This window comes from Podarcis muralis, chromosome 2 (genome assembly GCF_964188315.1).
Source record: "Podarcis muralis chromosome 2, rPodMur119.hap1.1, whole genome shotgun sequence".
NCBI classification, from domain to species: Eukaryota; Metazoa; Chordata; class Lepidosauria; order Squamata; family Lacertidae; genus Podarcis; species Podarcis muralis.
The window spans coordinates 24,477,483-24,611,938 of record NC_135656.1 but is presented as its reverse complement, the minus strand read 5'-3'; the positions used below and the strand labels follow the sequence as shown (position 1 = coordinate 24,611,938).

Sequence of the window (134,456 nt, the reverse complement as noted above, 5' to 3'; positions counted from 1 at the left end):
TTATTGCATGCAACTTTGAGATTATCCAGGTTCTCCACCACAGAACCATAGTTCCTTGGTTCCCAGTGGAAAAAGAAAGACTATTAAAGTAGTTTACGTCTGTATGGTGGATACACACTAACAGCTGAACTGCAGGGGTAGGTCCCTCAGAGAGTCTCCTTCTTCTCCCTTGTTGCACTGCTTAGAGTGCCTGTCCGCTGCCACAACCATCTAATGTCTCCTGTAGAATGCAGATCCAGATTCCTGGTGAAGAGGAACACACACTATGGTGGACATACCAATGGAGGATGAAATGGAAAAGCTCTCTTTTTTCCAGAAAGAGTCTTATAAGAGACAGGATTTAGCAGAACTTTCAGCATGCTTTCTGCAGGAAAGCAGGATATAATCTCTTGCAGCCATGTTGCATGCCATTACAAAATTAGCTTTACAAGGTAAAATCAAGGTCTGCTTCGCTCCCAGGCTGCTCTTGCAATGTAATTAGTTATAGTCATCTTTAAAACACACACACACACACACACACACACACACCGCTAATGGCTACCTGCCACCATGATGAGAACACCGCGCTGTCACATACTGAGACTTTTCCAGACAAGCACAACTCATTTATTTGTACACTGAGACAGCACTTGGCACTGGTGATAAAAGCTGTGCTCTGATTTAAGCCTTTATAAGGGCAGGAGTTAAATGGAAATGTCTTCTGAATCAAACTGACATTAGCAATGTCTAAACATTCCCCCCAGAGATGCTGCTCTTGATGACACTGCTGCAGTGCAAAGCTATGGAAGGAGCTCAAGTCCCTAAGCCAAGGAATGGCTGTAAAAAGAGCACATCAAGGAGAATTTGCTTCAAAGGGCAGCAATCTGGTTCACAAAGCAAGGAGTGTGGCAATGTGAGCTAAAAATGTGCCGTCCGTAGAAGAAAGGACAGTATTGGGTTTTCATATTTTATTTTAGGCATGTTTTTCATTCAAGCATTATAGATCACCATAACAGGAACACCACATTTCTTCTTTGAGATGTTTGTCCGATGTGTAATAATATAGTAGAACTTACCCAACCAGTCCTCCTGAGATGAAAGTTATAAAGCAAAATGTGCAGGTACCCTTTTAAGCAATTTCTGCGAGATGAGCTGGTTGTTCCCATCTTTCAATATTTTAGTGCAGCCAAAGTTGTGATTGATGAGTTAGTTTGGACACAAAACTATAGGAATCCCTGAGGTCCTGAAGAGCTCACATTTCCCCTTTCCTTTTGTGTACTTTTCTTTCTTGCTTCTGTCTCAGTTTCTAAACCTTGGAATCTCTGTAGCTTACCCTTCCCAACTATCTAACAACCAGAATTCATCTTTCATGTGGTGGGTTCATTTGAGATCAGGTACTCCGTATAAGTTGCTTTCTTCCAAAACTATGGAAAGGGGCTTGTCTCCTGCTGTGCAAGAGCTACAGTCAAAGCAGTCATTAAGAATTCACTGTATAATTAACTTAAAGTACAATGGTAGACATGTACACTCAGAAGTAAGTCTATGTGTGTTTAATGTGGCTTACTCCCAGGTAAATGGGTACACAACTGCAAAATCAAGTAATTTCAACAAACTTACATCATTAATAAAATAAACATTATAACATTTTAAATCCTGTTACTTATCTCACTGGTTTTTCCATTGGGACAGAACTTTGGAAAGTGGGAGCAGATTTTGTTTTTTTAACTGAGCAATTAGGAAAAAATAGTTACTCTCTGCTTTTCCTTACAATTTTACCTATAAAAGTAAGATAGAAAAACTTTTTAAAAATATAATTTAACAATCTCCCACCCATAGTGGCTACAGGCCTAAGGTAAGTCTTCTTAGAAATTAGTCCTCTGTGCACACTAACCAGAGAGTAAGCACGACTGAACACAGATGACACTGATACACCTAAAACATGTAATATTCTGGCCAGAAAAAGATTGGTTATACTAATTTGTGATGGGTGGGAGCAGAAGAATGTGGCCCTATAGTACAAAGATGGATCACCCTGGTTAAAGGAATCAAAATTTGATGCCTATGATACAAGCACTAAGTCCATTTTGAAGCCATTTTATATCTCCTTCTATATCTTTGCAACAGCCAGGTGAAGAAGGCCAGCCCATTCCTGAGGCAGACTAAGGCAGATGCCTCAGGCTACAGAATCCAAGGGGCACCTCTGTGGGCACAGGCTCGCCACCGCCACCAGGAAAACGAGGAGAATCAGCAGCAGCACTTTCTGGGTTCCAGCGAGATCCTGCAAGAACCCTACAAAATCATGAGGAGGCCTCCCTCCGGGTGATCTCATGTCGCTCTCGTGAGATCTCATGGGTTTCTCTCTAGATCTTGCTGGAACCCAGAAGCTGCAGCCTGATAAGTAAGGCTTCAGAGGGGGCGGCAAAGTAGCATAAAACGGGATTCAAGCAGTGAAGTGGGGCAGGCTGAGACTCAGTAACTGGCCCAATGCAGGAAGTATTTTATGTTTTTATCTTGTATTTTTTGTGTTGTGAACCGGCCTGAGATCTGCGGAGGGCGCTATATAAATTCAATAAACACATAAGTGAAAAAGCATGACGAGTCGGTGAATTTTAAATGTGAAACGTTAAACTCTTCAGGGTATTTTCTTTTTGTTATCGAGGTTGGCAAAATGTTTTTAGTTTTTGTTTTGCTGATATTTATGTGTTCAATGTATTTTTAGTAGTCCACTAAACCTTATGCCATAATAAATTTATTAGTCTTCAAAATGCTGCAGGACTTACTCTGTGGTATTTTATTTCATGCATTCCTGGGGAATGGCACCTTCTCCCCCACTCCCATCACATTAACCCAGTTTTAACAATAGGGTTTATCAAATGGGAATGTTCCTCTCCGCTAAGAGTCCTGTGGAATGACACCAAACTAGAATGCCAGAAGAACAGTCCTCAGTGCAATCATTACAACAACCAGATGGAGAATTTGGCTGTGTGTGGCCTGTGTAAAAGAAAAGTGGGACATTTCAAATATTGTCCCATTGTGCCAATTCTTTTGAAACCATACATTTGTGCTGCAGTGTGGTTCCTGTTACTTACTATTGTAAAATTGACATTCTTCCCTTTCTGAAGTATTTCCCCCATAGATGCATGCAAATGAAAATATTTCATTAGAATGGGTCATCAATCATCTATCCTTGCTCTGTTTCTCCTAAAAATCACGTGAGCCAAGTTTGATTTCCTGATAGCCCTTGTTTATAGGACTGTGTAGGTGACCCATTATACCAAAGAAGAAAAGCTGAGATATAAGCATTCTCAAGAATCATGCCCAGAGCTATTGAAGGAGAACAGAATGAATCCTCAAATCTGAATTCATTCTCTTTTGAATCCAGCAATGGTGATTTTTGCTCATAGATGTAGGCCTTGCCAAAAACTTTCATATTTTAAACTTTTCAGAGACTGGTTTATTCCAGCAAAACTATTTCATCAACATTTGTTTCTCAACATAAGCCAAATGCCTCTCATATTTTTCCACTTTATGGAAACAATTCTTGGCGGGATGTAAAGTGCATGAGTGTTGTTTTAACAACTAGTCACATTCAGAGAATGGCATTTCTTTCACTTCTGGTTTTTGTTTTTAAAAAAATCTTAAATCTTCATCTATGTTTACATTTCATTTTCAGCAATGAGGACTAGTTTTTACCCCCAGCTGACACAGGTCAGTTTGAATGACAGCAGACTCACAAACACAATCATTTATATATCTATGTAGGAGTAAGTCCCATTTACTTTAGTGGGGCTCATTCTAGCCTCAGTGGGTCAGAAATGAAGGCCAAATGGAAATGATTCTCTGAAATTTCATAAAGCCAATTTCAGCTCTGTAAAGTCAAGTATTTTGTGAAGATGGGAGAAAACCGACAAGAGACAATCTATTTGCACTATAGGGGGTCACCGATCTTTCGGGGTCAATTGGTATATTTGAAATTTTAAAAAGTGTCATGAGTACCAGTTACAAAATGGCTGCCATGGGGTGGGTGCATGACACAAAATGGCTGCCACATCTAGAAGAGCAGAGAGAGCCACAAAATGGTGCAGGTATTCTCCCCCTACACTGTCCCACCATCAAGCCCGCATTGATGGGAAAATGGCATCTATTTCTGCACACAGAATGAAGCTCTTTTTTTCTTTTCTTTTTTGCTATGTCTCAAAAAGACGAAATTCAGCAAGGAAGCAAAGCCCATGCCTAATAATGGCATGTGTTTATTAATTTATTATTTAGACCAGAGTAAGTGGCAGCAAAAAGCAATGCACTCTAGAAAATTATCTGACCTGATTTTTCATAAACTAATCTCCCCCTATATTTGAAGGACACCTTGGCTGTCATTCAGGGCTTTGCATGCCAAAAAGAAAAGGAGCTGAATCAGCAGGAGATTCTGAACAGAAAAATTAGTTTGTCCGTGTTTTCAAAAACAAAAACAAAAAAACCCCAACAAACAGACAATTTACACAGTTTGCAGTAACAGCGGTCGCTTGCCTGGATGGCAATTAAACTGGCTTGTTCAATTGGCATTTTTAAAAAGGCAGATGACAATTGTCTGTATGTTGCAAACACTCTTGAGCTTCACTGGGAGACGGACAAAGATGGCCCTTTTGTGTTTCAAGCTAAATGCCATCAAAGGGCCAGTCGCCACAGTGGGTCTCTGCATTCAGACCACTCTTTCGGGACAAGCCATGTGTTACCTATCGCAGGCTTTCTCCAGCAGAGTGCTTTGAAGATTATTATTCATTACTTTTGTGTCCAAGGAGCTGAGTGTAGCTTACATGGCGGCGTATGACAAATAACCCATTTTCTCCTCTCAAAAGCTGTGCGTGAGGTAACTTGGGATAAGAGATGCCAGCAACCAAAGCCCATGCAGTAAAAAATAAATAAATCATGCCCGTATACCAATCTAAATGAACCATCTCCTGGCAATGGGAGACCTGGAAGCGGACGGTTCGAGTCCCCATTGCTGAAAGGAGCTCAGTGGGTGAACCTCAGGCCTGTCGCTTGGCCTAATTTACCTCATGGCGTTGTTGTGAGGAAAAAATGGGAAGGAGGAGAACTACATGCACCATCCTTCATGGGATGACCCCAGATTCTAGCATTAGGAGATGAAAGGGAGAAAAAAACTCTGTTTGCACACCATGGGGATTTTTTCATCCCCCTAAACTAAAAAGCCCTAATTTGGTGGCCGTTGCCACATCTTGTCATAGCGAATGCCATGGTTTAATTATGTGCTGAATCTTTGTGGAGCGAGGTGAAATATAGCTATACTAAAAGGATGAGGGGGGAAAGCATAACTGTTCACCAACAATATGTAATCACATGATTATGCTAATGATGTCATCTGTGAAAGTGTGTCCTTTTGACATCCATCAGACTTCAGCAAAAAAATAACATGCCTTGCATTCTAGATAGCGTAATTCATTGCCTCATGACTTAAATGTAGGATACCCTGATCTAGACATCTGGGGTGATCCACAGCCCTCTTTTTAAATGCAGCTCAAATTACTATAATTTTCTACCTGTCTCCTGCCATGCTCCTAAATATACTGGATTTTTTCCACAGTACTTTAATGAGTAGCTTAATCAGAGAGGTATAATTTACTAAGATTCAGTGGCGCTCTCTGCATACACATGAAAAACTTTTTTTAGTGTTGCATTTATTTCTCTTCATGTTTACCTGTTAGCCTGGGTTGGTTTTTGTTTTTCTTTTGTATAAAAAAGGGCTTCATTTCCCACCCATCATAATGCAGCCCATTACATTTCAGTGTAGTTGTATCAGCTTGCCCTCTGAACCACCATTCATCATAATACCTGGATGTTTTTAGGGAATAAACATCATTTAAGTGTTCAGCATTCCAGACTTACCTCTACATTCGCCAAAAAGGTTTTGAACTCAAAGTGCACTTGCCATTAAGATCCAAATATCCAGAAAAAAACAGCTCTCTTCCAAAAATGTCTTGTATTCATGTATTATTTTCTTTTTCTCAGAAGATGGGAACTGAGTTGTGTATTTTGTATGCATACATGGCCTCTTAGGATACAGAATTGCTGAAAATAAGCAATTTTGGGTCTGGTTGGTACATCGATGGCGGATTAGCCAGGGAGTTGCATACATACTGCCCTGGGTTTCATGAAGGAGAAAATAAAATATTTAGTTTTGTGTGCTTTTTCTTTAAAAGTCAATTTTAGGTTTCCCTGGTGTGTGGGTGTAGCTGTTTTAAAAACCTAGACCCAAGGAAAAGGACTGTAAAACCATTCTGGGAATTATAGTTCTGTGAGAGGAATAGGGGTCTCCTAAAAAATTGAAGCACCCTTCATGAACTACACTCTCCAGGACTCCTTGAGGGAAGTAATAGCTGTTTAAAGTTGCATGACACTGCTTTAAAAGTACAGTCCAGATGGGGCCTATGCTTCTGTTAGTGCTAGTTTTTGTTTGTGTTTGCTTATTTCTTTAAGATCCAGACTCAATGAAATTTTCAGTGTTCCCTTGACGTCCACATACACAGATTATGTGGATCCAGGGCTCACAAACTCTAAAAATATGGATATAAACTCTGCAGCATCTATGGAGTTCAAATAATTTTGCAAAAAGGTAGAACCTAGGGGTGCTATTTTCATGTATTTCAAGCCCTCGAGTAGCCACATCCTGTTTGTGTGGAAGAGAAAACAAAAGTTAAACTTTCAGTAACCTTGGAGTGTCGGGGTGGGGGAATAAGAGTTTAGCGTTTGGAATAATAGTCATCCCTTAAATTCATCCATGGCAACTGACCACAGGCTTATTCACTGTTTTGGGAAAGTGTCTGCTTTACCAGCAAACATGCACATATATACCAACCCTTTACAGTAGATTTTGGAGAGGAAGGGGAGGGGAGGTTCTATTGGACAGTGACTTAGTTGGATTAACGGATAGGGAAGAAATTTGGCTTGGTTAGGATTTTAAAGCTAAACTACCTAATCTGTACTTTCCCAAGCAATATGCGAACCGGAGTACAGCAATCCTTTGACATTTGCACTTCTCTGAATTTTGTGGTACAGTTGTCCGGCCAAATAATGAGTATATTCAGGGAAGGTGTGTATAAAAAAAATTTGTATATTGATGAAAATAGCATATAAAATGCATTATATTAGGGGAAGTAGTTTGCAAAGATGCATATAACAGATAAATTTTCGTACCAAAATGTGTCTATTATGAGAAATCTGCACTAAAATATGAATGAATTTTCATGAGGAATTTTACAAAACAAAATTTGCAAACTGATGCAGGAATGTGAGGGACTGAACCTAAGACTAAAGAAACAAAAAACTGAGAGAGAAGCTGACATTGAGAGATTTGTCCATCCTTGGTGGGATTCAAGCCTGAGTCACGAAGCAGCTTCCCAGCATCCTCACAGAATATGCCCAAAAGAATCATAGAATCATAGAGTTGGAAGAGACCACAAGGGCCATCGAGTCTAACCCCCTGCCGAGCAGGAATGGTGTCCTGTGAGCCATATCATGTCCACAGAAAATGCTGAGGAAAAATAAAAGCCACATCCTTTGTGTGCTTTGTGGGACTAAGTGGTAGGTAGTGGGGGCTCAATATGCATGAGTCTGGATTTTGACCTCTCCCTAGCCTCAGGAGGAACTATATATATATATATATATATATATATATATATATATATATATATATATAAAAATAAGGGGCAAGAGCATTGAAACCTCTGCCCAGCAAATAAATTCTTCCTCCATCTTCTACACTAAAGGCTACACAACTTTACTTTATTCCTTCTGAGGATGCAAATTTTTTATGTTTGACGCATCAGTGTTTTTAAGAGAACATTCCAAACCACTTCTTCTTCTTTTTTACAACCACTGATAATAATCACCACTAAACTGGTCTCCAGAGAGGAGAAGCTTTTATGTCACAACTTTGCAGGAAAGGCTGACACTGCTCACAGTATTTAACCTTGCTGGGGCATATTTGTTTAGCCTGTTGTACAGTTGCACTGTCTGTGACCCTTCCTAGACTTTGGTTGGCCATTAACAGCATGTCTATTAACCCGCTCCATCCTGTGTTGCTTTGGTAATTAAACTACGTTTCCTTACGCCTCCCCACTGTGGAGTCGTAGCTCAAACACTGGAGTACCATAGACATCTATCTCTATGGTAGAAACCTAAGCTAGGAACATAGGAACCTATCTTAAACCATTGGTCCACCTAGCTCAGCACAGATCTCAGTGACTGGCAGTAGTTCTTCAAGGCTGCAGACAGGGTTCTCTCCCTGCCCAAGGACTGACCTACCACTGAGCTATGTCTCTTCCCCTAAATAAATCTGCTTCAGTCCAGCTAAAGTCTGTCCAAGCTGCCATTTGCCTATTACCTGAAACAGGACCCAAATAGTGCCTCCCCTGCCTGAAAGGGCTCCCCAATGGCAAATGCATTCCCCTAAAGCAGTGGGTCATGGGCTTAACTAGGCCCACCACCAGGCATCCCCATGCGAGGCTGTTTCAGCCAAGCCTAAGGCCAACAAAATATTGCAGTGACTCCATGCAGCAGGTCTTATCACCTTGCTGCATGGCAGGTCTGGTCTTGCTAACTGTTGCAGGAATTTACAGGTGCAAACAGATGTGTGCATGTGGGATTTCTCAATAAGAAAGTTAGAGTTGTGTATTGAAAGAACGTTTGCTGCCGTTACTTTTATATAAGAACCAGTTTATAGAGGAGGCTGTAGCACCTGACACTGCAAGTGGAAGATGCCATTTGCAAATGCCACCTTCTCTAAAATGCTTCTCTGAAAGTTCTACCTTTTGTGGGAATTAAACTCTAGTTCCCATTTAGCAGAGTATGCAGAAGACAACCCTGGGTCACTTGACCCTTTAATTAGTCCTCTTTTCCCCCTCCTATAAAAACGACCCAAGGCACCCTCTTTTAAGGTTTAAAGAACATACAACTTTTGCTTAGTGTATTTGCATTTGCAGATTAAATATACAGTGGTACCTCTGGATACGAATGGGATCCGTTCCGGAGCCCCGTTTGCATCCTGAAGTAAACGTAAGACGCGCCTGCACGTCTGCGCATGTGCGGGTCGCGTTTCACCGCTTCCGTGCATGAGCGTGACATCGTTTTGAGCGTCTGTGCATGCGCGAGTGGCAAAACCTGGAAGTAACGTGCTCCATTACTTCCAGGTTGCCACAGAGCGCAACCCGAAAATACTTACCAGTAACTTGAAGCTACTTCAACCCGAGGTATGACTGTAGAGTTATTCAGCTCTCGCAATTAACCCTTTACATATGCATTTTTGCTCTATGTTGGTTTTCTATTTTATTGCCCATCAACAGCCAGCATCTGTTCATCAGAATGTGTAGGCACACAAGTCACACTCCTCCACTATGGTGAGACACGCTGTGTTTCTGTTTTAATTATAGGAGCTATTTCCAAACTTGTGTCTATATGTGTAAATTAGCATATGCAAATCTATTGTCCCTTTTTGTACTGATGCACTTCCTCATTTTTTCGTGCTGCATCTCTGACCACCCTACAGTCCATTATACCTCCACATTCCCACTTGTCTCTCAGCCTAACTTACAGCAAATGGTCAGTGTGATTAAAGAACCGCACAGCCCCCATGAACACCAGCCTAAATTCCATAGAGGATTTAAGACTGATTTGTGGCTAAGGAAGCAAACACAGATTTTTCGTGATATCGAATAAATAACTAGGTCTGCTTTCCTAGATCTCATCCCAAGGGAGTTCCAGTGCCATACCTGCAACTATCAAAAATCCACCTTTCTCTTCTGGAGCTCAGAAGTTATCACGAACCACGATGAAAGTTGTTTCCATGTGTGGAAAAACCTTTCTATCCCCGGCAGAAACACCAATATGAAAAAGGTAACAGAATATTTGCCCTGATTCAAAAGGTTTTGTAGGGCTCATTCACAGCATTTTTTAATGGGATTTTAAATGCCTCCTTAAAATGTTAACATGGGTCCATATGAAGCTGTTCTGAACAGTTCTTACATCAAAAGGCGATGCTATTAAGCTCCAGTTATGTCATGGGTCAAGGAGTAGGCCATAGGTGTCAGCTAGATTAAAGGACTCTGGAATTTAGTTGATGCTCAGCTGAGAAAGAGCACAGATCAGACAAGAAGCAGCTTATCAACAAAAAGCAAAAGAAAGGAACCAATAGGAGACAGATTGTTCAAAAGGAGGGATTGGCAGCTTTTCCTGTATAAACAGAAATCATTTTGTTGGCTTCCTCTACACATAAATTCTGGATCTGACCTTGTAAACTCTACACAGTTTGAGTAACATGTTCCACTGAAACTGCCTCCTCCTCCCTTTTGTCTCTTCATGAGCTCACCAGTGGAAGCTTCACTCCCAGGGCTAATGGCAACCAAGGGCCCCACAATTTTCTTCAGGAGTGTAACTGGGAAAGACACCAAGTGGCCATGGTCCAGATTCTTATCTGAGGCTCCACAAGGTATTATTAAGGGGGTGGAAATAGACACATGACCAGATTCACACATTTAACAGCACAGCTAGTTTGGGAATCGGCTGCTGATTGTATCCCCCATGCAGGGAATCTACACAATCATGTAACAGTACATACTTCCTAGTTCCAGGAACCTAGGCACTCAACAAAGGGTCTGAGGACTCCAGCAATAACATTCTTTCCAGACTGGATCACCTCAGCATGCAAGTAATAATAAAAGAACTTGAGTTAGAAAGCTCCCCGGGATTGGGTATTGGGTGTGTGTGTGAAGAACTAAGTCTGGGCAATGTTTCGAGAGGAAATCTCTGGAGAATGGGATGTCAGACTAAATGTGTGGAAAGAGTCGAAGGGAAGAGGAAAGGACAGTTGGGTCCATAGTGGGAATTTTCTCAATTGTCATTTGGAAGAGGGAGAGGGATGACGGCAAATAGCTGGGTGGAAATAGGTTAGGGAGATGACTAGTTCTGGTTGCGTTCATCCCAAACTTCAGTTTACTGTGAATGTGGTTTCAACCCTCTGCTTTGCTATTAATCCTGGGAAATTCTTAGTGAAACATCTGCTTAAAGGTTTTGAACGTTTACCCATGGTCCCAACAAGACTGTGACAAAAAATCTCATACATATTGGGGGGGGGGGGGGAGCAGGCCAGAAAGAAAGCCAAGCTGGCAATTTCATTCTTACTTGGGTTATTCTTTGAGCTTGTTCCTAAAACTCTCAATCAGTTAGTCAACAGAGCCAACAAAGGAAGGATCGTAGCTGAGATGCAGAGCATGCTGGTTATAATACATTGCTGGACTTCATCCATACTTCCAGACCACAGGCTACAGCAAAGCTGATGGCCCAAACCACAGTAATGCAAGAGCAATTTTCTTTATATGTTTGGGTGAATCACCCACCTACCCATCACACCTGACCTATTTGTGCATAGTATATAATTCTGCTAGCAGTTCCAGGACTGTGTCAGATCTCTTTGTGGAACATAGATTTTTCTTTTCTCTTTGCTGTACCTCGGTGCAGTAAAACTGGGGAATGAATTGGATTTTCTGTTGAGCACAAAATATGGCTTAAACATACAGTTCAGTGTTTAAAGTGCTATGCTGGACTAGAGTACGCCATACTTGATCTAGATGGCATGCTCTCTTTGGCTTAGCCTCATCAAAGAGAATTGGGATCTTTTCTCATGAAGAGCAACATCTTCAGCATATTAAAATTAATTCTGTCTGAAATGAGTCCAAAGCAAAAGCACTTTAGGGCATACTGACAAAAATAGTTGCCCTGAAACAACCTCAGCGAAATCAGTGTTCTTCAGAATTACACGTCAATTGATCTGTAGCCGCAAAGAATTGAGAGTCCTCCAATAAAACTCTTTTTTAATTCAACGGCGCCTATACTCTCACAATCAGCTGATGTTTATCTAGTATGCTCAAAAGCTCTTTCCATTCTGATGATTATCTCTGCTAGACGTTCTGCTAGTATCCACTGCCATACATATGACTGTGCAGTGTTATCTACTCTGGGAACAAGGATGGCACAACTGCAGACAGTTAGGAGTTGTGCCCATGAGCATTCTTCATGCAATGCACAGTTCTTCAAATGCATAACATTACTTGGGCTCATATTCTTCCCATATCCATTTTGAGACCCCTAAGTTGGCATTAGTCATGATCTGGCTGGCCACATCAGGATTCAGAAGCCATGTAGCTTCCGGGAAATGTGATCATGATTCCTTTGCAATTTAATATAGCAAAGGATATCTGATTAGGTAGGTAGATAATCCTGGCTCCTGCTACTCTTGTATGAAAGGGGTGGGAGGCATCACAGTAATTGTTTCTGGAAGGAGGCGGGGGCCAGCTCCCACCTTACGCTTCCCAGAACATGCCTTTTCTCTGGGTGTGGGTGTGTGTTGCAGTTCAGACCCACAAAGGCAATCAACAGAAGACTCACAATGAGTAAGGAACATTCACCGCCTCCAGGACAGGCAGATCTTCTGTCACCCTTGCCTGCTTCTGTAACAGAAGTTGAAATTGCATTGATATGAATGATGAATGGTATATAAATACAGCAAGTGTTGTTGTAGTTGTTGTTTTCCAAAATGCCATCCGCATAAATTCTTTAATACACTGTGAGGTTTGCATATTCAAGACCCTAGTTGCAAACTTTCTCAAATCTGCCAGTACGGGTTGACAAAATTTACTGTGTTCCCAGCACTGCCTTATAACCCAAGGTTTCATAAATATGCATGCCCATCAGATAATCTGTGTCTTTTATGATGAAGTTCTTCCGTTTTGGGGTTTGCAAAAGTCCTAGATCATGTGACTCATTCTGAAATGACATAAAAAAAAAAAAGCTGGGGTGGAAATTTGTATGAGAAACGATTTACCCATTCTTATTCTTCTTTCCATAGGCAGTGTTTTGATGGGCTATATTTAACCTCTACCAAGAGCTTCATAATATTGCAAAAGATGGGACTTGTGGAATTAAAGGCTGTTCTTGGTATTGCAAATACAGTTGTTGCAGTTATAGCACCTATTGGTCCTCCAGAGGCAGCCATTTTGTACGATAAACATTTACTGCAATTCCTCCAACTGGCTTTCTGTGGTTAAAAGGTTTACTAAAGCCTACTCTGGCCATCCCTTGCTTTACACAAAAGATGGTGCTATGGCAGATGGTTTCAGTGAACCCCTTGGGCTGCAACTCAAAACAGCTCTGGGTTGCAGCCAGGATGGTAAGCACAGCTCACGTTTCACATAATTCTGGAACTTTTAACTTTACCGCCATTTCTCACTGCATGAAACTGCTGCTGTGCTTATGGCTAGGAATGGGTGAGCATGCCAATTTCAGTTTCTCTCAGTATCTTGTTTTTCCAATCTTAAATTCTGTTCTCCACATTTCCACAGCAGCAAGCGATTAAAAAAAAAAAGGTCTGCATTTTATCAGCATTTTAGTGTGAATTTCTCTTCATATACACATTTTGCATGCAATTATGATTAATATACACATTTTTGCAATTTCCCCTAATATAATGCATTTCTTTATGTTAGTTTCAGAAATATATGCATTTGTATCGACACTTTGTCCTAGTATGTGCATTTTTGTACATATGAGTTGGCTGGAGAATGGCACTGCAAATTCTGAAGGATGAATTTTGAAGGACGGCTGTGTTTTAGTTCATACCTTGTTTCAGAAATTGCAAATTATGTTAAGTTCACCTTGAAATGTGAACCAGATCAAAATTTTCCACTACCCCTATAAATGTCATCGTGTCCTTGGCTTGCCTGCTGTAGCCAATGATTGGCAGGAGCTGCCAGCTTGGTGATGAGCCACCAGGTCTACAGGCTGCAGCATCTCCATGGGCAGGGAGGAAGTCCAAGTACTAGTTGTCTTCCCTGTCTCTGCCTTCTGCTGATTCCTGGCTTTATCTCCTGGCTCAGGCCTCTGGCATGATTCCCAGTTCCAACTTGACAGCTACCTCTGACTCACTGATTTTGTGCAATGGTGGAAGCACTCTCAAGTTGAGGATTGTATGGTCTGCAGAGTCCTCTGGAGTTGACCCTGAGAGAAGCCCAACCAAAGAATTGAAGAATTGGGTGGTGGTATCAAGGCACTTCATGCTATCCCATTAGTACAATCCCTCTGTGTGTCTAAATGGCAAGTTGGGCAGAGCTCTCCTAAACAGCAGCTATGTTGAGCAGAGCATTCATAAAACTAGTAGGGGCCTTGTCCTTGTGAGCAGCAGATCTTGGCTGCTCATAATCTCATGGATCTTGCCACTTTATTTCATTTCTTATGAATACAATAATTTACGTCACAGTCCCAATTTCCAGAAATTGAAGCTCACACCAAGAGGAGTTAAAGACACACCAAGTAAGTGCTGGGAGGACAGACACACCGTCAAATATCGCTTCTTCCCAGTTTAGTAGGCAGAACATCTTGCCACTCAATGTGGCTATGGGGGAAGATGGAATTGTCATTATCAATGCCGTCCGGTGGTCACTGTTAATATTTTGCACGACCCAATGCAAGCCACAAAGTGGTTGTTGAACTGCATGGCATTGATTCAGAGAGATCAAAGTATTCCCCCTAATGCCCCAAGGGGTAAAGGTAAAGGGACCCCTGACCATTAGGTCCAGTTGTGGCCGACTCTGGGGTTGCGGTGCTCATCTCGCTTTATTGGCCGAGGGAGCCGGCGTACAGCATGACTAAGCTGCTTCTGGCAAACCAGAGCAGCACACGGAAACGCCGTTTACCTTCCTGCCGGAGCGGTACCTATTTATCTACTCTCACTTTGACGTGCTTTTGAACTGCTAGGTTGGCAGGAGCAGGGACCCAGCAACGGGAGCTCACCCCGTCACGGGGATTTGAACCACCGACCTTCTGATCGGCAAGTCCTAGGCTCTGTGGTTTAACCCACAGCGCCACCCACGTCCCGCGCCCCAAGGGGTAGTTGTACTTTTAAGAAGCACCCAGGGAGAACAGCTCTTTTTGAATCAAGCAGTAGGCAAAAACATGCAACTTGTGATCTGCTCTCATAGGGACAAATGAGTAGGAAAGTGACTAGCCTTTCCCTGCAATTAAATTGTCTCATAACCTAATCATGATCACGACTGGGCTGGTAACTAATGGGTTGCTGTTTCTCTGAACTGGGCCGTGCCCACAACTGAGCATTGCCACAGAGAAACTCTCGGAAGAATGCTTACTCTAAGCATCTGGTTTTCTGAATAAAAGGGACGCTGTTGGCATTGTCTTGAGGTCATGACAAACTGGCACTGCATCGTAAACAGATACTTTGTCCCTGCCTCACCCCTTCCCTCCTCCACATTTCCTGAATGGATCACCCGGGGGGTTTGGTAGCAGAGTCTGGAGGGGAAGTCTTATTGCTAAGCAGATTCTGCAGAATACGTTTCCAAACTCTTTAGTAACTTAAGCTTTCTGTACTGAAAACCATCTATAGCAGAAGAAGGTGTCTTTTTTTATCGGTAAGAACAGAAGTTCGGGGTTTGTTTGTTTTTTAAGTAATTCAGGATGTGTACCACTTTTATAGATCTCCTGAGGATTTCAACTGTTTGTTCAGATGACATAAAACAGAAGAGGAAATAAATGCAAAAGGTTTGCAGCAACGGATCCTGAAAATACCTAAATCTGTTGAGAGAGAGAGAGAGAGAGAGAGAGAGAGAGAGAGAGAGAGAGAGAGAGAGAAGCTGAGGGCTGAACCAAACCAGCACTAGCAATGTTCAGAAAATAGGGCCTTCTATTAGCTTTATACAAAAAATAAATAAATTCAGATTCTCCAGTTATCATCAGAGATATTGTTAAGATGTTTGCTGAGAAGCAAGGCTCACTCAGAGGACAAAATCAATACATAAAATGTTTGAATGCATTTCGCAAATCTGTTGTTTAAAATGTTAAAAGCAGTTGCGGCGATGCAGTGGGAAACTGATCAAGGCTGCGCCACCAATGGGAGAGGGGTTTTTTTAACCCTTTCTCCTCTGCCACAGTCTCAGTGAACATCTCCCCACCCAAAAAGCTTCTATTGGCCCAGACAGAAAGCTTCCATTCATTTTAATTTTATTATATGTAAGTTATTTCATTATTTATTGGCTTTAAATTGTAAAATGTGGTAGTAGATAAATTCCCTACCCTCCCTGCTAGTGGATACTGCTGCCACTATCCATCCTTCCTTCCTTCCTTCCTTCCTTCCTTCCTTGCTTGCTTGCTTGCCATCAAATTAACTTAAGCAATGCCAGAAGTGCCAACTTGGCCCCGTGACAATGGGTGCCTGGGGCCATGGGTGCCATGCAGTGTGCATAGCCCTAGCACCAAAATTTGTGGGTGTCTGGCCCCTTCATGGGGAATCTTGTGGGTGCTCAGGCACCCAGGCCCCAGGGAGTTGGCACCTATGAGCAATGCTGGGTCCATTGCATTATAATATTCATTCTCTCTCCATAATGATACATCTGCAACAAAAGGTATCCACCAACTAGACTCTAGCTGTTCTGCAACAAGCTGTAAACTCTAATGAAGCTTAAACTTCAAAGGGAAACAAAATCTAACAGCACGTCGAAATGGCTATTTATAAAGAAAATAACAATCTCTGTCCCATTTCCAAGGGACCTGGCTGACCTGCACACACTGAAATCTGAATGCTAGTGAATCAAGGCGATTCCTGGTGGTACCTGCTGAAAGACTCAGGAGGCTGCTGCCATAAGAATATCGATCATAGTAGTGTCTGTCAGTCATCCTTTACTATTGAAATTATTATTGACCCAGAAACTTGCTAATTCGCATCCACACACCCCTGTGTATTCCTAATTGTGGTGAAAGCGCTCCTCAGCTGTCAGCAGAGATTTGATAAGGCAACAGGACACTTGTTTTCATGGAACGCTTTGCTGCAATTTTAATGAAATGAGAGCTGTTAAAGTGGTTCAGTATAGCCTCTTCGGCACAACTGGCACCAAATGAGACCAAGAACATCCCAAATAAGACGGGACAGGTGTCAGATATGCAAAACAAAACTGTACCTTTATGAGATGTGCAGAAAAGGGAATCCCAGCAGGCATAGCCATTCTTACCCCTGTGTGGCAAAACCCACTCACTGGCATTGAATTTAGGATTCTTGTTGATCTTTCAGTCTAGTCACTCTATGTGGGGGTGAGCTTTTTCCTTGCCACAGGAATATGGTGGTTCCCAATCCCATACACCCTAGGGTACAATCAAGCTGAAAGCTGCTATCTTTCACCAGAGAGCCAAGCAGGTACTTGGACTGTCAAGTGGAAGACAGGGGAGGCTCAGCGCATGGGATTAGGCCATTAGTCTGCAATGCTTTGCTAACCACTGTTTTGCGAAAGTAACACCACAGTTTCCAGCAGCCTTAAATCCAGACTCTGACTCATGAGGCCATCACAGCATTCGAGCAATAAATCATCTAGTAATTATGCCAATAACTGTTCCTGTTTGGTACACTAAGCAAAACAAATCCTTTGTTACGTTTTCTCAGCACTGTGGTGCAAAAATAACTTGCGGTCTATTATTGACGTCTGTTCCTTTTCACATGCAATTCTTTCCATCTTCTCTGAATGCTACAACTGGGCATCATTTCTAGAGCACTTTCTGCTTGCCCTCACAACAACCTTCTGAGAACGGGTCACTGTCTTCTCTCATTTCACAGATGGCAAACAGAAGTGGAGAGACAAAATGACTTCATCACGGTAACTCATGATGACAAAAGTAGCACTTGAATCCAAGTTGCATATCCACCTCTGCCACTCCAGCTCCCGGACCTTCCTGGATCTAAATGTGGGATGCTTTTTAGAAAAAGCAAAGGGATGGTGGAAGCTAAGAGGGCTTTCGTTCATTGCCCTCCCGGCTGCTGATTTGTCCCTCCAAGAATATCTGCACTGACTTCCTCTCCCTTATTTCCTTCTTTGGCATCCTATCAGCAGGAAAGCCCACAAGAGGGCACATACAGAACTGTCCTATATAGGTTTCCTGAGTAGTTAACAGAATTCAAGGGGCTGACTCCCACATCAAGGTGCATAGGATCGCAGCATATCAATGCATCCACATGGTAGTTTTGGAAGGGGTCGAATTAATAACAACAACAATTTATTTATACCCCACCCACCTGGCTGGGTTTCCCCAGCCACTCTGGGCGGCTTCCAACAGAATATTAAAATACAATAGTCTATTAAACATTAAAAGCTTCCCTAAACAGGGCAGCCTTCAGATGTCTTCTAAAAGTCTGGTAGTTGTTTTTCTCTTTGACATCTGGTGGGAGGGCGTTCCACAGGGCGGGGGCCACTACCGAGAAGGCCCTCTCCCTGGTTCCCTGTAACTTGTCTTCTTGCAGCGAGGGAACAACCAGAAGGCCCTTGGTGCTGGACCTCAGTGTCCGGGCAGAACGATGGGGGTGGAGACACTCCTTCAAGTATACTGGACCGTGTGTTTGGAGGTACATATCCGACACACTGGGCAAGATCAGTGTGGCAGTCTGCATTAAAAATTATGATCCCTTTACTTGTAATATGCATGAAGAGCTCAAAGTGGCTTGCATGTTTCCTAGGCAATCACCCGTTTAGGCAGCTTACAAGGCCAGATTTCTCATAGGAAGCACCACGGACACATTTACACACAAATATGTCTGTTGTTCAAAAGCCAATTCTTTTATTTTACCATTAAAGTGGTAAGCCAAGTACATGAGAAGCTACTGTGCTCCAGGTTTTGATGCATCTTCCTCTGCAGATTTAAATTGCTTTGGGAACCCATCTAAAATGAGTTTGCACAAAGTTTGCAGGTGTTTATGTGACATCCATGGCTGATCAAGAGTCCATTATGATTTGTTGGTGAGGACATCAAATGGCATGATGCCAAGCAACTGTCATATCCCACACTTCCCAGTGCATCTTCCTATTACTTTCCTTATTGCAAAAAGTCGGGGGTTGGGGGGTTGGGAAGTAAACAAGAGCACCAAATCCACTATAATTGTGCAAGCTGAATTTGCCTGTTTTGTGATTCAATGCCACCCACGAAATAGCAACAGTCTGGCAGCGGCCGTGATTTCTCTGAGACCAAGGGAATTTCCAGTTCTGAATATTGCAAGGTAGAAGCTTCATGCAAGGGATTGGGTATGGGGGGGGAATTATCCACAACACAATCAAGAGGAACGGGTGCCACATCTGTACTAAATCTGATTTCTTCCTCAGTTGCTAAGCACCTTGGTTATAGATGCAGTTGTTTTTCACTTCTAACGTCACATCTGGAGCCTGAGCCAGAGGTTTTGTTTCCTGAATTCTAATTACATACTTTTTAAAGGTCACCCAGAAGGAAGGATGGCAGAGGAGTCTTAACATAACGCCAGGGATGAATTAGGGCACCGTGAAACCTGAAAGATTGTCTCTCCAGTCCCAGACCAAAGAGGGGAGTTCTTCAAGGGTGCAGAATTTCAGCCACACTCTCTGAAGGCATGTTGGGAATACGAAGGGAGTGGTAAGAAATATTATGACAGTGTATTAAACCTTGGCTGCACACACATCTGAATGAGAAAAGCAATGAAATGAGCAGCCAAAAACTCTGCATCCCAGACTCAGAAAAACAGTTCAGTGATTTAAAAACATTCAGTTGCATCTCAGGAATGCCTGCGAAAATGTACTCTGTTTCACAGCCCAGTACAAAGTTACCAACAACATCCACTTCTCGCCAGGATGAGAAGCAAACGGCTATCCAAATATCAGGGTCAGCAGTTCCATGGATCAGGATAACAAGTGGGATGGTCACTGTTAAAAGGCTGTCATGCTGCGCTGCCATTGTCATAATTACACCATGCTGGTGTCAATCATTCGGTGTGAATCCTTCACCAATGCCTTGGCAACTAACTAACTAACTAACTAACTAACTAACTAACTAACTAACTAAATCCCAGGGTTACTATCACTATCTGAGTTTCTCACAGTGTCCTGGAACAACCCTACATCAAGGGATTGTGGGAAAATAAAATGGCAGCCAACCAATAGTGTTCGAAGCTCTGCTGCTGGATAAGCCAGCTAGAGCTCACCAACAAGGGGGTACAGGCTGCCACAAGACACTTCACTCAAATATGAAGCTGCACAGGGTCTTGATTCCTCAGCAGCAGGTTTTAAGCATCTTTCTGCCTAAACCAAAGCCACTGTTCAGCCGTTCAACACCAGAGGCACTTCCTCTTTCTGTACTCAACTCACAAGGACACGGCAATATATTCTGTGATGTAGGAGATGTTCAGAGATGGAGCGACTTGCATATTTGTCCGGCCAGAGATTCTAACTTTCCCAGAAGTTATTCCCCCAACCATACAGCAGACTAACAATGGCTTGGCATGGAAACATGTCTGGCAGGATTCCCTGAGAACACGGACTGCTTCCTGCATTTTGAGTGATATCCACAGTTAGTCATAATCAATTCAACTAACTGGTCTTGCTGCCAGAAGCCCATGCAATGCAACTATGCTGAGGTTCTTGTGCCAGCGCTCCGTGCTTTTCATTGGCTACCTGTTGTCAGCTACTCTACCTACCAAAATTCACCTGCATCCTTGCCAGACAAGCCCAGCTACTAGCTGGCCAATAATTAACTTCCTTTTCTTCTTGAGCAAATTTTGAGGGTGGCTACAGAAAAAAGGAGGGGAAAGTTCTGCTGCACAAGTGGAAGATTATTGCACTAGCAAAATGGCAGCATTGGAGACAACCCAGTCTAAATACAATAATATGTAATAAAAAAATATAATTTCACTACAACACACACACAATTAGCAGTTCATTTTGCATACATAGAAATTTAAGTGAGCATAAAGGTCACCAAAGTAAAATAATTTCAGACCTAAACATAGCCCCAAAGCTGACAACATTAGGCATTCAGCCCCTTTCAGTGTGGGTTTCACTGACAATCACTCATAAGTGAACAACAGGCAGTGTGTTAATTCTGGCCTCTTTCTAAAACCTGATGAGCTCTGGCTCCAATTCAGCCTTGGTTTTACTCTTACCCATGAAAGTGCCAGGCAGGTAGGTATTCAAGATCAGGCATCAACCTGGCACCTAAAAGTACACACTTACCTGTACACACTTACCTAGGACTGGGAGTAAGCTCCACTGCACTCACTGGGGTTTTCTTCTGAATCTACATGTGTAGGATTCCTCTGAATGCATTCATCAGTAACTAATTGAAGCCAATCTCTGGTACACAGACAACTTTTTAAAAATGACCTGTGATATTTTGGCACCTCAGTCCTAAAGGTTCTAATTGTCTTGTTACACAAGCATAGAATAATGTTTTGCATATACCATCATAAGCTCCTCCTCCTGCCAATTTTGTAGGATTTAGGACTGGGTGAAAATTCAGTTTTTCTATAATGAATTATTCTACTGCCTGATAGTATACATCTGCATGTGTTCTTACCTAGTGCAGATTGTACAATATAATTTACATTCCTTTCTCGTTATTCACAGGCAAAACACATTGTTGGAATGTAATCTGCTCCCCATGTAGTCTGCAAAGTGTATATTGCGGAATAATCAAAGGGTTTTAGGCTTGTTTTTCTCTAAGCACACTAAACATCCCTCCAGCACCTTGTGACATGATCACAGTGGATACCTTATGAGATGTATAATCTGATACCATCTGTAGTGTTGGCATTTCCTCACATTAGCCAGAGAAATGAATACTGATCGGCACATGGAATGGGGCTAGTCTTTCACCTTAACAGGGAAAACCATACTGATGAAAATGTATTTGTATATTTAGCTAGACCTTTGACATATTAGACATTACAGGCATGCCTGCAGAGATTTCTGAGCAACAAAATAAATAAAAATAATATTACACATTCTTGTTTGTAAGGTGCGTCTCCACCCCCATCATTCTACCCGGACACTGAGGTCCAGCGCCAAGGGCCTTCTGGCGGTTCCCTCACTGCGAGAAGCCAAGTTACAGGGAACCAGGAAGAAGGCCTCTTGGTGGTGGCGCCGGCCCTGTGGAACGCCCTCCCACCAGATGTCAAAGAGAACAACTACTACCAAACTTTTAGAAGACATCTGAAGGCAGCCCTGTTTGGGGAAGCTTTTAATGTTTGTTGTATTAATGTATTTTAATATTTGGTTGGAAGCTGCCCAGAGTGGATGGGGAAGCCCAGCCAGATGGGCGGGGTATAAATAATAAATTGTTGTTGTTGTTTTATTACACGACAAGGAACACAATTCAATGGGGCACTTCCCAGCACAAGCCCCATTAAAATGAATGAAATTGGCATAGGAGTACCATGTTCTTGTGTAGCTCACATTCAGTTCAATGGGTCGTGCCCAGGAGATGTTCCCAGTCGAGTGTGTCCAGTGCTCAGGGCCCGTCCTACCATTAGGCAGAAGGAGGCAGGTGCCTCAGGTGGCAGATGCTGGAGGCCAGCAGTCTATCAACCATTCCCCCTGATTGCTCTAAACTAGCCTAACCAAACTAATCTTTAATGCTGAGGATTTATGAATAATAAAAGCCTGGATATTTCCCCATGGAGTTAAAAAAAGAAGACAGTACTGTGCAAAGAAAGGGCTGAAGAGTAGTCCTAACCACAGACTAGGAATCAGAGAAAATGACAATTTAATACAGAGCTAACCTCACCCTTTGGGTGGAGAGCTTTTTTGTAACGTCTCTCATTTGCTGACAATGAGATAATAAATGCCTTCGATCCTAATGCTGTGGTTTCCTGCTATTGACTCATTTTACTGGGCTTCCACGATAGTCTCTCAGCTATCCTATGATAACTTGCTAAAACCTGCTGGCTAATCCTCTTTTTGAAAGCATCTCATTGTGCCTGAATCCTAGGCAACTGCAACCAGTTTTCCATTGCAAAACGCATGTAAAGGATGATAACTGAAAAGAGACCAGATCCCCTGGATGACATGCTTAGGACACTAAAAGGGTGAGGTCCAATTACACCTTCCAAATCTGGATTAATCAGTAAATTGAGGATAAAAGTTCCAGGTTGTGTTTCTTCCTGTGGTTTTACCAGAATTATCCCAGTGAAGGAAAAGGGATCAATCCAGGCACTTTGAACATTCCTTGAGGTCACCACTAAGCAGATGTGGGGACAGTAGCAACATTTCCAGCTTCTGGGTAAATGAAATACAGTAGCCTCTCCAGCTTCACAGCTGAAGCCCCTGTTCATCAGCTTGGTTGCAGTGGGTGGACAATGTTTGCATGCTCCCCGCCACCACATGAAACAAAACTCCCTGCACATTCAAAATTGGAGAGAAGGCTAGAAATTTCTCCTTAGCATGCAATCTTTCCTCAGGACAATTTCAGACAGGGGAGCATGCAAACAAGTCAATCCCAAGGCAGCTGTCTGAAGTAGTACACGTCAGTATGATGCCCACTATGCTAGCCAGCTGATCATATGATGGGACGCGGGTGGCACTGTGGTCTAAACCACAGAGCCTAGGACTTGCCGATCAGAAGGTCGGCAGTTCGAATCCCCGTGATGGGGTGAGCTCCTGTCACTCAGTCCCTGCTCCTGCCAACCTAGCAGTTCGAAAGCACGTCAAAGTGCAAGTAGATAAATAGGTACCGTTCCAGCAGGAAGGTAAACGGCATTTCCGTGTGCTGCTCTGGTTCGCCAGAAGCAGCTTAGACGTGCTGGCCACATGACCCGGAAGCTGTACGCTGGCTCCCTTGGCCAGTAAAGCGAGATGAGCGCCGCAACCTCAGAGTTGTTCGCAACTGGACCTAACGGTCAGGGGTCCCTTTACCTTCCCACTGCAGCGGGAAGGTAAACGGCATTTCCGTGTGCTCTGGTTTCCGTTATGGTGTTTCATTACACCAGAAGCAGTTTACTCATGCTGGCCACATGACCCGGAAAGCTGTCTGCAGACAAACGAGAGCTCCCTCGGCCTGAAAGCGAGATGAGCGCCACAACCCCATAGTCGTCTTTGACTGGACTTAACCACCCAGGGGTCCTTTACCTTTTTACCTTTACTTTATGAGCTCAGCTCTCAGAACTACCAAGATTCTAATCCATGTGGATTTCAATTATTGGGCAAAATCCTCTGTTTGGTTAGAATGCCACAGAGGGAAAATACTAACCGTACCATGAGATTCAGAACATTTGAATGCCTACAAGCACATTGCATCCTTCTGCTGACTTTTTGATTTTGTGACTGCTTCATTCTCAGTCCAAGCCCTTAAATCAGACCCTTCCTTTTGCTCGTGGTACAAAATACTTTTTAACATTCTACACGGTGCTCTCCAATGACTAAGCCAAGTAAAAAAAGAGCTTTGCTTCATTTTATAGACCCATGCCATCGCCTCAGCCATTCTAAATGCAGAGCTCATGTCCGTCAGTCTTCCAGATTTGATTTGGTTTCAACAGAGGAGTGGCGTCTGGTCATCAACATTAGTAGCCAGAGCATTTGTAATCTAGATGAAAGTTTCCCGCCCCCTCGGCCGCTCTGAATTCCTAGGTCAACTTTTAGATTACGAATGAATATATTCCTCTCCTAGGCTGTGTACACAAAATGCAGCTAGGTTGTTCTTTTTCTCAACTCAGATCAAAGCTGTTGTTGTTGTTGTTGCTGTTGTTGTTGTTTAGTCATTTAGTCGTGTCCGACTCCTCGTGGCCCCATGGACCAGAGCACGCCAGGCACTCCTGTCTTCCACTGCCTCCCACAGTTTGGTCAAACTCACATTGGTAGCTTCTGTAACACTGTCCAACCATCTCATCCTCTGTCGTCCCCTTCTCCTTCTGCCCTCCATCTTTCCCAACATCAGGGTCTGTTCCAGGGAGTCTTCTCCTCTCATGAGGTAGCCCAAGTACTGGAGCCTCAGCTTCAGGACCTGTCCTTCCAGTGAGCACTCAGGGCTGATTTCCTTAAGAATGGAGAGGTTTGATCTTCTTGCAGTCCATGGGACTCTCAAGAGTCTCCTCCAGCACCATAATTCAAAAGCATCAATTCTTCGGCGATCAGCCTTCTTTATGGTCCAGCTCTCACTTCCATACATCACTACTGGGAAAACCATGGCTTTAACTATGCGGACCTTTGTTGGTAAGGTGATGTCTCTGCTTTTTAAGATGCTGTCTAAGTTTGTCATTGCTTTTCTCCCAAGAAGCAGGCGTCTTTTAATTTCATGACTGCTGTCACCATCTGCAGTGATCATGGAACCCAAGAAAATAAAATCTCTCACTGCCTCCATTTCTTCCCCTTCTATTTGCCAGGAGGTGATGGGACCAGTGGCCATGATCTTCGTTGTTTTTTTTTGATGTTGAGCTTCAGACCATATTTTGCACTCTCCTCTTTCACGAAAGACTTTGATTCCAGATTTTATTCCAACATCCCATTTGATATCCATTCTTTCTCCTCATGCCTTAACTACATCATAGGTTAATTCCACCAACTACCTTTGGGAAGTTTAACTACAACTTTAATTTCGCCACATCTTCCTAAGAGGAATTGGAACCACTTTTATTATTACTTTGAAGCATACCTCCAGTTGAAAATGTAAACATTAAAACTTCTTGTTGCTGCTTTTAGATGGGTCAGACAAAACCGTTGACTTGGGTTAGGATTTTTCTTCAGCCAAGTAAGCTGTGAAAATTCATGAAAGCAACAGCTTCCTATACGTTTGGAAGAGTCCCAAGCAGACCCGGTGTTTTCAATAGGGCTTGTTCCCTAGTCAGTATGTTTACGATTGCAGCCAAAAGTTTAAGATTACTGTAAGATGCTGATCCCAGCATATCCCCAAAAGCAGCCAAAGTAAGGCTGTAAACAACAAACTCCAGGCAGGCATTCCCACTCATCTGATACTGCTGCTCTTGGCTGAACTGCTGAAATATTCTGTTACAGGCAGGTTGCTTAGAAATGCCAGAAGCTGAACATGTTCCTGGCAACTAGAAGGAGGAGAGGGAAAGGGAGGGTCATGCCACACCTTCTGCTGGTAATTTCAAGCATGCCCAAATTCTAGTTTATGGCGGATTTGATATGCCTATAGGTATTTGTTTATGCAGAGTTTTCAGCATGATCATTAATAATGAGTTATTAATGTAAGTGGGACATGGGTGGCGCTGTGGGTAAAAGCCTCAGCGCCTAGGGCTTGCCGATTGAAAGGTCGGCGGTTCGAATCCCCGCGGCGGGGTGCGCTCCCGTTGCTCAGTCCCAGCGCCTGCCAACCTAGCAGTTCGAAAGCACCCCCGGGTGCAAGTAGATAAATAGGGACCGCTTTATAGCGGGAAGGTAAACGGCGTTTCCGTGTGCGGCTCTGGCTCGCCAGAGCAACGATGTCACGCTGGCCACGTGACCCGGAAGTGTCTCCGGACAGCGCTGGCCCCCGGCCTCTTGAGTGAGATGGGCGCACAACCCTAGAGTCTGTCAAGACTGGCCTGTACGGGCAGGGGTACCTTTACCTTTACCTTTATTAATGTAAGAGTATTTTCTCCTAATGGATTAATGCAATTAATATTGTTAGCACTTAAGCTATGGTAGCTAGCTACCAGCAAAAGTAATTTAATTCCATAGCCTGAACTACTTTTCATAAATTGGTTGTAATGAAACTCATCACTGTTTAATTCCCATCACAGTCTTATTGATGTCTGACATGTTCCCTCTTAAGTCCCAATTTTCTTTTTCCAATGATGTACTGTTTCTCGATTGATTGTTTTGACGTTTCATTAATATATAATGCCTCAAGTGAAGAAATTGAAATAATGGTAATCTGTTCCCACTGTGCTCTAATGACATTTCGCTGCAGTTAAGCTAGTCGTGTTTTTTTATTATTATTTAGAAGAAAACATTGATATCTAAGTTTGGACAATCTAATGCATTTAGGGGGATCATGCCCCAAATAACATTTCAATTAAAATCTCTTTGGGGTGGGCCCACAAAACTGCAGGAGGCACCGAAGAGCTTACTGTGAATGTATATAATGTTCGAACTTTTCAAAATGCCCCAAAGACTAGGATTATATTTAACATTCTCTAATTTACATATTTGTTTAAAGTCTGTAATACATATTTTAATGGAATTTCGAAATATCTCTCTTCAGACTGCTTCCATCGATCATCCCCTCCTGAGACCTACTGTGACAAATGTGACTGACAAGAATGACAATACGTTGTGATAGAATGAACAGCGAAACCCACCTCTATGGTAATCTTTTCCCCCCTTCCCCCTTTCAAATGGTGCATCTTGAAATTCTTGGATGCTTGGAAACAAATATCAAAAATTATTTGTTTGCTGAAATAAAGGCTCTGGCCAAATCATCTCAGCCTTACAGTCCTAACCCTGCCCTCCCCACACACAAAATAAGCAAAGATTTAAACAAGAACGTAGGGTGTGTTAAGATTCGGTGGTTTTGTTGCTAATTACTAATCATGGCTGATTAGTATTCGTGTTAATTTTTAGTTGATGTTTTCATTTTTTGTATGCAATTATTTCACTGTCATATGTTATATAATTCTACCCTGGAATCATATATGATGGAGGGTGAACAATGTTAAAGAAGACAGTGGTGATGATTATGTTAAACTGAATATATTTCAGCTAGTCAGGATATTTTTATTTATTATTTATTTAAATGGCAGCCTTTCCAAGCCCTCTTTGAATTCTTTCTTCAGGGGCAAAGAACTGACAGGCGGTTGGTTGGTTGGTTGGTTGGTTGGTTGGTTGGTTGGTTGGTTGGTTGGTTTTTACTCACAAAAATATTTTTGCTTGCACTTTCCATCAATCCTTTTGTCTTCCTCTGTTCTGATCTAGCTCCCGAAATCTCTCCATTTAAAAAAACAACAAACCAAACCCCAGATAAAACAAAAAAACTGAGAAAAATCCACAACCATACTTTTAAAACATTCAAAAGTTTTAAATAGTAAGGCAGAGTACAATTTTGTTCTACCACTCAACTCTAGCTTACTTTACTCTGGGTTAGGAGAGGGGGGGAGGAGCAAATATGCTTTGCCCATTGTTAGTAACATGGTTATATATACCTGACGACGCCCACATGTAGCTTCTGTTAGGTTACCTAAGAAAATGGAAATAGCTCAGAGAAGGGGAAGGGTGTGTGAAACAGTCCTCCTGAGGAATGAAGACAGGAAATAAATTTTAAAGTGGCTTGTGCAAGTGCTGCTTTTGCAGGACAAAAAAATAAAAATAAAAATGCAGAATCTGGAGGCAGAATATAGGCAGCTGCCTTGTACCATGGTGGACAAGCTAGTGCAGTCTCCTCCGGCTGTCAGGGTCTCAGGAAGAGAGTAAATGTTGGCATCATGTACTACAATGTGGCACATTTGGATTTCTGAGTGAGTGGTGTGGGCGTCATCTCGTCTTGCTACTTCTCTCCCCGCCCCCCCGCCCATTATTTCATTTAATAAAAGATGCATTCTCTGAAGAAGTGTCTAAATGGCTAACATCCCTCCTCCCTCAAGAGGCAGAAAGAAAGGGTGTGTGCACACACTTCGGTTTTTGAAGGGATTTGAGCAGTAAACGGCCTCAGTCCAATATACCTGAAGGAGCATCTCCACCTCCATCGTTCTGCCTGGACACTGAGGTCCAGTGCCAAAGGCCTTCTGGCGGTTCCCTCGCTGCGAGAAGCCAAGTTACAGGGAACCAGGCAGAGGGCCTTCTCGGTAGTGGCACCCGTCCTGTGGAATGTCCTCCCACCAGATGTCAAAGAGAAAAATAACTACCAAACTTTTAGAAGACATCTGAAGGCAGCCCTGTTTAGGGAAGCTTTTAATGTTTAATAGGTTATTGTATTTTAGTGTTTTGTTGGAAGCTGCCCAGATGGGCGGGGTACAAATAATAAATTATTATTATTATTATTATTCCTATCCAGAAGTGTTATCTTGAGCCTTGAAAAGCACATAGAACCGAGTGTCACTCATTCAACTTCCTCCTTCAGTTTTATGCGCTGTCCTCTTCACCGCCTCATGACCAAGAGGGCAGGGAGTGAGCGGGCTCAGAAGCTTTGTGGGTGCCAGAGGAAGACCTGAAGGGCACTGTTCTGCCACTGGGCACCCTGTTGGCAGCCCTTGCGCTATTTGGAGAGAGATAAAGTGGAGATGCCAGAGATTGGACCATCAAGCCTCCCCAAATAAGTGCTTAAACTATGGGTTAGGCAAACTAAGGCCCGTGGGCCGGATGTGGCCCAATCGCCTTCTAAATCCGGCCCGTGGATAGTCCAGGAATCAGCATGTTTTTACATGAGTGGAATGTGCCCTTTTATTTAAAATGCATCTCTGGGTTATTTGTGGGGCATAGGAATTTGTTCACACACACCCCAATATAGTCTGGCCCCCCACGAGGTCTGAGGGACAGTGGACTGGCCCCCTGCTGAAAAGGTTTGCTGACCCCTGACTTAAACTTACGAATATTTGTTTACATGTAAGAGGGAGTATGCAAGGAAAAATGCTGGTGAAATAATGGGTTCTTCAGCCCTATTTCACTGTACAGTCAGCCAGCCCTCAACACCATTTTGGTGTTGTTTTAGCCAGTTGCAAAAACTTAACCTGAACTATTTGTTAAGAAGGTGCTTCTCTCTGGCGGCTCCATCTTAACTTTCCTGAAGCTGTGAAGCAATTCAGCTGCTGGGTAGACCGCTTGCCTTTATAACCCAGATTTCCTCCAGGAAATTCAACATGGCATACATGCTGCTCTCCCTTTCCATATTTTCCTCACAACAACCCTGTGAGGAAGGTTAGGCTGACAGCCAGCTTCAGGGCCAAGTGAGGCTTTGAACCTCCCAGGTCCTAGTTTCACACTCTTCCCACTAGGCTGCACTGTCACCTGAGTTATTGGTAAGAGTATGCCGTTGCCCATCCCATGCCAATGGAAAGGCTTACAAAGCCACGGGCAATAGCTGACCCGAACTTCCAAGAGCGATGTGCACGTGGGGAAAAAATATTGTGTACCATCTTGAGGACTAGAAGCTCATGATTGCCTTTTGGAAAAAGCTATTGGGCATCGCCAAACGTGCGAGCGTGAGGAGGTGGGTGGGGAAGCAGGACTACACCTTCCGCCAGCCGTCGACGACGCTAGATCATTTCTGGCCACCTCGCAGGAATGTCCTCGCGTGTGGCTCCCTTCTCCGAAGGTGGATAAGCCTCTCTCTCCGCCGAGGGACTGGGCGCTGCTGCTGCTTCAGGAGCCGAGGGCTTTCCTTCCCCCCCGATGGATGCTGTGCGCGCCACTTCTGCTCCGTGCCCAGAAACTGTCTCAGGCTTGCCCAGGACATTTCGGCGGCGCTTCGGGGCTGGTGAAGAATGCAGGGAGGCAGCAGCGCGAAGCTGCGTCCGGATGGGAATCTGCTGGCCTCTCCGGAGCAGCTGCTGCTGCTTCTGAGCTAACCTCTCCCTGGGCAGGAGGAGGAGGAAGAAGAAGAGGAGTAGGTCAGGTTAGCGGTGCCTGCTCCCCTCCCTCTCCTTCCCCTCCCCGAGCAAGAGCCATCCTCCCCGAGGCTGCGCTGCCTGCCTGCCTGTTTGGGCAGGGCAGATTTGGAGAGGCGCTTTGGCGAGGGCGCAGCCTCGCCGCTTTCCTGGAGAAGAGGGACCCTTGCGCTCTTCCCACCGCCTCACCTGCGCCTGCAGCTGCTGCGGGGCAGAGGTCTGGCTCCGGATCCAGGCTCTTGGCGTCCCCTGAGGCCACACACACACACACGCCCCTCGGACTCGTCTCCAGGAAGCCCCTCGGCGCACCCGGAGAGGCGCCAAGGGGGTGCCACCACCCACGTCTCCAGGACGCAGCGGTCCCCCGCTGGGCTGGCCATGCTGGGGCTCCGGCGCGACCGGCTGCTCATCCTGCTGCTGCTGGGGGCGCTGCTGAGCGCCGATCTCTACTTCCACCTCTGGCCCCAAGTGCGGCGCCGCCTGGCCCGCGCCGGAGCGCACGGGCCGGGCTGCTCCTGCCCCGCTGAAGAAGCCGCCGCCGCCGCCTGGCCCCCTAACACCATGCCCTGGACGCGGCTGCCGGAGCAGCGCAGCACCCAAACGGCCGGCTCCAAGCTGCGGAGGCTCTTCTCGCACCCGCTCTACAGCGCCCCCGAGGGGCCGGCCGAGAAGCTGCTCAGCGGGCAGGAGGCGCTGCGCTACTACCGACGCAAAGTGGCCCGCTGGAACAGGTGCGTAAACCGGGCTGGACGGGGGGAGAGCGGGGTGGGGGGCTTCGCAGGCTTCCCCGGGCGGGGAGACCCCGCCGCCGCCGCGGATTCTCTCCCCCCCCCCCCCCGTTAGCATCGCCTTTCTTTTCCTACCAGTGCCCGGAACTCCTAAGCAAGTCCGTGTTAATTTCGACCATAAGGACTAGAAACTTGCTGGTGTTGTTCAAAAGGGAAATGGCAAGGCCCTTCTCCCAGCCGGGGGTGGGTGAGGGGAATAAGAGTTCATTGCAATGTCAGTTCCGGAAGATTGGATTTTTTAACTTGGTTGTACTATTTGAGAGTAAAATGTGCAACTTCTGGCTACAAAGAAGTGGCCTTCTTGAGCGCAGACCCAAAACTCCAATGGGCAAGAAGGGTTGCTGCTTCTCCACTCGCTCTCTGTCTACTAAACCCCACTGAATTCAGTGAAGGCATGCATTGGATCCAAGTTTGTATGTTTCCATCCTTCCGCTTTAGCCCTTCGCCTCTTTATTCTGGGTGAAATTGCTTTATTGGCCTGCATAGCCCAACCCTGTTTTTTTAAAAAAGAAAGAAAGAAAGAAAGAAAGAAAGAAAGAAAGAAAGAAAGAAAGAAAGAAAGAAAGAAAAGTTTCAGGCATAAAGGTCCACTATGTCAGTCTTGAAGCCCGATAACCTTTTCAGCTGATCCTCCTTATCTCCAGGCTGTGTAATGCTTCACCTGCTGATTTCTGCAGACTGTGTTGCTGTTAAAGATATAGGGACAAGACAGATTGGCCTTTTTCTCATCAGTTGCCAACCTTACCACCACACTAAAAAAATAAAATAAAAGACAGAGCAAGAATGCTAAGATTTGCTCTCCTGAATGCAACCTAGGTAAAGGGACTCCTGACCGTTAGGCCCAGTCGTGGACGACTCTGGGGTTGCGGCGCTCATCTCGCTTTACTGGCCAAGGGAGCCGGCATACAGCTTCCGGGTCATGTGGCCAGCATGACTAAGCCGCTTCTGGTGAACCAGAGCAGCGCACAGAAACGCCATTTACCTTCCCACCGGAGCGGTACCTATTTATCTACTTGCACTGGTGTGCTTTCGAACTGCTAGGTTGCCAGGAGGAATGCAACCTAGGCTGTGTTAAACACCATACATTTAAAGCGTATTTCCCACCACTATCACCAAAGAATCCTGGGAGCTGCAGTTTGTGAAGGGTGCTGAGAATGATAGTTTGGGGGCAAACTACAGTTCCCGAGAATTCTTGGGGGATATGCTTCAAATGTATGGTGTGTACACAGCCTAAGGCTCAATGCAGATGCCAGGGTTCCCTGACCTTACAGCTGGACATTCTTGTATCTCATGCTCTTGGGGGGATGAGACTGCAACTTGCTACTTGCTGGAGTAAGCCCCACCGAACAGCAACTGCGACTTTCTGAGCAGATACGTGCAAGAGGATTGCACATTGTGATTCTCGCCCATCAGTTGGGAGGTTGCTTATCCTTCTCCCTGGCTGCTGGAAGAAATAATATGTGGCACTGAGTATGTTCACCAAACAGGCAAGGCCCCTCCGTAAGTTAAGCAAGGCTCGGTTCCTGAGGTAAAGAGGTTGTTTGTCTGGGTTGCGATGAGGATCTTAGTCACTACTGGAGTAGATCAAAACCAGTAGCTCAGGGTCAAGGCCTCATTTCTGGAATATTTCGGGGTGATCAGAATTGCAAGAGGAGAAAGCTGCTTTTGAAACTGGACAGCACAGAATGTTCCATGATTCTAAGCAGAACATCTGTCCTCCGGCGTAGAGCAAGTTTGGTAACATGATCTTTTAAAATGTGACAATTTCTGTGCTCCTTTAACTCCTTGCAAGAGGTTATGACAGAGCCAACGTGTTCAACAACTGCATACATTGGTAGAACTGACAGAAAACTTGTAGTAAAAAATCTGAACTATGGATTGACGAAGGATTTATAAAAATAGAGCTGTGATAGAGATACACAGTGGCGTAGCGTGGGGGGTGCAGGGGGGGCCGGCCGCACCGGGCGCAACATCTGGGGTTAGGGCAAATCCACAGGTTAGGGGGCGCAAATCCACGGGTTAGGGGGCGCAAATTACTTGCCTTGCCCCGGGTGCTGACAACCCACGCTACGCCACTGCAGATACAGAGGGGGAAATCGTTACATTGAGATCCACAATTGGGAGGGGGGAGGGAAGTCAGAGGAGATTATGTGTTTATGTATTTAATTCATTTGTTTATGCAAAATAGAAAATGCAAAAATAAAATTTATATATATAAAAGAAGAGCCAAAACATGTTCATTAGCATCAAGTGTAGTTAAGAAATACAGTGGTACCTTGGGTTAAGTACTTAATTCATTCCGAAGGCCCGTTCTTAACCTGAAACTGTTCTTAACTTGAAGCACCACTTTAGCTAATGGGGCCTCCTGCTGCCACCGCATCGTCGGAGCACGATTTCTGTTCTCATCCTGAAGCAAAGTTCTTAACCCGAGGTACTATTTCTAGGTTAGCGGAGTCTGTAACCTGAACCACATGTAACCTGAAGCGTCCATATCCCAAGGTACCACTGTAAGCACTAAAGGGAGAAGGAAATGGGGGTGCAGTCCTATCTGAGGGAACCTGGATCCTTGCTCATTGCAAATAATTTGCACAACCACTCTGCTATGGCTCTTCCCATCAAATTACTTCATCAAACGCCGCAGCTGTAATATTTGGTAGCTCTTTGTATATTTGATTACAGCTGATTATTGAGGGTAAGGCACAGTTTGAAGTTTGCTTTATGTGAATTCTCCCTTCCTCAAACACAGTGGTACCTCGGGTTACATATGCTTCAGGTTACAGACTCCGCTAACCCAGAAATAGTACCTCGGGTTAAGAACTTTGCTTCAGGATGAGAACAGAAATTGTGCTCCGGCAGCTTGCCAGCAGCTAGAGGCCCCATTAGCTAAAGTGGTGCTTCAGGTTAAGAACAGTTTCAGGTTAAGAACGGACCTCCGGAACAAATTAAGTACTTAACCCGAGGTACCACTGTATTTCATGCAGTACTTGACCAGGAGCACTGGTGGAGGAAGAGGAGTGAGGGGGGAGCGCACCGCCCCCGGCAGCACGATCCCAGTGGGGTGCCATCATGGCTTCCCCCACCCCGCCAGCGCTGGGCGCCACGCCCCCAGGACGCGCACCAGCCCCACCTGCTCTCCACCCCCGCCCCCCAGTGCAAAAGCATGAAGCGCCACCACTGACCAGGAGATCACAGTTCATAAACTAAATGTCAGAACCTAATTGGAGCTCATGGGATCAGGCCCCCGGCCCATCTAGGCCCCAGCATCCTATTCCCACAGTGGCCAACCAGAATCCTGTGGGGAAACTCACAAGCCAGACCTGAACGCAACAGAACTCTCTCTTCCTGCATTTTAGCAACTGATTTTCAGAAGCATTACAAGCTCCGATGGTGGAGGCAGAGTTTAACCCCTGTTCCTTGTAGCCATTGGTAGCCATCCCCTCTGGGAATTTGTCCAGTAGTGGCACTGTGGGTTAAACCACGGAGCCTAGGACTTGCCAATCAGAAGGTCAGTGGTTCGAATCCCCACAACGGGGTGAGCTCCCATTGCTCAGTCCCTGCTCCTGCCAACCTAGCAGTTTGAAAGCACGTCAAAGTGCAAGTAGATAAATAGGTACTGCTCTGGCGGGAAGGTAAACGGCGTTTCCGTGCGCTGCTCTGGTTCGCCAGAAGTGGCTTAGTCATGCTGGCCACAAGACCCGGAAGCTGTACACCGGCTCCCTCGGCCAATAAAACGAGATGAGCGCCGCAACCCCAGAGTCGGTCACGACTGGACCTAATGGTCAGGGGTCCCTTTACCTTTACCTTTACCTCTTTTAAAGCCAAGTTGATGGCCATCACTGCGAATTCCATAATTTAAACGTGCACCGTGTAATTCTTTCCTTTTATCTTTCTACATTCAGCTTCATTAGATATCCTTGCGTTCTAGTGTTATGCAAGAGGGAGAAGAACTTTTCCCTATCCATTCTCTCTCCATGCTTCCCACGAATTCTTCCCTTATCCCAGATTTCTTGCAGTATTTGATCACGGTTCATAAACTAAGGGGGAGAAACAGCTTTTTTTTTTTTACATCTCCGTCTTATTCACTGTTACTGGGAAGTAAGGCATGCTGATTGCTTTGGCACGTACTGTACGGTAAGGTAAAGTTGCTGAAAACTGCAGCCTTAGTCTTTTAAAATGCACACTGTACAAAAAAATAATTGGGGAGTGTGTTGAGCAACTGTGCCCTTTCTAAATGCTGCGATTGAGCTTTGTTTAGTCTTTAAACTTATAACAGGGTCACTTCTATCCTGCAGGAAAAAGTCGAGCTGAAAGCCTTGGCGCCGGAGCCAAAAATCTTTATCACAAACCTGCCACCGTGTCTATTTTGTGTTTAGTCCCTAATCGGTGCAGCTTACGTGTCACCGGAAAAGGAAAACAAAGTAATAATGTAAGAACAAGAACTGGTCTGAGCTCGAAGGAGCATAATAAGAGTGTGTGACCTTGCTTTGGTTCAATGGGACAACTGTACTTCTCTTTGAACCACTGAGACGTGACTATAGAGATAAATAAGCCTGTCACCTTAGATCAAAAGCAAGCATGATGCAAGCACAGCTCTTTGGTCTCTTGAAACTTTTGCAAATAACAGCGGTGGTGATGGTGGGAGAGAAATATGTTTTTTTCCTAACGGTGCAAATAGCAGCTTGGGGGTATGTGAAAGATTTTAATGTGGAGAATGGGGGCGAAGACAGTCTTCTTCTTCGTCTTCTTCTTCTTCTTCTTCTTCTTCTTCTTCTTCTTCTTCTTCTTCTTTTTCGATCACTTGTAGCCAAGTAAGATTGTCTTCCATAAACACGGTTTTAACAGTGAGTCCGTAAGTGACTGTGGAGGCCAATTCTGGATCCACACGTCCTTCCACAGTGGGGACATTGGTTTCCGGGCGGGAGTTGATCACGGTGTGGATTTGCCAAGTGTGCCTTCCTCTTATTTATTTATTTTTTAAATAATTTTTATTAAATGGTTTACAGCCATACTACCACTAAATATAATTAAAAAATAAAAATTACATACATCGATATTTAGTTTGTTATTTGTTATTTACCATCTTATTTCCTCCCAAACATTGCATACAACAACACACATGTGTGCAGACACCCACACACCCACACCCGCACAGAAAATGACAATAATGAAAGTAAATATTTTTCCCCCTTGTATCTCCCCAAATCTTTTCTTCAACTTTGACTTCCTGTCAAGTCCCTTTGCATATGTTTTATCTTATATTTGAATGTACACAAAACAATAAACCTTTCTATATAATTTTTCTAAGCGTGCCTTCCTCTTAGTGTGTTTCTCCCTTGCATCCTGACCTGGGGTGGTGTTACTCAGAGTAGACCCATTGCAATGAAAGAACCTGACTTAGTCACTTAGTGGGTATTCCCTGAGTAAAACATAATTCAGTATTGCCCCGGCCAGTTAGCAACACTATTCTGAATGCATGCATGCACCTGTTTTTCTCTGTTTGTACTGCTGTCCTGAGAATTCTCAAGCAGGAACCGCTGTGCTCAGTCACTCCCACACGGGGATGCCATCAGGAATGCTTCTTGCCACTTGTGTGCAAGACCTTTCTGCCCGCTCAGCTCCCATCGCCACCTGCCACCCATTTGCCTCTCCTACCAGCAGGCAGGCCAGCCACCTGCCCCACTGGAAAATGGCATTGAAAGCCAGGAGGCAAGCTGGGAAAAGAGGACAGTGCCCAGCTGGGGGACAAATAGCTGCTTAGGGAGGGAAAGAGGGAGGCACCAACTTGCAGAAAATATTGGGGGTGGGTGGATCCCCTAACTATCTTATGGGGGGAGCTGAAGAAATCTGGGCCCCACAAAATTGGCACCTATGCACTGAAACTGCCTTGCCCAGTCTGGTTGATGGCATTGTTGGGGAGGTTAATTTTGGGGGCGGGGGGAAGTATGATTTCATTTGTTCTCCTTGATCTCTCAGCGGCTTTTGATACTGTTGCCCATGGCATCCTTCTGGAGGGTCTCAGGCAGGTGGGGAATTGGAGGCACTCTCTGACCGTGAATCATCTGCTCCTACATCTGGGGCCATTTCCGGAAAGTAGTTATGGGTGGCTGCCGCTTAGCACCATGGGAGTTGTCCTGGGTGTCCTGCATCTTGTCCCCTGTACTGTTTAACATCTTAGGGTGAAGGGGCAAGTGATTAATATTTTTTATTATTATTTTATTTATATTTATATTTATATTTATAAATATTTTATTGTTATTATTCTAATTTATTTATTTTTCAGATTAAAGTTTTACAATCACGTATCCAACATACAACATAAAAAGAAGATTCCAAAGAATATCCTCCCCTTTGTGGGTCCTATTGTTAATCATTTCCTCCTCCATCTTTTACGATAATCCAAACCTTCCTTTTCTTTTCCCCACCTAATTTATTTATTATTAATGTTGCAATACATATATGAAATCTTTACATATTGATACATATACATTATGTTCGTAAATTCACATTTTCACATTTCATTATGTACCAACATTTACCCAATTCTTATTTCTTGCCCTGTGTCTTCCCTCCACCCGTACGTGACTTCCTTGTTATTATTTTGTAACTTTATTATTGAGATTGTAATTTTGTATCTTAATAATTAAACATTCGATCTTATATATCTGCTTAGTTTAACTCTTAACTTAACTTTGTGAAATCAGTCTATCCAAACCTTTTACATCTCCATTATGTTCAAAATTCACCTTGAAGCTACAAGCGTTATTCCAATCCTACGAACGATTTTAGCTGTTTACAATGGTTTTTAAGATAAATTATAATTGTTCCCCATTCCTTATTAAAATTTTGGTCGCCTAGAATTGGCCCAGAGATGGAAAGAAGATGAAGTCCCTACCAGAGAAGAATGGCAGATTAAGTTGATTCTTCCAGTCATTGTAGCCATCTCTGGGCCAGTAACATCCACGCAGCTGTGGTCACATACATAAATAGTCTTTTCTGCTCCCTTGGGATTTTGGCACCTAGAATTCCTAAAAGAAAGGCAGGGGCAGGTAATTAATAAATCAACAGTGATTAATTTAGCTAGTTGTTGAACTGAAATTTTATTAAAAATTAATTAATTGATTTAATCATCATCATAGCTAAGAGTTAGCTTTGTGCGGCAAGCTACTTTCTGTGCCCATCCACATACCCCTCTTGGTTGGCGTTCAGCCCCTGGGCCTAAAATTCCCTACCCCTGCTCTATGGAGACCTTGTGAAGTACACTGGCTGCCCCTTGCCGCCAGCAAGCAAGCAAAGCCTTAAAAGACTCCTGCTACAAATGCAAATACAAATGTGGCGCTGTGGTCTAAACCACAGAACCTAGAGCTTGCCGATCAGAAGGCTGGCGGTTCAAATCCCCGCGACGGGGTGAGCTCCCATTGCTCAGTCCCTGCTCCTGCCGACCTAGTTTGAAAGCACGTCAAAGTGCAAGTAGATAAATAGGTATGGCTCTGGCGGGAAGGTAAACGGCGTTTCTGTGCGCTGCTCTGGTTCGCCAGAAGCCGCTTAGTCATGCTGGCAACATGACCCGGAAGCATTCTGCGGACAAAATGCCGGCTCCCTTGGCATATAGAGCGAGATGAGCACCACAACCCCAGAGTCGTCCACGACTGGACCTAATTGTCAGAGGTACCTTTACCTTTACCTTTTTTACAAATGCCTCTGGGCAGGTTTTCGAAAGCTATGGCTTTACAAAGTAACAGGGGGCGGTCCCATTGGCAACAGTGGGCTAGCTGAAGCCCAGAGCAGCTCTGACAGGTTTTGCGGGAGAAGCAAAGGGGAGATTGCAAGCTGGGAGAGGTGAGGCAAAACTGAAGGGAAGGCATGGGAAAGAAATGAATGCAGGAGGAAAGAATGTCCCAGAGAACTACCCCCCCACACACAATTAGCCAATTAGGTTGGTGTCGTGGAAACTCCTCTTGCTGGCGGTGAGCAGAAATTGCTCGCCGTTGATGGATTGCTTGTCCCCGTGTCAGAAAGTTACTGACATCTTGTTCTTTTCGAACGAGTGTTAACTGGAGCATGGAGGAGCTCACACTGTTTTGCAACGAAGAAAAAAGGGGGCAGCAGTCTTTAGCCTCTAAATTAATGGATACACGTCCGTAATATAAAAGCTGGTACACTGGAAGACGGTTTTTTGTGCCAGGGAAAACACACACAAAACAGCGCTGTGTTTTTAGGCTAATGGAAGTCTCTTGGCTGCTTAGGTCTGAATTAGACCCGGGATGATTTCCAGAATCCTGATTTCTTCACCAGGCGTTGAAATGTGTTCATTTCTAGAGAGTGTCTGTTTTATACTTAGCTCGTATGTGGTCAAAAGCCAAACATCCTCCTTCAGCAATGGTTGGCCTGACTTCAGAGACATATTAAACGAAGGCTGTTTTAGGATTGCCACCTTCCTCCTCGCTCTTCCCCAACAGACGCTTTGTGCCTTTAATATCTGTATGACAGGCAGATGTTCACTTAGGTGCAGACTTCCATGCAGTTACATAGGCGTCTGCCTATAGAATATCTGCCTGTCACATAACAGTTAAATGCACAGAGGTTTCCACCCCTACAGATATTGTCGGACTCCAGTTCTCTGGCTGGTGGTCAGGGAGGATGCGTCCAACAGTACCTGGCAGACTAAAGGTTCCCTAACCCTGAACTAAATAAAGGAATAAGGGAAATGTCAAGAATTCCAAAATGCAAAGTATAATAATAATAAATTTTATTTATACCCCGCCCTCCCCAGCCAAGACCAGGCTCAGGGCGGCTAACAACCAATAATAAAAACAAGTTGATTAAAATACAATTTAAAAAACAAGATTAAAATACATTAAAACATTAGGATTCAGCCTCTTCACAGGAGGAGAAAGGAAAAAGAAAGAGGGGGGAGGGAATCAAACTGACTCTAAGCCAAAGGCCAGGTGGAACAACTCTGTCTTACAGGCACTGCAGAAAGAAATCAGATCCCGCAGGGCCCTGGTCTCATGAGACAGAGCGTCCCACCAGGCCGGAGCCAGTGTTGAGAAGGCCCTGGCTCTGGTTGAGGCTAATCTAACTTCCTTAGGGCCCGGGACCTCTAGGGTGTTGCTATTTATGGACCTTAAGGTCCTCCGTAGGGCATACCAGGAGAGGCGGTCCTGTAGGTGTGTGTGGAATTGGCTCCATATCTAACATACTGTTATAGATTTGTGGGGGGGGGGTCCCCCAAACTCTAGTAATTAATAAATGGTGGGTTTTGATTATTTGGGAGATGTATTCAAGCTGCAGAGGAATTCCTGGCAAAGCTAGGACCATTAAGAAACAATTCAGGGCCATTGAGAGCCATTGGCAATGCAAGAGAACTGCCGTTCCCCCCTTGCCTAAGACTGGGGTTTTGAGAGGTTGTCAGGGTAACTGGGTGTGGGGTGACAGGAAAAGAGAGGTTTTGGCAGAGTGTTCTGGGAAGAAGAAGGAAGAAAAAAGAGGGGTCCATGTTGGGCAGGATGGCTGAAGGCAGGCTGCGGGAGATGCCTTGGACTCCGTGGCTGCATTGCTGTGGAGGACGAGCCCCTATTGAAATGACTGTGCTGTAAGCTCTGGACTCCCACCATGAAGGTGCAAAATGGGGGAATAAACCGTATTTCTTAATACATTACTACGGTGGTCTCCACTGTGTCTCAACCCTAGGTGAGTGTCTGGAATTCCCTGGGATCTTGCTATTGCTCAGCAGAGAGTGGGAGTGGCACCCAACTTTTGTAATGGTACAAATGTTCTGAGGTTCAAACTATCTCCAGTACTTACCATTGTCTTTGATTTGCAAGGCTTTGGGATCTTTTCAGTCTGTGTGGAGCGGAAGTGTAGTTGAGAAAAGGAGCCTTTGATACAGCAGCAGCCCTGTCATGTCTTGGAGGGATTGTTGGCTGATGCAGCTTGTCAGGTGAGGCTGAGAGAAATTGCGCTGGCTGAAATTCTCCCCGCTGGACCATTATTGAAGAGAGAGAAGGCTTGCCCTTCTTCTCCCTTTGCCATCCGGCAATTCCGGATACTGCAAATTCAATATTTTGTCCTAAAATGCAGAGTGGCTTTTCCTTGATGATGCGGAAGCAAATGGCAATGATCAAATTGCCCTAAAATAAATGAAACTAATAGCCTATACCAGCGGACGTTTTTTCATTTTCATGTCATTTTGGAGTTTGCACATGGTTCATTGGGCAAGGTGCTGAAAGCACGGACAATATGCTGCACTTAATCACAGTAAGAGCCAGTGAAATATTCGAGGCCGGCTAAGTAGCAAGTGTTTAAGCAGCGTGAGGTTACGCTGGAGTGCCTGCAAATGGATATTGATTTAGAATTTGCAGAAGAACTAATGTAAGCCAAGATGTTACGCTATTAAATGGCTGTACCAAAGATAGCTGCAGAGGCTAGTAGGTCAGGCTAACAGGTCTCTGAATGTGCAAGGGTCAGAATTAATAGAGAGCTGTGTGTAAATTGTATATAGAATCATAGAACTGTAGAGCTGGAAGGGACCCTGAGGATCATCTAGTCCAACCCCCTGCAATGTAGGAATATGCAGTTGTCCCATATGGGTATCGAACCTGCAACCTTGGTGTTATCATCACAGTGCTCCAACCAAATGAGGCAAAAGGCTACGGTACCCCAGTATTCCCAGGCGGTCTCCCTTCCAAGTACTAACCAGACCTGACCCTGCTTAGCTTCCGAGACCGGGCAGCACGTTCAGGTAGTATTTGTCCTGAAACATCTGTGAATCGTGGTGTTCTTGGGTTTTAAATGCATATTTTTTGTACAAATGTGATATGTACAATGGTGAGCTTTCCATCAGCACAAGCATTGCAGATGGAGCGACACCCCTCTCTGCTCCCTCCCTGCTCTGCCCAGGCACCTCAAGAGTCATTGGAAGCCCAGTTGAACAACTGGAAGCTCTTGCACAGCTGACGGGACTCATTCATTGAATCCTTCTCTGTGTTTCTTAATTGGCTGCTTTGTAGCGAGTCAGACTATTTGTCCGTAACCCAATATTATCTGCTAACTAGGGGATCTGACAAAAATCTTTCCAATCACCTGCTCCCTTCTTCCCTTTCCTCCTGCTTCACCTGCTTCTGCTAAGATGCCAGGGATTGAACCTCTGGACCTTCTCGATGCAAAGTGTGAGCTCTGCCACTGAGTTTTGGCCTCTTCCCGGAGGCGAATAGGCCTTTGTTCTTCCCATTCCACATGATGGGCCTTGATTATTATTATTTTTTTAAAAAAATTCTTTATTTTTTACCAACAATCAAAACCCAAACAGTGAAACCCCCCCAGGCGGCTGATACATTGAGTATACATAATCAATAATAACATATTCAAATCAACCATATGTACAATTCTATATACATTAACACTCCTCCCTCCACCAGGTTTATTTAACTTTTAACGTTTTAATTGCCCCAAATTGTTCAAACCTACCCAAATAATTCAAAATCTTCTCAAACCAATCCTCCTCTTTCTCACTGACCTTAAACCCTTTCATTCTGTGTATCTTCCCAGTTAGATATTCTAAAATTATAATATTATTCAATTTTTCCCTCCATTAGTTCACCCTTAGCTCTTCTGCATTTTTCCAATTACTAGCTATAACCTGTCTGGCTGAAGTTACCATCAATTTTACCCATTTACATTCATCTTTTGTTTTTAACTTGGTGCTACTCAGGCTAATAAGAACCATTAATTTAGAAATTTCTACCTTCCTGCCCACAATTTCTGATATTTCTATACCAATCTATTTCCAGAATTCATTAAATAATGGACAATTGCACCACATATGACTGTATGTTCCCATCACTCCACATTTCCTCCTCTGCTGCTACCCAAGCCCATGCATTATGCACTGAGCTCGTGGAGGTTGCTGCTAGGCAAAGTCGTATCTTCACAGGGTAACCGCTAGCATAAAGAGAAGACCAAAACCAAATTGACAGCAGCATAACAAACAGCGAAGTCAGTGAGCCAGTTCTCAAGGCTTCAGGTGTGTAGAGTCAATATACACAGTGAGAGGTATGGGAATTAATATCTAGCTTGTGTGTACCTCTGACTATTGCACAATCCAACTCCTACACATGTATATGCTGCCCATAGACGGCATCCTCACCTTTTTTGGAAAGCCAGGTGGATTGCTTGAGTAGGATGCGCTCCCACAATTGATGTATACACTAGGCTTTAGGTGAACACCTGATCTGGTCTGTGCAGTGGTAATTGGGGCACATGGGAACCCAAGGCTTGTGTCTCCTCCCCAAAAGTAGAAGCTCCAGGCTTGGCCATTGTGTGGTGAGCTGTGGCAGACACCAGCGATACTACAAGAGATGCTCATGAGTTAGGTGGTGCTAGAGTTGTCTGAATTCCAGACCTTTCTCTGACAGCAATGTTTTGCTGTTCCAGTTCTTCAAAATGCACTGCTTGGCAATCAGATTTTACAGTTTTGGAAGTTGGGCAACATCTGGGGCACACGTTGAAATTCCAAAACGGAAGCAGAAGGTGCTGAAACAAGTGGCACAGAGGGTCCCTTCAGTGGAATGGGATCACATGTGATAGCATCCTACAGCCGAGAGAGAGAGAGAGAGAGAGAGAGAGAGAGAGAGAGAACACTTTTAACAAAGCTAGTTCTTAGATGTGCAATGAAACTTTGTTGTTGACATATGTGGCGTTTGCCCTCCTAGGTTTGTGACATCATACTGGGTTCATAAGGAAAGGGTTGACTAATTGTAAAATGACTAACCAATGGGAACCCAAGGGGAGGAGTTAGGAGTTAGAGTTAGAGTTGTTGAGAAGACAGTCTGGAGTTAGAAGAGACAGAGAGGATAAGTCTGTGGGTTGGGCTAGTCTGATGTGGGAGAGTGAGAGACTCTGTGAAGAGGAGTCAGTCAAACAGTTGAGATAATCAGTCAGAAGGTATTAGGAAGGTATAGGCCGGTAAAGAAACTAAAGTTAAGATACTGACAGGAATATTATCTGAGAAACCATAAACTTGTTAATGTTTATAAAATAAACTTGTTTATTTGGTTCACTTTTAACAACTGTCTGGACTCAGTGTTTTACCCGAGAGTAATGTGTTGGTGGCAGCGGGGAAGCGAGCACAGTGGTGGCACATGGATCAATAGAACGTTAAACGTCCGGGGACCCTGTGTAATCTCCATATCTATCTGTCTCAAGAGACAATGGAGTGCACCTCCAGGGGTAAAGTCAAACTACTGCATTAGCTGCACCTAAGTGACCTCCCCAGGGCACAAGCCTCAAAGCAGACTCACTGAAAATAATTAACATGGCTAAGTAAAACTTGGTTGAATACCACCTTTGGAGTGAAATTTGCCTAGCGAGTTCTTTCAGCTCAAGCCCTGTGCAAGGGCTTTTGATTGCACAACGGGGCTTTCCTCCTCCTGCGTGTCCCCTGAAATGGACTCTGTGGAGTTGGAAGGACCCCTAAAACAGTGTGCAGGAAGGTGGAGGAACTGAGCTAGGGGAATCATTCTGTCTGACAAGTCGGAATCCTTGTGCAGGCAAAAAGATGGGAAGCATTGAATTCCACCCGCAGTGTCTCTCATTCCATCCATCCTGGGAAACAGAACCTTGTGGGGTTTTTTGTGTGGCCATTCTCCATCTCTTTCCCTCTCTGTTCTGGTCCCTTTCCTACCTGCTTTTTATTTCATTACTTTGCTTATTTACTGCCTGGATCGTTCCTGTGCTGTCTGGGCAAGCCGCTTGCCCTTGCGTGACTTAGCGTTTCCTCTCATTCTTTTGGGGAGAGGGTATTGATTATTCTCCAGCCACTTTGGAACGCAATATATGGCCCTCATAAACACAGGGACCATTCTGAGCACCTTCTCAGACTGCGCTAACATTAAATTTGTCTCTCCCTTAGTGCCCAAATGCAAATGAAACAGAGGGGAGCAAGGACATTTTTCCGAACGGAGAATTCTTTGTGTGCTAAATTCTCTTCGCTTCATGATTCAGTAGGGCAACTAAGATGGCACGCTAGGTCCTGTAAATCCACGAGACAGGTAGAAAGTCAAAGGATGAGCCAGAACTTGGGGTGTTGCCTAATGAAAGCGCCATAGCTCAGTGTGAGAATATCTGCTTCACATGCTGATGGTTCGATGCTTGAAATCCCCAGGAAGAACGGGGAAAGAATTCTGCAGAGGTGCTGCCGGTTCCGTGCAAGCAACAGTGAATTAGATGCAGTAGTGGCCAGTTTGGTAGACATCAGTCTCGCGGCAACTTACCGTATTTTTCGCTCTATAAGACGCACTTTTCCCCTCCTAAAAAGTAAGGGGAAATGTGTGTGCGTCTTATGGAATGAATGCAGGCGGGAGGCTCTGCTCAGTGCTCCCTTTAAAGAGCCACATGGAGCGTGTGTGCAGCTCTTGGGGGGTTTTCCCCGAGAAGGGCTGCCCTTCTCCCTCCTCTTTAAAGGGAGCGCGGCTCTTGGGGGAGCCTTCATCCCGCTGCCCGGGAGAGGCTGCACGTGGCTATCCCATAAGCCAGGACAGCAAGAGGGATCGCTGCACAGCGATCCCTCTTGCTGTCCTGGCTTCTGGGATTCAGAATATATTTTTTCTTGTTTTCCTCCTTCAAAAACTAGGTGCGTCTTATGGTCTGGTGCATCTTATGGAGCGAAAAATACGGTACTTGGACAGGGATAAGGCAGGGAACAGAAAGCTGGACTAGGTGGGCCATTGGCCTGATCCAGCAGGTTCTTCTCATGTTCCTGTGATACCAGGCCTCACCAGTGGGTCAGAGGAGATTGTAGACGGCTCTCCAGTGTAGTGGCTCCTTGGGTATTGGTGAGTGTTGGGGACAAGTTGCTGAATGCCAATGCAGTGGTGTGGCGTGGTTTGCAGTTGCCCGGGATCAGGCAGGCGCCGGGGGAACAGGGTGCGGAGGGTAACGGAGCCCAGCATACCAGCCCAGCCTCACTGCCAATGCCACCGGAGCGACCACCACCACCACTGGAGCCAAGTGGAGCCACACTGCGCCGTTTGCCCGCCATGCAGTGGGGAGTTTGTCTGGGCCCTTGTATCATCTCAGCCTCACAATAGGGTTGCCGTACGTCTGGGTTTTCCTGGACATACAGTGGTACCCTGGGTTACAGATGCTTCAGGTTACAGACGCTTCAGGCTACAGACTCCGCTAACCCAGAAAGAGTACCTTGGGTTAAGAACTTTGCTTCACGATGAGAACAGAAATCGGGCGGGGGCGGCGCGGCAGCCGTGGGAGGCCCCGTTAGCTAAAGCGGTACTGTAGCACCCTGCTTGTGGTTAACGCTTAGCTGGAATGAAATATTCAACGCAGCAACAGAGAAATTAAAATAATAATTTATTTGTCAGACAAATAAATGTGAGGCACAGTGGTATATGATTACCAAGCTCTGGCCTGGCCTCCTGCCATTATGGCCAGCACTTATATTTCCTTAATCCAGCCCCCTTTGCTTCTCCTCTGGCTGCATCTGTCCAACCAGCTTGGTTGGAATTCCTATTGGCTGATTGGTATGACCAATCACAAAAATACACTCATTTCCTATTGCCTTTTATGGGAGACAAAGAGCTATATTTCCTTCCATTTATAATTGACAAACAAGTATTAATATATCTTTACATGTGTCTCAACAAGGAATCTTAATTACCGGCTCACCTCTTTGCCCTCCTTGCCCTATTGCCTTCTAAAACAAATGGTTAATCTTAAATTTTTATCTTGAACAGATGTCAGAGACCTTGGGTTCATATTCTCATGCATCATCAATGAAATATCTCCTTTTGGAGGTCTTTAAACAAATGTCTGACAACCATATATATCAGAACTGCTCGGATGGCGTCTCATTTCTGGCAGGGAGCTAGGCTCATCTGCCCCCCTGGTCTCCTACAGCAATATGACTCTATGAAATAAGAATTTAACATTTCTTTCTTTCTAGATCCTTTGCATAATTACATTTAAACCAATATATTTCATACATTATCATAGGTAACCTTTTAAAAGAATAAAGCTTCTCAAAGTAAAAAGGAAGGAACTCAGTAAAAAACAGCTTTTAAAAGGAACCTCTTCAGTTCACCCCCCCCTTTCACCCTCCTTTCCAGCCTCAAAATAAAATAGGAAGAAGCTTCTTCTTCCCCAGCCAAGCCAGTTGCCTTTCCCAACATTTATTGCTCTTTTTAACTCTCTCAGTTTAAGAAAGAAACAGTTTTAAAAGACTTCCCAAAAAGCCTCTCTTTCTGCCAGCTAGATGCTTCTCCATTTGGTCTTGGCCTTTTAACCTTAGAAAGAAGATCTGGCTCAAGTTTAAGGCACATGGTTTTATTTTCCGTAACCTTGCTCTTTAACCTGTAATTCCAGCTTTTATGACTTTGAGAATTGTTTTCTGCTATAAATCAAAGGGGGGCCCCTTGTCTTAGGAGAATGGCCAAGGTTTTCTCTATAAACAGCTGGCCTTCTTGCCTGGCATGAAACATTTGAAAATCTAAGCCCATTTAATTTAGGAACCTGATCAAATATAAGCCAATATATGCCTTGATTAAAAATGCAGTCTATATTCAGATGCCACATTCCCCCCTTTCAAGCTCAAGGACCTGGCTACAAAGCGTCCTTGATAGCTTGATCTACATCATATTCCTGAGGTAAGGCTCTATATAGTGCCATGATATGAGGTAAAGTTTCATTTGAAATCATCTTGCTAATTGTACTCCTAAAACATGAGATGATACATGGCACCATACATAAAACCATTATCTGAAATGTTAAAGCAACAGGCATTCCCTGTCAAGTTCAAGACTCCACATAGGCCTCCCTGCTTGGCAAGTCATCCAACTGTCGTGCAATAAGTCTCAAACTCTGGGCCGTTGCATTGGTTACAAGTTCCACTACTGCTTGCAATCGAATTATTCTGTTTAGATTATAAATAGGATCCCATGCCCCTTGTATGAGCTCACCAGGATTCCAGGAGGCAGGATCATAATAGGCTATAATGCGCTCTGGTGGCCAATCATCAGTACCGCTCCAACTTTGGGTACTTCCTCCTGCTATATGAGAAATATCAGCGTTTCTTTGTGTTCGCTTAGCTGAACTAGTGGGCAAAATCCACATTAGTGGTAATACCCGTCCCAGGAAACAAGTCCCACTCCATTTGGAAGGGAGTTTCTTGTATGCCCATTCTCCACATATCCACCACAACCATCGGGTCTGAGGTTTTTGGTACGTGGAGTACAGAAGGCGAAATATCAAAAGAGGCAGAGAGTTCACAGTGCAGTATGTTAGATTGCCTTTCTCTGTCACAGTTATGTTCCATACCACTTTCCATGCATGAATAAAAGGAGGTGCACAGGGCAAGGTATTCCGAGTTCGATAGGTAGTACCGTGTGCCCAGGTATGACTATTCTTAATATAATCCCAAGTATAGTGACAATGAGAAGAGCCTATCATGGTAGAATCAGCTGCATCTGATGATTTATGTACACAGAATTCCCCTTGTACAGGTGTAACTGTAATGGTTTAGTTGAGTTCCATCCGGGGGAATTCTGTATTTCTGTTTGGTGTGGCATTTCGCTTACCATACCAATGGCATCTAATGGTATCGGTAATAAGGGCATACCTCCCTCTGAATCATCTGGCCCAAGAGAGCAAACAAGGCAATTGGTCCTATTTGCAACATTGGCTACCATTTCAGCTAAACCTACCCACATATTGTGGTCATAGCTGAATCCATATTTAGCAAATTTGGTCAGATTCAAGGACCCTTCCCCTTACCAAGAGATCAGGATTAATAATAAAATCATGTTGATGTCTAGCATATGCATTCCTTCCACAAAAGATTACCTTATTGTGATAGCATAAAACTATTAGTCCCAATATAATTCCCCCAGTGACAGAAATGGGGAACCACCAAGACCAAAACATATATCCCAAGGATCCCCAATGTGTAATATCTCTGATAATTGTTCCACAAGGGGGCAGTCAATCAATTGTATAAGAGAATCTTCCCGCTCACAGTCGCTGGTTCAGACGCTCCTCAAGCTTCAGGCGTGCGCAGGTCAGCCAGCTTCCAAGTTGTGGCTGCAGCAGGCCGGTCGTCTAATGTTGCCCGTGACCTAACCCGTTACCGGTAGGGCTAGATACAGGGGTTTTTAGAAAGAGTCAATTTTAAAGGATTAGAGGGGTCACCTTTGCACGTCCAACTGCCTTCAGACTTCTTCAAACGAGAGTGATGAATCCAGGGGGTCACCTCAGCTACCTTCACCGCTGTTGGAGTAGAAAGCAAGACGGTGTAAGGTCTACGCCACTTAGGTGCAAGTGGATCACGTTTTCCACTCTTTCACCCATATGCTATGCCAGCCTGGAGCTGATGAATCGGCTTGGCAATGCTGCACGGCGTGTGCTTGAGGGCCCACCTGTTAAGAAAAAAACAACAACAAACAAACAAACACGGGAGAGAGACAAAAACACGGGAGAGAGATTGCACTTATCCCTGTGTCACATGGTCTCCTATTTGTTTGAGGTCAGTTGGAATATCCTGAACAAAGGAGGGCGGCCTCCCATACAGGAGCTCAAAAGGTGACAACTTAAGTCTTTTTGTGGGTGCGCACCGAACACGAAACAGTGTTATGGGTAACACATCTACCCTCCTGAAACTTTAGACACATTAGTGGGCTTCTGGCATGCCCTGCAAATACCTTGCACAAGCGTCTGGCTGTAGGTGGTAAGTCTGGCCAGGTGAATTGCATTGTTTGGATCCCAATTAGGATCTTCCAAGGGAAAGTTGTCTTGGAGATGACGGTCAATATTATAAATATTTCCCACTCTGGCCTGCTCACGCAAATATATCTGTGCCTTTTCAATTATGTCTCTCCTTTCCTCAGTGGTGAAGAGAGTATTACTATTGAAGTCACCAAGTCCATCATAGCCTGAGGTTTTTCTGCGAAAGATGGGGCGTTTTCCAATTCATCAGACTGTAGTTGTGAATGGAATACATTGCAGGGTCGAAGTTCGAGGTGGCCGTGGTCCAGGTTGCCCATTAACCAGCACAGGCTCCTCAAGTGCATCAAATACTCTTCTAAGAGGGGCTACTACGTGACCTTTTTCTTCACTTTGCTCTAGGGGCCTCAAATCATAGGGGATGGTATCTGTCCCAAGGCGTTCTTTTAGCAGCTTAATACGCCTGGCTGTATTGCTTGCTGACCGATTAAGGTCTCCCTGTAACTTCTGTAATAATTCTCTAGGACTTGGATGTACAGGGGTTTGGGGTAGGCAATCAGTTGCTCCACTAAAAGAGACTGTAGATGGAGTTCTACTGGGACTCACAGGTGGAATAACCACTTCTGCTTGGGCTTCATTATAGGACTCCAATGCCTCCTGAAGATATTTATCATAATCTATCAAGGAATCAAGTTCTATGACTCCACCCCCATTATTCATTCCACTTTCTTGCCTTGGGGTTACAACTGGTGGAGGGTTTGAATTTGTTTGGCAAGATTCCTTTCCTAGCTTTGGCTTTTACAGCCAATAATTTGCATCGTTGGACTTTGCATTCCCTTATCCATGGAGGATTTTTATTTAATGTGCTCAGCCAGGAATCTATATATGAAAATTGTTCTGGGCACCCTCCAGTTTCTTTGGTGATGTTAGACCAAAGTTTGCTTACTAAATTTATATCAAAGGTTCCTTGAAATGGCCATTCAGTATTTTGTTTTGGCCATTCTAGTTCACATAACGTTCTCAAGCGCTCTGGCGTCCTTTTGACTCCATATGCCCCTGAGAAGGCTTTCTTAAAATTATTTCACATACATTCAAGAGGTGTATTTCCCCCCTTTGAACCCCCAACTCCCATTGTATGGCCCTGTGAAGTATCCACTCAGTCACTCACACACACACCTTACTGGGAAACGAAGTAGCACTCACTCCACACTTAGGTCAGCTACACATTGTACTTTCTCACACATGCAATGCGCAAGATACTTCACCCACACTCTACCTCCCAATCTTCCCTTTTCCCTACACCAGATCACCATCTGATGTACCCAGCCACCTAGCGTACTCAGTTCCCCTTTACTGAGACGCAGAAGTTTGATCAGGACTTCTCTTCCTCCCAATTAATTGGAGGGCCAAAACCCTTTAGTGCACTTACCCTTAGCTGGTTCCGTTTCCCCCCGGTCCGTCGCCGTCGGTGGGCAGGGTATCAGACAGACGAGACTGCTGCGTTCCCCTGGAAAAAAAATTTTCCATTGCGCGCTGAGTAGGCAGTGAGTGATCCTCTGTCTTGTACCCTGCTCAGTAGGCGAAGGGGCTGCGTTCCAGCAGACCACTTATCCGAGTCGCAGGCACCATAAAATGTAGCACCCTGCTTGTGGTTAACGCTTAGCTGGAATGAAATATTCAACGCAGCAACAGAGAAATTAAAATAATAATTTATTTGTCAGACAAATAAATGTGAGGCACAGTGGTATATGATTACCAAGCTCTGGCCTGGCCTCCTGCCATTATGGCCAGCACTTATATTTCCTTAATCCAGCCCCCTTTGCTTCTCCTCTGGCTGCATCTGTCCAACCAGCTTGGTTGGAATTCCTATTGGCTGATTGGTATGACCAATCACAAAAATACACTCATTTCCTATTGCCTTTTATGGGAGACAAAGAGCTATATTTCCTTCCATTTATAATTGACAAACAAGTATTAATATATCTTTACATGTGTCTCAACAAGGAATCTTAATTACCGGCTCACCTCTTTGCCCTCCTTGCCCTATTGCCTTCTAAAACAAATGGTTAATCTTAAATTTTTATCTTGAACAGATGTCAGAGACCTTGGGTTCATATTCTCATGCATCATCAATGAAATATCTCCTTTTGGAGGTCTTTAAACAAATGTCTGACAACCATATATATCAGAACTGCTCGGATGGCGTCTCATTTCTGGCAGGGAGCTAGGCTCATCTGCCCCCCTGGTCTCCTACAGCAATATGACTCTATGAAATAAGAATTTAACATTTCTTTCTTTCTAGATCCTTTGCATAATTACATTTAAACCAATATATTTCATACATTATCATAGGTAACCTTTTAAAAGAATAAAGCTTCTCAAAGTAAAAAGGAAGGAACTCAGTAAAAAACAGCTTTTAAAAGGAACCTCTTCAGTTCACCCCCCCCTTTCACCCTCCTTTCCAGCCTCAAAATAAAATAGGAAGAAGCTTCTTCTTCCCCAGCCAAGCCAGTTGCCTTTCCCAACATTTATTGCTCTTTTTAACTCTCTCAGTTTAAGAAAGAAACAGTTTTAAAAGACTTCCCAAAAAGCCTCTCTTTCTGCCAGCTAGATGCTTCTCCATTTGGTCTTGGCCTTTTAACCTTAGAAAGAAGATCTGGCTCAAGTTTAAGGCACATGGTTTTATTTTCCGTAACCTTGCTCTTTAACCTGTAATTCCAGCTTTTATGACTTTGAGAATTGTTTTCTGCTATAAATCAAAGGGGGGCCCCTTGTCTTAGGAGAATGGCCAAGGTTTTCTCTATAAACAGCTGGCCTTCTTGCCTGGCATGAAACATTTGAAAATCTAAGCCCATTTAATTTAGGAACCTGATCAAATATAAGCCAATATATGCCTTGATTAAAAATGCAGTCTATATTCAGATGCCACAGTACCTCAGGTTAAGAACAGTTTCAGGTAAGGAACAGACCTCCAGAACGAATTAAGTTCTTAACCTGAGGTACCACTGAATTCAGAATACTGCAGTCAGCAGCAGTGTCTGGGCAGAAATTGGGAAAATGTCTGGGGAAATCCAGGTGTATGGAAGCCCATGCCAGCAGTGCTGTTTTGGCCGATTTCAAAACAGCTTTTCCGTCTGGATTTTCATTGTTTGAAATATGGCAACCCTACCTCACAGAGCAGCCCCGTGCTGGCAGGGTGGCATGAGAAAGAAACAACGGCCATGTGCCCTTCAATCTCAGCCTCACAAAGCGAGGGCAAGGCTGGGATCAAAGAGCACACAGCTATTGCATCCTTCTCACGCTGGCCTGCCAGACCTGCTCCGATTTGCGAGGCCGAGATCTGTTCTGAACGATTTGCCCGGCAAAGCAATCAAAAGCACATCCTGGACAGTGTGAGTTCGTATATTCATGTCAGAAGATGACTTGAAACAAAGCCAATATAAGCTTCGCAACTGAAAATGGCCGAAGATCATTTCTGCAGCTGACCTTAAATAAACTTTCCTAATTTTGCTTCATGCCATGAAGAAGTCTTGTCGTTTCACGGTCTGGCTTTTGATCTCAGAAGTGAAATTGACAAAGCTTAATCACAGTGCTGAGAGAAGCGCTTTTGGGAAAGAAATGAGTGGTTTGTTTCTGCCACTCAGCTGCTAGAGTGCACCTCTTGCCCTTTGCATGTTCAGACCTTTAAACCTCCCCCTTAAATAAATTCAGACAAGACTCAAATATTGGTTTGGTTTTTGGCAGAATTTAGGCCGCAACTTTATTGATTACAGAAAGTGACTGGTTGCATAGGCTCTGGTTCGACTAGCTCCCTGCCATGCAGGTAGCGCTGACCCAGGGTTCCAGCATAGGTCAGCCAAGGGTGAACACCTGGATAAGTGGAAAGCCGGGAACGGGCTAACTCTGCCACCCAAATGTCCCCCTGGACTCAGGCACGGGCACAACCCCCTCTCAGGGGTTGACCAAACCATCGAGTCCCTGGATTCCTTTAACAGAATACACTTCACATAGGGACGGTGTGAGCTTTCTCCCATCCCTATCACCTGAACCAGAGCCTATCCACAACCTTACAAGTTGTGACGATTTGCTATGCAGCAGGCAAAACCCAAATGGCAACAGCCAATCAGCCAAGTGGGGAAAATTCCTGCCGTGCCCCTGTCCTGTCCCAATGACAAACAACACACGATGGCATAGCAAGGTCAAGTGCAAAGCCCTAAAAGTAGGGAGAGGTGGGCGGGTGTTCCGAATGCATGCGGCGAAAAGGGAAGCTCTGGGTTACGTGCATGGGCATAAATAGGTCCCTTGAACCGTTTGGACTGTGTCCCATTGGCCAGATTGCACCCAGCTACGAGGGACCTACCAATCGGGTGTTGTGGCTGACTAATCGTACCCACCCACAACACAGGGTGTTGGTTTCCAGGTCTCACCACAATATGTGCCCTCTTTAAGGGAGGACCTGATTTGGAGAAAAGGGAAGGAATTTAAAAAGATGAATTCATAAGGGCACTTTGCTGGCTGCTCTCTTCCCTGAAGACTGTAGCCTCTGCAGCAAGAGGTTTCCCCCCCGCTGTCCTTCCCACAACTGCAACCTCCAGTGACTAGATGTAGTGCAATTGTCACAGGTGAAGAGGCTGTGGAAATACGTCATGGAGGAATAAACAGGTTGGGACACTCTTTGTGAGATCATGTGCATAAGCTCTTAAAATGGACGGTGCTGATTTGATGCATGTTTACTCCTAAATAAAACTTGCATTGCATTGAACTGTGTACTAGGGCTGTGTACACACTATATGTCTTTAAAGCACATCTGAATCCCTGCTGATAAAGTAGCTTCTTGCAGGGAATGGTCAGGAATTTGTTCCTACCTGATTTGTGCACATCAAAAACAATTCACACTTCTCCAAATTTTGTAGTGGTGTTCTCTAACAAAAAATAAGCGCATATATTAGAGGGAAATGCATATAAAAATGCAGATATTGGGGTTTTTTAAAAGGTAATAATGAAAATAAAGATGCATATACAGTATAAGTAGGAATATGTTTGTGAAAATGCACAAATTAGTGACTTTCTTTTTTGGGTAAAATGTTAAGAGAAATGCACACTGAAATGGTGGTGATTTTTTGTGAGGCCTCTTTTTTTTAAGTGATGTGAAAATGTGGCGAACTTAACTTCAGTTATGACAAAATGAGAAACTGAGAGAAGCCCAAATTAATGGAGTGATCTGTCCCTTGGCTGTGGAAGCTCATGCTACAGTCAGTGGTACAAGACTTTCATCCACCTCCATATATCAGCAGGAAAAGTTCAGTGGAAGTTTGAGCTGTGCTCCTACAGGCTGTTCCATTATTCACACTAATTGGGTTTTCGCTTCCCAGACAACCCTGTTATTCAATCAGTGGAAACTTCCACTTATTGGGGCAGAGGGATTGGACTATTTTCTATAGAGGATGCTGAGATCAAGAACATAATATTTTGTTAAGAGCATTTTGGATACACTGTACAGAAGTGTACCAAGAGAGTGGATCCCTCTCTCAGATGAAGTGGGAGAGCTCTCTTTAGAATGCAGCATCAGACTGGTAAGCCAGGGTCCCTGTTTTCTGAGACAAACCATCATTCAGCCTGAACCACATCGGGCAGTCCCCATTGCAAGCCCTGTGGCTGGCATTTGTAATGGGCTCGGCGTCATTCATCACACCTGTTCAGCATGGCACTTCAGTTAGGGAGTTTGGCACTGATTGCAGGATGTGAAAATCTGCTGAAGAAGTTAATAGCAGTGCCAAAATGGGGGTGGGGTGGGCAGGGGTGTTAATAAATAAATAATAATTGTTATGTGGGATGCGGGTGGTGCTCTTGGTTACACCACAGAGCCTAGGACTTGCCGATCAGAAGGTCGGCGGTTTGAATCCCCGGGACGGGATGAGCTCCCGTTGCTCGGTCCCTGCTCCTGCCAACCTAGCAGTTTGAAAGCATGAAAAAGTGCAAGTAGATAAATAGGTACCACTCCAGCGGGAAGGTAAACGGCGTTTCCGTGCACTGCTCTGGTTTGCCAGAAGCGGCTTAGCCATGCTGGCCACATGACCCGGAAGCTGAACGCCGGCTCCCTCGGCCTATGAGCGCCGCAACCCCAGAGTCATCCGTGACTGGACCTGATGGTCAGGGGTCCCTTTACTTTTACCTTTAATTCTTATGTACTAAGCTTGGATCCTAGAACAATAGGCAGGTAGGATCACAGAATACAACAACCTGATTGGCTTGCTGGTAAAACCTAGAAAGGTATTGGCATGCATATTTACCCACTACTGAGGTCCATTGCCAGCTAGAGACAAAGGAGCTATACTTATTCAGAGTACCATTCTTCCGTTTTCTTTGTTCCGCTATGTCTGACCCACAGGCCAAATGTGGCCCACCAGGCTGTTTTCTCCAAACCGCATCCACCAGCCCCACACTTGATGTCGTGTGTGATGTCATGTGTTGGGCAAGTAGAGGCATGGCTGGATCCTGCAGCTGGAAAGCAGGATTGAACTCTCTGCACGTCCTCTGAAAAGCTGGGGGTTCAATCTTGCTTGGTTTGGGTGCCCAAGCAAGTTCCCCATCGGGAACTCGCTGATGCACCTGGAACCTGCAGAAAGCAGAACTGAAATCAGCTGATGTTGGAGTTGACCTTTAGAGCCCTAAACGGCCTCAGCCCAGTATACCTGAAGGAGTCTATCCACCCCCATTGTTCTGCCCTGATGCTGAGGTCCAGTGCCGAGGGCCTTCTGGCGGTTCCCTCACTGCGAGAAGCAAAGCTACAGGGAACCAGGCAGAGGGAACCAGGTAGTGGCGCCTGCCCTGTGGAACGTCCTCCCATCAGATGTCAAAGAGATAAACAACTCCCTAACATTTAGAAGACATCTGAAGGCAGCCCTGTTCAGGGAAGTTTTTAATGTGTGACATTTTAATGTATTTTTAATCTTTGTTGGAAGCCGCCCAGAGTGGCTGGGGAAACCCAGCCAGATGGGCGGGGAACAAATAATAAATAATATATTATTATTATTATTATTATTATTATTATTATTATTATTATTATTATCATCATCATCATCATCATCATCATCATCATCATCTTGCTTGGTTGGGAGAATTTCAGGTAATGATATATGTAAGTTTATTGAAAGCTGCCTATTGGAACTCAGACTAGTTTTCTGTTTTCATGTGGATGGCTGATCACTGTGCCTTACTAATTTTGCCTGGCAAGGCTCAGAAGACTGTAAATGAGATTGACGTGAAAAATTGTACCGTTGGTCTGGTGGTTAAAGCAAACGAAAAGGGACCATGTAATTTAGGCTGTTTTAGTTTGTCGATACCGTAACTGCCTGTTTGGCAAACAAGGCCCTGCGTTAGCGCTTTGACAGTGTATGGCCATTATGCTTCCGAGGCTCTGACAGCTAAAGAATAATCAGACCAAATCCACAATGTAAAAATAAACCATGCATCTCTGTTGGATTGCTAACAATGTGCCGTGGAAGGCTTGAGTTGCTTAGAACAACAGACAGCAATGTATCAATAGCTATTGCTGGGGAAAGGACTTAGATCTCCAATAATGAAGAGTGAGAGAAAGGTGATGCATGTCTCTTCCCCATTGTCAGTACTGCGGGACTTAATTTGAGCTAGAGCACAACAGAGCTTGGCCCAGAATCTACTCCCCATTCTTGGAATGAATCCTGAAAATTTCAAAATAATAATATACCCGAGTCCTTTTGACCGTGTGCAAAGTGTCTTTCTCTCGCTTCTTAGTGGGAATTACAGGGACAGAACCGCCCAAACCATATAGAAATTTATTCATGTATGCGACTACAGCAGCGAGAATGTTACTTGCCCAAAAATGGAAAGAAGAAGAAGTCCCAGCAAAAGAAGAATGCATACAAAAACTTATGGAATATGCAGAAATGGCGAAACTTACTGGGAAAATATGAAATCAAGATAACAATTTTTTAAAAAATAAAAGAATGGAAATGGTTTATGGAATATTTACAAACAAACTGTAAAAAAAGATAAGAACATTGGGAGGATTATTGTAATGACCTGCAGTTTTATAAGAGCATATATTTAAAGTAGATGAATAAATGAGCAAATTAAGTTAATCTGGATATGCAGAAAATATTAAAAATAAATTTAAGGAACTGCAGAAAGAGGGGGAAGGAAGTCAAGTTTGGAAATGTTAAAATGAGTGTAAAATTATTGAAATGTAGAAAACTGAAAATTGTTTTTTTTTAAAAAAACCAACCAAATTCAGCATCCCTACCAATAGAAAGAGTGGGAACCACTAATCAGAGTCACTGGTAATCATATAAGTAGGGATGAATTAACTAGGGTGGAGAACCTGAGGCTCTCTAGATGTTGCTGGACTGCAACGGCCAGAACAGATGGGAGTTGTGCATCCCATTTGAGTGCCCCAGGTTCCCTATCTCTGCACTAAAGCACGGGCCCTCTCTCTGCTTGTTTTCATTGTAGAGAGAGTGCCTCTAACACCTCAATAACCTGTAGCTCTGAAATAATGGAGACATAGGTAAAGGTAAAGGGACCCCTGGCCATTAGGTTCAGCCTTGGACGACTCTGGGGTTGCGGTGCTCATCTTGCTTTACTGGCAGAGGGAGCTGGCATACAGCTTCCGGGTCATGTGGCCAGCATGACTAAGCCGCTTCTGGCGAACCAGAGCAGCGCACGGAAACGCCGTTTACCTTCCCGCCAGAGCAGTACCTATTTATCTACATGCACTGGCGTGCTTTCGAACTGCTAGGTTGGCAGGAGCAAGGGACCAAGCCACGGGAGCTCACCCCGTCGTGGGGATTCGAACCGCCGACCTTCTGTTCGGCAAGCCCTAGGCTCTGTGGTTTAACCCACAGCGCCACCTGCGTCCGAATGGAGACATAACAATAGTTTTACGCTATTCTATAATTTATTATTGAAGCAGGCATTGCTCACACCACATCTGAAGAGAACACAATTAACACAGTGTTCTTAATTTTTTTAAAAATGGTGTGTGTACTAACACAGATGGACATGAGTACGAAGTTACTAGATATATATATCTGTAAGAGGTTGACAAGTCATTATGGTTTGGAAAAACCCCAGTGGCCCATGATTTTTCAGTGGTCTTTGAAACCACAATGTCTCCTTGCAGCATAACTTATGAAGAGGTTGAAGACTCAGCCTCTGATCTTGAGAGACTGGAGAGCATCTGCTTTGCCACACAAAGTAGTTTCCGGCTTTTCCTCGTGTAATTTCGCCCAGCATTTGTATATCCAGCAAATGTCGGATTTCCTCATCCTGTTGGTTTTATGGTCTGGCAAAAGAAAAATGCTAGTAAGCATATAGAATGTTCGTTTTTCTACAAGGGCCAAAGAGAGAGGCAGGCAGGGACAGCGAATGTGGGATATTTTGGAGATTAGTACAGTTTCGCTCTGTTGATCTTGATCTCCTTCGCCGTGGTGGTGCAAGCTTCTGGGAGCTGTTAATGGTGCCAGCAATTATCAATCACAATTAAAATTGCATCCGAAATGTAGAAAACCCCATCTTGGGCCAGGCAGCCAATGGGGGTTCTTCTGAATAGCAGCAGCAGCCGCCCAGTCTATGGCCAGTGCAGTTTTTTAACTGTTCCAGCTTGCTACAGACCCAAGACATAGGCTGAGATCCCACCACCCAGCACAATCCTGCTCCCCCACCAACAGCCTTCATTTGAACAGTTTTGTCAACACCTTGCTTTCCAAATGATGGCCGCTGTACCGATGGAGTTTTGAATCACTCAGTGATTAAGCAAGTGGAACAGAACCTCCCCTCCCTCTCCTCTACCTGCCTGCCTCCTCTGCCCCAAATCTGCTCCAGAGCTGTGTGGAAAACCCCAGATAAGACTTGAGGGTGCAGCGAGGGAGAGGAATGTACCATCACATGGGTGGAAGTTGTTCTACTCCTGCAATGGCTTCCAGACCCTCCAAGTGTCCCTATATTCCAGGGACAGTCCCAGATTTACAGAAGCCATCCCGGTTTCTGATTTGATCCCAGAATGTCCCACTTTTCCTTACTGGGGAAATGCTGGAGGGTATGGAGTTATGCAACCCCCAAGCCAAGGAGATAAGTAACTATACAACCTTTAGAAGAAATCTGAAGGCAGGCCTGTATAGGGAATGTTTTATTATGTTTTCATATATGTTGGAAGCCTCCCAGAGTGGCTTGGGCAACCCAGTCAGATGGGTGGGGTAATAATAATAATAATAATAATAATAATAATACCTTGGTTTTTGAACGTCTCCATTTTCGAACATTTTGGTTTTCAAAAGCCATAAACCCAGAAGTAAATGCTTCGGTTTTCAAACTTGCCTCAGAAGTCAAACATACCACACGGCTTCTGTATTGAATTTTCGGTTTTCAAACATTTCGGAACTTGAATGGTCTTCCAGAACGGATTCCGTTCAAAACCTGAGGTACCACTGTAATTGAATAGGACGTCCTTACTTTCATCAGAGAAATGTTGGAGGCTATGGGCTTCATTGTATACAACCCTGAATGTGGGAAAGTGATTTATCTGAGGGGTTGATTTTGTGTGCACCTTCTTTTCCATGTGTGCATCAGGAGACACAAGATTTACAGAGAGGAGCGCAACCTCACCTCGGACTCAATAACGCAGCTCAGGCAGGAGGCAAGCTGGCTCCAGTTCCACCTGGGAATCAATCGCTATGCCTTGTACCCACGGTCTAGTCCTCCGATTGACCAGCTCCTCCGGGACACGCAAAACTTTGGAACCATCAGCGCTGGTAAAGCTTCCTTTCTGAACTGCCACCTCCACCAGATCATGAACTGCAAGCGCAGAGCAAGGTTGGGGGAATTAATGCCTGATTAGTGGCCGGGTTTTTCTTCTTCTTCTTAATGAAATGCCATTGCAGCCAGCTATCCACTAATGTGGATAGAGAAATACTGGGCTTTAAGGGGCTCCCTTTGTCTTTAATTAAACACTTCCCGTTTGCACATTCAGTCCATTTTATTGCTTTCCAATGAGCACAAGTATAGAGAGACAACAAAGGGGTAGTTTGTTAATTGCCCTTGGAAAAGCTTCCTTTAATTATCACAATGTCCATTACTGTCGCCATGAAAGGGAAGCGCTTTGATTACTGGTTTCCTCCCATTATTATTGTTGTTTCTGTCTCCATTTTTTGGTAGCTAATAATATAATTTTGCTATAAAATAGCGGAAAAGGTCATTAGAAAAGAACACATATGAAGACCTGCTTTCGAAAGCCCTCTTGATTACAAAAGCAGTTTCCGCCACATGACATAGTGTTTAATAATAATAATAATAATAATAATAATAATAATAATAATAATAATAATTTATTTATACCCCTCCCTTCCCGGTTCAAAAACCGGGCTCAGGGCAGCTAACAACAAATTTAAAACACTTTTAGCAATTAAACCTTGAATGCATCTGGCAATCCAAACTATTTGATTATTTAGAATTGGCAAAAATGACACAGAAAATAAGAAATCAAAAAGACATAAAGTTTAACAAAGAATGGAATAAATTTATGACATACATGGAAACAGAGGTAAAAAATCTAAAAATCACAGTAGGTGTGACATAACACTTGTGATGTAAAGAGTTTTTTAAGGAAAAGAAACTGCAGATAAAAAATCATATAATATATTCTGAAACCGAGATGAAGGGAAGTCAATTAATGTTGTGTGTTATTTAGTAAATGTAACCTAATTTGTTGGTATCTTATGTTAGATGTTTTTTCTTTTGTTTTCTTTATTATTATTTCTCTTTTTTATGTATTTCTTTTTTGTGTGTATGTGTTATGTATGTTTCTTTCGTTTGTTTTAATGTTGCAAAATGAATTAAAATCAATTAAAAAATAAATAAATAAACCTTGAATGCATCTAAGAGTGGGCCTCTAAACCCGGCTGTGGATTTTACCCTCTCCCTGCCAAAATTTCCTATAGTGCTCTTGTCATGACTAAAGGACACCCAAAATACGCCTGCCCCCCCCCAAAAAAATCGTCATCATGCAGAGTGTCAGAAGACCTTAATACCCCCTGCTAGGACAATTACATGAGTTCTATCACACACCGCATCTCCTAAAAAAGCATTCCTGTTGGGTGAGCCTGAAGCTCATGGCTTTTCTTTTCCATTCCAGATTACAGCCAGGACGAGAAAGCATTGCTGGGTGCCTGTGACTGCACACAAAGTAAGTCAAGTGCATCAGTTTCTATGAGTCGCAGAAATAATAAATCTTAGAATCTTAGAGTTGGGACCCCAAAGGGCCATTTAATCCAACCCCCTACAATGCAGGAATTTCATCTAAAGAATCCCTGACAGATGTTCATCCAACTTTGTTCTAAAAATTTCCAATGAGGAGGAGAAGAGGAAAATTGGAGGGATTTTAATAACACCGTTCTCTATTAACATGGCCATTAACAAAGCCATTACGTTGATTATTAGGTTTGTGTTTTGTGCCACCCTAAAATTAACTTTGATCTGCTGTTGCTGCTGCTGCTTCCTTCCTTCCCTTATTCCATAGATATTATAGGTTTTGTTTTGCATTTTCTTACGCTCTGTAGGCAACCGCCTCTATATGCAAATATATTAATTATGTTGTGAATATTACAAAAACCGAGCTGGGTCAGTAATCCAGAATTCTTTTAATCAGCTTGGCGTGCATGGAAACGAGCCACTTAAATTAGATGGAGAGCCTTTGACCCAGAACACTTCAATCAAAGTTATACCCCTAAATTGAAATTTTCATATTCATAGAACAGCAGCCTGCTCTGGCAAGGCATCCCTCATTTCCTAGTGGAGCAGTAGGCGAAGTCTGGATGCTAATAGCAGGTTGGAACAGAAACACAGAACAAAATGAGCCGCTGGTTTCAGTCCCTCTCACCCCCACCCATACCTGCAGTGTGTGTGGCTTGTCTCTTTAAGAAGCAGGCATAGCCTGTAAAAAGAAAGTCATTTCCCAACCTTGGGGGGTAGTCCCCCCCCCCCAGTTAACTAGGAACTAGTTGGAACCTCAGTCTTGGCTATGTAGCAAGTCCCCCTGTTATACAGAGTGCTGTTCTCCTGAATTCAACACAGCACTACGTGGGTTAGGCACTGCAGAACAAGATCTGCTCGTGCAAAGGGACTTTCCCCCTCCTCTCTGTGCCCCCCACATTAGGGGTGTCATTTTAGGGAATTCATTTGAGGAATTCAAATCTGCTTTTAGCTTCATAAGTCTACATTTGATGAAGAAACATATAAACTGCATTTGGAAAACCAAAGGATTTTAATTTTACCTTCTTAAAATGTCAGGTAATGCTAAAAGATCATAATCATAATGTTGTTGTTGTTGTTGTTGTTTGTTGTTGTTGTTAAGTGTGTGTGTCTAACAAACACTAAAAGTATTTGGCAATCATTTTTTTAAGGATTTCTATGCAATTTTACGCACATTTTGCTTACCAAGCAAAGCTAAATTATATTAATTTAACCAAAATATAATTTGAATTCCCAAGTCACGTTACAACTTTTGAACAACTCCGATTTTTCGGAATTTGAAAGTTGAAGAATTCAGTACACCCTACCTCCGCATATCCCCTAAGCATGTTCTAGGGCAGATTTAGGGGGTGTGGGGCGAGGAGTGAGGGGAGGAAAGCCCCATTGCATGAGTGGAGCTCATTCCAGGCAACAACTTAGTTGAATCCCACCTGAATAACTTGACACATTAACACTAAAGAGTTTCCGTTTTCACAAAAGTCCGTTTGAACAATGAGCTGAGCGTCTCGGTTTCACTTTCCAGTTGTCAAGCCCAGTGGTGTGCACCTGAAACTTGTTCTGCGGTTCCAGGACTTTGGCAAAGCCATGTTCAAACCCATGAGGTAAGCTCAGTTCACCTGAAAACATTTGCCTAGCCGTTGCTGTTCTTTATCTTGTTTGGTATGGTGTGCATTTTCATCATGATGACACCACCATGAACAGAGGGGAAAGTGCAATGGTAAATCCTGGGTGGTATTCAGTGGTGACTGTTTACAGAAGGGAACCCCTTAGTGGGACGGGAGAAGAGTTTGAAGAAGAGTTTGGATTTGATATCCTGCTTTATCACTACCCTGAGGAATCTCAAAGCGGCTCACAATCTCCTTTTCCCTTCCTCCCCCACAACAAACACTGTGAGGTGAGTGAGGCTTCAAAGAAGTGTGACTAGCCCAAGGTCACTCAGCAGCTGCATGTGGAAGAGCAGGGAATCGAACCCGGTTCACCAGATTACAAGTCCACTGCTCTTAACCACTACACCACACTGCCACTTTCACCGATTTTCCCCACTGCCCCCAGCAGTACCCTACATCCCCTTTAAATCTGCTTCAGTCTAGAACAGATGGGAGGGGGCAGTACAAAGTGCTGCAAGGGGGATCGCTAAAAAATTGCCTGCCTCCCTCCTTGTTTTGCTAACAGATTCTCTTCTGTCAGGGCACCTTCACCAGTAGGTGTCAACCATTCTTAATAAGGCGCAAAGTTAAGAAATAAGGTTGTAGGCAGAGAATTAAATGCAAAAAGAAAGAAAGAAGTGAAGTGAAGTGTATTGGAGCATTCTTGCTTTGAGTGAACAGGACATTAGCTTTCCCTTTCCACTCTGGCACAAGATGGTAACTGGAATCAGTTCTTCTACAACAAGGGTGAGGAAGATGTTCCTGGACCACAGCTCCCTTCCTCACTGGCCATTGGCCATCCTTGGGGGGAGGCTGATGGGAGTTGGAGTCCAATAACATCTGGAAGGCCTTACTCAACAAAGAGAGAAAGAGAAAGAGAGAAAGAGGGAGGAAAAGCACACAGGAAGTGTGAGAATGAGGTATGTTTACTTAATTGAAATAAAAATGAGAGCTGCCACCTGATCAACTAAATCTTAACTGATTACTTGTATGAGGTTTTTATTTTATTTTATTTTTTAAAAAAATAAATCAATTGGATTTTCCCCCTCTAGAGACTGAAAAAAATGCTTCTCGTTTTTAGATGATGCAGCTTTATGTCACAGCAGGAGCCATCTTAGAAGAGGCATTCCCTCCCTTCGTGTGAGAGAGTATAAAATGACTCTTCTAAGATGGCACCTGCTACCCACCCACAGGTTTTGTAAGCACTTGCTTGGCAAATAATATTCTGATTATATATATATATATGTTTAATTTGTCAATTCTGTCATAGAGGTGCTCCTGGTGAATCAGTCAGCAGAGATTACTAGTTAGAAAATTATTAAAAAAAAACAGCCCACCAACATTAATTGAACACAATTAAAGTTAAGCTAAGGTTGAAGGAGGCCTTATTATTTTGCAGCCCTCTTGTGCAGACTTGCCTCACCTTTAAAAAAGGGGGTAATAGGTACCATTTTTCTGTATTTTAGAACTCTAAGCACAGAGACACGGTAACACAGAGATGATTTCACAGTCGTCTGTTCCGACAGTCATTTGTCCTGCTTCTCTAGTTGTACCATAAATACTTTCCTTGCACTCAGGAGGATGTCAACGGTTATGCAGAAGGAATCTCCTTTCTCTTAGTGACCCCTATCTTCCTTTCAGACAGAAACGAGATGAGGAGACTCCAGAAGACTTTTTCTATTTTGTTGACTTTCAAAGGCACAATGCAGAAATAGCTGCCTTCCACCTCGACAGGTAATTTGATGCTCTTGCTCACCCCTTCTTTGGACGTATATTTGGGGCCTAACCTTATTTCAGGGAGAAGAAAACAAGATCTGCAATGCTCAAAAGCCCAAGGAGTGGTAGTGTTGTCATAAGAAGAGATTCCTTAGGAGAGGGGATTTAGGGATCTGCATTCAGATTTCAACAATACAGTGGTACTTCGGGTTACATACGCTTCAGGTTACATACGCTTCAGGTTACAGATTCCGCTAACCCAGAAATATTACCTCGGGTTAAGAACTTTGATTCAGGATAAGAACCGGAAATTGTGCAGTGGCAGCAGGAGGCCCCATTAGCTAAAGTGGTGCTTCAGGTTAAGAACAGTTTCAGGTTAAGAGCAGATCTCCAGAACGAATTAAGTTCTTAACCCGAGGTACCACTGTATATGACGTCTGTTTCAAGCTGCCCATAGTATGCCTTTCCTGGTATATGCATTTCAGTGGCCACAGGCATGAATATTGGTGTCTGGGATCATCAGGAAAGGCTATGGCAGGTCAGTGGTGGAACATCTGTATTGCGTTCTGAAGGTGCCAGGTTTATTCGCCACCATAACCAGGTAGGGCTGAGAAACACACACACACACACACACACACACACACACCTGTCTGAAACTCTGTAGAGCTGCCAGTTTGTACAGATAAGTGTTGCTCAAATTGTTGCTCAAGCCAGAATCTTTGAGCTGGTAGAACACGTTACTTGGATCCCACCTAGGAGAACAGAATGCTGGACTAGATGGGTCTTTGGTCTGATCTTATGTTCTTAAAGCACACACAGGCCAGAGGAGCTGCCACCAGCACAGATGAGGAGCATGAAGCAAATTGTCTGAATTTTCCAGCGCTTGTCACAATATGTTCCTTATTTTCCAATATCGCTCCCTACTCCAAACCGTTCCAGCTCCACAGGACATTACGTACATCCCTGGTTTTACACTCCTGAAGTGTGAATCTTTTCCATTTCCTAATAGGAAATGTAACCGGGCCATCCCAAAAGCTAGATCAGTCTTGCACAACATGTTTTTGCACCACACGTTAAACACCAGCTTATGTATGTATGTGGCAGCCTATTATGGGCTCAATCCATCTCCCGCTTTAGTTGCCTGTCAAGCCTCTGGCGGGCTGCAAAAATATGGCTGCATTTGGCTTGGAGTGTCTCACCAAGTCCTCAGTCAGACCCAAGCCAAGCTTTTGTTTTGTTTTTGTGTTGAGCAAGCAACAGGCTAAAAAGCGAGTTCCAGCCGACTTGGGGGCATTTTTAAGTGGCTTCTGTGCCAGTATTAGTCAGTCTGCCTGGTGGTTACTGACTCACCAGCCAATAATGTTTTGCTCTGCTGAGAAAACACCGCCGAGCCCACACAGCACCATTTGCAATTTTCGATGGTTTGAATCAGCCTCGGCAGTAGAAATATATGTCCCACTTGGAAGGGTCTTCCGAGAGTTTGCAGGTTGTGCAAAACTCTCGCATGTACGGCACATACAGAGCGTCATTCAAGAGCCTTTCTGAATTGCCTCTGCACCGAGAGCAACAATAGCGAAATGGCGCCACAACAAGTGAGGCTGCAGCTGGTCTGCATATTTGTAGACAATACACGGTTGAGCATGCGCATGCGGGAGATGTGCCAAGACACAGAGAGAGGACATGTTTTTGGATGATGGGCCACTAATGGGGACTGAAGAATGAAGAAAATCTTCATGGAGCTGCTTAAGTTGACTGGCTACACACACACACACACACACACACACACACACACACACACACAGTGGCTCTCAAAATATAATGTGCAGTTTGGAGGCATAGGAAGTTGCCTTATACCAGTGTTTCCCAAACTTGGGACTCCAGCTGTTTTTGGACTACAACTCCCATCATCCCTAGCTAGCATCCCATCAAAGATTATGGGAATTGTAGTGCGAAAACAGCTAAAGACCCAACTTGGGGAAGCACTGCCCCTGGACTAAGTCAGCCCATTGGTTCCTCTAGCTCAGGATAGTCTACACTGACTGACAGAGGCTCTTCAATGTTTCAGGAAGGGCTACTTTTCCTCAGCCCTACCTGACGATGCTGTAGTTTGAACCCGGGGCTTTCTGCATTCAGAGCAGATGATCTACCACTGACCGATGGACTTTCCCTTAAGACCTGTGATGATCAGGGCTCCCTGGTGACTTAAATATTAACAACAGCAGTGAATATTTTCCTCCACTTAACAGCACAGGACGATGCTTTGCAGTTGTTTGGTCTTGGAGCTTCGTTATCAAAGCTTTGTTTTACTAAGTATTTGGGAACACACACACACACACACCCATTATTATTTTTTTAAAGTAATCTGACGCAAAGGAAGACATGACTGTTCTTCTTTCAATAGGTATGTAGAATTTCAGCAGGAGGGGGGAAACCACCCCTCATTTACGCAACTATTAAAGGCAGAGGGGTCTTCCCCCTCCTGAGCCACTGGTTGTCCCAGTCATGTTGCACCTATTCTCTGGATACTTGGACCGCAGGAAGTGTTTTTATGCCAAGCCAGACGACTGATCCATCCAAATCAGCCTTGTCTACAGGCTCTACACTGAAGGACAGCAGCTCTCCAAGGTTTCAAAAGGGTCTCCTTCCTGTTAGGTTGTGGGTGAACATATCAGACGACACAGCGATTCTTCAAACAGCTCTCACAGGCCAGGACAGAACTGAACTGAAGGCTTCAGCTAGCCTGCTTATATAGAGCTCCACTAGAACGCAACAGTAACCATTTTCTGTAACTATCCAATCACTGAACGTCACTTTCAATCCCTGATTTGCATAACTATCTACAGTATCCCCCTGCTGGCCCAGGGTGAGAACTTCAGTACATAACACTTCCAATCCCTGCCCTGGAATTAAAGTGGGAGATCTTCTGCCCGCAAGGCATGCTCTCTGCCATCAAACTACAAATAAAAACCATGAGCTGCAAAGGAAACAGCTTATTTGGGGATATTTCACCTCAAGTCACATTTCTGCCCCCAACTTCTGTTGCAGAAATTCATCATACGAAAGGGATGAAAGTTGAGGTCCGATTTAAGAAGAACTGAATCTATGAATCATACATTTTTATCAGTCAGCTGAGTGCCTCTCTACAAAGGAGAGCAAAGCTTCCTTCTTTTTCACCCTGAAATCTTGGCAGTGAAATGAGTGTTTTGGCCTTGCACCATCTGTCATTTATTTACTATGATTATTCTAAATTGTCCTGAGGCTTAAAATTGTTCCCTTATCTTGTAAAAAGGAAAGAGTTGTCCTTTTCTTTATTGGCAGGAAAATTTTAGAAATCGGGTGTTGGGCGCAAAGCGGGTGCAGCCTTTTCCTCGGTCAATCCCTTCAGTCATTAAACCAGATCACATTCCAGCTTTGCTGAGGTTCTGTTATGTGGGGCACTTAGCGCACAATTTAATCTTGCCTGGACTTAATGGACAATGCAATGTAAGCCCACAATGTAAAATCTAGCTTCACAATTCTCAGCTGGCTGTCATTATTCAAAATAATCTAGTTGGGAGAATAGCCAGTGCTTCACTAAATGCAATAAAAGTAATGTAATATATAAACCACGTTGAGGAATGCAGGGAACTTTAAAAGAATGCTCTGCAGGAAACAGAATTGGCACATTCTTCTTCACACACAGTAAACTACAGATAATGCCATCGTAGCAGGCAGACCCATTTGGCTGGATTCCTACTCAAGAGCGTACTAAATATATTGGATCAGCTGGCCAGATCTGGTCTGGGGAAGTGTGCTCAGTTTTACAATGGGATGAACAACTCCCCCTGCTATGGATTAATGGGAAGGGTCTGCTACTTCTGTTTACTCTAAGAAATACAGTCGTACCTTGGTTTTCGAACAGCTTAGTTCTTGAACATTTTGGCTCCCAAACGCTGCAAGCCTGGAAGTGACTGTTGCAGTTTGCAAACTATTTTTGGAAGCCGAACATCCAACGGGGCTTCCACAGCTTCCGATTGGCTGCAGGAGCTTCTTGCGGCCAATCGGAAGTCGTGCTTTGGTTTCTAAATGTTTTGGACTTCTGGAACCGATTCCATTTGACTTCCAAGGTACGACTGTACTTTCCTAGCTGATGCCTCCCTTCTCCCCACTGCAGAATCCTGGATTTCCGCCGCGTCCCTCCGGTGGTTGGGAGAATGATTAACGTTACAAAGGAAATCTTAGAGGTCACCAAAAATGAAATCCTGCAAAGTGTCTTTTTTGTTTCACCAGGTAAGTTTCACCTGCGCTATCTGCAGAAGAGGAAAACAACAGCTTTCCAGAAGCTGTGGTTTTAAGAGCTGCTTCAAACATGACACAGATATCTCTTCTACGTAGGAAAAAACACGCATGGTGCAAACCGCACAGCGTGTGTGACATAGTGATTGCCCTTGCATCTCATGCTGTGGATACCCTGTGCTAGGAAGCTCTGGCGTATTTGTTTGTCTGGAAAAAATGTATGAGCTGGCCACAGCTTTCCAGAGAGCATGCATGCAGCAAAAACAGCACAAACAAGATCAGCATTTGTGATAATTGCAAAAAAAATTTAAAGACTAGTATTTGCCCAGGACATTTGTCACATCTGAAGTGGCCATTGCACTCCTCCATCAGGAACAATGTGGCCTAGCGATGTTTGCTCTGCTTCCTTAATAAAAGGCGAACGATTTATACGATTTGAAGAGAAATGTTTGCTCTGTTTTGCTCTGCTTCCTGGCATCTAGCCTTGTCAGTGATAGGGGACCATGCTGCTACTGCCTATCCCAAATGTTCAAAAAATCACAAGCCACTCCACAAACCGTTGTGATTTATGAAGTGTATAAATAAAGGTGGGTTCAAAATGATGCCTCGTATGTAACTTAAGATGTTATTTCCCCTGTGATCTTAATGACATATCGCTTTAATATGAGAAAATAACTGATCTCATGTTTTCACCAAGGTTCCCCAGATTCTTAAAACTGTGTAGTGCTGCATTAGCCCTCTCACTCATAGATTCTGCTCTCTCTGCAGCCAGCAATGTCTGTTTCTTTGCCAAATGCCCTTATATGTGCAAGACAGAATATGCCGTGTGTGGGAATCCTCACCTGCTGGAAGGATCCCTCTCTGTTTTCCTACCATCCCTCAACCTGGCACCAAGAATCTCCATCCCAAACCCGTGGATACGATCCTACACCTTTACTGGAAAAGAGGAGTAAGTGGGTAAATGAATCTCTCTCTTGGCCTGCCCTCAACTTGTATTCTTATTTTTATAGCACTTGAAACTGACTGCATATTTTGCAGTATTTGTTGGGCTTAGCAGTCCTTCAGACGTCGGAAGTATTTCTATTTTATGAAGGTTAAACTAAGGGCGTCGTCCTAAGCATGTTCAGCTTGCTTTACCAAACTATTGTATTGCTGTTTCACTCAAGACGCGGGTGGCGCTGTGGTCAAAACCACTGAGCCTAGGGCTTGCCGATCAGAAGGTCGGTGGTTCGAATCCCCACGATGGGGTGAGCTCCCGTTGTTCAGTCCCAGCTCCTGCCCACCTAGCAGTTCGAAAGCATGTCAAGTACAAGTAGATAAATAGGTACAGCTCCGGCAGGAAGGTAAACGCCATTTCCGTGCACTGCTCTGGTTTGCCAGAAGCAGCTTAGTCATGCTGGCCACATAACCCGGAAGCTGTACACTGGCTCCCTCGGCCAATAAAGCGAGATGAGCGCCACAACCCCAGAGTCGTTTGCGTCTGGACCTAACGGTCAGCGGTCCCTTTACCTTTACCTTTCACTCAAGAACGTGCCTGAGAATGACTTTACTGAATGTTTAGAGAAGAAGCACAGAAGACCTGTTCTATCTCTGAACAAGTGCCTGGTTGAGAATCACCACTGTTCTTTGGTGCAGGAAGCATAAGCTTTTGTCCATCGATAGAGCACTTGGGCCCCACGCATATCCCTAACTTTGGTTTGTGGATATCATTTCAGAAAAGCATGGGTATGTTGTTCCTTTTACCTACCATTGCCAGAACAAAACAGGCCAAGATCTGATGCCACGAAAAATATCACTGGCCAACTCATTCCCACACAGAAGCGATTGACAACTCATCTAGAAAAGTAGCAATCTGCTCAAAAGCAGCACAGACTAGGTTTCCCCAACGGATGGTGTTTGGCCACAACTCCCATCAGCCCCAACTTGGTACCCTCCAGAAATTGTTACACCGCAACATCTGGAGGACACCAGATTGGGGAAACCTGGTGTTGTATATCCTAACTAAAGAGCCAGTGTAATAAATGCAGGACCGGTTCCCGACTATTTCAGAAAATAGGGAGGAACTCCCAGAATAGTTGTGCTAGCATTCAACCCCTTCCTTTGGCGTTTCTCGCAGATGGGAAGTGAATCCACTCTACTGCAACACAGTGAAGGAGATTTATCCTTACAGCAGTGGCAGTCGGCTACTCAATATCATCGACATGGCAATATTTGACTTCTTAATAGGTAAGTGGGAAACAGCAAAGTAATAATTAATCTCATGGATCTGACACGCTGTCGCGGATGTTGCAAACGTCGCTTGCTATGGCTTGTAAATAGTTTGGCAGCACTGGTAGCATGGTTTCTGCTCTGAGATCAGCTTGTTTCTAGCAGTTATGCAAAAGTTTTAAAACACCAGTGACCTGTATGCATCTAGTTACAGATAGGTAGCCGTGTTGGTCTGCCATAGTCAAAAAAAAAATTAAAAAATTCCTTCCAGTAGCACCTTAAAGACCAACTAAGTTAGTTCTTGGTATGAGCTTTCGTGTGCATGCACACTTCTTCAGATACTGTATGCATCTAGTTTGCTAAAGGCTTATAAAGCAGAAATGGAATAATAATAATAATGAATATATTTATACCCCACCCATCAGGCTGGGTTTCCCCAGCCACTGTGGGCGGCTTACAACATAAAAAATTGTAGAACGTTAGACAAAAAATTTCCTGATACAGAGTTGCCTTCAGATGTCTTCTAAAAGTCAGATAGTTGTTTATTTCCTTGACATCTGATGGGAGGGCGGTTCCACAGGGCAGGCGCCACCACCAAGAAGGCCCTCTGCCTGTTTCCCTGTAACCTCACTTCTCAGTGTGAGGAAACCACCAGAAAGCCCTTGAAGCTGGACCTCAGTGTCCAGGCTAAACAATGGTGGTGGAGACACTCTTTCAGGTATACTGCTTAGGGCTTTAAAGGCCTGTGTACCAACACTTTGAATTGTGCTTGGAAATGTACTGGTTCAGGACCGGTGTTATATGGTCTCAGTGGCCACTCCTAGTCACCAGTCTAGCTGCCGCATTCTGAATTAGTTGTTGTTTCCGGGTCACCTTCAAAGGTAGCCCCACGTAGAGCGCATTGCAGTAGTCCAATCGGGAGATAACTAGAGCATGCACCACTCTGGCGAGACAGTCCACGGACAGGTAGGGTCTCAGGCTGCGTACCAGGTGGAGCTGGTAAACAGCTGCCCTAGACACAGAATTGACCTGTGCCTCCATGGACAGCTGTGAGTCCAAAATGACACATCACATCCTTTTTCTACTGCTGCTGCCTCCTTCTCCTTGGCCCGATCTTTCCATTAGCTACAGGAACCAAACAAATAGGAACCTTCTTTGCAAGGACAGTATCGGGCTTGAATCCCTCCTGTTCCAGTTTGGGGGCCATGGCAGAAGCAAGAGGTTAAAGCCCTCTTGGTTTAGCTCCTAGTGCAATGGTCCCACTGGAAAGCCACGGCAAGCCACTATTTTTTCAGCCTTAGCTCCTAAAGGGATGACACGAGTAAGCTCCCCTCGCTTTTGAATTGCTGCAGCAAATACTTTCCCTATAGCATTCCCCTTCAAAGTGGCCTGTCTCTCTGCAGATTTCTGGCTCAATGCAACCAAAGGTAAGACTCCTAAGCTCCATTGATTTCACTGGGCGAGTTGAAGCGCATGCCGAACGCTCATCCATTGATCAACAGGGTTTTAAAGTGCTTAACAGCTGGATGAATCAAGCCTGCCCTCTGAGAGTTCTAGGTCAGTCCTAATAAAATAGAATGGTGATAGATCTGTTGGAAGAAAACAAGTCTAAAACGGGGGAAACTCTAAGCGTGTCTAAGTGTTCATAACTAACATCAAGTATTTCCTCTCCTCCCTTAGCCAATGCAGTTACACTGTCATTACTATCCCACCATCTCACATGCTGTAGGCATTTCCAAACCATGTTACAGTGGTGCCCCGCAAGACGAATGCCTCGCAAGACGAAAAACTCGCTAGACGAAAGAGTTTTCCGTTTTTTGAGTCGTTCCGCAAGATGAATTTCCCTATGGGCTTGCGAGTTCTTGTGAGTTTGTTTCCTTTTTCTTAAAGCCGCTAAGCCGTTAATAGCCGCTAAGCCGTTAATAGCCGCTAAGCCGCTAATAGCCGTGCTTCGCAAGACGAAAAAACCGCAAGACGAAGAGACTTGCGGAACGGATTAATTTCGTCTTGCGAGGCACCACTGTATTTATGTCTGTCTGCTCCTAACAGGGCACCCCACTCCTTCAAAAGTAACTCTGTGGGGTTATTTTCCTGCCGTATCCCATCATGCATCCTTGCAGAACTTTGGAACAAGTAGATGTCACAAGCCTATCTTATAAGCAGCCATTTGATCCAGATAAAAGCCATTTTTGTGCCTTGCTCACTGTTTCCTGTTTAGTTTCAAAGCTGCTATTAATACATTGATATTATACCTCAGATAATGTGCCTTGCATGAGAGATCTCAAGCAGTTGGATTGGGTTAGTACTCTGGAACTACCAAATGTTTTTCCTTCTCTGTTTTGAAAGGCAACATGGACCGTCATCATTACGAGATGTTCACAAAGTTTGGAGATGATGGCTTTTTGCTCCATTTGGACAATGCAAGAGGGTAAGGAAGCCCACAAATTGCCTCTGGGACCTAAAGGGGCAAGAGCTGGTGCTGTGGGGAGGAATAGTCCGTCCTGGGTCTCAGGAACAAGACTCAAGAAGTTACTCTGCGAGTCTTGGGATATAAATTCTGTGGAACCCCTCTTGGAAACCATGTGCCCAGGCAGAGTCTTGAACTAAGGCCTGTGTTGGCTTAAACATTGATGTAACCATCATTGCCACCATCCCAGGATTCTGGGAATTGGAGGAGGAGGGTGAGCAAGAGACTTGTTTTGGAAGATTCTGCAGATGCTCGGTGAATTCTGTTGAACAATCATGGCAGGTTCCTACTGAATCCCCAGCAGGAATTCTACCTCATTCATGAAGGTACACAGCACATGAGGAGAACCTGGGCACACTTTTGTGCCATTGTCATTATGTAACCTTGACAAAACATACAAACAGCAAAATAGATAAACTTTACAGTGGTACCTCGCAAGACGAATGCCTCGCAAGACAAAAAACTCGCAAGACGAAAGGGTTTTTGGTTTTTTGAGCTGCTTCGCAAGACGATTTTCCCTATGGGCTTGCTTCGCAAGACTGAAACGTCTTGCAAGTTTGTTTCCTTTTTCTTAACACCGTTAATACAGTTGCGACTTGACTTCGAGGAGCAACTCATAGCACGCGGTGTGGTAGCCTTTTTTGAGGTTTTTGAAGACTTTGGTGATTTTGGAAGCTTTTCCAAAACTTTCCCGACACCGTGCTTCGCAAGACGAAAAAAATCGCAAGACGACAAAACTCGCGGAATGAATTAATTTCGTCTTGCGAGGCACCACTGTATTCGCACTAGCCAATGGCCATAGCAACATAAAACAAGCATTATATACAATTAAAAAGACAACAATGGGTAAAAAGGACAGTCAGATGTCCAAGATTATTGTTCAGATATTGGCCCTTAATCTCATTGCACCCTTGATAAACCTAGCAACCTTTGCTGTTGTCTAACCATTTTGATCTGATAAAAGAAAGAACAATGTGGCCACAAATGGGCAGCCTGGGATGGTAAGTAAGAGTGGGGTGATGATCTCATTCCTCAGATCTTTATGAAGGGGACAGGACAGGAGAACATGAGCCACTGTTTCCAGATTGCCATCTCCACATGGGCAGAGTCGTTTCTCAGTTGGAATCTTTTGGTATCTGCCCTCAAGTACGGCAGAGGGCATCACATACAATCTGGCCGGTGTGAAGGCACGTCTGTATTTTGGGATAGTTAAAATATACAAATAGCAATAAATAAACAGCAAAAGGGGCACATCTATCTGTGGACCACCAGCTTCCCCCAATCTGGTGCCCTCCAGATGAAGATGGGACTACAACTCCCATCATCCCCCATAAGTAGCTATGCTGGCTGGGGAGCATGAGAGTTGTTCATACAACAACAACAAAGGAGGGCACTGGGTTGCAGAAATCTTCTGCAGAGTAGCCATTAATACTCTACAGCAAATGTTCTCACAGTGCATCTAACCCACTACATGAAAATCTGAGAGGTTCAGAAACCACAAAACTGACCAGCTGCTACAAACATTTATTTATTTAGCCCCGGAGGCAAATAAACTAATTTGAAAATAAATACTGTGCTGTTTATATTCCTAAAGCATTTGAAATGAAAATATTTGCATTGGCTTGCGGCCAAATGTAACAGGTAATGTCACAAGTCGTGTGGTAAATCCTCAGTTACGGATTTCCCCATAAATGAAGAAGATTCAGGTAAATATATCCATATATAAGTAACCTTTGGCCTCCTGTGCGTTCAATTTAAGATTTATAGTATGATTTCCCATTTCATATGACATCTGAAGGCAGCCTTGCTCAGGGAAGTTTTTAGTGTCTGTGGTGTGGTGTTTTTATGGGGTTTTTTGTTGGGAGCTGGGGCAACCCAGTTAGATGGGTGGCATATAAACAAAGCATCATCATCAACATCATCATTATTATTATTGAATTTCTTTTGAAAGCAGGTACAAAAAACCCCCCAAATTGGCACCGTTAACCCCCCTCCCCATCCCATTGCTATATCCCATCAACCTGATTTGCATCAAAAAGCTCAGGTTAAACTGGAAATTTTTCAGATGCCTTGGTGTGTGATTTAATTTAGCATGTTTATTTTTCTTGTATTTAGTAGACAACATTAAACGCATTGCAACTGCTAAGTTTGCCTAATTCTGCAGCATTTGCAATTGGATTCCATTCCGTGTTACAACTTGTGGATTTTTCTCCATGGAAAAATAAGAGCACTGGGATATTTTCTGCCTCGTGTCACTAATCACTGTACTTGAAGCATTCCAGTCTCTGAAGTCTTGGGTGGTTTGGGCACACCTTTTACATTTTGTTTGTTTCCATAGTTTTGGGAAGCATTCCCATGATGAGATCTCCATCCTGGCTCCACTCGAACAGTGTTGCATGTAAGTGTCATTCCCAAGTTATTTTGGATTAAACTGAAAGGCTCAAATGCAGCTCCCTGGGCCGTAACAAGCAGGCGAACACTTCTTTCACCTGATGGCAATGGAGTGAGAGACATCACTGCACCCCTTCTCACAGGTCCATTTCTGTGTCTGTCTGCAAAAGCTCCCTCAAATGGCCGGTTAGGAAAGAATGGTGGATAGTACTCTTGGGAACCGGAAAAGGGAATGATGGAAGTCATGGGAATGGTGCTTTCCCATGGCTCCCAGTGTCCCTGGGCACTTTCACAAACAACAGCTAGGACCTAAAGCACTGCCATAGCATTTTCCAGCATCTCCACATTGCCCTGTGCCATAAAAACTTGAGAAAATGGGGAGGACTAGCTGAAAAGTCTCCCAAGAGCTACTGTGGGGCTGGGAGATCACCCCATCTCCTGCTGGTTTTGGAGTTCAGGTTATCCCCCCCCCCCGGCCCACATTTAACAACGTAATTCACTTCCCCTGAATTATTTCTAAAGCAGACTAGGCCGAGTCTGTCCATCACTCAGAATGAAGTCCCAGTTGCATGCAGACTTCAGCATTTGGATGTGTAACAGGGTGCCCACCCATTTCCCCATCAAACATGCCATTTGTCATAGCTGAAGGAAATTGAGACATTTCTTTTGATCCCTGCCAAGAACACTCAGATTTTATTGTCTTCTAAAGGGACTGAAAGAACCCGAACGCCATCAATTACATTTGTGTCCCCCTCCAGCCATTAGGGGGCTGCTCATAAATTTTACTGCCTGAATCCTCTTCAGGCTACTGCTTTATGAATTCATATAAATCAAAAGCTAGGCCTTTAAAAAACTGTGTCAGGGGTTATTCATCCTCCCGTGTTCCTCTGCCCCACCACATCTTAACTATTTTCACCATACTCCCCCCTGTGTATTTCTGTGCCCCCGGATGTCAGTGGCATCATCCCTGGCCGTACAGTTATATTGAGCCTCCAGGTTGACTTTCAAAAGCCATTATTCACACCTTACAAGCCTCCTGGTTTATAATTATAGGGTTGCCAATAAATCCTTGCACTGAACTCCAAGTCTGTGTGATTTAAATTGGCTCCTGCTCACACACCTTTCCTGAACTAATCTCATCCTCTCAGCCACAAACTTCTGACTTTTAAATGCAGGCAGCCTGCAGCAACATCCAGCACTGGTATAGCATCCAGCCATTTATTTTATCCCTGTTTGAACAGAATAGAGAAGCAGCAATGCAAATTTCACTGATATGGAAGGGTTTTTGCCTACCTCAGTTTTTGCATTACCAAAGAACACTCCCACCCCCAGGTGTGCACAGATGCATTGACCTGCAAAGGTTGGTTGCAGCTATGGCTATTGCAGGGTTAGAACTACTCACCTTCCTCTAGCTATCAGTTCAGAACAGAAACCCTTCTTTCCTCAACCAGTGGGCAGGTGATGGTGGTTGGTGGTTTAAAGACCACTTGTCTCATTTAGCTATTTTTAAACATTTGTTAGGGACACGGGTGGTGCTGAGGGTTAAACCACAGAGCCTAGGGCTTGCCGATTAGAAGGTTGGTGGTTCGAATCCCCGCGATGGGGTGAGCTCCCGTTGCTCAGTCCCTGCTCCTGCCAACCTAGCAGTTTGAAAGCACGTCAAAGTGCAAGTAGATAAATAGGTACCACTCTGGCGGGAAGGTAAACGGCGTTTCCGTGTGCTGCTCTGGTCCGCCAGAAGCGGCTTAGTTATGCTGGTCACATGACCCGGAAGCTGTACACCAGCTCTCTCGGCCAATAAAGCGAGATGAGCGCCGCAACCCGAGTCGGCCACGACTGGACCTAATGGGCAGGGGTCCCTTTACCTTAAACATTTGTTTAGTTCCTCTTTTCTTAAAAAAAACTTTTTTGAAAAAACTCACGTCAATTCAGATTGAAGAAGAGCGGCTTGTGATTCCCATACAGACCAACCAACTAGCACTATGGACAACCAGCTTCTGCTATAAACCAAAAGAAGTGCTTGCGCCTAAGTTTGATTCTTTGAATAAGGTGGTATGGCAAAAAAAAAAGTAGTTTATGGCTCCACTGGGCTCACTCAAAGGGTGGAACCCAATGCAGTGCTGTAAATGGATTAATGCATGTAGGGAACCAAGTCCACTTGTACAACAAGACAACAAGAGGTCCCAGGCCCTAAGGAAGTCAGACTTTCCTCCACCAGGGCCAGGGCTTTTTCAGTGATGGCTCCGACCTGCTGGAATGCTCTGTCGCATGAGGCTAGGGCCCTTCAGGATTTAACCTCCTTCCATTGGGCCTGTAAGACAGAGCTATTCCGCCTGGCCTTTGGTTTGAATTCAGCCTGATCTTTTATTTCCCTTCTCTTCCCTTCCTCTCCCCTTTTTATGAAGATCACCCGCTCTGAGACCCCACAGCAAATTCTCCCCTGGCCTCCTTGCTGGCCCAAGTAGGACCAATTCAGCCAGCTAGCTCTGGGGATTATCTGATTGATTTTTGATTTTTGAATTTTATTGTTATTCATGTTTTTATACCGTATTTTATGCTGCTTTTATAATTAAGTGTTTTAAATTTGTCAGCCGCCCTGAGCCCGGTTTTTGAATCGGGAAGGGTGGAGTATAAATAAAAATTTATTATTATTTATTATTCTCCCTGACATGCCCCCAAAACCTTTTATGTAGTTTTCTCAAAGCCTCCAGCGCAGATTTAGGGATGCAGGGGTACACAGGAAAGGGGGTGGGGGAGAGCCCCATTACACAAATGGACCTCATTCTGCACACATTGCAGCTTAGTTGAATCCCAAACAACAGCTATCTATATCCAAAGTCTAGTTTCTAGATTTCTGGCTGTCAGGTTTGGCAAATGTACATGCAGAATCTACTAAAAACAAGGTTGGAAAACATCTCATCTGCAGTCCCATTTGGCTTGTGTGACTGTTTCCCCCAAACCACGTTATGTCAGGAATGGGGCAGGGTACATAATATGAGCTCCCTCACAAGCTCATGGCCTTGCTTCAAGAGGGGAAGTGTTTCCTTTGAAACTGCAGCTTAAAAAGGATAGGAAGATGCCTGGGTTTGTTTTTGCAGGCACCGGCTGAACGGGGAACTTCTTTTTGCTGTGCATACTTGCAAGAAGTTGGCTTATATGCCCCCACCCATTTCCATCAGCTGACGGGCAGGAGAAAGTAGCGCTTTGCCGGTTCTATGCTCGGCACTTCCCAAAGCGCTGAGCACTGAGCTGGCAATGCCCCTTGTGCTGTAGTTCCCAAGTACAAGAGATTGTGGCAGCCACGTGATGGACAGCTGGGTTATCTTTTGCAGCCCTAATACTTGACATTGTTTTAAGTGGAGGGTGTCGGGAAGCGAATTGGAAACTTTCTCCAGTCCAAGCACTTCTGCATGTGTAACTTGGCATTCATACTATGTAAACTGCTTAGAAGCCTATTTTGGCATTAAGTGGTCTATGAAATGAACAGTAATAATACTGTTCGCAACAGGGCCACAGCCCTTCCCTATATCCCCAAAGCACATTTTACCCTTGCAACTTCACTGCCGAGTATCCACAACCAGCTTCCAAACATCTGGAGATGGGAGGAAAGACTTCCCAGAAAGCTTAAGCCACCGCGTTGCTATTATTTATAACTGAGCACAGGTCACAGCAATGCATATTTAAGTCCATCCAACTTTCAGGAGTATCTGAGACGGGGAGGTAGAATTTTGCTTTTGCATAATGAGCATAATGAACCTTGTTTTCACCCATCCTCCTTCAGAATAAAGAAGACTACGTTATTACGGCTACAGCTCTTGGCGCAACCAGCTTACAAACTCAGCGACATCATGCGGGAATCCTTGCTTGAGGATCGCCTAGCCCCTGTGCTTACAGAACCCCACCTTTTGGCACTAGACAGGAGGCTACAGATCATCCTGAAGGCGGTGGAGGAATGCATAGAGGCTAATGGAGAGGACAATGTTGTGGTTGATGCTGAGCCCCTGGAGACAGATGCCTTTGACAGAATGACACAGCCAAGCTAGAGACCTAGGGGATAAACCAGAACCTGAACTTTTTAATTGGTGACTGTCCGCCTCTACCCCTGGACAACTGTGATTGACAAGAGGGATGGTCTCTGTCACACCGAAATCTAAACACGCTGCTGGGCAGGTGATTAAAGACTGCACCACGGGTCTGAGTCTCTTTTGCATATGCATAACCAGAAATCTTATCCCATTATCACCACCAGTGACCTTTGTGCATCTTCTCCAGGAGACCTGAATAAATGGGGCACTCTGTAGCTGCGAAGCAGACATATTTTGGGTGATGATGTGGTTTCACGGGATCTGCCCATGCCCTTGTTACTTCAGGTTGTAATTTTTTTTTTGGGGGGGGGGGACTGGGGTCCAAAATAAAAGGGGGGCGATGAAAGGGAAGCATGTCTAAAAACGTATCTGTGTATACCCACATCACAGTTTAAGGCTATGACACCAAGGTAGCACTCAGGGACATTCAACAAGTGGATAACCACAACAGAAAGACCAGCGATCCTGGACAGAAGGCGAAGGGGAAAATGCCGACATGGGGGAGTTGTGGAACTGATACTTCTCCTGATTATAAATGTGGCAACTTACAGGGAATAATATTGGAAGGCATGCCCCTTACCCACAAAAATACTATTTTATTTTTTTTAAAAAAAACTACAACCCAACATGCATCTAGACAGCTGAATAGAAAGTTCTCTTTTCCATCTACAAAGGAATTCATAAATTGTGATGCGGGGGTGGAATTCAATGTTATGCTAAGGCAGGCACGGCCAAACTTGGCCTTCCAGATGTTTTGGGACTACAATTCCCATCATCCTTGACCACTGGTCCTGTTAGCTAGGGATGATGGGAGTTGTAGTCCCAAAACCGCTGGAGGGCCAAGTTTGGCCATGCCTGTGCTAAGGTGATTGTTCTATCAGCGTAAGCATTTCTCTTTGCCATAAAGAACAACCTCCCCTCACACACTGCTCTAGGCGTCCTCCCAAACAAATTTGGGGATGGCACAGGGGAAAGAATGGAGGGGAGGGAGTCCTGTTGTGCTAGTGGGACTTCGTAGCATTGCCTTCTGCTAGAGCAAGGGTAGACAACCCAAGGCCCAGGGGCCGAATGTGGCTCAATTGCCTTCTCAGTCCGGCCCACGGACGGTCCGGGAATCAGCGTGTTTTTACATGAGTAGAATGTGTCTTTTTATTTAAAATGTATCTCTGGGTTATTTGTGGGGCATAGGAATTCATTCATATATTTTTTTCAAAATATAGTCCGGCCCACATGGTCTGAGGGACGGTGGACCGGCCCACGGCTGAAAAAGGTTGCTTACCCCTGTGCTAGAGCAACAGCTTAGTCGAATCCGGCCACAGGGCTTCAGATAATCCTCAAGATCACAGCATGCAGGACAGTGGGAGTACTGACATGCAAAATGCACATTACAGCAGCCACATGAAGGAGCCGCTAGATGAGCACCTTTCAGCCTCCAGCTGGGCAGGTACAGTCTAAGATCTGAGCAGATATATTGAAAAGTATCTCAACAGCAACCCCTAGCCAAGCTAACTTCTTCTCCTTCACACACCCCAACTGCATCAGAGCAGGGAAAGTACCTATATGTTAAAGTGGGATCCTTCTAAGCAGCTATAAAACAATAGTGGCTTCCAAAACAAGTATATAGTCAAGATGCAGTGAACTCAACCTACAGCATTTTGAAATACAAATGGCACAAGTGAGACCTGCAAGCGGAATTCTTACTAGCCGCTGGGGGAATGTGTGGTGTTCCACATGTTGATGGGCTCCAATTCCCATCAGCCTCAGTCAGCATGGTCATGGATAATGGGAGTTGTAGTCCAGCAAATACCTGGCTGGTCAGTTTTCCCACCCTTGCTCTGTTGCCTCGCTCAATCCACTCATCATGCTCTGTACTTATTGGGCTATTGAGGGGTTTAAAAAAAAAAATTCCCTTGCCCACTCCACCTCCAGAGATTTCAGGGCAGAGTGAGAGTGAAGGCGCATGTAGGGAGAGGACGACCCATTGCAGAGGTGAAAACCCTTGCACTATAAGGACAGCTTCACTGGATACAACCCAATAGCTTCGACATTTAGGATTTCCAAAGTTCAGCTGCTAACTGATTTCCAAACACCATGGATGCTAATACATTGAAGTAAACCTTATCTGTGCATTATGTAACTGCCAAAGTTACAGGGCAACACTTGCAGTCTGTAATGGTGCCTGTCTTAAGTATTTATACCTGGGCGAAAGGGCACAATTCAGCCCTATCAGCTGCTTTGGCCAAGTCGCAGGAAGAGCTTTTATCAGCCACCCTGGAAAACAGCCCAACACAACTGTTAATCTTTCATTTGAATTTTGCCTGGTCAGTGTTTTCCATTAAACATGTGATCTTATTTTCCATTTCCATTTGACCTTTAGAATTGGAATACCTTTTCTCTTTCACTGACTATGAAGTGGTATTAAATGGGTTATATTTTGTTACTTACTTTGAAAATCTTGTTGTAGAGCTCCCTCTTCTGATCGCTTCCATGTATTAACAGTTTAAGGCAAAGATTTTCCCATTCCTGAGGATCCAAGGAAGGGCACTAATGCAGTCACTTTGTGGCTGAGACAGTAGAAAAGACTAGTTTAATCAATGTACCTGATGTAGTCTCTATATCTTAACTAGGCTGGCATTTGGTCAGCCATTCTACTTTTCAGTTTTGGCCCCAAAGCCCAGTTTTTATGGTTGCTTACCAGCTGATCAGCGAGATGTGTGTATATTTTTCATACAATAAGAGAAACTGCAACACAAACTTACAGTTAGAAATTCCACTAACATGGATTCTATGTTGACATGGCTGCCACTTACAACAGGAGGCGACACTATTATTATTTATCTAATAACCTGCCCTTACATTGGGCTCCTATTTAACTCACGAGCCAGATAAGCGTGGGCTGAGCCTCAGTAACACTGTGACATCAGGCACTCCCAGACCATTCTCACCTGGGACTAAAGTCCACTGTTAGCTGAACAAGTTGGAAAGATGTCGAGTACAGGGAAATTCTGGAATAAACTGCAGCAGAACTATTCAGAGTAAATTGCTGCATTTCTCTTTTGTCATGTACACATGGAGATACCTGCCAACACCGGCTAGTTGAGTAGAAAAGTAGAAAACACGACCTAAGAGTTGATGCTGCTCACAGAGTCACAGCAAACAATTCTACATAAACACCCACAAGTCTGGCACTTCAGAAAATAGCTCACACCTGCAGCCACCCATTAAGAAGATTGCATCCCATATCACATCTATTTAACCCACAAGTCATTCACATGAAAGGAAGGCATCTCATGTGGGAAACAGTCTATGAAACTCACTTTCTGCCAAAGAAAGGCCTAGAGCTATTATGCAGCCCGCCCCTGCCTAGTCCGCACCAGCTTAGAAACTGCTGACCAGTATAATAAAAACGCTGATTACATTTAAGAATTTAAATCATTTTATTGCTTTACCTGCCATTAGGACAATCTATAACAAAAGGAATATATTAGCACATACAGTAAGTCAGACTTATAGTCAGGTAACGATACAAAAATGGTCCTCTGGTTGACTATAGCACTCTAGGGCAGTAGATTTTTTATTTTTATTTGCTAAGGTGTCCTAGCAAAAAAGATTACCTCTAAAGCCCTGAATGTTAGCTAAGGCAAACTATACCAACTGTGGATTCAAACATGTTTAAATTGCACACAAAGGTAAAGCTTTAACTGTGATTAATATTTAACTCAGACGTAGCTGGTTCATCTTAAAATCTTGTTGGTAAAACTACAAAAGGGAGTAAACAGCAAGCTAAAAAGACGCAGTAGTGAAACTTGATTAGAAAGCCTTATATAAAAAAATGTGCATTTTTGTGGCGCTCTAACTAGCTTACATAAGGTTTAAAATCTTTTTGGTGCTTTAACAAGGATCAAATCAAGCTTCAAAAGTAAGAAAGGTATGGGGGGGAGCAATCCCTGGATAGATTCAAACTGAATGAAGTTTTGGAGGAAAATAGCATTAATGGACTCCCGAAGAGAACACAGGTGGAAATTCCCAAAGGCATATCCTCATCAAAGTCTTCAGCACGGACAGAAAGAATTCACAATGTAGATTTTACATTTTATATGCATCTAGAAATGAGGACATGTCAATACCCCCTCCCCCTTTTTTATATATATATACTAAGGCTCCTATTCCCCAGACATTGCCAATCATATTTAATTAAGCATTCTTTCCAGCAGCCAACAAGTCAGAATGGTACATACCAGGTCCAGTTTCTGGGGGGAAAGTACGGAGGGAATGGCAGGGAGCTGGACTGGTAAGAAATAGTTGCACAACTAATGCAAAAAACTTGCTGTCACTCCCAAATAAAACCCTAGACTAGTTTTAGATAATTTACATGTTATAAGGAAACCAAATTGCCTACATTATCCACCTGCAACATTCCATATCGTAGGCAGCACAGGGTGCACACAAAATATTGTAACACAAACCTGGTAAATACTGAAACACATTTCAGACTTGACAACAGGGTCAACTTTCCCAAAAGCTATTCTGTCAGATCGGTATGAGAATCTGGGACAAACCAAAGAGAACAAGACTCGAGACTGAACATCTGCTCAGACTGAATATCTGAGAAAGGTTAGAAGTTACTAAAGCTTCTGATTGGACAAAAGAGATTCAGTAACAAGAGTTTTACAGGACACTAATTTTCTGTTTCCAGTCTTCCACATGAGCCAGATTCTTGTCATCTAACAAGGAGTGTGTAGTCCGGTCCTGCATTGAATGCCAACAGAACCATTCAATATCTGGTGCTGAAGTTAACAGGGAAGGCAAAGCTTGAAAGGGTCAGACAGAAGACTGAACGCACAGGATGCACCCTTCAGTTTCCTGGTCTACATACACTGCATGTGGGGTATACTATTTGGCACCAGCTAAGGAGCAGTGCAATTGTTTTGCCAACACCACCACCAATATATAGGTGTCTAATCCATTGGCTGGGTATTGAGAAATTGCACAGGGGAAAAAATAGAAGGGGCAAATATGAACATTCACAACTGAGAACAGGCAAAGGGGAAGGGTAACTGTGGCAAGAATATCAGCAACACCGGCAGCAGGTGCCAGAACAAAAGCTTGTACACAAAAACCTGACAAACGATAACCAAGCCCGTCGTGAACCAACTGAAATGGAAACTGATGCATCAAACTATCAAACTTCTAACTGTGGTTTTACTAAGGAGCTGATCTCAGTAAACCAAACCAAAGATAACCATATCCAGAACATTTATGCCAAGAAGTTGAGCTTAGAGGTTAAGTTCCTCTGCTAAGAGAAGTACTTACAGCAGAAAGTGACCACGCCCTGAAATAAATGTAGGAACTCACCAGTTGAGAAATGTGTGCCTCTTAATTATTTTCCACTGTTACATCCTTAACTCTATGGCAATAACCTTGGTACTAGGAAATTTTCCCAGCGAAAGGAATGGCAGTCACTGCCCGAGTTGGACACTGTACATTGCACAGAGAAAAGCAGTAACAGCAAAAAGTCTCCATATAATTTTCTATTTATTTTAAATTGTATTGGGAGCACCAAAATAAATGCTCTAAAAATTAAAATGGTGCCATGAAAAGCAACTGATTTTTCTTTTCTTTTCCCCTCCCTCAGACAGACAGGAAGCTGCAATAGCCAGTGGCCATGTGGCTCTGCACAAGAGTAATGAAGCAGTCTGCATTTGTGAAGCATGTATTTGAAGAAGAAGGGAGACTTCAGACAGACAGAGACACAAAGCTGTTGTACTGCTGGATGTTCCGCTTGAGAATATCTGAGCATGGACCCAAGACACGCTCAAATCGGGGCCGGTCGAGCTTTACACATTTCAATGGGCCACGAGCAACAACCGTGGCAGCACGAGGACGGTTCATCAACAGGGCTATTTCACCTAAAAAACAAAATATTCATTTCAAAGAGAAGAGGGCAAGGGGAGGGGGGAGGCGATTTGAAACAGATCAACAGACTTTCCCAAAATAGAGGACTGCTCTAAAATTATCCCAAAATATTGCATAGTGTAAGAGTGTTAAGAATTATAGACAGAGATGTGGAGGGCCAGAAAGACTGTGGGAGAAGTGTGCTTAGAGGGCTTATCCACACTTACACTTTATCCTGCTCTTTCCAGGCACAAGTCTGCCCTTTAAAGCTCCGTATCTGAGCGTGGTTTTGTTTTTTTGTCCTGGGGCTTTCCCTGTGAAAACTTGCTCTTCAGTGCTCAATTGGAGCAAACATTAATTCGGAGTTTCTGTGGATTGTTGTTTGCTTCAAATGAGTGCTAAAGAGCTGTTCTCATGGGGAAACTCTGGAATAAAAAAGCGGGGGTGCTTGGACACAGAGCTTTAAAGTGCAGAGTGTGCTTAGAAAGAGCAGAGGAAAGGGAAGTGTCAAAGTCATTTGCTCAGTGCTTCCCAAGCAATCAGTAGGCAGCTGGTTGTCAAGACACTTGGAAATTACTGCGCAAGGGGCTTTTGCCAGCCCTGTGCTTGGAAAAGCTGTTTTCTGCAGGGATTGGCTGTGCAATCTGATTCCAGTTCTAACACTAGGTATCCTTGCAATTATTGTTTAAATAATACTCAGGCATTTATACTTCTAATATTTCAAATAGTACAATTCTATGTGCTGAGTTATTCCTCATGTACTACATGATCTTCAAGAAGGAAGTAACATTTCCATAAATGTTACACTTAAAAGTATCTCCATAACTTGATGTAAGAGTCATGACAAGGTTCAAGGTTCCTATGTCAGGTCTTTGGTAGTATTTTCTGTTCAGAGTAGTACTATACTTAATCTTACAGCAAGTAATAAAAATAAATCCCCAGCTTATTTAATTAATAAACGACAATAATGTTTCTATCATCCCAAACTCAAGTTTTCCATTACAGAAGTTGAATCCAAAGTTTTAGAAGCGTGTTAAAGATGCAAAACTACTAAATGGCCCAATTCATATGATCATATCCTGGACTGATGAGACAAGTTTTGCATGAGCTTAATATACCCACATGCAGCCTCTCTTCATGTAAATAGGGAAACAAACCAGGAAGCAGTCATAAACCACAGCTTCTGGTACATACGAACCAGGAGCTTTAGTTCAACATCGCCAAACAAGCTAGGATGCAGATGCCAGCCATGGTTTAAAAACAGCTTCTGATCCCTAACCCATTGGTCTGGAAGCAATTAACAGTTGTTCCCAGATTGTATGATATGGGAACCTATGGTATTTGCAACTTGTTTCTCTGGTCTCATGAAGGGAGGAAGAAAGGATACAACTGTGGGTGGATGAAGTTCATGTATATCCTGGCTTATTAAGCCAGAATCTGATCGTGCAAGTACAGTCTATGTCCAAAAAACAATTAAGCAACTGCAGAAGCCAGCATCCAACTTGAAAAATTTCCCCAAAGTTTGCTTTACTTGTTAGTAAATTACAAACTATTTGTTCTTCTGTAGCTTCCCATGGGTTAAAATCATATCAAGCCGATTTCAATGTTTTCTTACTTTACAATATGATCTCGTGGCTTATTCTCCATTCCAGGAAGGGTGGTATTATAGGAGTCTACGTGTTTTTTTGAGCCTCATGAGATGGAAAGGAGCAAAGGGGAGGAGAGAAGCCAAGTCTCAGGGGACCAGGAAGGGGGCTGCTTTAAATATATATACCATTATGTCATTTGCATTGGTCTTATGCCTTAAGTATTTAAACGGCACTGTCAACTTAAAACAGCAAGAAAACTCACCAAAATAATCAGATGGTGCAAGCCTGCCCACTTCAACAAATTCTTCATGCTCTGACCTGCGCTGTAACACAGCAGCTGTACCCTTTAAATGAATTAAAGAGTTAATGACCAGATTTGTTTTAGTAATCCTATGCAAAAAGCAACAACTTCATGACTTAAAGCAGAAACATCCCCATTAAATTACTTGTCTTAACCTATCCCATTTAATCCTAATATCCTCAAAAGGGGAGAGTATGATAAAATACCATTCAGAAGCACATTTCACAATTGAACTAAGCATTCCTACATGTATAATTCTGCCACCACGGGATTTGTTAAAGGGATTTATTGTCATCTATGATCAAATCTGTTATCACAGAAAATAATTTGCAAATACGTTTTCTGTCCAAAGAACCAGTATTCATGCAAGCAGTCTGCAAATGACTTTTTAAAAACACAGAACCACCTTTCATCATATCCAGAAGAATTCCCCAAACAGGTGTCCTCCAGATGTTGAACCACAACCCTAGCCAGCATAGCCAACAGTCAGAGATGGTAAGAGCTGTCGCTCAAAACATCTGGAAAGCGCCTGGCTGGGGAAGGTTAATATAACCCAAGTAACTGAAATGTATGAGACAAATACAGCTGCTAGTAGCTAATTCCAAAACAACATTGTTATTAATACTCACCTCCAAAATAATGAAGAACTCGTCTCCTGGTTCTCCCTGCACCACAATCTTTTGTCCATCCTCAAATTGTACTGGCTCTAAAGCATCAGCTACTGTGAGACGCTCCCATTTGTCAAGGGATTCTAAATAAAAATAAAACAAGATGGTTTATTTTGCTGCATCCCAAAGATTTAGAATTAGATCCCCAGTTCATCTCACATAAGGATACGCTCCTCCAGTTTTCCTACAGCAAACCCTTCTACTGCACTTCTTCCTACTGCCATAAACAAATTAATCATCCATTCACAATTTGTGATTTAGCAGCTGTAGCTTCAAGCACAGCACCTCAACATTATATGCTCCCTCTGCGATGTTCAGAGTAGGGCAAGACTCAAATATTCTATTAGCGATGCTAAGAAATTATTCACACTCACCCAGTATTGACACTTTACTAAGAAATTCTTCATACATCTTTCTCTTTCTCAATGTGCTACCCTGGAGGAGAAAAACACACACAAATGGATCTGAAAATTACTCGTTTAACAATTTAGAATACCAGGAAAAATGGAACAGGTCATAGAAATGTTTACAATGCAATCCTATTCATTTCTACTTATAAGTAAGTCCTCCTCAGTTAAATGAAACTTACTCCCAGATAAGTGCATATAGAGAGGTTTTCAACCTTTTTGAGTCCATGGCTCCCAAGACCAACTACATTCTTTTTGCCATGCTCAGAAGCCTAGTTATGTCACTCCTTTTGAAAACCATCCCTTGTGGAGTCTTCCCTCAGCCTCCTCTCCTCTCCTTGAGAGTCCTCTGGGCAGCTGCTGCTGCCCCTGGTCTCTGAGCTGACCCCCACCCCAAACAGAGGTGCCTCCTCACACTGCCCCACAGAGGTCTGGGAAACACCGCCTAGCCAGCCCCAGAGGCACCATTCGCCTGGGGAGCTTGTAGCCAGGGCTGCTGCAACAAACAGCAATGCAAGCCTTTGGGAGGCAGGGATGCAAGAAGGCATCAGAGGGAGGGAGGGAGGGAGGGAGGGAGGGAGGGAGGGAGGGAGGGAGGGAGGGAAAGAAAGAGGGAGGGAGGGAGGGAGGGAGGGAGGGAGGGAGGGAGGGAGGGAGGGAGGAACAAAGGCCAGTGTTGCCCGTGGCATTCCTGACTATCATTCAAGGCACCCCAGGGTGCCACAGCACACTGGTTGAAAACCACTGGATATATGACAGCAAACTTAAATGGTTCAAGTCTTGTGTACACCATTCTAATATAAGCCCTAAGCTGCCTGTAAGCCCAGTTTTCCACCATAATTAGCTAATGATCATGAACCCTTAAATTAACTAATGATCATATCCCCTTAAAATTTACACTAAGGCTGGGTGGCTGGAGCAACCCAGTCAGATGTGCGGGGTATAAATTATTTTTTATCATCATCATCTTTATTATACACTCACTTATCTGAGAGTAAGCCACTTCTGAAGTCACTGAACTTAGTTCAAAGAATGGACCTATAAGCTTGCACTGTAAATAGTCAAATGGTGGACTGTATCCAATACTGTCAATGCACAAAGACAGGCACAGGCAAACTCAGCCCTGCAGATGTTTTGGGACTACAATTCCCATCATCCCTGACCACTGGTCCTGTTAGCTAGGGATGATGGGAATTGCAGTCCTAAAACATATGGAGGGCTGTGTTTGCATATGCCTGCACAAAGAGAATGAACTTGGGCTCAAGAAATGGGATTTCCTTTCATGGTAGCAGCTTCGATGCCGTCCCAGTATCTCAGACAGTCCATAAATCCCACTCAGGTCTCTTTTGGCCTTTACAACAGAGTAAGCAGGAATATTCACTCTTACTGAAGTGTCCGTTTGCTCAACTTAATAGGCAAGACCTTTTGTCCATTAAAAGTTATTTAGTAAAAAAGAAAAGAAAAGCTTGGCTGGGATATAGTAAACTAGAAACCCACAGGTCCCATTATCAGTGTGTGAAGAAAAGATGTGTCTCACCTTCCCATATTTAATACTCAATACAAACTCTCTGGCAGTAGTCTTCAGGAATCTAAGCCTTGGATATAAATATAGTTCTCTTGCGCTAATTTTAAATTCCAACACCCTTTCTCTGTCCTGAGTGTGTAAAAACCTCTTAGTAACCCCAGCAGAAGACTGGCTTTGTCTGGAAAAACAGCAGGTGTGTGTGTGTGTGTGTGTTTAAAAAAGAAGAATGCAAATAAGCTCAACTGAAAGCCCAGATTTACTGCTATTGAAAGTCTCAAGCTTCAAAATGCAATTGCATCCTGAAAATTGCATGCATGTAATTGCAAAATGCGTAACTACTTTTTGCTTAATTGCAAACACAAGTCTGCCGAGACATCCTCTCCTCTGCATGAAGATCAAGGCGGAGGAAGGAAATACAACGGTACACTTTACATGAAAAGCCCCTCCCCCCAGCAGAGGATCAGATGAGTGGGTGCACCTAGAATCACAGAATTGTAGAGTTGGGATCGAACCCCCAACCCTGAGATTACTAAAAGTCTCATGCTCTACTGACTGAGCTATATTCAGGAGTTCTCCATCACTGCCGTACAACTTTCCTATATGCTTATGTTGATTTATACAAACTCAAGTCAGAATACCTCAACACCAAAAAAGCCACACTCTCTTTCAAATTCATTTATTTAAAAACATAAAAAATTACTTACCATAAGGATTCTTCTATAGCTGTCTCTATCAATGCCCCACAGTTTAACATTAGTTTTTGCTTTGACAGTTGCTGCTCGGGGTGTTCCATAGATCAGTGCGAGTTCACCAAAACTGCCCCCTTCTCCAACACTAGTGGCCCATTCATTGTTAACATATACCTAAGGATGCAACACACAAAGTTGGAGGACAGGAATTTTGCTGCAAATGTATCCCCTGAAACAATATGGTTCAAAAAATATGATACGGAACATTTCAAAAGTGGTTAAATGTTCCAATTTGGATAATATTCTAATTCCTTTTCACAGTAATATTCCACAAAATACATGTGCCAAGAGGTTTTCTGTTTTTGTTTTGAGAAAAGCTTATCACTGGGCACCATTTGTTCGACCCTTGCATAATAATCAAATAATAAGTGATTTCATTCTGGGAAGGAGTATTAGCTGAAATAAGTAATATTACAAATCACAATGTACTGTGTAATCCAAGTTTGGGTTTATTAACAATTTTTATGGTAGATCAACGTGCTTTATTATATAAGGATCTTAGTAGTTTCTTAATGCTGTGATTACTTACTTATGGCACAGAATTGGAAAGGGCTTGAACCTTTGCATATGATGGAGACAGAATGCATGGACTACTGCCTTACCTGAAAAACTAGCCCAAAGGGTTCATGTATCGATGCAGACTATTTTACTGAAGTTTGGTACCCATTTGCAAACTACTCAAATGAATACCCTGATGATTGGCATCCACCAACCTTGCACATGGACTTATGACATAATTTTGTACATTAATCTTCTGTTCCAGGGTGGGAAAAATTTCTTGTATTGCTATTACATTGTTGAAAAGTAAATTGTAAATAAGTGATTTCTTTAACAGGATGTACTACCTAATGTGCCAGCTACTTACAGCTTGATTTGTTATAAGGCATAATTTTTATACCCATTTAAGCTTGACTGAAGGAATGCTGGTGGTGCTGTGGTCTAAACCACAGAGCCTAGGGCTTGCCGATCAGGTCGGCGGTTCGAATCCCCGCGACGGGGTGAGCTCCCGTTGTTCAGTCCCAGCTCCTGCCTACCTAGCAGTTTGAAAGCACGTCAAAGTGCAAGTAGATAAATAGGTGGGAAGGTAAACAGCATTTCTGTGCGCTGCTCTGGTTTGCCAGAAGCGGCTTAGTCATGCTGGCCCAATGACCTGGAAGCTGTCTGCGGACAAACGCCGGCTCCCTTGGCCTATAGAGTGAGATGAGCGCCGCAACCCCAGAGTCGTCCACAACTGGACCTCACGGTCAGGGGTACCTTTACCTTTTTAAGCTTGACTGAACTCTGAATAAACATGTATAGACTTACAATGTTTTTAATTGCTTCTCCACCACTTTGAGAATTAGAAAAGCAGGTTAAAAACTGTAAATAAAAATGCAACCTAAAAACACGGGCTTTTCAGTTTAGTAGTTCTAAGACAGGCATCCCCAACCTGTGGCCCTCCAGATGTTTTGGCCTACAACTCCCATGATCCCTAGCTAACAGGACCAGTGCTCAGAGATTATGGGAATTGTAGTCCAAAAAATCTGGATGTCCGAAGGTTGGGGATGCCTGTTCTAAGACATTATATTTCAGAGTCTCGGTTTAGCCTGATTACTGGTACATTTTTGTTATTGAATGTTATTGTAATTGACTTATTTTTAAATGGCTGTTGCATTATGATTTATACTGTATGTTATTTCTGTTTGTTTTAACAAAATTGTGTATCTGTTTTTAATATAAGCTATCTTGGGAAGAGGGACGCAGGTGGCACTGTGGGTAAAAGCCTCAGCGCCTAGGGCTTGCCGATCAAAAGGTCGGCGGTTCGAATCCCCGCAGCGGGGTGCGCTCCCGTCGTTCGGTCCCAGCGCCTGCCAACCTAGCAGTTCGAAAGCACTCCCGGGTGCAAGTAGATAAATAGGGACCGCTTACTAGCGGGAAGGTAAACGGCGTTTCCGTGTGCAGCTCTGGCTCGCCAGATGCAGCTTTCTCACGCTGGCCACGTGACCCGGAAGTGTCTTCGGACAGCGCTGGCCCCCGGCCTCTTGAGTGAGATGGGCGCACAACCCTAGAGTCTGTCAAGACTGGCCCGTACGGGCAGGGGTACCTTTACCTATCTTGGGAAGACTAATAATAATAATAATAAATTTTATTTATATCCCGCCCTCCCCAGCCGAAACCGGGCTCAGAGCGGCTAACAACAGTAAAGTCTTGAAAGGCAGAAAAGAAATATATGACATGATGGGCTGCCACTCCTGCTTACCAACCCCTCCTCTTGTTACACCTAACCAAGCTGGTCTCTGAAGTGCCTCCACCTGCTCCTTTAAATGCCCCTCTGGTGGTTATTTAATTGGGGAGGCGCTTCAGAAAGCACCTCTCTGCCTCCTTTAAATAGCTTGGCTGGTCTGCCTGCCACCCATGCTGCTTGCTTGCTGGTCTGCCTGCTGTTCTGTCATCACACAAACGGCAGTAAGAAATAAGCTTCAGACAAGGCTAGAGGAAAGGGAAACTGTGGTGAGGGAAAGATGGAGGTCCCTGATATTTATTTGTCTGAAATGCAAAAGCATGGACATAGACATGTTCCCATTATTGCCCATGTGATGCATTGTATGTGCTTAAAATATTCTGGAGCGCTGCAGTAATATATAGTTTAGAAAAGACTTACATCCATTTCTCCTTGATCAACAACATAGAAGTTATCCCCTTCATCACCTACAGAAAAAAAAATGAAATATAAGTTTGAGAAACAATTATAAGTTTAGAAGAGGCAGTTATCAACCTCTTCCATTCTAGAACCATCCAGCACAAAATGACATCCATACAAAAGCTCACATATGCTTTATTTTTGCATTTGGAACAGCCATGCTTTCCTTTAGGCTTCACAGTCAAATATATTCATTATATTTATAATTCCCACTTCACCCCTACATGTAATTAAAATGAAGGAAGCTATTTGCCCAGCTATCAGTATGACAGGGTAGATAAGACTAGTAACTAGTCTAGGTAAAGTGCTCTTTGATCAATGCCCTATTGCAAAAGCCATTGCTGGCAGAGGATTTTCACCTGACCACAAAACTCAAATAGAACACTGAAATGGTTACAATGTGGGGAAAACAAGTCTAAGCTCAGTGACGGGGAACCTCCTTGCCTGCTGAGCCTCCTCAGGCTATGCCCCCTCCTCACAGGTATCTCCCTTATTAACCTGGGTGGGGACATTTTAACCTCACCACCCAACACTGTGATGGGGATGAAAACTGGCCCTTCCTGGCTTCTCAACTGATTTGTTGGGAGGATGCAGTTTTCATCCCCATTACAGTGTGCAGGGTTGTTCTTGCTTTGTTGGCATCCGTCTGTCTTGAGAGACAATGGAATGCGCGCCTGGGGGCGAAGTCAAACTGCTCCGTTAGCAGCACTGAAGTGACCTTCCTGGGATGCAAGCCTGGGTTTTGTGTATGGAGCTCCTGGGATGCCTAGATGATAAGACTCCTCTCATGGCCCTGCTGGTGTGGTCCAGCTTGGCTGTCAGGGAGAGTTGCAAGAAGGAGGTGTGTGTACAAGACGTCATCCAACGGCCATTCCGCATTTCTGCAGGGTTTACTCCTTAGCTTTTTCTTCTCCTGAAAATATCCCGCAAGGCAACAGAGGTGTAGGATCAGTTTTCCTTCTCATAGATGGACCACCTTCCCAGGTTGACAAGCCCCATCTGCCCCTCCACATGCAGAAACTGCCTTCTAGACCATTTAACCCACTATTGATCTCATCCACCCAATCTGCCGGAGCCTCTCTTTGCATACAGAGGAAGTCCCTAACTCACTGAGGGTTTTGACCCATTGGTTGCCCTCGCCTGGTTTAGTCGGCCAGTAAAAGTCGTGTCCTGGGGTGTGGCTGCTGTTGCATGCTGATGGTTTCTAGGAGCCACAGGTGAGAGTTGAGTGCAGGGTGGGGACCAAAGGTGGACAACCTACCCCAGAACGAGCATAACATGTCCCCCAGCAGAGGTACTACCCCTCTCCTAACATCCCATAGACATGTTTAATCTTCCTCACAGTGCATGCTACAGTGGGAATGAAAATGCCCCTTCTCAGCTGATCTACATGGATCATATGAGAGGAGGAGTTGAGAAAGTGAAGAATATGTGCATGCCTGTGTTAAGAAGTGTGTGACTGTGTGCACATCTGGCGAGGCCCACCACTGGAATGCAAACCCAAACAGCTACCACTGGGGCCAGAACATAGGAAGCTGCCTGATAACGAGTTGGGACCATTGGTGCATCTAGTTCAGTACTGTTGACACTGACTGGCACCAGCTCTCAAGTGTTTCAGGGGACACTTCCAGCTCTAGCGAGAATTGAAAACACATGCCCTACCGTTTAGCCTTGGTCCCTTCTGAAAGGTAAGTGACCAAAGTGTTTGCCCACCCACCTCTGAAAAACTAGCTGGAATTCTATACTTGGGATCTTTTTAGCAAACCTTGTGAATGAGATGAACAGAAAGCAATTGAACATCTTCAAAGCTTCAAAGGCTAAGTATTTTTTCCACCAACATCACAATCAATCACTTGCCTTGCTGTATCACAGTCTCGCCAGCAATATAGGTGACAGGGAACATGGCATCAAAAATATCACTGAAAAAGATTTCAGAATTACTCAACAAAAGATCTAACATATTGCATGTGTGTGCTAATACAGACAAGCTTAGCGTGCAGTTATTAGGGAGACTGCATCTCTCAAAAGTCTAGACTAGAGTTGCTCAACGTGTTCTGGAGAGGGGACAAAACAGCAGTGCTCACACAAGCTTTAGTCAGTTAGTTAGTTAGTATACCACCCTATACCCACTGATCTCAGGGCGGTTCACAGCATAAACATTAGGCTTGGTGAATTAAACTTCAGGTTATTCTTATCTCTTCCCATATTGACAGACACAGGGGCAACATAAATAGGCTGACATCAGCATGAACATTCCCCTCTTCTCCTTGCCCCAAAGTAATCCAAATAATTGTATGAATGTAGAGCCCATTATATGGCATTTTGGCAATCTAAGCCACAACAATGTCTGAAAGTGGGGGCCCAAAAACCATTCAGTACAACTTAACTGGCCTGGCTAGGGAACAGGCTAGGCAACTTATACTGCATTACTAGCTAGCTGGTTTTTTGCCACAGTTCAAAGCAATTTACAATATTTTAAGCAAACACACACACAAACACACTAAAACCAGTATTTTTTTAAAAAAATCCAAAAGACAATCCTATTTTTTTTTTAAAAAAAAAGATTAAAACAACCCTTCTATGCAAAAAGGACATAGGGCATTTAAAAGCCAAAGGTCTGACCGGAAACAAAAAAAGAATAGCTTTGCCTTGTGTCTAAAGATATGTAGTGACGACGCCAGGCAAACCTCCCTGGGGAGAGCATTGCAGAAGCAGGGAGCCAACACTGAAATGGACCTCCCGTGGAGGGGGCACAAAAAGAAGGGCTTCAGATGGCAAGTGGAGGATCTGGTGCAGTTCATATGGGGAGATGAGGTCCTTGAGGTATTGTATTTATAGTTAACATTATGCATGGTTCCAAAACTTGGACCACAGTCAGCCTATTTATTCTTTCTACATGTTGCTCAATTCTGTTTATTTAACTATCCAGGTTAACAGATTTCTTACCTTCTTTCATTGTCATCAAGATGAGCAAAAAGCACATTCTTCTCTATGGCTTTTGCCAAAGCAGCCATAGTCTTGTAATCTTTTGGAATAACCTGTGGAATGGAAACACCCAAACAATACCGATTAAAGACCTAAGAGGCAAATGTTCTTTAAGCAAACCCATTACCAACAATATTTGAGGAGTTCCTTTCTTGGAGGAGTGCAGTGCAGGAGTTTTCTCCTATGTGAAGAAGTCATTCAAGTGGTAAGGAAAGCTTCTCAAGACTTCTTTAAGAAGCATGTTCATGAAATTATGCCTACATTCTAGATGCCCAGAAAAGGGAAAGTGTCCAGAATGAGATGTATCTTTCCTGGGTAAGTGCTGATTCAATGGCTGATCTAAAAGTATCTTTTCAGATAAGACAGAACTATCAGGAGCCTCGATATGTAGAAAATTATTTGTCCACTGCCTCTGATAAGTCTATAGACCAAATTGCTAGACACACCAGTACCTCAAATGGTCATTCAGAACTCAAAATAATCTTACTTGAAACTGATGCAGGTTTTAGGAGTCACATAACCTAATGGTGCTCTTACACAATGATTGGGAATCTTGAATAACTACCATCCTAGGATACTTCCCTCTTACTAACATCACACCTCTGAGGAGCTGTAATTGTGCTTACAGGTCCCCCAAGGGTCAACTCCCTAGTATCAGGCTTCCTGGAAACGACATAGAAGTCACAAAGATCACAAGAAAGTCCTAGGAGACCTGGTTGCTCCTCTGGGAAAGTTATAGTCGATATTAATTGAGCAGACATTGCAGAGTCAGTGAGAAATGGTTTGTTTCCTCCAGCCAAGATTTTTCTAATAATTATTTCCTCCATATCTGTCAACTCAACTTATGTCAACCCAACCAAGCAGAAATCCAGGTTTATGTGAGAGAAATATAATTGCAAGTTAGGAAGGCATTAGCACAACTTATCTAGGGAAAGGCCTGATACAACCTTATTTGGGATAGGCAAAGAAGGAAATTGTGCATACAAGACATAAAATATGCCTTGCAGGAAGTAAGAACTGGATGCAGCACCTTTCTGACATAAGAGGCAGCATCCTCTTCTGTGTAAACCTCTGCACTGATGGCACCACGCCTTCTGCGGCCCTTTACCACCGGATTCATGGGTGGAGGGGGAGAAATCTCATCTTCACGCGAGTCTGCACGGGAGCTGGCTTTCTGCTGGCACATGATCTGCTTTGTTTCTTCCTGCAGTGAAATAAAACAGTTCTATGTTAATAATCCACAAGGGTAGAAAGTTCACATCCATGCATATGCTCCTGAGAGAACTTGTTTCCTCCCTTGCACTTATCCTCATTTAAACACTGGCCATCAAGCTGCTCTGTGCAATTTCAGATTATAACTTCCATACTAAAATGTTTGTGCCCTCCATAAGCTCATGAAAGGTAACACAGGGGTAAGGAAAAGGGAGAAACCCCCACTGTACAAGCAGAAGCCTGAAAGGTGTTTATTAGGTGACCTCTTTCGGGCTAAGGTTCCAATGGCTTTTGAGCAAATTTCAGAAATGGGAGGGGCCAGACCACCACACAAAGCTGTTTTCCACAGCAACAGATCAATCTTTAATTCTTAGCAACTCCACTCAAGCTAAAGGTCTCAAACACCCTTTATCTGTCCTGACTGTGCAGAAAGCAAAGAGAACTCAGTAATCCCAGAAGAATGCAAATGTCAATACAGAACTGAATGGCAAATCCTGCCTTAAAGCTTTGCATAGTTCTAAACTTCAAAATACAATGGGAATTCCATCTATACAATTGCAAAAATGCATGGATTTTGCAAGGAACACAAGTTTCCCTCTTCACTAAGAGATTTTCACCTCTGCTGTGGTGTTGCAGAGAAAACAGCTGCAATTATACACTTTGCACAACAGAACCCCTTTCTCCCTCGCCTGCTCCTCATTGAACAGCTGATGGATGTGAGGGGACCCAGGGAGCTAGATGAAATTTGCATGTGGGCATCTGGCTCACAGACCAGGGATTCCCTATCCCTGTCCTAAGGAGTTATAAGCAAGGAGGCAGAAAATATACGATTTATGCTTTAACATTTCACTAATTTTAATCTTATCTGGCTGGCCTTGTGTTGGGGAAGAGGAATTTGACATCTTTCAAACATTTGTATTTAACAAAATATATTTTTAAAATTGGCACACTTTTAACAGCTACTTATACCTAGTACAATAATATGGAGGAAGTTTCTAAATGCTTCTGATGCTTTAGCTGTCATGTATCATACTAGTGTTGAGTCCAATACATGAAATTGAGGCCATTTGCTGGATATTTTGAATGTTAAATTATTGCATTCAAAGAAATGCACCAGGCATGCAACATATGCAATATATTTTTGGTGATTCAGATGTTGCTCTAGCATATTGCTCTGCAGAATGGTCTGTTATCATGAAGACGTTTATAAAATTTGAGTCTTCAATGAAACTCAAAAAAGGATCCTATACCTCTACTTTCTCTCATATATATATATAGAGAGAGAGAGTTCTTTACCTTGTCAACTTTTGAATTTAATAGTTCATCTTTGTAATACAGCTCAGATACTGTTTACATAGATAATGACATTACAGCTGCTCTTCAAAGATCATACAGTTCCTTTATCACAGAAACAGAATCCACAGAAAGCTTCATTATCTAAATGAATTATTCCAAATGCATAATGTACATAATATATTTAAAATCAGCTGATTCTATTTTCTTGAATTTCCGAAGGATACCAACAGGTCTCTAAGTATTCCTGAAACAATGTTACACAACATTTGGCTTGAATTAAACTGTCATAATTGAGAGATTCTTGTTTAACAATCCTAATATGTCTGTCTCAGACATGGGTGAGATCTGTTGATAAATGAGCACACTTAATCCAATTATTTACAATTTTTAATAAAGTGATGTGAGGGGGGGAGGGAAACGCATTGAACATTAACACAAAGTCCAACTTATTATAGCCTGATTACCCACACACTTCCTCTTGGATAAGATTAATAAGAACTCCTCTAAAAACTACTTTTTAATTCCTGTATTTATCAGCTTAATGTTGCTTAACCAAAAGAGCCCCTTGCTCAGTGCCACGTAGGACACTCCTTGCCATAAAAATGGTTTTTCATGGCACATTTCTAAATTTCCAAGTAGGCATAAACATAGCACTGTACTTGCCAATTTTGCCTGCTCCAATGAACTCCCAAGCCCTTTTCCATAAACCAAATTAAAAAACAGCGAGTTCCTTTACTCATAATGCCCTTGTATTTCATTCATTAATAAAAGGCATGAACATCTTTAAATTATATTTCAATATTTTAAAATATACACACTTTTTGCCCGCATTTCTACAACACATCATTTTGTTAAGGTAACAAAATAAAATATAAAACACTTCTTTTTTTTTTCTTTCGAAAGCCAGGCAGCACCAACGGGTTTCAAACTGCTGTGGGCGATTGCAGGATCTAAGCTATGTGTTGGTTGATGGAACCGCTGGGCTGAGCTGGCTCTATAAAACACATTTTGTCAAAAACCTGGTTTGTAAACAGTGGAGTCTTTTTTCATATCCCAGAATGCAGACACAAAACAGTTAATAAAACTATATCCAGGAGAAAAATGTGAACTATTTTCAGCAGTCTAAAAACAAAAGGCAGTATGGATCCTGCCCCTTTCCTTCCTGCCCATGCCCTCTGCTATCCCAGATCTGTTCTAGATGGCTGGGGGAACTGCCAGAACAGATTTAGAGGGTATGGGGAGTGCATTCCAGTGAGCAAGGAGAAACCCTTGCATTAACAGAACATTCACCTTAGCACTACACTGCATACAGCCAATTATATTTTTTTCCAGATTAACACAGCAGAACATTGTTTTGTCTTTTTTATTCCTTCATACAGTTTACCTTACAGTTTTAAAGTACTGTGAGCTCCACAGAGCACTGAAGTTACAGTGAAAGTGTGCAATATAAATTATCTCAAATAAAGCTCTTAAGCTTTGTGAGCCGACTTTCAATTAAATCAATAAAAGCTACCACTCATTATTCAAAGGAAACCATATTTAATATACATACTCAATAAAAGATGACCAAAATAGTCTTAAAAGTTACCATGCATGACCCTAACCTTTCTGCCTCTATTATTCAATAGACCTGCACTGGTCAACTAAAACAAAACTAGACTAAAACTGTAGCATTCTATCTAAAGGTGCAGTGGCTTAGATCCAGCTTTTCTTGCTCCTCTTCCTACACTTTCCCTCCCCCAAAAAACCACCCCTAAGTGTCAAGGGACCCTCTAAATGGTGTGGGACTGGGCATTGGGAATTGCAGCAGAACAGTGGAATTGTCAGAATACATGGAAGCTTCTTTTCTGCTGGTGAAAAACACTTTTCGATCCAAGCCAATAACGTTTAAACTCAGAAAAATCACTTGCCTAGTTTTAGGGATCTGTATAACTTGGCATTTAGATCAAGCCAAAATGCAAGTTGGACATAACACTTGAATCTCTGTGCATTCTTATGAATTAAAAGTACTAGTGCATAATATACAAAAACTTGGGAGTTGAACAAAATGACTCTTCTATACAAAACAAAGTATGTTATTATCCCGACATTGTGCCTTAGGGAAAATATATGAATTAATTTGTAACAATTAGCAATGACTGCAGGAATCACTAAATATTGGTCTTATGATTTGCCTTTAAGTCGTCAGCTGCTATGGGATGAATGCTGCTGACCTTCTCTCTTTCCACAGAATGTTGACACAGTGATGGGAGAAGCTGTTAGTGACACAGCAGTCAAAGAACAAGAGGGGAAAATTGTTGGGTAGCTTTGCTGCACAGCCATCTAAATTTACTGGGTAGTCACATAGCTTGTAAAAAGTGCAAGACAATTAGTGGGCTACTCAGCTAAGGACTGGTTTGTGATTAGATTAGTAAGAGTTTTATACAAAGTGTACTGAAAGCAAAATCAGATCTGGGATGATCCAACTAAGGGCACAATCCAAACCTTCTGCCATTGCAGCTCAAATCGGGGGAGTCCTGCGCCCTGTGTCAGCTCCAGGCTGGCGCAGCATTCAGATCCAGATCAGGCCTGATGGCAGCTGGCAGTAATTGGGAATCTGACTTGGGATCCAGTCCCATCACCTCCATCAGAACACACAGTTTCAACTCTTTCTGCTGGGCTCCACCACTGGGGAGCCTACCAGTGGGCCATCTACCCACCAACAAGTGACATCTATGTTACTCCACTGGCAGCAGCCCAGCAGGCAAAGTGGAGGGACATAATTGCTCCATCAACCTCCACTCCCAGCCATGGTCTAGTGTAAAGGCAGATTGCATTGCTCTGCCAGTCACCGCAAAAGCAGGGCGAGTTCTGCTCACACAACAGAGCCACCTTTCCCTGCCATCTCTTACCCCTCCTGAGTAAATCTAGGGTCAGTGCAGGGAGATGGAGAAGACCCATTCACTATGTGACTGGAAGTTCTTCTGCTTGTGCAATGACTTATATGGGATGCTATGGGTTGAATCCAGCTAAGAAGACCACCATATTTAAATGGTAAAGTTTCATAAGAATGCCCAAGAGTTTATCTCTTGCAAAATATGTTCTACTCTAAAAACCTTTTTTTCCCCCTTCCTAAAAGCAGAATTACCAGGTGTCTCTGTCTAGTTTCTGGATTTGTTGCTGCTTCCACTTAGACCAGAGAATTTTTGATGCCCAATTTGCATAACAGTAGCATTGTTTATCAGAGGGTTGTCCCATTTTATTGATATGAAATTCTACTTTGATTATATGTAAAACCTCTCAAAGATGCACAAGGGCAAAATTTGGCCATGCATGAGTCAAGAGTCCAGTATCTCACAAAGTAACACAATCTGACCTTGTACCCCTCATGAGACCTATTTATTTTTCAATTAATTTTATGAAAACATTGCACAGATGCTTTTCTAGCAATCACATGGCAATAAACTCAAAAACACTGCTGCACTTTCCCCTTGGAACATTTAAACTGTTGATGTACTCTTGGCCAATATTCTAGAGAAGCTGCAAATGGTTTTCCTACTCGCACCATTCCTGAAGCTTATTTTTACCTTCTCCAGCCTTTCAAAATATTCCCGGAGGAATGCCATGGGTCTCTCAGGTCGCACTGTACATAGCTGGACGATGCAATCCTTCAAGAGTTGTTGGATATTGTGTTTTTGGACATAGTGTTCACATTCACGGAGGCTGCGCTCCTCTTCACTGTTAGTGCTGCCAGTGGCCATTGCTGCTATCTGAAATTAAAACATATTTTAAAAACCCCAAGAGATAGATGCCCTGCTATCACCATATTACATTAATGATATTCAATGATCACAGCTGCCAGCCACTCTTAATTGCAGAGATAGCTAATTAGCAGAAATCAAAACATTATATGCTTCCAAACTGAAATGATGCTCAGTATATTTGTCTGCATTCTGGACAGAATGTTAACAACAGAATAAAACAGAGGTCTATGCTACCTCAGGAGTTATGTCAAGCTAAGTTGCTCCCAATAAAGTAAAAATAAAATACTGCAATTAATGCCAGCTCCCATGCAAAATCTTACTGGATGCAAGATTTCCACAACTGGCAAACAAACATATCCAGAACTGTGTCTGTAATAGCATGTAAAAATAAAGTTTTGTGGAAATAAAATACATTATTTCCCAACTGGCCAACACTTACTTGAGATGCAGCTAGCTGCAACCACTACAGGTATGCACAGAATTTACAGGAAGGGGTGCTGATCCCAGTATAGCCTTTCAAAAAGGAAGGAAGAAGAAAGTGAATAACTCCCAAGTGTTACTGTTCTATTAATACATACTTTTCTAGGTGAGATATTTAGATACATGACACAGATGGCAATATACTTGAGATAAACATATATAACCCTTCCCAACAGGAAACAGAGGCTTGACAACAAAATATAATGTTGTGAAGTGCCCACACTACAAACACATGGCATCTGTGTCATCTGCAACGCTTGTAAAGAATCTAAAGATTACAATACACCTGTTCCATTTCAAAAAACATACACATACTTATCTGGCATTTACATTAAGCTGCCTTGAAGTTCTACAGTTACTTCTTTTGTTTTGACAACTTGCATAATGAAGGTCAGTAATAAATGCCTTAATTAACTGCCCAAGAGTTAATGCCATGGCTCTGTGACAGCCTGCAAATAAGCCTGTGGAAAAAGCATTCACACTGCTGATAGACAGCATCAGACACCAGTGCTCAAACACAACTGCAAAAGAAGTAGCAGACATGAAGCTTCTATTTCAAATAAATATTCTTAATTGTCTGAAGCATGTTAAAGTCTTCGTCATACAGAGCTTTGAAGAGCATTCATTTTAATAGAAAGAAGGCCAAACTAATTCTGTAGCTAGATACTCTCACCAACTGGCAATTAACAGCTGATAAAGGACTTTTATTTGCTATAAAGGTAAAGGTACCCCTGCCCGTACGGGCCAGTTTTGACAGACTCTAGGGTTGTGCGCCCATCTCACTCAAGAGGCCGGGGGCCAGCGCTGTCCAGAGACACTTCCGGGTCACGTGGCCAGCGTGACAAAGCTGCATCTGGCGAGCCAGCACAGCACACGGAAACACCGTTTACCTTCCCGCCAGTAAGCGGTCCCTATTTATCTACTTGCACCCGGGGGTGCTTTCGAACTGCTAGGTTGGCAGGCGCTGGGACCGAACAACGGGAGCGCACCCCGCCGCGGGGATTCGAACCGCCGACCTTTCGATCGGCAAGCCCTAGGCGCTGAGGCTTTTACCCACAGCGCCACCCGCGTCCCCTTTATTTGCTATAGGTATTTGCAAAGTAGATATGTAGTAGCTTCAAGTAGCTTCCAGGTAAAATGCTTGGAATTTTAAGATCACTGCAGTAATTTTCAGGGCCTCCTTTTCTGGCCAAGAAAACTCACAGTGTGTTTAGAATTCCTCATATAACTATTTAACAGTAATCTTTAAACAGTGAATGGAAAACAGCAACCTGAAGATGGTAACCCAGGACATCAAAACAGCTTGTCAAAATTCTAAGTGGGGTAGGGGTCCTCACATTTTATTGAAATATCAGGTGCAATTGATAGCACACATTTTCTAATCACAAAGAAGAGCCTCTCTATCACAAAAGGGCATTTGTAATTTATAGCAGCCTTGAATAACTTACCCTGATCATCTTTCAAGTTATCTCCCTGTAGCTTCCATAAATAAAAGCAACAGGAAAGCCCTAAGATGCTTCCTTCCTGTGAGAAGGGAGCACAGTTCACTGGGAGCTCATTTCCCCAGGATAGGAATACCCAGAAATTCAAGTACTGTGCACAGCAATTATGGGCTACTTCAAAGGCAGCACTTGCTTGTTTTGTTCCTTGACTATGGGGGAAATGACACTCTCCCTATCCTGCAAAAGGTCATTCACTACACTGTAATGACTACAAAGCCAAGAGAATGACATGGGTCCCTTTCCTCCCTCCCCTCCATACATAAGAAACTGCTTGTAAGCTAAGCAGACCCAGCTAAACTCTGGCTTAGGCACTTTTCAGCAGTAACCTTTCCACTTCTTTAAAACAGATGCCCCCCACCCCAAACCTATTATTCCCCCTTTAATCCTAACCTCCCCCCAGGTCTAAAAGTTCTCCCCCAAGATCACAAATCTGGTTTCTTTGTAAAAGGATCCTCCCTCCAAAAACCTACAGGCCTCTCTCTTAAATCGTCTACCAAAAGTAACCCCACAAAAAAACCCACTTTCCTCATGGGCTTCTCCTTAAATAATAAAAAAAACAAAGGCGGCTTTATTCTACGCTCCTTCTCTGTGTCTACATGGCGTCATCTTCCACGGTGCACATTCCTCCTAATCTTAGCCCCTCTACTTGCGTCTGGCCCCCTGGACCCTCTTCTGCCTCCCTCCCCCCCGGGATATAAACCTTGGAGCGTAAGCGCCCCCTTCCTGAAAAAAATAAAATAAAGCCACGCATGTGCTCTCCCCCCAAGCTGTGCCCGTGGGCCCCGTCCAAGGCCCCCTTCGGGCAACCCGTCTCTCCCGCCAGGCTAAGGCTCTTCTCAGCAGGGCCGCCCTCACAACTCGGCGGAGGTTTATCCTCCTCCTCTCCCATCCTCCGCCTCACCTGAGGAGAAGGAAGAGGCCTCTGCCGCCGCCGCCTCCCGCAGCGCGCCTCAGGTAAGCGCGCCGCCCCTCGCTCTCCCGCCTCGCCGCCCCCGCGTCACTCCGCCGCCGCAGCTCCCGCTCTCGCCCCACCCGCCGGCGAGCGCCTTAGGCCCACCGGCTCCGACTTACCACAGGGTCCTCCTCCTCCCTGCCTGGGCCTCTCCTCGCGAGCGGGCCCCCCTCCTCCTCCTCCTCCCGCTGTCCCGAGTGGCGGCGGCCTCCTCCACCTCCCTTCTCCTCCTCCTCCTCCTCTTTCGCCTCAGCGATCGCTCCCACCGGAAACCTAACTCCCTCCGCCAATCGCCGCCCGGCGTGACGTCAATGGGCCTCGCTCTCACTCGCCGAGCCGTCACCCGGGCAACCTTAAAGGGGACGACGCGCTTGCTTTCCCGTCGACGCCCTCGCCTCCGAGGGGAGAGAACGCGCGCGCGCGCGCGGGCGAGGGAGAAGACAAGGAGGGAGGGGGAGGGGGGAGAAGAGCAGGCGCGCGCCAATACGTAAGCCTTCCCTCTACTTAAAACGTCCGCTGACGTCAGGGCGCTCGTTGAGAGGGAGACGTGCCCTCTTCCCTCTCTCCTCCTCTACACCCCGCAACTTTTCTCTCTCTCTCCTATGCGCGAAGTCGGAGGGAGGGAGATAGTGTAATAAATGAAACAGAGAAAGAAGAGGAGGAAGAAGAGGTAGAGGTGCATACCCTCCAATGTTTCCCCGATGAAAATCGGGACATCCTATTCCATCATCATCATCATAGAATCTTATAGAGTTGGAAGGGACCACGAGGGTCATCTAGCCCAACCCCCTGCAATGCAGGAATCTCAACTAAAGCATACGTGACAGAGGGCCATCCAACCTCTGTTTAAAAACCTCCAAGGAAGGGAGAGCCCACCGCCTCTCGTGGGAGTCTGTTACTGTCAGAAAGTTATTCCAGATGTTTTGTTCCAGCTGTAGGCCGCAGGTCGGGTCGTTCCCCACATCTGCTTATTTACATTCAGTAACTTGGGCTGGAATGTTATATAGACAGTGCTGGCATCCTACAAAGCAATAACCGAATGTACATATAAGACTCCAGCAAGCAAAATAAAAACCTTGTTCCACTCACCCACACGTTCGTATTCACACAGGGTTAGTGTTTACTACTGAGGAGCCAAGATCTCACCCCTAGCCATCAACCACCAGTTCCCAGCTCCTGCTTGTGAAGTGGTCAGACTCCCAACATGGGACGAGTGTTTGCTCCAGGCCCCAGGAATTGCTGCTACCAGGTATGCCTTCAGGAGCAGACATGCAATATTTGTTCAGGTAAGGGAGTGCAGGGGTGGGGAACCTGTGGTCCTCCAGAAGCTGCAAGCATGATCAATGGCTAGGGTTGATGGGAGTTGTAGTTCAGCAACCGCTGGCAGGCCACAAGTTCCCCTCACCTGCTGTATGGTATGACCACTAGACATTGAAAGAAGGGCTGTCTACACCTTTCTAAAGCCTTTATTTGTGGATAGAAGACTAAATAATAATAATAATAATAATAATAATAATAATAATAATAATAATAATAATAATAATAATAATTTATTATTTATACCCCGCCCATCTGGCTGGGCCCCCCCAGCCACTCTGGGCGACTTCCATAAAAACCACAAATACAGTAAAATATCACACGTTAAAAACTTCCCTGAACAGGGCTGCCTTAAGATGTCTTCTGAATGTCAGGTAGTTGTTTATCGCTTTGACATCTGCTGGAAGGGCGTTCCACAGGGCGGGTGCCACTACCGAGAAGGCCCTCTGCCTGGTTCCCTGTAGCTTTGCTTCTCGCAATGAGGGAACCGCCAGAAGGCCCTCGGCGCTGGACCTCAGCGTCCGGGCAGAATGATGGGGGTGGAGACACTCCTTCAGGTATACTGGACTGAGGCCGTTTAGGGCTTTAAAGGTCAGCACCAACACTTTGAATTGTGCTCGGAAACGTACTGGGAGCCAATGTAGGTCCTTCAAGACCGGTGTTATATGGATAGTGTTGGTAATCAATTTTGAAGAGTAACTGTGCGCTGTAAACACAAACTGCACAGAAGTGATGCATGGTAACTTTGGGATGAGGAGGGAAGCAAGCATTAATACAGAATTTACGACTATTGCTGTGTAAGCCTCTAAGCAATGACTTGTACCTCTCTGTTTTGTGTTTCTTTTTATGTTGTTTCCATTACTTCATGATGCTGAAGAAAAAAAGAAACTATTAAAAAGTGGCATATTAAAACTGTTTTGGATCATGCTTTAAATAGAAAGTGTGGGAACTGTGAGGAAAATACCACAGTGATTCCCAGGAGGGATAGCGAGGAGGTATTTAAAGAACTCAGGATCTTTAAATTCTTCTTACTTCCACCGTGCCTATCTTTGCTGCTGAAACATCCAACATAGCAGTTGATTATACCAAGAACAAACTTAGTTGGTCTCTAAGGTACTACTGGACATTTTTAATTTTTTTATATATATTTCGACTGCGTCAGACCAACACGGCTACCTACCTGAATCTAGAACCACAGTGTTGGACCGCATGTGACTCGGATACTTCTGGAGCACGGACTGGACACACATGCGGTCCAACAACAGCAGTTGATTGTTTGTCTCCACAAAGCCCATCTTTTCTGTGAAGCCTTAAGCTCTTACCTAGATGCAGGGTCAACCCAATACATTTTGGCACCTGAGGTGAATCCCCAAATTATGACCCCTCTCCCTGCCAGGGAAGAAAGGGTGAGTGAAGATCCACATCAGGAACAAGGGGGAAAGAAAGATCAATATCATGATCTACTGCCCCTGGGGATCCTAACTGGACAACATGGCTTGGCTGGCCCTGCCTAGACTGATCCTAAACATGTTTACTGCATTCTTAGGCCTTTAAGCAACTATCAGTTCTAAGCACACTTCAGTATACATGCTTATGATTGCACTGCAAATATCTTTCAAATGTTTTATCTCAAAATATACACTATATCTTCAGACATACTTAAACAGACTATGTAATAGGGCACAGTTTCACAGCACCCCGTGGAATGGCTTTCTCATTTCATTTGCCCAGTATAAAATGACTGAAACAAACGACAGCTATAAAGGGCTGTGGTAACCTTATGTATGGATCATTTCCCTAATTCTCAGTTTGTCCTAGTATGTCTCATATGATTTGAGTGAATATTATGAATCCCACCCTCTGTATATAGCTTTGATCTTATATGAGTGCATTTTAAACATTGTCTTTCCTTACTAGCTTAGGCAATAGGTTCCCGAATGGTGGTCTTCAGCCATTAGTGCCTCACAAACACAATTCAGGTAGTCAGCATAAAGGTTATGGAACAGTTGGCAATAATGCACTTGACCCTCCACTTGATTTATTATTTCTGACAAATATTTTGACAAGGGACAGATTTGCCCACAAATACCCATGGATCTCAAGTTTCTGGACTTGGAGCAAAACACACACACTCGCACACATATAAACATAGCTGATGTTTTGTGTAAATCTGGTAGATTGAGAAACTTGTATTAAAAAAGCCCAGAAGGTGTAACAGGAAAGCCTGTGTCCCAGCAAGGCCTGCGTCCTCACCAGGCCATAGCACTCCTGACAAATGATTTGGTCTGGAGCCACAGTGTGGAAATAAAGGGTGAGATTGCCCACCAGATACCAAGCACTCTACTATTCAAATTAGACCCCAGTGTTTTTCTTACAATCCTCTTGGACACAGGCCTGGCCAGGACTGTCTTCCTGTTATATACTCTGGACTTTACAAGGCATCTCTGACCCTTACCTGAGCCTATTCTAGCTGAGGCATCACACACCTGCTTCCCAAGCTAACCAGCCCCACCTGGGCTATTTTGGGAGAGAGGAGACTGCCCACTGGGGAGCGGGTGGGTTGGCGAGGCCCCCTAGATTTAGAGGCCCTAGGCTTCAGCCTACTTAGCCTATACATAAGTCTGGCACTGATTTCCCCTTTTTAAAAGGGAAGTTCCCTTATTCCGAACAGGATTCCTTGCAAGAAAAGGGAAAAGTTGACAGCTATGCACTGACTGTTGCTGTGGCTGCTACAAACAGAGGGAAAGGGCAGATCCACACCATACATTTAAAGGACATACAGTGCACATTTACAGGCAGGCGTCTTCCCCAAACAATCATGAGAGCTGAAGTTTCTCTGTGTCAGAGCTATACAGTAATTCTCAGCACCCTTAATAAACTGCAGTTCCCAAGATTCTTTGGGAGAAGCCACGTGGTTTGAACGTGCGTGATCTTCATTTTCAGAGACGATGGTTGTGAGGCCACGTTGTCACTAGATGGCAGCATTAATTACTTATTTTTAATGTAGCAACAGCTCTTTTTGATGGATCCACTGACAATTTATGATGCCAACTCAGATGAAATTTTCCACATTACACGTCTTTAGGTTTACCCCTAAGATTTTTAAGTATACAATGAAAAATATGAAGTGAGAATGTTACAAATGTGTAGAGCAGAGATTTTCAACCTTTTTGGGTCCACGGCTCCCTTGACCAACTACATTCTTTCTGCGGCACCCCTGTCGGGCTCAGGAGCCCAGTTACTTCACCCCTTGCCTGCAGAACTGGCAGCCTTTCACCCTTTTTCGAACACCCTCCCTTCTGGAGTGTTCCTCAGTCTCCTCTCCCCTCTCCTCTCCTTAGAAGTCCTCCAGGCAGCCACTGCTGCCACCCTGGTCTCTGAGTTGCCCACCCTGTCCCACCGAGAGGTGCCTCCTCACACTGCCCCACAAGGGCCTGGGAAGCACCCCCTGGCCAGCCCCAGAGGCAACATTCGCCTGGGGAGCTTATAGCCAGGGCTGCTGCAACAAACAACTGTGCAAGCCTTTGGGAGGCAGAGATGGGAGAGGACATCAGATGAAGGGAGGAAAGGAAAGAATGAAAGAGGCCAGTGTTGCACCCTGGACTATAATTCAAGGCACCCTAGGGTGCCATGGAACACTAGTTGAAAACCACTGGTGTATTTGCTAGTGTTGGGATTGGTTGTAGCTCTCGAAGAAGTGTATGATTGGTGGGAAATCTGGATTTCCTGGCATTTTTGGGTGGTATTCAACCAAGGTTTACTCATCGTAGACCCATTTCAATCCATGAACACGAGTAAGTTAAGGCCATTCACTTTGGTAGGTCTATCTATTCCAAGTCAAACTTAGTTGAATACCACCTATAATGTACCAGAAGTTCATATCACAGAATGGACGTTGTGCTGGATCTTCGGTCAGAGGTTCCATAAATTAAACACAGAGATACTTTGGGAATCCAGAATCTTGCTTCAACAGTGGGTAGTTGTGTGAATCTGGGGTCACTCCGTAGTAGCCCCTCAAACCTGGTTGCAACAAGAATGAGGCTTGACATTTGTTATGTCTGTTCAGGACTATACTACACCCCCATGTGGCAGCTGAGCGAATAAAATAAAAAACAACAACTCCTGTTTATTTTACAAATTCATGCTGCAGGAAGCTAAAATCAGGAGCAGGAGAGCAGGGGTGGTGGTCCTGGGGAAACTCAGCCAGATAGATGGGCGGGGTATAAATAAATTATTATTATTATTATTATTATTATTATTATTATTATTATTATTATTATCTGCTCCTGATTTCATCCCTATCTGCTGCTTTCAGTTAAATTTAAAATATATGGAGGTGTGATGGAATACAGTATAACGAATTGGCAGTCTTAACCATGAAAATTAGAGGTCAAGGAGAGGCGGTTTTTAAGCAGGATTGGAAATCTTTTGTAGAATATATCTAAAGAGTTATTGTAAAACATGTAAAAATGCAAGTAGGATTTGAATGAATAACAGCAGCAAAGCATGTATCTGGGAACAAGCGGAATAGATAGGGTATACTTATAATATGCAGCAATACTAGAAAATATGGGGAAATTACGGGGGGGGGTGGAAGTTGAATGATAAATGAATCATAATTGGAAAATATATTGTGTATTAAATTTGTAAACTTTTGAACTTTATTATGTGTGTGTGTGTGTATAGTGGTACCTCTGGTTACGAACTTAATTCGTTCTGGAGGTCCATTCTTAACCTGAAACCTTTCTTAACCTGAGGTACCACTTTAGCTAATGGGGCCTTCCACTGCCACCCCCGCGCAATTTCTGTTCTCATCCTGAAGTAAAGTTCTTAACCCAAATACTACTTCCGGGTTAGCGGCGTCCATAACCCAAAGTGTTTGTACCCCAAAGTGTTTGTAACCTGAGGTACCACTGTATATGGGGAGGAAAGCCACAACTGCCCATGGGGTGAGCACAAGACGATCTCCTCTAGGTCACTGCTTGCCAGCTCAGAGATGGCAAATGAACAATTTTCAACCGCAAGGTGGAGGAGGAGCAGAGCCCAGAGCCCAGTGGGGGGTTAGCAGGTTGGCCTCAGCAGGTGCCCAAGGATGCTACGCACTGGAATTGACCTTGAAACTGCACATCACATGTAGCATGGCCCCGGAGGATGGCACAAAAGGCCTTAGTTATTGTGTAGAAGATGGGATTTCTGCAGGTTCAGTTTGCATGGCTCCTTTGCAACCCATTGCCTCCTGAATCTAACACCAAGTTCTAACAGGCAGCAGATGAAGTGATGAAACCTGTCGTTTGTGCCACTCTAGTCTACAAATGAGGACATAGGAAGTTGCATTATATGGAGCCAGGTGACCGGTCCATCGAGTTATAGGGAAAAGATTCCCATACATTGAAAATTAGCACAACGGGAAGAAGGCTGGGCAACAACCCTTCTCCTTGATACTAGTTTTCTGTGTGCAGGGATATGTTTTTTTGTGGAATAAAATATGAATACCTGCTTGCCGCCTGAGATGGTAAAGCCCAGGCACAAATTTACCATCTTATTGGCTGCTTTTCAGAACTTGGCCCCAGTCTACCCTTGGTCTTTGCCAAGTTTATGGCCAAAGAACAATTAGGAAATGGATTTCAAATTTTATTTCCTATTCTGCTTCCCCACACCTTCACTCTGCAAAATTTTGTAGTTAAGGCCTAGTAAACACATTAAATATTATGCCAGTTTGCAGAATTTATTCAGAATTATTTAAACAGCAGTTTGGTAGTTCACATTTCTTCGTCTTTACATGCTTCTACCTCTGATGTGCCCTGATTATGATAGCTAGATAGCTAGATGGATCTGTGGTCCTCCAGTTGTTGCTGAAGTCCAGCTCCTTTCAGCCCCAGACAGGATTCACTGTGAATCACTTAACTTCACTCATAAACATAACTCATGGGGGCGGGGGGGGGGGAGGGAAATCCCTGTTGCCAAAGCCAGGCTTTCAACCTTTGCTTTAAGTCTCATTTACTCACTTTTTGTGAAGGTTAACAATGCAGTTCCGTGTGTGTGTGTGTGTACTTTGAATCCATGTTCATTCCATGAGTGGGCCAGTCCACTTGAATCTCTGGTCATTGTTAATAAATTCATCGATGTGCGCTGTGAAACAGTGCTCCCACCTATTTTGGCACCTGCTGAACAATGACTGCTGTTTCTGTAGACTGTAAAATGAATGCCCTTTTTGTATTACTACATAATACAGATCAAGGCTGCAGTCTTAACAATAGCTGTGCCAGTGCAGTGCAATCACTCCAGCTGGAGTAGCAAATATGCAGGAAGGCTTGGAGGAGTCACTATATGTAAACCTGACATGGGTGGTGCTGTGGTCTAAACCACTGAGCCTCTTGGGCTTGCCGATCAGAAGGCCAGCAGTTCGAATCCGGAGTCGAGATGCAGGAAGATTACAATTTGTGCATCTTCATATCAATGAAAGCTTATGCCACTGTTGATGTATCTAAGGAGCCACAGGACTCTTTGCTTCACCATAACAGACCATTAATGCTAGCACCATTCTGTAATTTATCTATAGTGGTTTTATTTATGCCCACAACAGTAGTATAAGTAAGTAAAAGGTAAATGACCCCTGGACAGTTAAGTCCAGTCAAAGGAGACTATGAGGTGTGGTGCTCATCTTGCTTTTCAGGCCAAGCGAGCCTGCATTTGTCCACAGACAGCCTTCCTGCACAGACTAAACCGCTTCTGGCGCAACGGAACACTGTGACGAGTGCCAGAGCATACGGAAACACCATTTACCTTTCAGTTGCAGCGGTACAGCTTGCACCGGTATGCTTTCGAACTGCTAGGTTGGCAGAAGCTGGGACAAAGCAACCGGAGCTCACCCTGTCATGCAGTTTCGAACTGCCAACCTTCGGATCAGTAAAAGCCCAAGAGGCTCAGGGGCTTAGACCACAGCACCACTACTGTAAGGAACACTGAGCTGAACTGGATGCACTCCTAGGTAAGGATGTACTGGATTGTAGCCTTTGGTTGCAATTAATTGTTTTTAATTGGTTTATTGACAACAACAAAAGTTTTAAAAGTTCGTTGTCTCACTGTGTTTTGACTTGGATGCCGCCCAGAGCGACCAGATTAACCCAGTTAAAGGGTTGGCATATAAATAATAAATTATTTTTATTAATAATAAAAGCGCAAACGAAAGGAAGAGGGAGGAGAAAAAAGTAGAGAAACTAAAGCATAAAGCGTCATTAGGTTGTACAGTAATAGTTAAATGGTTTATTCTACAGTAGTCATTCCGCCCAAATCAAGGAGGTAACGGGCTTTCCGTTTACAAAAACCCAGAGCCGTAATTAGAAATAATCCGTTTAAAGCAGAAACAAAAGAATGCAGCGTGGAGAGCTGAAGCGGGCCCCGGGAAAAGGGCGGCGCCCCGGGGAGCCTGCAGCTGCAGCTGCCGCCAGCTCATCGCTCGGCGGATCACCTGCCGCCCACTTCTGACACCCTTCCAGGCTGATGCAACCACCACAACACAACCACGTGGCTACCGTCAGCTGTTTCCACCTCGCCGGCCAATCGCTGCCGGCCCTGTTGGCGTCATGGGCGCGGCCAGAGAGCTCCGGAGCCCCGGCTTGCGACCGAGGGCTTCCCAACCCGTCGGACGCGGGGGGCGGGGCTAAAGGCGGCCCTTCCGAACCTTCGCCGCCCAATAGGAAAGCCCGGCCGGGAAGATGGCGCCTCCCTCAGGCCGGCGGTCACTGCGAGGCTTGTTGTTGCTGCTGTCGCTTCTGCCGCGGAGCTGTGACTGCGGAGTGGGGGGCGGGAAGACTTAAGTCCGGCGGGGGAGATAGACGCCGAACCCCGGCGAGGGGCAGAAATCGAGGCCGGGGCTTCGGCGCGACCTCCGTCCATGGAGGCCGCCGGCGGAGAAGGGGAGCCGGAGGCGCTCAGCTGCTTCTCCTACAACCAGGATTGCACGTACGTGAGTGGGGAGAGGGCAGAGTGGGTCAGGCTCCCCTTCCCTGCCCGTCCCCTCACTTCCACACCGGGGAAAGAGGGAGCCCAGCCCAGGGAGCGAAGCCATCCTCTCGTCCAGGCTGCCCAAGGCGGGGAAGGGACGGCGGCTTTTGGGGAATGCGGGGACGCGGATAATAATAATAATAATAACAACAACAGAAGAAAGGAAGGGAAGAAGGGGCGGGGTCGTGGAAACGGTCCCTACAGAATTAATGGATACCCGGTTTAGTTTGGAGATCTTGTTAACAGCATCTTTGGATTATTCCCGCTCTCTGAGGTGCGCTAAAATTAGGGTAACGTGGGCAAAAAGTTAAGTCTGGTGTGTGATGGATAAGCTTTTCCCTATCGCCACACTTCCCCACGAGCTGTGCGGATCCCGACCTTTTTTAAAAGTCCCAACAAGTCGAAATTTACTGCACATGGTGACCAGTTGATTTATTACTGCGTAAATTTTGGACTTTAGGTCTTCAGCCGCCATCATTTTCATACATGTTTAACTTCACATTTGCCTGTGTTATAACCATGACTTGAGGCATCAATTAAATATTAATGTAGAATTTGTGTGTGTGAGAGAGATACATGCACAGACACACACAGATACACATATACATACATGTGTGTGTGTGTGTATGTATGTATACGTATATGTAATATATATATGTATATGTATATGTATATGTATACCCCACATTTTCTATTATTTACAAAGCTATTAAGGATTTTTTTTAATGGAGATGTAAGAGCACCAATCATCTGATTGCAGGATATTGCTTCATAAGCTATTGCAAATTATTCTAAGAACATAGGGTTACACAAGCAGTGTTTAGATATAATCAACTGTGAATTGCTTGAATCGTTTTGTTCATGTTATAGTGTATCAATATAGAGTATCAGTGGGATGGCTGAGCTTACAGGTCACTATTGATCTGATACTACTGTATTTCATCTTCATAGGCATAACTGCTGAAAAGTCTGTCTCGCAAAATTATGTACCATCAAATGGCATCAGCACTTGTATTGCTTCACCAGCAAGCTCAGGATACTTGGTAATAACAGAGTAATTTTGGTAGCATGAATCCAATATTCAGATAACCTCACTTCCAAATATTTTTCCTTTGAGGTTCCTATCGCATGATAATTCAATGACGACTTTGTGAAATCAGCTGCAAATGAGTTCCACACCCACTCAAACATTTGTGTTTCTTCAGCTGAAAAGTAGTGGGAAAAGTTTAACTAAGCAAACTTAGTTATCCTTGGCTAAAAGATTAAGTCTCGTGACAGATTCAGTGACAGCTCTCCACAAGTGCCTTTCCATCAGAACTGAGCTGTAACACTCAGAATAACTCCCTATATAAGCATCTCTTGGCAAACTGTCACTGAATTCGCCACCAGAGAGTGGTTACCAAGTTCTAAAATGTATGGATTGAGCCTTTCTGACATTCGGTTACAAATGTAAACATCATTATAATATGCCAACAAAAGAAAAAGTTGTAATAGGTATCATCATACGAGTTTACAGGATTAAAAGCAATAATTATATTGGGTTTAGGTTTAAATCCACTTGCACAAGCTTTGTGACCCACTTGCAGGTCACAGCCTACAGGTTAGGAAACACTGCTCTGGGGTATGAAGTTGAATGTGGTTAGACTTTGGGTTGCTCAGCCTTGTGAATCTATATAAGCTAGCTTTCCACCAGCTCAAGAATAGGTTAGTAATTCCAAAAGAACTGAAGCCAAGCCCCAAAGCCTGGCTTTCTCCTTTTATCACTCTCCAGCTCTTTGTGCAGTGGCTGTGATGATGCCTTTTCATTTTCTCCTCTTCTGTACTGTACTTGCCTTTTGTAGCTTATCCTGTGGACCAAATGAAAAGGAAAGGCAATCTTGTTTAGCAGGAAGGGCAACAGGAAATGCCACAATGGCGTGTTCACAGTTTAAATCCCAAGTATGGTTTCAGTTGTCCCACTTCTTAAAAATCTAACGTAAATGGTGTGCACAGATGACAGACAGTAACGGACTCCTCCTTGATGAAGGATGCTTTAAACTGGAGGTGGGGAAGCTGTGGCCCTCCTATAACTTCCTGAACTGCAACTACCATTGTACTTGACCATTGATGATACCGGCTGGGGCTGTTCGGCCCAATCGCCGTCTAAATCCGGCCCACCTTAGGTCCAGGAATCAGCGTGTTTTTACATGAGTAGGATGTGCCCTTTTATTTAAAACGCATCTCTGGGTTATTTGTGGGGCATACAAATTCGTTCATCCCCCCCCCCCCCCAAAATATAGTCTGGCCCCCCACAAGGTCTGAGGGACAGTGGACTGGCCCCCAGCTGAAAAAGTTTGCTGACCCCTGATATAGAGAGCCACAGGTCATCGTCCCCCCCCCCCCCAGTTTTAAAGGAAAACTATTACAGTGGGACCTCGGGTTAAGTACTTAATTCGTTCCGGAGGTCCGTACTTAACCTGAAATTGTTCTTTACCTGAAGCACCACTTTAGCTAATGGGGCCTCCTGCTGCTGCCGCGCCTCCGGAGCACGATTTCTGTTCTCATCCTGAAGCAAAGTTCTTAACCTGAAGCACTATTTCTGGGTTAGCGGAGTCTGTAACCTGAAGCATATGTAACCTGAGGTACCACTGTATCCCTTTGGCAGGGCTTAAACTCTTGTGCCTGTTACTATTGGGGTATATAATCCTGTAGGACCACATATTGCAATGCATGAAACGTTTAGCATATCTTTCTTTTTACTCTAGAATGTATGAGGCACTTGTCCATCTTTTTACTGTTTAAATGCTTTGGAAACGAGATGTAGGGAGCCATGGTTGGCCCAGATTTCTGAAGTGTGCATGCAGTGTAAAAGAAATGTAGCTACCTTTGTATGTTTTCAGGATAGAAAGTGGTACATCCGAAAGTACTAAGGCATGCCTGCATCTACTGTAATATATGAAGAAGTTCTTGGTGTTGTTGAAACGGGAATTGGCACAGATTGGCGTTTGTTTTTATGCATTCCTCTGATGCAGGATGGCAGGGTACTCGCGGCAGCGTAGCTAGCTGCTCGGGCACCCGGGGCTGTGCACCCAAGACAGGGCTAGTTGCCTATGGGGGCGGGGCAAGCCACCCATTGGGTGAGGCGAGCTGTGGCAGGTGCCAGCCACCTCCCCTCTGCTGGAGGGTGGCTGCGGCCAGGAGAGAGGTGGCAACTGGGGCGCCCCTGCAAGCCGTGCACCACACATATCTCATCCCGCATCCCGCTGGAGGGCGTCCCGCAGCCCTAGTCCTGCCCATGGACCCCCTCCGCTACTGGGTATTCCCCTTGTGGTCCCAACAACCCTGTGGTTCTATGAAAACAAGTTTCTGGTCCTCATGATTGCAGAGAGAAGTCTGATTCTTGGATGTCAAATAGTGCTCAAGAATGCAAACAAATGAGAACAAAATATCCTCTTTCTCATTCCCCCACCCAATCCCATCCATCCATCTATCTTATCTTTATATTAAATTTCTCTCTCTCTCTCCAGGGTCTTTCAAGGGTTATAGCAGTTTCCAACTATGGAAGTTGTTGAACAGGCTCCAGCAACTGCCGTCTTGCATTAAACAAGTTACAATGTGATTTTTCCGGTCACATTAATCATGTGCAATTAAGGTGCAGGATGAGTCTCCTGTCTTCACTGTGCTTCCATTGTGGTTGTTAGTGCTGTGCAATAAATCCTGAGGAACTGGTCATTGCCTTAAACAGGATGTGGAGAAAGGTGAACTTGAGGTCTGACATCTTATCACTTTATAATTTGGGGGGGGGGAAGCAACCTCTGAGCCAGAAATATATTACTGTGAACAGGAAATATCTTTGCTCTGAGCCAAAATGCAAGAAACAAAGGACATTGAAGGAAGTCATCGGGGAGCATGTTTCAAACAAACAAAAGGCAGAAGGCTTTCATACTGGTTGCTGCCTAATTGGTCTATGAAACACTTTGCCATAGGGCACAGGGAATGAAAGTCAAATTAGTTTAACACATGATGTGACACATTCTAGGTTCAGATGTTAGGTGGATTGGGGGTGTTTCCTGCTGTTTTGGGGATCAGGAAGTGAACACCAGTGTAGGGATGGTCCCATACAATGCTAGACATGGATTGACTATTAGTGTGAGCTGCTGTTGCAGTTATTTTGTTTTGATATTAAAACCATACTGAAAAGAATATAAACTGTGGGCAAATTAAAGGGAGCACAGATGGATTAGATTCTTAAGCTGAGGAAGGGAACTCTAAGAAAAGGCATTGCCTTGTTGGATCAGATTAAAGGTCCATTAATTCAGCGGTCTGTCTCCAATACTGCCCAGATCAGTGTCTCTGGAAGTTCAAACTATGTCATAGAGAAGCTAGCTAACCCCTGTTTGTCTCCAGGCATTTGATAATTAGAAGTTTATTTCCTGTGGTCACGGAGGGTCAGAAAAGCCGGTCATGTGACATGGTATGTAAACCCTTTCTATAAACAAATCATAGGTTAAATAATTTTCAGCCAAAATGTGTAAAATCTTAGTGGAAGCACTGTCTTCTGAATGGGAAAGACTCCTTCTCTTTGGCATAGAGGCACCACAAATTAAAAGTCTCTTGTGTCTGCCCATCTGGCTTCCAGATGCGCCTGCTTCAGGACAAATTAAGGTTTCCAAGGTGAATTAGAGCCCAATAAACTAGGCTGGGCTTCTGCATGAGCATGCTAATTGTTAGATGGAACATCCCTGTGCGACATCTGCCACATTCGGACATCATGCTAAGCTTTCAGTCCTTCATGAGTCGGAATATGTGCAAGTGGCTTTCACCTGCATGCAGCCCCTTTTTGCCACTTTACTCTTCCCCTTTGTGCGAGTAGCAAAAAAAACCCACCAGGATTCCAAACATAATAATAGATTATTGTTCAGTCTAAACCTGGAATTTATGATTAAGAGCTTCCAAATGAGCCAACTTCAAAGCCCTAGTTTAAATCTTGCTTTTAATCCTGGCTTGTATGGAGCAGTAATATAACCTGGCTCACTTTCATTCCCATTTTACAGATGGAGAACTGACTCTGACTTGACCAAAACCACTCAGTAAAACCATAGCAAATGGGAGACTTAGAACCTAAACATAACACACTCCGAAGCTATGCCACAGCATCAATGTTACTACTGCTATTTGACTCTTACTTTGCATCTGCTGAGTGCTGTATAGTAGTAGTCGTCGTCGTCTTCTTTGGTGATCATTCCTAGCTGATTAAGATTGTCTTCCATAAACACGGTTTTAACAGTGAGTCCGCAAGTGACAGTGGAGACCAATTCTGGGTCCACACGTCCTTCCACAATGGGGAAATAGGTTTCTGGGCGGCAGTTGATCATAGTGAGGGTTTGCCAAATGTGCCTTCCTCTTAGCACGTTTCTCCCTTTTGTCCTGGGTTCGAGTGTCTTCAAAGCCCACGGCACTTTTGGTAAAGTCTGTTCTCCAATTGGAGCGCTCGCAGGCCAGTGTTTCGCAGTTGTCGGTGTATATACTACATTTTTTTAGATTTGCCTTGAGAGCGTCTTTAAACCTCTTTTGTTGACCACCAGCATTGCGCTTTCCATTTTTAAGTTCGGAATAGAATAGTTGCTTTGGAAGACGATAATCAGGCATCCGTATAGTATTGGGGCAGGGGAGCAACACAACCCCTAACCAAAAGCTACATTGGATGGAGAAGATAAAAGTAGAGGAAGAAGAGGTCAGGACAGTTTACATTTTAGATGTGGGTGGGAAAGGAGAATCTGGTAACTGAAAAAGTGCATGTGAGGTAAGCCTAGAAGAGAGTAAAAAAAAAGGCTTTGCTGAAGAAGTGGATTGTGAGGAGGAAATTAAAAGGAAAGAAGCAAGTGCTTCAAAAAATGTGAAGAGATTGTTCCAGGCATGAAATACCAGGGCAGAAGGTAAGAAGTTGGAAAATGAGACAGGGAGTGTCATCAGTAGCAGATGAACTTTGCTCTTGTCTAAACGTTGATGGTCCTGCTCCCATATTTGGAGCATCAGTAAATGAACGTGAGACATAGCTAGTCCCTATCTCCCACATAACTTTTTTAAACTAAGGATCCTTCTGTTACTGATTCCATTCTGTGCAGTACCTAAGATCTACAGCTTCTAATAATAGAAGTAAAGCTACCTCTGCAGCCCTTCATGTGAGCCGACGTTTTGGAGGAAATTTGCATAAGATAGAAATATCCATCCTGGGCTGTGCCATTTTAGACTGCAAGACAAAGGCTGAATGTTTGAATGGTCCCAAACATAAAACTTCCTGTACCTAAGGGCAGTAGTATGAGGGGGATGGCTAGACTGGGTAGTTTGGGGGTCAGAAGGTTTTCCCCTGGCAACTGGGTTTCCATGTGTAGCTTTTCTTGGATATTGGGGAAACATTCAGAAAAACAGCCCTCTCTACCTGCCTGGTGGAATGGTTGTATTAAATTAGGTTTTTTATAGGTTGTGTCTAATCTTAGTACTCTTTGCCCTAACAAATGCTAAATAACAGAATGGGGTTGATAAAGACCTGAACTCAGAATATGCTCTGACTTTCTGGGAAACAGAATGGTGGAGCAACATCCCTTCCCTTCCTGCTCAGATAATTCTGAGTGACAGCTTTCACAATATACCCAATGTCATCAGTATCTGGCAGCCTCCCTTGTTATGCCATTCTAGAACTGTGTTTCTCTAGAACTACTTGAAAGGCCATTGCAGTGTTTTAATTCTCTCTTGTGTCACATTTCCTGCTTTACAGGTTTGCTTCTCTTATTTATATCTGATTCATGCCTGCCAGGTTGCAAATTGCTATATAATGGTGCCATTCAGATCCCAATGGAATTGTTTGTCTGAGGTTTGGGTTGCTGGTGTGCTAAAGATCCAGTGCACATTTATTCTGAGAAGCGAAGTTGCATTTATTTTTGTGCCTACCTTTCACCCCATTGTGAGTGTAAAAAGGCTGGGGACTAGCATAGGTCAGTGGCAAGTCTTGAGTGGGGGCTTTGGAATTTGAATCTATGGCCAAGTGGGGAAATGAGGATTATGGAAAAGATCAGCAGTACCTGCGTGTCACTTTATATGCACGCACACAAAATCTCTATGTTTAGAAATGTAAAGCCTGGTAGATGAAGAAGTATCAAGTAAATTATATTGGAAGTTAAATGTGGGTTATTTGGAAAGAGACAGGAAGATGTCTCTTAACTAATATATAAATGTAATGCCTGTGTCTTATAGTTTGGGGTAGGGGAAGTAACAAGGAAGCGAGCTGCCAAACATTAGAGGACAGCATTTTGCCTATTTTGCTTTTATTACTTACCTGGTTGGATTGACTCTGAAGCCTAAATCTCGTCTTATTCCAGTAAGTATCTCTATCAGTTAAGGGAGCAATCTGACTCACACTGGCTAGCCAGCTGAGGTGCCTCAGGAAGCTAAGTCCTGCTTTGCCAGCGGAGATGGAAGTAGGCCAGCAGGTCAACATCCCACTAGACGTCCTCTGGCCCACATGTGGAAAGCTCTGCTGGAATAGGAGTTCCCATTGGTGGAGCAGGGAGAAACAGTATGCATCTGAGGTGGAAACAGAGATGTCTCATCCTAAGCCTCTTTGTTCCCTTGATATACCTCTGGAACTAAGGTGCTAGGGTAGTTACCGTATTTTTCGTCCCATAGGGCGCACCGGCCCATAGGACACACCTAGGTTTTTTTTTGGGGGGGGGAATAAAGGAAAAGATTTTCCCCATCCCTGGGCTGAAGATGGTAATAGCAACGGGATCCAATGCTCCCCGCTGTCCCCCAAGCTTGTGGGGCTGGCGCTGGGGAGAAGCGCGCTTCTCCCCAGCACCAGCCTCCAAACCAGGTCGGGGAACAGCGGGGAGGTGCGCTGTGCCTCCCCGCTGCCCCCTAAGCTTGTGGGCTGCAGGCTGCTGCCCACAAGCCTTGCGAGCCTGCGGGAACTCCTGCCGGGCTTGCAAGGCTTGCGGATAGCTTCCTGAAGCCTGGAGAGCGAGAGGGGTCGGTGCGCACTGACCCCTCTCGCTCTCCAGGCTTCAGCGAAAGCCTGCATTCGCCCCATAGGACGCACACACATTTCCCCTTCATTTTTGGAGGGGGGAAAGTGCGTCCTATAGGGCGAAAAATATGGTAATTCCCGGCCCACAGTGAGGTGGGGGGAGAGGATGTGGCAATTACTCTGCCAGCAGATCTTCTCCTTTCACCTTAGTTGATGTAAGGTAGGATTTCTCTGTTCATTGGATCCCATTGCTATTACCATCTTCAGCCCAGGGATGGGGAAAATCTTGGTGGAATTGTAACCGTGTCTACTAAAAAGTAGGTCCTACTGAGTTCAGTGGGGCTTACTCCTAGTTAGGTGTGCTTAGGATTGCAGTCATAAACTCTCTGTTGACAGATTAACATTCTAATTATATGCATGTTTAGTTGGAAGTAAATCCCACTGTATTCATTTGGGTTTAGGATTGCACCTTCTTATGCATTTTGTTACGCCTCTCTTCTTCAGTCTCCTAATTGCCTACTCATTCACAACTTCAACCACTATGTCAATATATCCGACAGGTGTGGGAGGCAAAGTAGAAAGCGTGCTAGTTAGCAAGTGTGTGTATATGTGTGAAAATTTGCTTGTTGAGCATTTGAACAAAGAGCATTGGAAGAAAACTGATAGGGGCGCTTGTATGTTATACGCAAATGTGTCGTCTTTATTTTAGGATATTTTAAGGTAATCGCGAATGAAACATTGACATGTACAACTGCTTAGATCAAGCAAGTCAGCATGACAGCAGTTAAATGTAATGCTTTGTACCTGCTCTGTGTACATTTGGCAGGGCAAGCCAACTGTTGCAGAACTGTCATCTGATAGTTTCATTGGTCACGTAAATACATAACGTGCAGGCACAGGGTTATTACGGTCTGATGGCACACGATTCTGCAAACTTTCTGCCACTGGCTTTTCAATTTCTGGATGGGATGCTGCCTATGAACTTAATATACTTGAGAGCTCTGTGTACACTGCCGAGCTCTGTGGAAGAAAGGTAGGATATAAATGTAATAAATATGTATATGTTGAGCAAACTAGCCTTCTTCTCCTGGTGGAGAAGAGGCACAGGGGCTCATCACCTGTACATTACTGATGATTGGCCATGCTGTCTGGAACTTATGGGACCTACAGGTGCCACAGCTGTGCTTTAGGTTTTTAAGCCACAGCTGAAGCAAAGTCTTAAGTACCATTTGCTGCATCTGGTTCCATTCAGTGTCATTATCATTGTCTCTTCCAGCTACCCACCTGCAGTTTTAATTTAGATTGTATGCTCCTTGGAGCAGGGACTTGTCGCTCCACTCTTTTACTGTTCTTTAAATTATGTATAGATGACTTACAAATCTATACAAATAATAATGGCTGTGATGTGTGTAATATTTGCACATCTGCTTGCTACCCTGTATCATCTTAAGTACAGATGTGCTTCTGCTTCCTCTCCCTAATACAAGCCCTTATTATCCCAGGTAAACTTCTAAAGTTTCTTAATTTTCACCCTTCCAGTTGGTTCTGCATGCTCATGGGTTAGTCTCTCGTCATAGTATCCCCGCTCCCTGTTCTGAGTACTTCCACATCTGGGTCCCTGTTGGCTTCTTAGGGCTTGGGCAGTGCTGTTCCTTTCTCTAAATCTTCCTTGGTTTTTGTAAGTAGCTTGTAACCTTTTAGCTGAGAGGTAAGATTTTTAGACTTGTAACCGTAGGCACCTTTCTGAATGAGTTCCTTAACCCATAGGTCTCTTCCCTAATCTTGCCGTCAAACCCATCAGATCCAATTTTCCTATTGCCAAACAAGCCTTCTGGTTCAGAATGTGCCAAGCTTTGACGTAATCAGTGCTTATATTATCTTTTGCAGTTCCCTGGCTATTGGAACCAGAACTGGGTACAGGCTTTTTTCCTTGAGTTCTGTGGAGCAGCTGGATCAGGTCCATGAAAGCAGTAAGTCCATTCTGTTTTGATACAACAAAATATTGGCTGATGACAGGCATTATCCTGCATTACAGCACTTTAATCTGCCTCAATGGAGCAATTCCATTTTATCATTCCTGCTAGAAAACAGATGGCATATCTTGGCTGCAGCCTTGCTTGTGTTCAAACTGCACTAGATGCAGCTGCGTTAAAGGGACAGTTGCCCACAAAGACAGCATAAAACAGTGGTGGAGATTCTTCCTTGTTTTGGACACCAGTATGAATCTAAAGCAGTCTTGAGCCTATTTGCATTAGTAGTTCAGTCCCAATCATTCTGCTGTGAGTTGGAGCAAATTAAATGCACAGCTGTGCAATCTTCACTGACCTGTGGGGATCGAGCCAACGTTTTCATATATCCAGAGCTGTATCTCCAAAGTAAAAAGGCGTGATCACTACTGGGAAAACGCAGTTGTGCGTTGCAGTAGAGAGTCTGAGAATTTAGGGGGGGAAGCTTCGATGTGAAACAATGACCTTTCTATTCCTAAAGGCAGCCCAGCTGGCCCACAGTAACCTATGTGAAGTCCGGATAGCTCAGTTGGTTAGACCATGGTGCTGATAATGCCAAGGTTGTGAGTTTGGTCCCCATATGGGACAGCTGCATATTCTTGCTATTGCAGGGGGTTAGAATAGATGATCCTCAGGGTCCCTTCCAACTCTACAATTCTATGATTCTATGTTACATGCAGATCCAGAATGTGATCTTCGTGGGTCTCTTGAAATGCTTCCCTAGCTCTTCCATAAGTGATGCTGTTGAGCTGCTTTTTAAAAAAAATGATCAGTGTGATTTGAATTAATATTTCAGTGACCCAACCAAAAGCACAGGGATCAATCACTGGGATATCCAGCATGGAATCTCCCCCGCTGCCACCCTGCAAATAGATTGCCATGCTCAGGGTATTCAGGGTTGACCTGCCCCTTCGCCCCATTTGGCTCATCATAGGCGACAGCAGAGAACTGGCTGCAAAACATGCCATTGAAGCTCAAGACCAGCCTTTTGTCAAGCATCCTCTCCTTGAAAGCCTTAAAATAAGAGGCTCTTGTTGTCACCTCAACTCTGCCTCTGCCCACCCAATGTTGAGCGATATAGATGGGACAGTTTCCTTCTCTTTAACCCAAGCCTATCATTCTGTAGTTCAAACCCGTTGCCTTTTCTGCTTTCCTTTGGTGTACAGCTGGTCCCCCTATTGCTGATGGTAGGCATGATCAAGTGGTTTTATCACTTTAATATCAATGGAAATTATATAAGTGCTGAAATGAATGACTTAAAAATGTTTACCCTTGGCTGGGTCAGGTGTTTTCCTCCATATATTTCAAAATTGCCCACACGTTTTTGCTTAATCTCGCTGCCACACACCCCTGCCCCCACCCCCGCAACCTTCAAGCCTCCTTTGCTCAAGGTTCAGTGTTTCCATGAGGTCATCGTAGAGAGGAGTAAAGCTGTGTTTTCAGGCACTTGGAATATTATGTTTCCATTAACAGCCTAAAGTGGCCTTTGCTTTGTATGCCACAGAACCACATTCTTTTTGAAGAGCTCGTAGTCACGGGCATGGTTCGGGTTGCAAACGCGGCAGGGAAATGATTTTATAAAGCGTACTTAGAAGTGCTTAAACAAGATTAGAAATTCGAAACAAAGGGGCAAAGATCAGCTTTCCACTTAAATGAAATACACATCCTGCGCTGTGGTTGCTGTCATTAGCGTTTCACTTTAAATACCTCTTTTTAAAAAGGCTTCCATTTGGCTGCATGATCTAATGCAACTTAGCAACACAAAGATATACATTTGTCAGCCAAGGTCTGCCCAGTTATTACAGGTCAGTTTAAAACTATGCTGAACTGTGTCCTTGGGTAGCACTCTGTGACCAGATTGTGACAATGTACTTCAGGGCAACCTGACCTGCCAGTTTTTTGTGTGTTTTTTTGAGCCACAAGTAAATAATTCAGCTGCTCCTTCCACAACACTGCTGAAATCCCACCTCTCCTGTCCTTTCCTGCAGTCACAAATACGGTTGATGATAATTTTTCTCTTCAGCTGTTTTTTTTAAAAAACTTTGCATATAGGAAGATCCATATTTCTACCACTTTCAGTTATAGCCTGACCCTTTGCATACTTAAAGGTAAAGGGACCCCTGACCATTAGGTCCAGTCGCGGACGACTCTGGGGTTGTGGCGCTCATCTCGCTCTATAGGCCGAGGGAGCTGGTGTTTGTCCGCAGACAGCTTCCGGGTCATGTGGCCAGCATGACTAAGTTGCTTCTGGCGAATCAGAGCAGCGCACGGAAACGCCGTTTATCTTCCCGCCAGAGCGGTACCTATTTATCTACTTGCACTTTGACGTGCTTTCGAACTGCTTGGTGGGCAGGAGCTGGGACCGAATAACAGGAGCTCACTCCGTCACGGGGATTTGAACCGCCGACCTTCTGATTGGCAAGTCCTAGGCTCTGTGGTTTAACCCACAGCGCCACCCGCACCCTTATGCATATTTACGCAGATGTAAATCTCACTATGTTCAGTGGATCCTACTCTCAATTACATTATTTAGATAATTAAATGGGTATAGATTGCATGCATATATTATATGTCTCCATTATAGCTGCCATTGGATGCCAAAGTAAACCATGGTTTAATGTTTTGAGAAAAAGCCTGTGTGACTCTTGGGCTCTTGTACAAACACCCTCCCCTTCTCTGTTGTGACTGTAAAGAGGAGATGGGAAACTCCCATTTTAGATTTACTTCAGTGAAATGTGTTGTCTGTGATTAGACTGGTTAAACTTAATTACTGCTAGCGGAATCAAGCCAGCTTCATAAACTATGGTTTGAAGTTGACTTGTTTCCATTAACAATAGTTAAGGTTAATGTGTTCATGTGTAGGTTTGGACCACGTAGCAAGCTGCAGTTAATCTAAAACGGAAGCAAAAGGGTTGTGGCCTTGGTGGAGAAGGAGAAGGAAGCGCATGCACCTGAGGCTCACTGCAATTCATTTTTGTAATGCTAAACCATGGTTTAGCACTATGTCCAAAGCAGCCTATTGTTATTCCAGTTGAAGGGTAGGCAGGGAGATCTACAGAAATATCTAAATCTCCTTTTAAGGCCATCCAGGCCTTAATACAATACAAAAAAATAAAGTAAAAAGAAGATTGTAAAAGGACAACATAAATTTCACACAAATAGAGCAGCAGCAATAAAAATCCAATTCAAAGTACCTCCCCCTTCCCCCAAAGCCTGAACAAAGAGGCTACAAGTTGTGTGAAGATGTACTTTTTGCATTCTGTAATTCTTTTATGGTGTCCCGCAACATTTCTGTTGCATTAGCTGGGAAGCAGACATTTGAACTCACACAGTCTGTGTAAGATTGTAAAAAAAAACCCTGCTTGTTTGGCTCATGCGACTAAGCAGCTGTTAGCAGAGATAGCTTGGGTGCAGGTTGACTTTGGGACTGGGGCCAGGAAGAGAACTTTATAATCTAATACTGTGTCCACTGGCCTGGAAATTTCCCCCTTTTCTCTAGTTTCAGCCTTCAGGAAGGACGGGTCATCCCTTCCAACTGTGGCTGTCAAATAGGTAAGGGATGAGATTATGTACATCTTGTCCCTTCCGTCTGGAAACCCATTTTGTTTCCTCCCACTTGACAGAGCCTTCTATCTCCAGGGAGGTTGTCTTATTTTATCAGCTTGCCTTGGGCAATTCACCTTTCCCCTTTTTGTTGGGGTGCATGTCCCCTAAACTAGGAGGAAGAAAAAAAAGTATTATAAGAGCTTATTATACCACACACCCCTCTCATAGTAGGAGAACTGGCTTTTCAAGTTAGCATCATACAGATACCGTAAAAGAAGCTGATTGTAAATTCCTTCTGGAGATGAGCCATTTGCCTCTGACTTCCTTATTCCCTGAACGTGACCTATGCGAAGTTCCGAGAGCGAAGGCTAATCTTTGGAAAACAGTTGATGACTCAGCATTTTGCCCTTTTGCATATATGATTCTCCTCCCCTTAGCAAGAGCTTTTCCATCTCTTTTCATTTCACCCCACAGATGAAATCCCGGATGTTTACATCGTAGAGCGCCTCTTCTCTAGCAGCCTGGTGGTGGTGGTGAGTCGCACAAAGCCTCGGCAGATGAACGTCTACCATTTCAAGAAAGGGACCGAAATCTGTAACTACAGTTACTCTAGCAATATCCTCTCTGTCCGGCTCAATCGGCAGGTAAGAGGTTAGGGACCTGGCTCACTCTCAAGTCATAAAGATGTGTGATCTGAATTTTCTTGCTCATACTGTTTGTGTCTTAGTCTTGCTACATCCCTTTCAGAAGAACTATTCCTCTTGGATTGCAAGTAGTTATCCATCCCCCCCCCCCAATAAAGTACTCCTTTTAACTCAGGGTCGGGGAACATTGCCAGACTCCAAGCCTCACCACCATCCCTTGCCATTTGCAGTCTACCCATCTTCTTTACATTGCAGCATCATTGCATGATTTAGGAAGCAGGAACTGCCTTAGCCCAGCCTGGCTCTGGTTCTTACTTTACAAAACCTTCATAAGAGCAAAGTTTGTTTCTCTGTGCGTGTGCTGATATTTTTCTTGATTGGACTCCTTAGTGGAAAACCTTAGTTTTGAAAATGGAAGAATCGTTTTCAATAAAGCTCCTGGGTTCCAGCACAGTTATTAGTTGCACATGTTGGCAAAACTATGCTTTGGTTTCCAAGTGGTGAGAGGTTTCGACTGGTGGGAAGAACTAACCACTCCCCACCCCTGAAATGTGAATATAGCAGATTCCTTTGGAGCAGAGGTTCTGCTACTAATCCTTGTTGGGTTGCATCTTGGCCACTGGTTGTCAGCAGTGTAGCTCCTGGCTTTTGACAAAGTGTCTCTGAGGCTTCTCTATTGCCCTGGCTAGAAGTGCAGAGTGATTCAGCTTATACCCGTATGTGCTGACATTGCATTCAGTGGTGGTTGTGCTGTAGAACATCAAGGAACTGTCTTCCTGTAAGGGACTGAAGGCCTACTTAAAACCAGTGTTTCAAACAGTGGCTAACCAGAAGCCTCTAGGAAGTTCGCAAGCAGGGCATAAAGATGGTGGTCTTTCACTGTTTGTCCTGAACATCTGGTAACCTCAGGTGTACTTTGAACATGGAGCTTCCATTTATCAATCATGCTTTTGATGGATCCAGCTTCAATGAGCTTTATCCTTTCTAAATCTAGCTTGTAGCCATCACCAAATCTGTTAATAATATGTTGCATGTACTTCCTTCTGTCTGAATCTCCTGCCAAAGATGCTCACTCTGTGACTGTAAGAGGAAAATGTCTCTATTCACTCCCTCCATGCTACATTGAATTTTATGAATATTATGCCTTGCTCCCTCAGTTGTCTTCTCACCCACCCTGTCTGCCCTAAATTGAAAAGCCTCAAATTTATTAACATTTCCTAACGGGAAAGGTACTCCACTCAGTTGATTCCTATTGTCCAAAACAAACATCCTTACTTAAACATGCATATGTATGTGCAGGTCACAGTTCTGGAGTAATGGCTGGTTTTTGTGAATTTGAATCAGAGCCTTACTTGAACCTGTTAATTAGCATGCAGGTGTAAGAGCACCAGGGATCAGGGCCTTCTTCCAAATCAGTGGTGTTGTGTCACCAGTAAAATAGATCCTGGGCTGGGTGTCAACACAGGAGATTTGTTTTGAACTCTTTGTGCTGTTCACAGCCCTCGGTGGTCACTGCACACTCTGTGCTATGTACACTTGTGTGTACATATTTGCTCAGCCCCCGCCCCCTTTAAAGATAGGTACACTGCAATTGCAACAGGTGTGTGAAGGGTTCATGGCAGAGCCAAAAAGAAAGGTTAAAGTGCTCATCCTGAAGAGGAAATGAATGTAAGATAAAGATTTGTTTTTAGGAGTTAACAGCAGGCTTTAAAAGACAAAACAGGTAGTTGAGGACTTTGCTTTTATAGGAAGTTGTGAAAGCTATGTAATTATAATTCCAAGTTAGAAAATTCAAAGCTGGCAGCTATCATTAAAGACGTCACGTTGGACTGCAGAAGAGGAAACTTTCCCAAAATGAAGGAGTTGGTGCAGAGGAAGTTGAAAGGGAAAGTCAAGAGTCAAATTTCTCCAAAACACTTGGGAGTGGTTTAAAAACTCAATGCTAGAAGCTCGACTACCATGTATGCCACAGTTCATGAAAGTTGCCACCAGGTTTTCAGCTTCCATGGTCAGTAACAGCATGCGCCTCTAAATAGCAGTTGTGTTCAGCTTCTGTTTGCGAGCTTTTCATGAGTATTTGGTTGGTCACTGTGAGAACAGAGTGCTGGACCGGATGGGCTTGATCCTGCAGGGCTCATCTTACGGTTGCCAGGGAATATCTTCAACGATAGGCATGGTGCAAACTCTTCTGTTTTCCTAGCATTAAGTATGAGGTGCATGGATTTTCTGTCTGGAAGGCATTACCGAAATGACTCAGTGTGACCACTTGGCAATGCTATGCTTGGGATTCTGTAGCTAGAAAGAGCAGAGCAGATTCTATATTCTCAAAAAGCAGAGAAGCCTTGGCTTCAAGTAGCAAAGGCTATTCCTCAAGTTAAAAAAAGAAAGAAATCAAAGTAAGTTTTTAATTCTAAAATCCTGGTTTCAAATAAATGATCAACACCTGTGATGAAGTTCTTATTAGAAATACCACTTTTTCAGTGTCTGGGGCCTCGGAGCTTCTGGTCATACACTGGCATTATTTTGGGTGCTCAGTTTTCCCCTGTGTTTAAAATACCTTCTACATAAATAACCCCTTCAGAGCACAGGCACAGTTTTCATTGGCAAAAGCTGATTGGCCAACAACAGTCTAGACTCCATCTTTAATCTTGGTTGATGCCAGATACAGGAGCAACTTGTCAGAGATGAGGTCTTGCTGCTGTTTCCAAGGTCCAAGGCTGTTTCCTCAAAGAAACAAGACCTTTTTGTTTGCACTTTGGGAATATGTTATCATTGGCTTCTTCTCTCCTGTTCAGTGGCTGTGCGCTACAATCTTATGTGTGGCCCATCAGATGTAGCTGCCATTGAATTCCCAAGTAAGTGTAGGATTTCAAACTTAGTATTGGTGGTCACCGCTGCAAGAGGTGTGGATGGGAGCATAACTTTCCAGCCAGTTAGATAATGGTTAATGCTGTGCACATTATCTTGACACCTGGAAGAATATGACAGCTAAAGCACTTTGTGTCTCTACAAAAGTAAGCCCAATTGACTTACTCTTCAGTAAGTGAGCATAGGATTGCAGCCTGAACCATCATCATCATTGATAAATGCTAGGTGCTGTATCCGGGTTATCTCAAGCTCATGTTTTGAAATACCAAATGCTATCTTTCAGCTTGTAGGACACACACTAAAAATGTAACGTTTAAATAAGCTCTGGTACCCTTACTGAAGTTTTTTCAAATTCCACCTTTTTGAGTGGATGTGATTTTAGGGGAATGGTATTTATTCCAGGTAGAGGGCCATTCAGGCAGATGTAATAGAGACTTGTACCTTAGCTTCTGGAATACGCTACTGTTTTAGTGCTGGAAGATTTGGGAAAAAGAGGTGAAATGTAATCTGTTTTAAGCTGACAGATCTCCCTCTATCACTTTGCTTCTATATCTTCCTTTAGTGCAAACAGTAGTTTATCTTAGTGATTAAGATAATTTTTCTTGATCAAACCAAGTTCAGCAGAGATCATATCTCTTTCTGTTTGTTGTGAACACCTGATGCCTTTTCTCCCAAGTAGATAGTCCGAGCCAGTCTGTGAACCTTCCCAGTGCAACTGGCATGTGCTGATGGAATGTTTTGAGGCCTATCTTATTCCTAAGCAACAACTTGTGCTTTTTTTTTGTATTTGCAGAGACTAATTGTTTGCTTGGAGGAATCTATTTATATCCATAACATTAAGGACATGAAGCTTCTGAAAACGATCTTGGACACCCCTCCAAACACAACAGGTAAGGGAATAAGCCTGGCTTTCTGCGTAAGAGAGGGGGGTGGACTTAGCGCAGCGAGCCTGGAAGCTCATTGCAGGTATCCCTATGTCACTACTATGTTGTGTCAAAAAGCCCCGTGGGGTGCATTCATTCAATGGAAAGGCTTTCTCTCACCTTTCTAACACCCTAAGGAAAGTGCTTTTGTAGCTCTCTGCTTCTTTGGGGTACCGTATTTTTCGCTCTATAAGACGCACCAGACCACAAGACGCAC

The 134,456-nt window shown here is 44.0% G+C and overlaps 4 protein-coding genes and 1 long non-coding RNA gene across 10 annotated transcripts in view; 2 read left to right on the top strand and 3 right to left on the bottom strand.

The window, feature by feature from the left end:
• Window positions 1-26,733: 26,733 nt before the first annotated feature.
• Window positions 26,734-30,771, bottom strand: LOC144326904 (uncharacterized). The gene is made up of 2 exons (XM_077924041.1): window positions 30,551-30,771; window positions 26,734-30,329 (listed from the first exon to the last, which is right to left on the bottom strand). Exons 1-2 carry the CDS (start codon window positions 30,769-30,771, stop codon window positions 30,011-30,013), a joined length of 540 nt encoding a protein of 179 aa, XP_077780167.1. The 3' UTR covers window positions 26,734-30,010.
• Window positions 30,740-81,173, top strand: FAM20A (FAM20A golgi associated secretory pathway pseudokinase). Of its 2 annotated transcripts, XM_077924040.1 has the most exons (12): window positions 30,740-31,092; window positions 60,481-60,662; window positions 62,042-62,092; window positions 63,680-63,758; window positions 65,445-65,537; window positions 69,673-69,788; window positions 70,563-70,743; window positions 71,911-72,020; window positions 73,406-73,429; window positions 74,349-74,430; window positions 76,808-76,867; window positions 80,642-81,173. In XM_077924040.1, exons 1-12 carry the CDS (start codon window positions 30,740-30,742, stop codon window positions 80,901-80,903), a joined length of 1,593 nt encoding a protein of 530 aa, XP_077780166.1. In that variant the 3' UTR covers window positions 80,904-81,173. The 2 variants fall into 2 exon arrangements, with proteins under 2 accessions (XP_077780166.1, XP_028569294.2); XM_028713461.2 differs by lacking the exon at window positions 73,406-73,429.
• LOC144326906 (uncharacterized) lies at window positions 47,606-51,702 on the bottom strand. Its single transcript, XR_013391790.1, has 2 exons — window positions 51,305-51,702; window positions 47,606-49,422 (listed from the first exon to the last, which is right to left on the bottom strand). It is a non-coding gene; the product is annotated as an uncharacterized LOC144326906 (long non-coding RNA).
• A 3,190-nt stretch (window positions 81,174-84,363) lies between the features above and the next one.
• Window positions 84,364-107,207, bottom strand: PRKAR1A (protein kinase cAMP-dependent type I regulatory subunit alpha). Of its 2 annotated transcripts, none has more exons than XM_028713474.2 (12): window positions 107,049-107,207; window positions 104,435-104,508; window positions 103,819-104,001; window positions 98,775-98,948; window positions 97,706-97,797; window positions 96,617-96,678; window positions 94,721-94,767; window positions 92,035-92,193; window positions 89,773-89,833; window positions 89,360-89,481; window positions 88,692-88,773; window positions 84,364-86,854 (listed from the first exon to the last, which is right to left on the bottom strand). In XM_028713474.2, the coding sequence occupies exons 3-12, from the start codon at window positions 103,990-103,992 to the stop codon at window positions 86,682-86,684; spliced, it is 1,146 nt and encodes a 381-aa protein (XP_028569307.1). In that variant the 5' UTR covers window positions 103,993-104,001; window positions 104,435-104,508; window positions 107,049-107,207; the 3' UTR covers window positions 84,364-86,681. The 2 variants fall into 2 exon arrangements, with proteins under 2 accessions (XP_028569307.1, XP_028569316.1); XM_028713483.2 differs by lacking the exon at window positions 107,049-107,207 and adding an exon at window positions 106,879-106,968.
• An 8,733-nt stretch (window positions 107,208-115,940) lies between these two features.
• WIPI1 (WD repeat domain, phosphoinositide interacting 1) overlaps window positions 115,941-134,456 on the top strand; it is a 49,840-nt gene continuing 31,324 nt past the window's right edge. For 2 of the 4 annotated variants that reach the window (XR_003704449.2, XM_028713409.2), the window contains exons 1-4: window positions 115,942-116,208; window positions 126,140-126,222; window positions 130,279-130,448; window positions 134,110-134,206. Coding sequence is in view for 3 of the 4 variants with exons in the window: in XM_028713409.2 (XP_028569242.2) it covers window positions 116,141-116,208; window positions 126,140-126,222; window positions 130,279-130,448; window positions 134,110-134,206 (418 nt within the window). In the remaining variant the exon portion in view is untranslated. Of the gene's footprint in view, window positions 116,209-126,139; window positions 126,223-130,278; window positions 130,449-134,109; window positions 134,207-134,456 lie in introns of all 4 variants that reach the window. The other 2 variants (XM_028713421.2, XM_028713439.2) reach the window with 2 other exon arrangements.

Excerpts from the sequence above, each read along its gene's own strand:
- FAM20A (XM_077924040.1), top strand. The coding sequence starts at position 30,740 with ATGCTGGGGCTCCGGCGCGACCGGCTGCTCATCCTGCTGCTGCTGGGG. Across the intron at positions 60,663-62,041 it reads CTTTGGAACCATCAGCGCTG|ATTACAGCCAGGACGAGAAA; the intron begins GTAAAGCTTCCT and ends TTTCCATTCCAG. Across the intron at positions 72,021-73,405 it reads AATATTTGACTTCTTAATAG|ATTTCTGGCTCAATGCAACC; the intron begins GTAAGTGGGAAA and ends GTCTCTCTGCAG.
- LOC144326904 (XM_077924041.1), bottom strand. The coding sequence starts at position 30,771 with ATGAGCAGCCGGTCGCGCCGGAGCCCCAGCATGGCCAGCCCAGCGGGG. Across the intron at positions 30,330-30,550 it reads CGCAGCAGCTGCAGGCGCAG|GGAGAGGTTAGCTCAGAAGC; the intron begins GTGAGGCGGTGG and ends CCTCCTGCCCAG.
- PRKAR1A (XM_028713474.2), bottom strand. The coding sequence starts at position 103,992 with ATGGCCACTGGCAGCACTAACAGTGAAGAGGAGCGCAGCCTCCGTGAA. Across the intron at positions 94,768-96,616 it reads CGAGACTGTGATACAGCAAG|GTGATGAAGGGGATAACTTC; the intron begins GCAAGTGATTGA and ends TTTTTTCTGTAG. Across the intron at positions 88,774-89,359 it reads AGTTCTTCATTATTTTGGAG|GGTACAGCTGCTGTGTTACA; the intron begins GTGAGTATTAAT and ends ATTCATTTAAAG.